We start from the raw sequence: 139,119 nt of genomic DNA on the forward strand, positions 1-139,119 counted from the left end.
ACAAACGTTGACCCTCAGGCTCTAGCGGTCGGATGAAATAATATGGGGCCATACAACACAGTACTTGGAAGTTTCCATGTGATTCTCAGCTCAACCTGGAACAAACGACTTATCTCAGAGCCTCAGTTTGCTTACCTATAAAGTGGGGATAACGGTCCTGCCTACCTCCTACCTCACCAGACTGCTCCAAGGTTTCAACGCAGTAATGCAACACAAAAGGCCTAAGCACCTGATGAGGGCTCAATAAATCGTCTTACTGCAAACATTTCGTCTGACACTTTAGTGTGAGTTGCCTCCACAAAACCAAGGGCCCTACGACAAGCCCGGAACTTGGTATTTTCCACCGAGTCCACGCCGCTCCCGAAAGCAGGCCGCTCGTCGGCGGGGCACGGTGCTGTGGCCACAGCGAAAGACTCCCCGCCCGCAGACAACCCGGATCCCCCTGCGGCCGCGGTCCTGCAGGCCCAAGGTGGCTTTCAAAACTCCGCGGGGCGGAGGTGAGGCCCCTGGGTGGGTGGGGGGAGGGTTTCCTGCCCGGGGCTTTTGCCATGGCAACCGCCACAGACTTCTCCACGGGGGGAGGGGGAAACTCCACCTCTTCCGGCTAAACAGAGCGTCTGCGTCGGAGAGGCCAACTGAATCGCCCCAAGGTGGCCGCTCTCAGCCCCTCGGCGACCTCCCGGGCCGCACGCTCCAGGTAAAGGCCCACAAGCCCCCGGCGGCCGGCCTCCGAGCCCCGCTTCCAGGCCCTTCCGGGGGCCGCCGCCCTTTGCCCCCGGAAGTGGGCGGGAGAGGAAGCGGCTGGTGATGCTGGAACAAACATGGCCGCCCCGGCGCCAGTCGGCCCCTCGGGCTCCCGCCGTCCTCCGCTGGCCGCCGGCCTCCGGCTGCTGCCGCTGCTGGGGCTGCTGCAGCTGCTGGCTCAGCCCGGCCTGGGCCGCGTCCACCACCTGGCGCTCAAGGTAAGGCCGGCCAGGGCCGCGCGGGGGGCGGAGGCCGAGGCCGAGGCCGCTCTCCGGGGCTGGGGGCAACTTTGGCCCACGGTGGGCGGGAGCCTCTGAGCGATGGCCCTCCGCCCCTCCTTGCCCCAGGCGCCGCCTCTTGCCGAGGGAGGGCTCTGCGGGGAACTGTGGTCACGGCGGGGGTCCTCGGACCGTCTGGAAGGGGCAGGAAGGTTGGGAGCTGAGCCGCCGAGGGGAAGGGGCTGAACTGCGGCGTAACCCCAAGGACTCAGGAGGCCGCCCTTGCTGACTTTCCTCGCTTCCCGGCCGAGAGCGACCAGCTATCCAACTGTTATCCCCGATTCACTGGTCCGCGGTGCCCACTTTTCCATCCTCTTGTGCCCCTTGAAGGGACGCGAAACCCTAGCCTCAGTTTCCCGGTTTGGCTTAGGGCGCTCTCTGGACTGATGAAAGCGGGAATCTCCAGGAGGAGTTGCAAATCGTTGTTTTTAAGGAATTTCAAATCTTGCCTGAAATACACGACCAGCATTAAAAATGTGTTTCTGATTAGAGGGCCTGCCCTTTCTTCCCCTCGCTCCTGTCACTGTCAGTCTAGGGAAGAGACTTACATAGGCCTAGAATGATCTTAGTTTACAGTTCACCGCTAAGAGTCGTCTGAGGCTAAAACGTGCCTCCAGGCGATTCAGCAGGTTAATATATCTGAGGAGTAGAAAAACAAATCGTTACGACCCAGACCCAAAGCCTTGTACATTATTTTCACAACGTACAGTTTTCAAAGAACTTGTGGGATTGTAAGAACTTTGTCTTATAAAAACACATTACTTGAAAACCACGAAGCATTGTTATTTTGTGACGGTAGAGTTTGAAGAGTATGGAATCCAGAAGAAAAAGCCTGGCCAGACCCAGGCACCATACTTTGGGTTATCAGCTTTTGCTGTTTGTTAAGTAAAAAGTATCCTGATTAAAATGGTCCCTAAGTGCAGGGAAATAGGTGAGTCCTGGCTCCTTTTGAGAATCTGTTGAAAACTATAGACCCTTTCCCCAGAAAAGTGCAAGTAGAAATGTAGACAACACATTCAGGGGGAATTTCTGCGGCTTTATAAGCCCCAGATGATTATCCACAGAATTCTGTCTTTTTTTTTTTTTTTTTAATTTTTTTTTTTCAATGTTTATTCATTTTTGGGACAGAGAGAGACAGAGCATGAACGGGGGAGGTGCAGAGAGAGAGGGAGACACAGAATCGGAAACAGGCTCCAGGCTCTGAGCCATCAGCCCAGAGCCCGAGCGGGGCTCGAACTCACGGACCGCGAGATCGTGACCTGGCTGAAGTTGGACGCTTAACCGACTGCGCCACCCAGGCGCCCCGAATTCTTTCTTTTATAGTTCAGGGTCCTTGGTGTTAGATTAAGTGGTGGAACTGAATTCATATAGGTTATAAATTGGAGACAAAGCTAGTAATGGCCACACTGGACCGTGCCTTTTGGTTCCCAACCCAGTGCTCTTTGTAGATTTTTGGAATTAAAGTGTCAGGTGTTCAGCACCGTTGGGTAAATACTGACGGTATTGATATAGGTGAAAACGTACACTAACCTCAGTGGTGGAAGCAAACCGAATTGGTGTGATTCTGCTGATGGGTTTCTTCCTGTTGTGCTAAATTACTTCATGTTTTTCATCCGTGTCCGTGACTCGTAAGTATCACGTAAGTCCGTGATTCGTAAGTATGTGGTAGTTATTCCGTAATAATACTGTAGTGGTTTCTTTCCTCTTTGGATAAATATTCTGACTTCTTCCCCCACGGAAACAGAAATCACCTGAAGAGAGCCTTTCAGAGCAGCAGCATTAGATGGTCTTGTTTTGCTTCAGACGGCATGAACTAGGAGACTTGATCAGGATATAGACCTAGAGTGGCAAGAATAACATGGAGAAGTCACTGAGCACTATAAATATGCATTGATCTGTTTGAAAACTTCATGGAGTTTTCATGGAGAGAAATTCATGGAGAATTTCAAACAGACATCAATAGCAGCCAGAATGAACTCCCATGTACCTGTCATCCAGCCTCAATAACCATTAACCCGTAGCTAATTCTGCCCGATCCCCATACACATGACATCACCCTTGACATTCTTTTTTTTTTTTAAGTTAGAAATGAGTGTTTTCATTTTTTATTCACTTTTCTTATCCCATATTATGCTTTTCTTTTTAAAATTTTATTTATCTATTTATTGGGTGCGGAGGGAGGGGGAGAGAGAGAGAGGGAGGGAGGGGGGGGAGAGAGAGAGAGAGAGAGAGAGAGAGAAAGGGAATCTTAAGCAAGCTCTATGCTCAGTGTGGAACCTGATGCAGGGCTCGAGCCCACGACCCTGGGATCATGACCTGAGCTGAAATCAAGAGTCAGAGCTCAACTGACTGCACCATTGGGCGCCCCTCTTCCTTTCCTTTCCTTTCCTTTCCTTTCTTTTCCTTTCCTTTCCTTTCCTTTCCTTTCCTTTCCTTTCCTTTCCTTTCCTTTTTCCTTTCTTTCCCTCCCCCTCCCCCTCCCCCTCCCCTCCCCCTCCCCCTCCCCCCTCCCTTCCCCCCTTTCCCCCCTCCTTCCCCCCTCCCCTCCTGTCCCGTCCTTCATTCCTTCATTCTTCCTTCCATAGGCTCTAGGCAAAACCTGGGGCTTGAACTCATGACCCCCAAGATCAAGAGTCTCACGCTCTACCGACTGAAGCAGCCAGTGTTCATCTATCCTTTAAATTGTTAATCGGATGTAGAGGCTTGATCATGTTCAGGTTTGATTCTGTTGGCAAGACCGCTTCATAGTTAGCGCTGTGTGCTTCCGCTGGGAGGCGTAGTGTATGATTTTCTTTCTGTCACGTTTGCCCCATCGATGCCCAATGCTTATATCTCTGTGTTCATTTGTGTCTTAGTCTTTTCAAGCTGCTATAACAGAATACCACACACTGGGTAGCTCATAAACAACATAAATTTATTTCTCACAGGTCTGGAGGCTAAGTCCAAGATCAAGGTGCTAGCTTTGATGAGGGCCATCTTCCTGGTTCCTAGCGGGTGTCTACTCACTGTGTCCTTAACAGTGGAAGGGGTGAGGGATGTCTGTGGGGTCTCTCTTACAAGAACACTAATCCCATTCATGAAGGCTCAGCCCTCACGACATAAGTACCTCCCTGCTAATACCATTACCTTTGTGGATTAGGATTTCAACATACGAATTTTGGGGGAGAACAAACATTCGGACCATAGCAATTTGGCATTTGATCTTTACATTGTCTGGTGTCAAAGTGTAGGACTGTCTTGATTAAGTTATATGTTTTGTATAGTAGATCTGGTTATATTTCTCAAATTTGGCACACAAGGCAAAGTGTATAAAGTGCAAACAAGTATTGTTCCTTAGACGTTTATTTGCTCAGGAAACATTTATGGATCACATGTATTAGGCGTAATCCCTACCCCCAGGCTGACCAGGCATGGAAGTTTCAGACCAGCAAAGAAAACAGATACGGTCCTCCAAATTCTGCATTGTAGTATAGACTTCTCTATTGATGGAAATTTTTCTCAAGTATTTTAATACTTCTTGACTTCATAAACCTAAGATACGGGATAAAATTAGCTTTTCCTGGATAATGGGTGGTTTCCATTCATTTATTCACTAAACGTTTATTTTCTGACTCCTAACTTTGAACAGATGGAATATTTGTTTAAAAAAATTTTTTTTTTATTGTTTATTTGACAGAGAGAGAGACAGGGTATGAGCGGGGTGGGGGGGGCAGAGAGCGAGGGAGACACAGAATCTAAAGCAGGCTCCAGGCTCCGAGCCGTCAGCCCAGAGCCCGTCGCTAGGCTCGAACTCGCAGACCGCGAGATCATGACCTGAGCCGAAGTCGGCCGAGCCGCCCAGGCGCCCCTGAAGTTTCTTTAGGTTGGGAGTGACCGAATTTACATTTTAGGTAGGTTTCTGTGGGCACGTGATCAGGGGGGCAGGACTGGAAGCGATAGGAGCCAGTGATGACTCTGGGTACAAGATTAGGGCTGAGAGTAGGGCGCTGTGGGGAGGAGGGGGAAGAGGGAACAGACCACTAGCCGTTGAGAAGGCGAATGCTGGACAAATGTGGAGGTGAAGGAGGAGGTGACACCTAGTTTGCTCGCAGAGGTTATGAAGGTGGAGACTGGTGCCACCGCCTGACAGGCCATAGGAGGAAGGTGAGATAATCCTGTTAACACGACTGGCAGGGGACACGGGAGCTGCGTGCGTATTTATCCTCGGGCTGTAAACACACGTCCTCTGCCTCCCACCCGCATTCGTGGTAGAAGGATTAAGTTTGGGGATCTGATGATCCAACCGGCATATTTTGCAGGATGCGAAGGGCACTTCCTGCGTCATTACCCATTTGCGTAGCTGAATCACTCTTTTCCCTCCTATTAGACCAACAGAGTGAAGCGCCAGTTTGGCTTGAGCACATGCCGTCCTGTGGTTCGTGGGCCTGGCCAAAAGGCAGCGGGTTCCCGTTTCGTTTGGGCTTGGGTAATGCGAACATACGGACTGATCCGCGTCCTGGCCTCATTTTTCATCCGTTCTCCTGCCTACTTTCATGCACCGAAGCGGAACAGTCTATAACACTCTGAAGGTTCTTTTCACACCGGTACCTGGCATTTTTAATTAGCCTCCTAAGTTCAGTGTATGCTTTAAATGGCTTCTGTTTGTTTGTCTGTTTTTAATGTTTATTTTCGAGGGGAGCCAGAGAGTGCGTGGGGGAGGGGCAGAGAGACCGAGAGGGAATCAAGAGAATCTGAAATAGGTTCCAGGCGCTGAGCTGTCAGCACAGAGCCCGACGAGGGCTCGAACTCCCTAACTGCAGGATCGTGACCTGAGCCGAAGTCACACGCTTAACTGTCGAGCCGCCCAGGCGCCCCTTTAAATGGTTTCTCACACACACCTCTCAGGGTTTCATCTCATTTAAGTACAACGATCTATTGAGTATCTGTTCCTCGGTATGTGTGTATATAAGCACATAACACGCCCTTTTGCAGTGATTGTTGTCACTGCACGTGTGCTGGTTTGCTTTCTTCCGAGAATACTAGCACGGAAGAATCAAGTATTTGATTGGTAGAGTTTCTTAATAAGACAGCCCTGGAAAATTCTAGTGACTGCTTTGTCTTTTTTCCACTTTTCCTGCCCCTGCCCCTTCCACGGCCGCTGTTACACATTTTTGCTTCTTCTTCTTCTAATTCTTCTTTTTTTTGGTCTCCCCCCAGTGCACCCTCACGTGTAGTTTACTACTTTTTTAACTTGTACAAAAAAAGTTGGGGTCAAAAAATACTCTCTGGACTCGCCGACAGGTTTTCTTTTCCTTCACCTCTTTACTTGAAGGATGACATCTACGTGGGCCAGGTAAGTAAGCGCTGAAACACTTCACTGTGAATGATTAGGAAGACGGATATATATGCTGCGGTGACAAGTGTCCCTCCAAAATGAACGTCTACCTGGAACCTCAGAATGTGGCCTTGTCTGGAAATGGGGTGTTCGCAGATGTGAGTGGTTAAGATTAGGTCATGCTGGCTTGGGATGGGCCCTAATTCCAGCACGACTGGTGTCCTTACAGGAAGAGGGGACACACACAGAAGGAAGAAGGCCATGTGAAGACAGAACAGAGGTTGCGGTGAGGTATCTGTAAACCAGGAAACTCCAGGGCTTGCCAGCAGCCTCCAGAAGCACAGAAGACACGGGGAGGATTTTTTTCTTAGAGCCTTTCCAGGGAGAACAGCCATGCCCAGGCCTTGATTTTGGACTTGTAGCCTCCAGAACTGTAGGAGTAGGAGTTTCTGTTGTTTTAAGCCGCCCAGTCTGTGGGTATCCTGACAGCAGCTCTCGAAAGTAATCAATATGTAGCAACCTTACTTCAAAACTCTACCTTCGTGGCAATGTGTTATTACTTTGTGTGTGTGTGTGTGTGTGTTTAATTTTTATTTATTTTGAGAGAGAGAGAGAGAGAGAATCAGGGCGCAAGCACGGGAGGGGCAGAGAGAGGGGAAGACAACAGAATCCGAAGCAGGCCCCAGGCTCTGAGCTGTCAGGACAGAGCCCGACGCGGGGCTCGAACCCACGAGCCATGAGGTCATGACCTGAGCTGAAGTTGGACACTCAACTGACTGAGCCACCCAGGGGCCCCACGTTATTAGTCTGTTTTTGAGTAATAACTTTCAGAGAACATCTTTAGCAGTTTGACGTAGCGGTGATCCCCGGTACGTAAGTCCAGTCCCTCTCTGTACAAATACTCGAGAACCTGATCGCATTAGCCTTCTATGGTGGATCTTCCTTAAGCCAGTGGCTACAGCCCCACTGCACAGACTGCTTTGTGAGGCCCCCTCACCCCCAAGAGTTTCTGAAGAGTTTTGGGAAATTAAGAGAGCATCTTCCTCCTCCACGCTATGCCCCATCTCAGGGCAGGGCCGTCCTGGTAAACCTCAGACCCTTCCCAGGCAGCCTCCGGAACTGTGGTCAGTATGTAAAATGAATGTGGGTAGCCTTGTCTGTCCAGAGTATTGATCAGGGCGGTATAGAAAAGGATGCAGTGTGTTCTTGCAACAGCAGTGTGAGGTCAGACCCGTTACGTGGGCCTTGTGTGCGTTGCAGAGAGCTTGGTCGAGGCAGCCAACAGCCCATCCAAGGCAACGCAGAGTGAGACACGAAGGAGCTGGGACGAACGTGACACTGAGGTAGATGCCGTTGGCACGTTCCTTGTTGTCTTAAATCTTTTTTTTTTTTTAATGGTTATTTATTTTGAAAGAGAGAGAGCAAGTGAGCAGGGGGGGTACAGAAAGAGGGAGAGAGAGAATCCCAAGCAGGCTCCACACCGTCAGCACAGAGCCTGACGCAGGGCTCGAACCCACGAACCGTGGGATCATGACCTGAGCCGAAACCATGAGTCGGACACTCGTCCGACCGAGCCCCCCGGGCACCCCATGTCTCTCTTCAATGTGCCTCCAGGACTCTGGTATGTGAGACTGCTGTGTTCACAAGAAGGTGGACACTGCTCCAGTGTCAGATGTTCTAGGCTCACTTGGAAATGAGGGTTCTACAGAATCTAAGTTTGAAGTGGTGGTGATAGCAACTTGTTATTAAAGTACCCCCCGTAAGCCAAAGACTGGGCTGAACGTTGGATGTTTTTATTCATTGACTCCTCATAACAGCCCTTTGAGGTAAACGTTACCGTTCCTACTTTGTAAATGGGGAAAACAGAACTTGGGTTACAGAAGTGGAGGTGACAGAATTTGAACCCAAGACCAGGGCTCCTCCCATCTTCCCACTTGCACTGGGTGAGCAGCCCTCAGTGACTGTCCCCGAGGAAAGCCCTGATTGCCAAGACCCCAGATTTCGGTGTTTCTGTTTTTTTGTTTTGCATTCTCTTTCAGCTTTTTGTCGTTTTTCTCTCGTGTATGCTTAGCTGTCACAATTTTGCTTCTTTGAGTAAATTGGACCTCATTCCTCTTGTGAGTTGCTGTCTAAATACAGTGAGCCAAGAATTCAGATATTAAGCTTCTTACGGGAATGTCTCCTAGCGTTAATAGTAGGCAGGCAAGGGATGGGGATGGTAGATGGTATTATTCTTGTTTTTCTCTGTAGTAGAGAAATTGATTGTGGGTGCCTTTTGCTGAAAGGCACTGTTGCTTACCTTTGAGATGTGATGTTTGTTTTAATCTGAGGGTCACCGATTTAGATGCTGTTGGAAGCCAGCTAGATACTGTGAGCAGGCTGGCTCCAGGGGACCCCGGGGGGCACGGCCGGCTGAGGGGCACCTGTTCCTTCTACAGGGGGCTGCTTCTCTGCTTTTGCTGCATTGGAATGTGGCCCAGACATAGTGGGTCTTGTGGGTTTTCTCCTCCCACCCCCAAGAAAACCTAGAAATTTCACCTTTTATGTGAAATTAGCCAGCAACTAATTGAAGTTAAAAAACAAAAAAACCACCATTTTAGCCAAATAGAACACATTTACGGGCCCACACAGTCTTACTGCCAGTTGGTGAGCTGTTTAAAACGAAGTGGCCAGGTAGGTGACCTTGAGCTAGCTCAGTTAAGTGTCACTGCACTTACCCTCTCAAGTTCAGTTCATGCGAACAACTAAACTGAAGCATCATTATTCTACTTGCTTTATACGTGAAAACAATTTAATGTGAAATTGTTGAGGAAGTTAAAGCAAAAACACTGCTTATATCCTGATATTTAGTCAAAAGAACGGGATCGTCCGTAGAAAACAATTATTGTTACAGGGAGGAAAAAAGGAGAAAGCACACCAAAATAGTAGTTTTCATTAGGGATTATGAGTCGCTTTTTTTTTTTACGTTTATTTGTTTTTGAGAGAGAGAGAGAGAGTGCTTGAGTGTGTGAGCAGGGGAGGGGCAGAAAGAGAGGGAGACCCAGAATCTGAAGCACACTCCTGTTTCAGATTCTGTGTCTCTCTTTCTCTCTGCCTCTCTCTCTCAAAAATAAACATTAAAAAAAAATTTTTTTTTAATAAAAAAAGAAACAGGTGCCCCAAATTCATGAAGTATCAGGAAATGCAGCTGAATTTGTGTCTGCAAAATGGAATGCCTGACGTCAAGGTTCGGTGAGGATGTAAGGAGGAAGCTCTCCTATACCTTGGAGATCCCTTTGGCAGTTTCTGGCAAATTGAAAATGTGCACATTCTGTGTCTCAGAATGTTCACACCTGGGCGTACGCATGTACTCCCGACCTCTGCACAAATATGTGTAAGAAGGCACGTACAGGGATGTTCGTGACAGCATTGTGATGGCAAAAGGTTGGAAATTCCCTGAATGTTCGCGGATGGGGAAATGGATATGCCGATGTTCCTCGACTTACAATCGAGCTATGTCCCGATAAACCCACCGTAAGTTGAAAATGCCTTGATACGCCTACCCTCCTGATCATCAGAGCCTAGCCTGGCCCACCTTCAGCTCCCGGAACACTTACATTCGCCTACATCTGGGCAGAATCACCTCACAGGCTCATAAAACGAGCCTGTTTTATACCAAAGTGCTGAATGCCTCGTGTAATGTACCGAATACCGTCCTGAAAGCGACAAACAGAACGGTCGTCCGTGTAGGGGTCGGTTACGCTTGTGACCGCGGGGCTGCCTGAGAGCCGCGGCCGCTGCCGCCACCCAGCATCCCGAGAGAGGATCGTGCACACCTCTAGCCTGGGAAGAGAGCCAAATCCAAACCTCAAAGTCCGGTTTCTACCGCGTATGTATTCCTTCTGCACCATCGAAAGGCCAGAAAATTTGAAGCTGGACCGGTCTTCCTGTGATGTACGTGTGGTGAAATATAAGCCGGTAAAGTGGGACCCGGAGCATGATAAATGTATCAACACAGATGGGTTCTCAAAAACAGTGTTGTCTGAAAATGCAAGTTACAGATGTGCTTCTACGTTATGACACCGTGTATCCAAAGTTTTAAAACACTGAATGATACTGTGTGATGTTTACGGATATGGATAGATGTATCTAGTAAAGGTACTGTTATTATCTTTTTTTTTTTTAACGTTTATTTGTTTTTGAGAGACAGAAACAGAACGAGCAGGGGGGTGGGGGGCGGAGAGACAGGGAGACACAGAATCGGAAGCAGGCTCCAGGCTCGGAGCTGTCAGCACAGAGCCCGATGCGGGGCCGGAACTCGAGCTGTGAGACCATGACCTGAGCCGAAGTCGCACGCCTAATGACTGAGCCACCCAGGCGCCCCCGTAGTAAAAGTACTTTCAGAGGGAGAGCAGGAAGGCACCTAATCAGGTCATGAGCACAGGGAGGGGGGATGAGAGGGGACGAGGGTTCGACAGAGGGACGAAGGCATTTTTCTTTGTCACCAGTGTTTTATTTTCCCTTCTTCACACCCTCCCTTCCTGTGAATCCAAAGCAGCTGCAACATAGACCTCTAATAAGCCTGGAGAGCGGGGGAACTGGGTATTTGTTGTTACTCCTTTTACTTTTCTGCAACTAGGAGGATGGGGAGGCCCCGGAGGCCGCAGGCTCGCTTGTCCGGCTGACCACTGATGCCCAGTGCCCGACACGCGGTGGGGCTTCAGCAGGCGTTTGTCGAATGACGGAATGAGTGCATTTCTGTGTCCCAGTTTTTCTCAAGTGAACACTTGTTGCTAGAAAAGGTATCGTTGCCATGTTTCTAAAAGCAGTAGTTCTCTGGGTCGCCTGGGTGGCTCGGTCGGTTGAGTGTCCAACTTCTGCTCAGGTCATGATCTCGTGGATCATGGGTTCGACTGCTCAGAGCCTGGAGCCTGCCCCTCCCCTGTTTGGGCTTTGTCTCCCTCTCAAAAATAAACAAACATTAAAAAAAAAAATTTTTTTTTAAAGTAGAAATTCCCTGAACCTGGGTGGTGGGCTTGTGAATGCTCAGTCCTACACGGCTGATCTTGTTATGGATGCCACCAAACAGCAAGATTATACATTGTACCTTTCTGACGTGTGTGTGTGTGTGCGTGTGTGTGTGTGTGTGTGTGTGTGTGTCTACGTCTACACACACACACACACACACACACACACAGAAGATTTGAAGCGGGCTCCACGCTGACAGCAGCGAACTCACAAACCATGAGACCCAGTTGATTTATTTATTTTTAGTAACTTCTACACCCAGTGTGAGGCTCAGACTCTCCACCCCAAGACCAGGAGTTGCACCTCTTCCAACCGAGCCAGCCGGGCGCTCCTCTAACATGGTATTTGGTTGCTGAGTACCAGTCCGGAGCTTTGATATCTGAAGTACGTGTTTTACATTTTCTTAGATCAAAAGGAAAACCCCAAATCGTTATTATGACTTATCCCTGAGTGGTAAGGTTGCAGCTGCTTTTGTACACGGTTCACTTATGTTTTCTCTGACCACGTACAGGCTTTATAATTCTCAATAACTGATGGTAAAGTAGGTGAGGAGCTTCCGGGGTGGCAGGCATGTGGGGGTGAGGGGGGAGTGGTGGGGAAGCTTTGCGCCCCTTCCTTCCCGCATTTCTTTCATCTGACTCTGAGTTCTAGTCTTTTGTAATAACTCTGTTCTGCGGGGCGCCTGGGTGGTTCAGTTGGCTAAGCGTCCGACTCTTGATTTCAGCTCAGGTCATGATCTCACGGTTCGTGAGATCGAGCCCTGTGCCGGGTTCTGTGCTGACCATTGAGAGCCTGCTTAGGATTCTGTCTGTCTGTCTCTCTCTCTCTCTCTCTCTCTCTCTCTGTCCCTCCTTCCTTGCACGTGCTCGCTCGCTTGCTGTATCTCCCTCTAATAACTAAACTGAAAACAATTTTAAAAACCAGTGAACTAGTGAAGTAACAGTACATTAAATTCCATTAAAATAGATTAGAGGAAAATCTCCAAATTCTGAATGGTTTTCACACATTGGTGAAATTGAGGTACCTTTTTTTCCTTTGGCTTTGGCTCTTTTTTTCCCTAGTGTAGGGGAAATTTTTATATACTTTTTAAATATATTATTAATTAAAACAGTTGTTTTTAAATTTTAAGTAGGCTCCACACCCAACATGAGGCTCGTACTCACAACCCCAAGATTAAGAGTCGCACACTCTACCAGCAGAGCCAGCCAGGCACCCTTGTCATTTATAATTTTTAAAAGTTACATTTGATTGTAAAAACGATCCTAAATCTCACTCAAAGGTAAAATAAAAATGATTTTTTGAATATAACGCTTCATTTTTGGAGGCATAGTTTATAGAAAACCAGATTTTCATTTGGGTAAGTACACATTAGAACAGCTCAAGTTACAATTGCCTTTCCTAAAGCATTTGAAAGAGGGAAATCGTTTTTAACATGTGACAGGTGACCTTTTCCTTTTTGCTGATCCAAAAGCTTGTCTAACACAAGAGGACGACGGGCGTGGTGAAGAGTCCTCTCCCCATCCCTGTGAGCGGGTTCCTCAGACTTAACCACTCTCACCCTCCGTGTGTCCTTCCACATTTTTCTACATAACTTTAAAGATCTTCGTCTGCACATTCCCCACTTGTAGGTTTCTTTTTTTCTTTTCTTTTCTTTCTTTCTTTTTTTTTTTTTTTTGGCATAATCACACTTTATAAAAATCTAAGGTCAGGGGGCTCCTGGGTGGCTCAGTTGGTTAAGTGTCCGACTTCGGCTCTGGTCATGATCTCATGGTTTGTGGGCTCAAGCCCCGCTTTGGGCTCTCTGCTGTCAGCACAGAGCCTGGAGCCTGCTTGGGATTCTGTGTCTCCCTCTCTCTCTCTCTGCCCCTGCCCTGCTCACACTCTGAGTCTCTGTCTCTCAAAAAGTGAGTAAACATTTAAAAAAAAAATTTTTTTTTTTTTACTTTTTAGAAATGTATTTATTTTGAGATAGCACGAGTAGGGGAGAGGCAGAAAGAGAGGGGGGAGAGAGAATCCCCAACAGGCTCCATGCTGTCAACACAGAGCCCGATGCGGGGCTCGAACTCTCATGAACCGCGAGATCATGACCCGAGCTGAAGTCAAAAGTCAGATGCCCAACTGACTGAGCCACCCAGGCGCCCTGCCTTTTGGTGACTTCTAAGCCAAAGTCCAGCCACAGCGGTGTCTTGTTGTCCTCAGTCCACCGAGCTCCGTGCCAAGGTCCAGAACATCCTTCCCGCTGACGTCTACATGGCCTGTGCCCTCACTACGGTGCCTTCTCAGTGCAGCTCTCCAGGACCACCTTCCTCCAAGTGGCCTGCCCTGCCCCCCACCCGGTGCTGTTTGCCGGTGCACTGCTCACGGACTGATAGACCGTGACCTTCACAGTGCGTGTGTTCTCGTCTGCTCTCTCCACTAGACTGGAAGCCCAACAAGGCAGGACTTTCTGTTCACCTCACTCAGTGCTCCATTCTCCCAGCCTAGGGCAGTGCCTGTTCAACGAATGGCCTTGTCTCTTTCTTTTTTTTTTTAATGTTTACTTATTTATTTGCGGGGGGTGGGGGGGTGCAGGCAGAGAGAGGGAGAGAAAGAATCCCAAGCAGGTTTCCACGCTTAGCCCGGAGCCCGATGCAGGGCTTGATCTCACGACCTGAGGACCATGACCTGAGCCAAAATCAAGAGTCAGACTCTTAACCAACTGAACCACCTGGGCACCCCATCTTTTTCTTTATCATATTACAGGCTCGCTTATTTATTTATTTATTTATTTATTTATTTATTAATTAATTATGTATGTATGTATGTATGTATGTATGTAGGCTCCCTGCCAAACAGGAGGCTTGAACTCACGACCCTGAGATCAAGTGTTTGCTCTACTGAATAAGCCAGCCAAGCGCCCCTCTCTTGCAGTCTTTTTTCAAATGTTGGTATACGTGGGCCTACATCCTTCTTTTTAACCACGATGATAATTCTTCATTGTAAACAAGACTCAGCATTGATAGAAATCATTTGTTTGCTGACAGAAATTTATACTGCATTTTGACTGCTTGATTTGAGCTATTGTAAACAGAGCTGCTTTGAATATTCTTGTAGAAATATCTTTATGTTTCAGCTCTAGTATTTCTGTGGGGGTAGATTCCTAGGCATGGGATTACTTTAAATGGAAGGTTCCAAAGAGCCCTGTATGGACAAGGTTCTGTCAGTTCACACTACCGCCAAGTAGTGTGTAAGTGTTTGGTGTTCATTTGCACACATACATCACAAGGCATCACGTTGTAGGTCTTAACTTCTACCAACCTGATAAGAGAAAGGTGCCGTTTCGTGTTGACTCTTGGTGACGTTCAGGCTCTCAAGTGTGTTTATGGTCTTTTAGTTTCAGACTTTCTCTGTAAACCAGAAATTTTAGGAAAACTTATTTCAATACGAGTTTACTTCTCGGCGCGTATGTACTCTTAAATGCGAGGAAAACTTTTGTGGTGGTAAAAATAAAGGTGAGTGCAAACAGCAAACAGGAAGAAGAGGGGAAACGTACGCATCCATAATCATGCCCTGAAACCGCACATTTTAAAGTGTACTTTTTGGGTAAAGTTTTGGTTTAGAACTTGGATAGTGATACGATGAAGTTTTAATTTTACAAGTAGTTTATTGAAAATAGAGACAACCCATTTAGAATAATCTGAAATAACTCAGAATAATCGGCCGGTGCCACATTTTCTCTAATTGGATCCTCTGTAACAAATTAACTACCCGTTTTTTAGATTGTTTCTTCATCATTGTCATCAGAGTAATGCTTAGGTCCTTATTTGCATTAGTGCCTTGGAGATTGTAATTGTGTTTCCACTGATTTCAGATAATAAAAGTTGACTAGGAGAGCAGGAGTTTACAACCAGCCGTAGAGATAAGTACCTGAGAACAGTCCTGTGTTTTATGTTCCTGTAAACGTCTCGTGGATGAACAGTCTTGTTTACCTAACTTGATAAGCAGCTTATTGTGGTTACGAATATGCCATATTATCATGGTTATGTTTTTTAAAGACGTTCTCATCAAACATACACTGAAATATTAATGGATGAAATGATAGCACATCTAGGATTTGATTCTATTGAATCCAATCTATTGATTGGAGTGAGATCCTATTTAGATGAGATTGGGGGTGGGGAGAAGTACAGAAGAACAAAGTGGACCGTGAGTCGATGGTTTGAAATTTCCTATAATAAAAAATGCAAAACAAACAAAAGATAGACTGGTTGGTTGGTTGTAATAAGTATGAGGTGGCTAAAACCATAGGTTGGGGTTTAAACAAACCTGAGTTTGAATACTGGCTCTGTCGCCTACTGACGTCATGATTTTAAGCAAGTTTTACCACTCTGAGCCTCTATTTCCTCATCTATAAAATGGACATAATAACACCTGCCTTGTAGTGTTGCGATAAGAATGAGTGGCGGTAGGGGTGCCCGGGTGGCTCAGTTGGTTGAGTATCTGACTCTTGGTTTCGGCTCCGGTCATAATTTCAGGGTTTGTGGGATCGAGCCCTGTGTCAGGCTCTGTGCTGAGAGCGGAGGCCTGCTTGTGATTCTCTGCCACTCCCTCCATGCTCATTCACTCTCTCTCTTTCAAAATGAACAGATAAACCTAAAAAAAAATGAGTGGTGGTAGATAAAGCTCTTAGCATAGTACTGGCTACAAGGTCAAGTGTTTGCAGTCTCTGAAATCCTTGGGAAAACAGACATTACTGCTGTGTCAGCGCTAACAGAATTAATGGGGGCGGGTGCTTCTGGCTGCCTTAGTTGGAGCACGAGACTCTTGATCTCAGGGTTGTGAGTTCGAGCCCCATGTTGGGTGTAGAGCTTACCTTAAAATCTTACCAAAAAAAAAAAAAAAAAAGTGTGGTTGTTGAAAATGTAATTAAATCTTCTTTGTGTCTGATATTGTCATTCTCACCCTACTTTGGCACCCGCCCTGCCCCGTGTCTCCTTTTTGCTTCCTCATCCAGTCAGACTGACCTCGCTGCTCCTCCTAGGAGAGTGTCTGGAGGGAGAAATGTGATGATTCTGACTCACTCCTACCTCCTCCCCAGACGCTGGCTGGAGCACTCTGGCATAGGAGTTACGGAACAGATGGGGCATTTGTCCCAGAGTACCCAGGTCTGGAAGGAGCGTTTTTTGTATCCCTCTGCACTCAGAACCGACTATTGGCAGTTTTTTCTGGGACTGAGTATTTTTCACGTTTGGGGCCTCAGCCATTAGTGGTATCATGTGAATGTTGGTTTATTTACACTGCATCGAATCAAATGAAGTTGAATGAACAATTAGAATGGATGACCTTCCTGGTTCCTTCCAGTTTCAAAGTGCCCATGTGTCTACGGTTTGTATAGTAAAATAGGGTTTGCACAATGCCTTCCACACACACCTTATTTGACACAGCGACACGATAACTTAAAACAGAGATGGGGGTTAGGTTAGGTGCAGGTCGTACAGATGATACTGGCAAATGGTAATACTGAACACTTTTTTTTATTTTTAATTTTCTTTGTGGTTTTAAAAAAAATTTTTTTTTAATGTTTATTTATTTTTGAGACAGAGAAAGACAGAGCATGAACAGGGGAGGGTCAGAGAGAGGGAGACACAGAATCTGAAACAGGCTCCAGGCTCTGAGTGGTCAGCACAGAGCCCGACGCGGGGCTTGAACTTACTGACTGCGAGATCATGACCTGAGCCGAAGTCGGCCGCTCAACCGACTGAGCCACCCAGGCGCCCCTTTTTGTGTTTATTTTTGAGAGAGAGAGAGAGAGAGAGAGAGAGAGAGGGAGAGAGGAAGAGAGAGAGAGAGCAGGAGCAGGGGAAGGGCAGAGAGAGAGGGAGACACCTAATCGGAAGCAGGCTCCAGGCTCCGAGCTGTCAGCACAGAGCCCGATGCGGGGCTCGAACTCAAGACCCGTGAGATCATGGGGGCGCCTGGGTGGCACAGTCGGTTAAGCGTCCGACTTCAGCCAGGTCACGATCTCGCGGTCCGTGAGTTCGAGCCCCGCGTCAGGCTCTGGGCTGATGGCTCAGAGCCTGGAGCCTGTTTCTGATTCTGTGTCTCCCTCTCTCTCTGCCCCTCCCCCGTTCATGCTCTGTCTCTCTCTGTCCCAAAAATAAATAAAAGTTGAAAAAAAAAATTAAAAAAAAAAAAAAAAGAACCGTGAGATCATGACCTGAGCCGAAGTCGGACGCTTAACTGACGGAGCCCCCCCAGGCGCCCCGATCCTTTGCCCATTTTTAAGTCATGTTATTCGGGTTTTTTGGGTTTTTTTCTTTTGCTGTTGAGTTGTTTGAGATCCTCATGTATTTTGGGTATTAGCCCGGTATCAGATATATGATTTGCAAATATTTTCTCTCCTTTCAAAATGTTGTCTCTTCACTCTTTTGTTTTCTTTCCTGTGCAGAAGCTTTTCAGTTTGATGCAATCCCCATTTGTCTGTTCTTGCTGTTTTTTTGGTTGCCTGTGCTTTGGGTTTTACCCAAAAAGTCATTGCCCAGACCAGCGTCAAGAAGTTTTTTTCTTATGTTTTCTTCTACAGTTTATAATCTTACGTTTAAGTCTTCAGTCCATTTTGAACTGATGTGTGTGCATGGAGTGAGAAAGGGTGCAGTTTATTCTTGTGCGTGAAGAGATCTAGTTTTCCCAGCGCCATTTGCAGTGGAGACTGTCCTCCGCTTTGTCAAAGATCAGTTGGACATACGTGTGTGGACTTATTTCTGGGCCCTTTGTGTCTTGTTCCATCGGCCTCTGTTTTCATGCCAGTGTCGCACTGTTTTGATCACTGTGGCTTCGTAATAGACTTTGAAACCAGGCAGTGTGATGCCTCCAGCTTTGTTCTACTCAAGAGTGCTTTGGTTATTTGGGGTCTTCTGTGGTCCCATAGGAGTTTGGGGTTGTTTGTTTGGTCTATTTCTATGAAAAATGCCGTTGGCATTTTAGTAGGGTTGACATTGAATGTGTAAGTTGCTTTGGATAGTAATGACATTTTTACAATAGTAAGTCTTCCAATCCATGAACACAGATGATTTTTGCATTTATTTCTGTCTTCAGTTTCTCTCATCATTGTTTTTATGGTTTTCAGGGTATATATAGATCGCTCACTTCCTTTGTTAAACTTATGCCTAAGTATTTTATTGCTTTTGATGCTATTGTAAATTTTTTTTCTCTCTCTCTCAGATGCTTTGTTGCTAGTGTATGGAGATGCCACTGATTTTTTTTTAAGTTCATTTATTTTGAGAGAGACAGAGACAGTATGAGTGGGGAAGGGGCAGAGAGAGAGAGAGAGAGAGAGAGAGAGAGAGACACACTGAGCATCCCAAGTAGGCTCCGAGATGTCAGCACAGAGCCCCATGCGGGGCTCAAATGCACAAACCATGAGATCGTGACCTGAGCTGAAACCAAGAGTCAGACGCTTGACCAACCTCAGTGCTATTGATTTTTGTATTCTGCAGCTTTAAGGAATTCACGTATTAGTTCTAACAGTGGAAGCTTATTGTTTTCTATATAAAATAGCATGCCATCTGTAAATAGTGACAGTTTTACATCTTCCTTTGTAGTTCGATGCCTGTTACTTGTTTTTCATGCCTGATTGCTCTGGCCAGGGCTGCCAGTACTGTGTTGAATAAGCATGGTAACAGTGGGGAACCTTATTTTGTTCCCGAGCTTAGAGGACAAATCTTCCGCTTTTCACTGTTAAGGATGATGTTAGCTCTGGGCTTGTCATTTATACGGCCCGTATTATACTGCGGTGCGTTCCTTCTGTACCTAATTTGTTGAGGGTCTTTATCATGAAATGATGTTGTATTTTTGTTGCATACTTTTTCTGCATTTATTGAGGTGATCATAGGATTTTTTTCTCCCTTCATTTTGTTATTGTGATGTATCACATGTATTGATTTGCATGTATTCAGCCATCCTTGCATCCTAGGGGTAAATCCCGCTTGATCGTGGCGTATGATCCTTCCATGTGCTGTTGAGTTCAGTTTGGTGGTATCGTGTTACGGAGTTTCTCGTCTGCGTTCATCAGGGATATTGGCCTCTACTGTTCTTGTCTTGTAGTGCCCTTATATGGCTTTGGTTTCAGGATAAAGCTGGCCTTGTAAAATGGCTTTGGACATGCTCCTGCCTCTTCGGTTTTTTTGGAAGAAGTTGAGAGGGGTTGCTGTTAATTTTGCCTTAACTCTTTTTCCTGTTTGATTGGTCTCCTTACTCATTATTAGTTTGTTCAGATTTTCTCTTTCTTTAGGAGTCAGCCTTGGGAAGTTGTGTGTTTTTAGGAATTTGTCTTCTAGGTTGTCCAGTTTGCATTTAATATCATGTCGTGATTACCTTTGCATATTGGGAGGCAGTAGGGTGAAAATGGCTTTCCCGTCAGATCTGTGTTGCAATCCCAGCTTTACCACTGATCGTCTCTGTTGTCTTGGGCCACGATTTCACCCCTGAACCTGTGTCTGCGTCTCTACCGTGGAACTGCCGCTCTGAATTACACTGGGCTGGGTGAGGATGGGATGCCCTGGGAAAGCCCTCGGCCCGTAACCCGTTTCTCGAAAGGTGCGGAAAATGTGGAGCTTATGATGCTGTTACAAATGTTTAAAAGGAAACTTGGAGATTTTAGAGGAGTATTTCTCTCAAAATGTGGTTTCTGCATTATAAGTAGCCATGGTGTATGTTAAATATGATGATTTGTGTATTTTTACCATAATTTAAAAAATAATGGAGGGGCACCTGGCTGGTTCAGTCGGTTAAGCGTCTGGCTCTTGATTTCGGCTCAGGTCACGATCTCGTGGTTCATGGAATCGAGCTCCATGTTAGGCTCTGCGCTGATAGCGTGGAGCCCGCTTGGGATGCTCTCTCTCCCTCCCTCCCTCTGGCCCTCTTCCACTCGCGCATGCACACGCACGCTCTCTCTCTAAATAAAAATAAAATTATTCAAAAACATGTATTTTGTGGCAGTGTTTTATCAAGTGAAATGCTAATATAAAAGTGAGAAAAAAACAATAAAGGAATGTAATGTTTAAATAGAAAAACAACTATTCTAAGCTTGCTATTGAAACATTTTCCCCCAAATACGCAGAAAATATCTTTGGTGGACTGAATGAGTTAAGCATTTTTTTTTTTTTAAAGCAGGCTTCCATTTTGCCACGTAGCATCTAAATGCTGGATAAATTAGAACAAGCATACTTGTAGGACTTAAACCTTCGTGTATAATACACATGCTAAAAACTAGTCATTATTGGCTCATAACTTGGTGAATTTCCACAACGTAAATAAACACACTTGTGCAACCACAAGAGTGTCACCAGGCACTTCCGGAAGCTCCTTCCGACCCCCTCCTGTAGCCACTGAAGTCTCTTCCTCCCAAGGATCCCCCTCACCTGACTCTGTTCCCGTAGACAATTTCCCTGTGTTTGAATGGATTGTACCTATGGCGGCCTCGTTTAGCTTAGTGTTCTGTTGTGAGGCTCCGCTCGGGGCAGGAATTTGTTTATTCATTCTGTCTCTGGGGATCCTGCCAGAGCCTGAAACCGCAGTGCCCTGAGGCGTCCGTCATATGTAGTTGAATTGATTTCTCTCCCGTGCATCTAGGTCTGTGCTAGTCTTGTGCCTTCGGGAGCATTGGGAAAAGAGGCACTCACATCATTCTCTTAGAATCCTGAAAGAGGATGTGAGCTTTGGCATTTTGGGTTTTGTGGTCGAGCCTTCCAGCGGATGACTTCTAATATCTTCTCTGCTTCTCTTGTCCTGTCCCACCCGGGAGTGGGAGTCCAGCGACGTTCTCTAAATGCACAGCTGGCTCCTAGGAAAATTAGGGAAATTCCTAGAGGCCAAAAAAAAAGACGGTGGGGGTGGGGGTGGGGAAGCTGCAACCTCTGGAGCCAAAGCCTTGGGTGCAAGGAGGCAGGGGGGTGGGGTGGTCAGGGTGTGGCTGGAGCTGTGTCCCTCTCCTTAGCCCCTAATATTATAGGACCCTCAGAGCTATAGTCCTTGAATTGATGAGTGGGCTAGGAAACATAACCCTCCTAATGGCAGTAAAGTAAGTGTTTTAGCTATCGTGTAGGGGGTTACAGTTTATGATTTTTTAAAAAAAATTTTAATGTTTATTTATCTTTGAGAGAGTGCAAGCAGGGGAGGGGCAGAGAGAGAGGGAGACACAGAATCGAAAGCGGGCTCCAGGCTCCGAGCCGTCAGCACAGAGCCCGACGCGGGGCCCGAACTCACGAATGGCAAGATCGTGACCCGGGCCGAAGTCCGACGTTCAACCGACCCAGCCACCCAGGCGCCCCCAGTTTATGATTTGAATGCTGTAGACTGATCCACAGCCTCTCCTCCGAGGCCTTTGGGGTTTGTGATTTTAGACTCCCTCTGATGTCCGGGAGACCCAAGTCTAGAGAGAAAATTAACACTCACGCGAAGAAACAGCCGGCTGTGAAAGCCAACAGAGAACACTGGAAGCAGAATTAGAGCCCCCAGAGCATCTCAGTGGATTGTAACGTAGTTTATGTTTAAAACTGGAAGGAACAAAGGGTAGAATTAAAACACATGAGCCAGAAGCAAACAGTAGCAAAAAGGACTGTGTAGATTGGAGGAAGAACCAAATGCAGGATTTAGAAAAGTGCTCGGCTTAGTGCCTTGCATCTAGAAGCTTCCTAATTAATAACTGTTAGCTTCTGAAGGTGCTCAGATTTAGGCACGTGATTCTCAACATAAAACTCCTGACTTACCCAATATGCACTGTCTTCATGGAGCCTCCGTTCTAGAAGTATTCCCTAGAGCTTTTGTTCTTTTGGCCTTAAAATGTATTGACTTGGTTGAGATTGGAATCCCAACTTTGGGATGGCTTCAGGCGGCCGTGGTAGCACCTGCCCACGTGTCGCAGTTTCAGCAGCTCTCAGGGCTGTCCTGTGTCCGAGACATCGCCCTCCACCCGGCTAGTGCCTGGATTCCTGCTGCATAAGGCTTTGTTTTCTGAAACCCCATCGTGTGTGACATCATTTTAGATGCAGATGTTAAAAAATTGTATCGTAGGTCAAAAAAATAATGTCAGGTGTCCTTCATCGTCCCGCAGTGGGAGGAGCCGGGTAGGTGCATAAAACTCTCATAGGAAGATTGATATAAATGAGTGTATTCTCGGAGCACCTTTGGCCACTCTCCCCCTCCCTCCTCCCCTCCCCCATCATGTTTTGAGTGCCTCCTGATGCCAGGCCTTGTGCTAGCAGGAAGCTTGTGAGGATGACTAAAACATTGTTCCTCCTTCCCGGGGAGTCACATTCCGCTTGACCACCAAGTCTGCCCCTAGGGCCCTTACAAATGCACGGGGATGAATTGAATCTATTGTATGCCTCTTTCTGCAAAACTGTTGCTATCTTATGAATTTCTGATGAGTCTGCTTCAGCTTTTGGAGCAGGAAGGTATATGTGTTGTGTATATTGCCAAGTATATGGAAACGTGAGCTAGCTAGCTAGATACTGTAGTTTTTCAAGCAATAAATAGGTTAAATAAATCAAGTTAACTTCTCCCTTTGACTCATTCCACCACGGCAAATCTTTCTAGGACGATGTGAGGCATAAGGTTCATCTGAACACCTTTGGATTCTTCAAGGACGGGTACATGGTGGTTAATGTCAGTAGCCTTTCAGTGAATGAACCTGAAGGAGCCACAGACAAGGACACAACCGTAAGTGCCTTCCGGGAGATCAAGGTCTTTACCCGTTTCTGTTGTGTAGATGAGAGCTTCACCCCCCCCCCCACTTAAATATGAAGTATCCCAATGTAGAGAAAATTAAACTTGGGGGGTGGGCGTCAAGTCAGATAGTTTTATTTTTTAACACTTAAGTTGTAATTCTTGAATAATTTTTCGTAACTGGGGTTGCTTCTTACAAAATGAGTGCTCAGAAGACCAAGAGAAGGCTAGGCCAAAGAATCGCCTTTTCTGCTCCTTGAGTAAGAAAGGTGTGGATGCCAAAGCACTGTGTGGACACTTACCTCTGCCCTTTCCTCCCCCTCTTAGATTGGATTCAGCCTGGACCGTACAAAGAATGACGGGTTTTCTTCCTACCTGGTGAGCATCCCTTGCATGACCCGGTTCCCTTCATCACTTTGAGCCCAAGACGCTGGGTGGGAGCCTCCTGCTTTTGTCAGTGCTGTGTTCCTGGCGGTGGGGGCTGCTTTGACTCCCTGGCCTCTCTGAGCACCCACAGCTGTGTGGTCTGGGGCGGAGCACGGGTCACTTGCTTGCCTTGGTCCTGAAAACTTTCTGTTCTTATTCTGACGTGAGTGAATGAGATGATGTACCCCCGGGGCTTCCTTTCTCAGGATGAAGATGTGAATTACTGTATTTTAAAAAAAAAGTCCATCTCCGTCACCCTTCTAATCCTAGACATCTCCAGAAGCGAGTAAGTAATTGCAGTGTTCCTTCAGTCCCATCCTAGAGGAGACTTAGGGGGAGTTGGGTAGCTAAGCTGACATTCGCGGAGCGTCTACCAGATACTGGGCCGAAGGCAGGACGTCAAGAACATGATGAGGGGGACAGAGGTGCCGCCCCCGAGAAGCGTGCAGATTAATGACGGAGACCCAACGGCAATACACGTGGTCACAGCAATATAGAGAGGAAGTAGGGCGGAGAAACGGGTGACTTAGAGAAGAGGAGGGAAGGCTTCAGGCAACCATTGGCTCCTTGGCAGGACGGGGTCTGCTGAGCGGGGAGAAGGGAGGGAATGCACGTTCGGCAGGCCACGCATAGTGCCCACTGCCCCTCACAAGCCTTCCCAGAGTTCCCTTTAACATCTTACTTGGTTTTTTACCCCTCGCTCCACATCCCTTGTGCACCAATTCGTTGAACACATTATAGACACTAAGGGGAAAAATACGTTCATCAGAGCCGTGTGGTCGCTAGGAATGTAAGCTTCGGAGTGAGAATGTCAGGTCCTCGCCCGGCTGCTTCCGGCCTCACCACTCTTGGGCAAGTTATTAACCTCCCCGAGCCCCCATTTCAGCAGGTGTACAAAGCAGACAGTAGAATCCACATCAGGGACCTCGTAAGGACTACCTGAGATGATGGGTTTAGACCCCGGGACAGTGTGTAACACAGGGCACTCAAAGGGCCCTAGCATTCCTTTGAACTTGTTTACTTTTCTCTTATTTGAATTTAGGGTGAGAGTAAGATCTCCATCAGACGGTGGCACCCAGCTACCAAAGATCATCTTCAGCAAGGATGAGAAAGTCCTTGGCCAGAGCCAGGAGCCTGGTGTTGACCCTGTTCCAGCGGGCAACCAGACGCAGCAGAAACAAGGTAAACTATAAGGTGGAGAACAGCATTTTCTTTACCACCCTGCTTCGTAGATTCTTCTTTGTCCCCAGGTAAAAACCACACATGGTCATAGCATTATTTTATTTTGGAGGTTGTCCAAAAATAAATAACCGTCAAAGAAAAAGGTGGAAACTGGGGGAAAGGAGAAACAGAACAGTAATTTCTCTGACCTTGTTGTGTTAGAATTTTAGTATTTCTGTTTTCTTTTAGTTTTCTTTTTTTTTTTTTAAGTTTATTTTTGAGAGAGTGAGAGAGAGCCCTTACACAAGTGAAGAAGGGGCAGAGAGAGAGAGAGAGAAAAACCCAAGCAGGCTATGCACCAGCCCAGAGCCCACTGTGGGGTTCGAACTCAGGAACTGTGAGATCATGACCTGAGCTGAAGTTAGAGGCTTAACCGACTGAGCCATTCAGGTGCCCCCGTATTTCTGTTTTCTTCTGAGCTGTTTCCTGGGTGGGTCTAGAACATTTGATTTTTATTTCTTGTAAAAATTCTTTTAATGTTTATTCATTTTTGAGAGAGACAGAGTGCAAGCAGGGGAGGGCCAGAGAGAGAGGGAGACACAGAATCTGAAGCAGACTCCAGGCTCTGAGCAGTCGCACAGAGCCCAATGCAGGACTCGAACCCACGAACCGTGAGATTGTGACCTGAGCCAAAGTCGGAGGCTTAACCGACTGAGCCACCCAGGCGCCCCTGATGTTTAAAAATCATAGTCATGTTTGTAATTTCCTAAGCATCCCTGTTCACTCAACTTTAAGATAGTTCATCCTTACCAGCCATCCCATTATATGGATACTGTAACTTGCTCAAGCTTTCCCCTTAAGGAGACGTATTTCCATTGTCATGCTATTATAAATATTGCTGCACTGGAGGTTCTTTATTTTAGAACTTTGGTCATTTCTAGAACTTTCTTTAGGATGGGTTCCCTGAACTGGAATATTCGGTTCAAAGGATAGGAGTACTGAGAGAATATTGGTACTATTTTCAGCTCCTTTCCAAATGAGTTGTATGAATTGATACTCCTTTTGGAAAATACATAAGAACAATGCCCACATCACCTTGTCCTAGCCAGGACTGGGATTTTGGTGTGTGTTTGTTTGTTTTAGACCCAAAGTAAAAGGCAAAAAGGACTCCTGTTTGGGTATTTACTCTTAACTACTGAGGTTGCACTTTTCCTCCATATGTTGATTAACCAGTTTATATTTATTGCCTCTTTTATTAACTGTCAGGTTTATCTGATAGTTTAGTTCTTAAAGAGAACTTACTCTTTATTATTGACACTTTTTTTCTCAGTGTGTCAAAACTCTAATCCCAATTAAAAGACATACAGAAACGTTACCTTTGCGTGATGGTGCAGCTTAGTGTCTGCGTACCATTTCCTCCTCGTGCTGGTTTCTCATGCTCACGTACACATTCACTGCATGGAAAGTATCCTTTCCCTACTTTTATTTTGAAACTCTGTCCCTATAGCGAGGTTGAGATCCTGTCTTCCCCATGAAGATATCTTAAATAAAAATAAGGCCCAGATGCCCTCTCTGTTCCATGAAAGAAGCCATTAGCAATCTTAACACTCCCTGCTGTCGGGAAAAAGCATCAATTATGCTACTGTTATTTGCTATGAGTTTTTCCGTATGTGTAAATAGATGTCACACACACACACACACACACATATATTTGTATATATACATATATATATACATATTTTGTTGTTGTTGTTTATTTATTTTGAGAGGGAGAGAGTGTGTGTGTGCATGCAGAAACAGGGGAGGGGCAGAGAGAGAGAGGGAGAGAGAGAAGATCCCCAAGCAGGCTCCACGCTGTCAGCACAGAGCCTGATGTGGGGCTGGAACTCAGGAACCATGAGATCATGACCTAAGCCAAAATCAAGAGTCGGATGTTAACTGACTGAGCCACCCAGGTGCCCCGTGTGTACATATTTTGAAACAATGATCTGTTTTTAAATGTGATTACTTAGAAAATGAGGAAGGTCACTCCGTGTGGCATCTCTGGCAATAACATACACTAGATTATTCAGAGATGAGTTTCCCTATTGAGACTGAATGTTATCCTTTGTTAGAGAGCATTTATGGGGCGCCTGGGTGGTTCAGTCGGTTAAGCGTCCGACTTCCGCTGAGGTCATGATCTCGCGGTTCGTGAGTTCGAGCCCCGCGTTGGGCTCTGTGCTGACAGCTCGGAGCCTGGAGCCTGCTTTGGATCCTGTGTCTCCCTCTCTCTCTCCCCCTCCCCTACTCGTGCTCTCTCTGTCTCTCAACACTAAATAAACCTTAAAAAAAATTAAAAAGAGCATTTATAAGCTCCAATTTGCTGCTTCTGCAATTGAAGAATCGTTTTAGAATCTGAGGAGTTGGCATTCTACAAGATAACATACGGCCTCACCTTGTTCGTTTGATTTATTTGATACTAGGCAAGCTAGAGCCTCATAACGTGATACTGTAATATATCTAAGAGCTGAATCATGCAGTAACATCTTTTAAATGTTTCTGCTTCTAGACGGTGGAAAGTCTAAAAGAAGTACGGTAGATTCCAAGGTAAGAACTGACCACCCACTGCTCAGCTGTTCTGCGTATATTTGTAGCTGTGTGTATATGTGTGTGGTTGTATGTATATGTAAGTGACTGTATGTGGGGATACGAATGTGGGTATGAATGTATAGACATACACATAAGCAGGTACACACAGGTGCGCGTGCCTACTCCACGGGGCGTTGCTCTCTGTCGGGAGAGCTATTACTACACTGGAAGAATAAGCATGACAGGTGCCGGGAGCCGGCCTGTGGGAACTAGAAGGTGTGCCTTGAGCAGAGAGGGGGATCTTAGATAATATAGGTCCAGACAATAGAGGGTGTATATTGATGCACCCAAAATAGGAAGTCCTCAGGAGTTCTTGGTCAGGAAAGACTGATACAGATGGTGTTTGGGGCAGACGTTGCCCTGAAAGTAATGTGCAGAGGAGCCTGGGAGTGGGGGAGAGCGGAATCAGGAGGACCCGGAAGAGCGCCCGCTGTGATAACGCACGGTGCCCTGACAGCGTCGTGAGGGTCTGCAACCAGAGCAGAGCCTTGGAATGGGAAGTAAGGGCTGGGGGCGAGGCAGGGGAGGGAGGTGTTTATCTTCTACTGTTTGTAGTAGACGAAGAGATGGTAGAAATCGCAGAAGGAAAAATCGGCAACGTTTGGGTTTGGGGTATCTTGAATTTTCAGCGAGGGGGCACCCAGACGGCAGCGCTTCGTCGGAACCGATGCGTTGAAGGGTAATCGTCATACGGTTAAGTGCACACTTTGAAAAGTTTCGCCCTAAGCGTCCACCTGTGAACCCGCCACCACGATCAAGACCGTGCACCCATTCACGGTCCTTCAGGTTCCTCCTCCCGCCCCGGGCAACCACCGATCCGCCTCTGCAGATCAGTAACGCAGAGCTTTGTAGAGGTGCCTTATGCAGCACGCGCCCCGGTTGTCGTCTTTGACTCCGCGTGACCGTATTGAGTTCGGCCATGTTGTTGGCTGTATCCGGAGTCCCTTCCTTTCCGTTGCTGAGAACTTGTCGGTTGCGCCGATGGCAGTAGGCTGATGGTTTGAAATCGGGAATGTCGTCCAGGTGGTGTGTCGGGGTGTGATCTGGGCAGGCATCCGTAGTCTTGCTGAAGCCTTAAGAGCAGAGATGTGCTCCGGGGTGGGGGTGGGGGCGAGATCGGGAGGGCGGGGGCAGGGAATAGGGGGTTATCGGGGAGGCAGAAGAGACCTCAGAGAATAGGAAGTAGGTGAGGAGGAATTCCCGTTCTCTGGGAAAGGGGATCTCAGACATCTTGAAAGGATGGTGAATTTTATTTTCAGAGAGTTTTGAAGGTCAGCCAACTCAGGATTTTTTTAAAAGGATGTGTTTTTGGTTTCGTTTTTCCATTTCCATTTTTATGAGCATACATTTTTTGCCAGTGTCCTCCTAAAACAGGCGATTGTGTTTTGTTTTTTGTTTTTTAGGCCACGGGAGAAAAATCCTTTTCTGTTCACAATAGCGATGGGGCAGTTTCTTTTCAGGTATGTATTCTCTTTGAGTCATCTCCGCAGGATTTATCCCTACAGCGTAAGTGGGTGAATTTGTGAAGGAAGTTTGAGTTTAGGAATGATAGTTTAGGCATGCTACACATCGGTCACTCGAACGCAGTAGCTCTTTCCCTGGCAAACCTACAAGGTGGACACGGTTACCCACCGCTTACCAGATCATGTCTCTGAGAATGAGCCACTTTGTGAATGTCCAGCATGAGTGACAGGGTCCAGATTCCAGCCCACGTCTGCCCGGCTGTCCCCATACCTCTGCCTCTTTAATCCCGTGCTGCCCCCTATTCAGAGTGTTCTAGAAGCACAGAATTCTGTACCTAGGAGGACCTGTGGTGATCATTGACGATGCTGGTAGGATTTGAGAGATGAATTCCCCGGGGCCCCTAGGCCTTGAGTGACCGGACCAGCTGGTCCCGCTGTTCGGTGCACGAGAGCACGTGTGGCAGCCTTACAGCCTTGGATGGGGTCCAGCGCCCACTTACTAGGTGGTGACCTCAGACAACTCAGTTAACTCCTGAATCTTGCTCTCCAGTCATCTGAAAGTGAAACATGATGGAACCTATCTCATAGAGTTCTTGTAAGTATCATTTTTAAAGATATAAAAGTGCTTTGTGAAACACTATACAAATAATCTTTTATCATGAATTTGTAAGAATCGCTGTCTCTTTTCTAAGCAGTTTTCATTAATTGAGGTCTAATTTGCTTCGAGTGAAATGCACAGGGCTTACACACGCAATTTGATCAGTTCTGGCAAAGGCACGCACCCATGTAACCCACTCTCTATTGAGATTTCCGATATTTTTATCACCTCAGCGCCCCCCATCCCTGCATCCACTGTCCTGATTTCTTTCAGCATAGATCATTTTGTCTCTCTAAACAATTTTATATGTTCTTTAAATTTAGTACCCCCAGGTTTTAGTAGCTAATTGAGAGCCTGTGGATGCTCGTCTGCTCAGAACCCTTGGCGGCTTCCCATCTGCCTCAGAGCAAAAGCCTCGAGCCCTTCCCGGTCTGCAAGGCCACGTGGTCTGGCTGCCGTCTTGTCTGTGACCTCGGCTCCTGTTTTCTGCTCCAGCCACGGAAGCCACCTTGCTGCTCCCTCCCAGAACCGATCAGGCCTGAGCCTCTGCTGTGGCTGTGCCCCCTAGTGGGAATGCTTGTCCCTCAGAATCCACATGATTAATTTCTTCCTCTTTCAAGCCTTTGCTCGAATATCATCATCTCGTCAAAGCTTCCTCCGTTCGCCCTGTTTTAAATGCAGCTCCCTTCCTTCCCCTGTCCCTGCAGGCTTCCCCTTACCACTTTTCCTTTTTCCAACCTGCTGTGTACTCTGCTTATTTATTATGCGGATGTTCTGTCGCTCCCGTTAGAAGGTAGCCATAAGGGAGAGGTTTTTTTAAATCTGTTTTATTACTGATGTATGTAAAGTCCCTAACCTTGGGCCCGGCCCATAATAGGCTGTGTCCATTAGTAATCATGGAGCCAAGTAACTGGGTACCAGGCGTTGCGCTGAGTACTTCCACGTTGTCGTTACCCCAGTTCATCCTTCCAGCACCTTTGTGAGGTAGGCACTGTTATCATTCCCCTTTTACAGATGAGGAGACTGAGGCTCAGAGAGGTTAAGTAACTTGTCCAAGGGGAGGATTCAAACCCAAGTTTGTCCGACTCCAAGGCCCATGTGTTTAACCACTTTGTTCACTGCCTCCTTAAGAAAATACGAAAGGTACTTTCCTTTTTTCCTTCTCTCATTTTAAAATGCTTGCTAATACAGTAAGCTTTTTGAAATTTCTTTAAACCGTTTTTTTAAAAATCACCAAGGAGGGGCGCCTGGGTGGCGCAGTCGGTTAAGCGTCCGACTTCAGCCAGGTCACGATCTCGCGGTCCGGGAGTTCGAGCCCGGCGTCTGGCTCTGGGCTGATGGCTCAGAGCCTGGAGCCTGTTTCCGATTCTGTGTCTCCCTCTCTGTCTGCCCCTCCCCCGTTCATGCTCTGTCTCTCTCTGTCCCAAAAATAAATAAACGTTGAAAAAAAAATTAAAAAAAAAAAAAATCACCAAGGAAAGAAAACGTGGTGGGATTTACACATTTGTCACTTACTGGCGCTCTGTGTCAGGGTGAGTGTCGTGGGGAAGCAGCTTGTGTGGTGGTTAAGAACGTTGAGATAAACAGTTTGCAGGGTTCTCGGGGTGCATGCGATAGGCAGTGGATGGCCAGTCTGCCTTCTCTCTGGCTTCCCTTTTCCTCGTAAAGAAGTCGGTACATGACCCCTTGCCTTGCTGTTCGCTAATTTTGGACAAGGCAGTCACTGTGAGCCTTTCTATCCCATCCACGGAGCAGGGATGATAGTTTATCTGCCTAAAGCAGGAAGGGTACCGTTAGGCCTTATTCCTACTCTAGAATATACATTCGTGTTTGATTTTGTTTGCCGGTCAGGTGCCTCCTGGGATCGGCCATGATATTTCTGCTGACTTTTTTAGAAATTTCTATTTCTTAGAATCTTCATGGGCATCTTACTTTTGGAACTAAAAGTTACCAAGACGTTAAGAGTTTTCTGGCTACCTTGCGTGGACTAAGACATACGCTCTGACGTTGACAGCTGAGCTTGGGAGATGATTTAACAAAGGAATAATTCCAGCTTAAATACCTGCGGTCTCTTATTTCCGTCTTCTCGTCAGATACCTGTTTTTTTCCCTATCCTGTCTGAGTGGACCTTTGTAACCATCAGCGGGGGCCAGAAATAGAACAGTGCCAGCACCCCAGAAACCCCGTGTGACCTTCACATCCCTTCCCAACTGTTATGAGAGATGTTATAGCCCCGTCAGTTCCTCGCTTCTCCTTATGGTTTATCGTGTATCTGTGTAGCCCTCAAGAACGTATCTTAGGCTTGTAGCAAAATGCTTTTGACCAAGGAGTCGTATTTTCTAATCTTATCTACAAAATGTCTTTGGATTTATGTTAAACTCCGTTTGAACACCTGAAACATGCAAGAAACAGGAAAGTGTGCAAATGTAGAAAATACAGCCTGTGTCCCTGTTGTCTGAAATCACAGGTATACATTTTAACGAGGGAGTGTTGGTCCTCTGCCTTTTCAAGTAGCAGGTGGGCCTCCTTCCTTTTTCGGGAGTTTTTTGTTTGTTTGTTTTTGTTTTTAACCTAAAAGAGCAAGGCGACATGTTGACTGAAAAGTAGGTACCTGCATCGTAGGTCATCCCTGCGGCCCCCAGCCACACTTGCCACAGCTGGGGAGTCTGTGACAAAACCAGGGTGGTAGGGAGTGGACCGTAGACCCCAGGTAGTGGGCATGCGGGTACTCACCAGCCACTTCCGTCCCCTTTCCTGTCGCCTGGACAGAGACCGAATTGCAGAGGAAGAAAACACCTGTTTGGTCTCTGCCCTGGGGGAATTCGGTTAGGTAATTCGTCTGTCTGTATTTGTTTCCGCCCTTAGCATCCCTGATTTCTTCCTAAGATTGAAACACGTCGCCGGGGATCTGGCATTCTGAAATCTTTGTCCTCTCCACTTACAGTTTTTCTTTAACATCAGCACCGATGACCAAGAAGGCCTCTACAGTCTTTATTTTCACAAATGCTCCGGGAACGATTTGCGGTCTAGCGACGAGCTCTCCTTCAGCCTTGATGTGAGTACTGCGCGTGGATTTTGTCAGCCCCGTAAAACGTGAGGCATTTGTTTCTTTGTAAGAGTGGGTTTTAACAACCCTTAAAACGGAGTCGGAGAAAAAAATGGCCGGAATCTCACCTCTGCAGAGGATTCCTAAGCTAGAAAATACAAAGCAGTTTGGGGTGTTTTTACACTTTACGCTGTGCGTTAGGAGTGTGGCTATCTGCCGGTACTTTCTTCGACCCGAGTGAAGCAGCTAAGGCGACAGACTGCTGGCTGTGGGGTGATCTGTTCTTGAAAAAGAAAAAATTAATCTCACGTTCGTTGCAGATTGAGATCACAGAGAAGAACCCTGACAGCTACCTCTCGGCAGGAGAGATCCCTCTCCCTAAACTATACATCTCTATGGCCTTTTTCTTTTTCCTTTCTGGGACCATCTGGATTCACATCCTTCGAAAACGACGGTAAATTGTTACTTCCTTGAGCCATCCAGCTTAGAGTATGTTGAGATGTGTATAATTTCACCTTTTGCTGGCTTCTATGCCTGGGGGGCATTGGCTGTAGCAACCCTGCCCTCTTCAAAGGGCATCTTTCCTGAAACAGGGAGACTTTGCAGTGTGTGGAGGGGCTTGGCATGCCGTGGTGTTTTTTCCCTTTGCTTTGTTTATTTCTTTATGTTTAAGATTTGTTTTTAACATTTTTATTTATTTTTGAGAGAGACAGAGCATGGGCAGGGGACGGGAAGAGAGAGAGGGAGACACAGAATCTGAAGCAGGCTCCAGGTTCTGAGCTGTCAGCACAGAGCCCCGACGTGGGGCTCAAACCCACAAACCGTGATCTGATGTTCTGAGCCGAAGTGGGACACCGAACTGACTGAGCCTGGACCCAGGCGCCCCCCTCCCTCTTTGCTTTGTTTAAACAGCAGATCCAAGTATTTTGATGATTCAGGGGCTGTTTGTTCATGAGGAGGAGGAGAGTGGCAGGGAGCCACAGCCTGGATGAGAGCGTAGCATTACTGCCTGGTGCTCGATTGCCCGTCTACCGGGCAGAGGTGTTGGCTTCCAGAGACTTGTCACTGGAGGAAAAACTTCAAAGCCCACCTGCCCGGCTCTTGGCCTCTCTTCTGAAACCCGAAGGCTTTATCTGCCTGTACTCGGTTCTTGAAGGGAGCAGCTGCACGTGTGTGTGGGACCAGCGTTTAATTCTGTCTCCTTTCCCCCAAAAAACAGAATAAAATACTACTTTTCAGTTAGAGAACAGTATGAGCATTTGTTACATAAGATCTGTAAACTAAGAAAAGGACGGTATACGCATGTGGCATTGTAACGTGGCGTCATTTAAATTCATAAGATAATTAGGCATCCCAAATACGGAATCTCTCTTTCTGTGGAGCATTGGGCAGAAATCGAGACCTCTTCAGTCTCCGGGGGCCTGTCTTCTGGCAGACATGCTCAGCTGGGGTAGCGAGCTCAGGCCAGGGCAGTGCAGGCTCCGGTTTGTTTTAAGATTTGGATTGATGGAAAGAGCCACTCGTCTACTTGTGAAGGACCGTGCATGGTTGTGTTTGGGGTAATCAGTCAGGTGGCCATTCATAAGAAAACAAGAATCTTAACCAATTCAGGCTATAAAAAGGTTTTTCAGTGAAGTGTTGATTCTTCCTTTATTAGAAAAATCAGAACTGGGACTCAGAGACCCAATTCCAGGTGTAAACACGGACCGCTCCCACCTCTGTGTCTCGCTTCACTCCCTGGGCCACAAAACTGGGGCGGGGTCATTGCCCTGCCTTCCTCTGAGTGTCTTAGAACCTTAGGTGTGTTGTGTGATTCCCCCCCCTTTCCCCCAAATCCTGTGCGCCAGAGGACTTTGCAAATCAGGGCACTATGCAAATGCGAGGTGCATACGAAGTACCTGAGCAGACAGGTGCTCAGGGGTATTTCAGTTTCTGTTTATTTAGCGACGAGACCGTCCCTCTCGCTGGTCCGCTTACATGAGATGACGGTGAGTTTTAACTCTGTGGCCAGAAGAGGCACACCTGCTGCACGCAGCACGTGTGTAGTGCACGGCACTTGGCGTGGAAGGGGGGGACGGACAGCCGCTCGCTTTCCAGTGCCTGCTCCCTGCCCGGTCCAGCGCTGGATGCGGGCTCTGTCCGCTCACCTTCCACCTCCTGGAGGTGGGCGATGCCCCATCTTCAGCAGAGGTTACTGGGGGCCGAGAGGGGCGAAGGTTGGCAGGGTAGAACCCGTGTTCGAGCCAAGTGACTGGGGCTCTCTTTCGAGCCTCTTCTCCCTCCGGTGTCATCACCGCCCCGGCCGCTGGCGCTTCGAGCAGGATTGCAGGTTGAGGGGGCCGGGGTGTGTGAGCGAGCCGTCTCGGCAGCGGGCGGTTCTGCGCTCTGGGTAGATGTCGTCGCCACTCTGGAGTGGCAGACTCGTCTGGCCTTGACTTCCTTTTTGACCTTGGAGTAGGTAGGCGTCGGAAGGGAAAGGACCAGGGGGAAATCGGCCGGAAAGGGAGCGTGCGTCAGTTTGTGACACACCCTCCCTATCGGTCTGTGCCAGGCCCCTGTTCTTCATTTCCCCTTCGTCCCGACCCCGACCCCTCTCTCAGTCCTTCCCAGCTGCTCCGGTGCACGTGATGTGTGTTGTTGGGCGTGGGTGTGTTTACTGTTCCTGCGTATGTTTGTGACTTTCGTAAACCATGCCAGCTCTAGATTGCTGTTCGTGCCATTTGTCACGCAGTAGTAGCTGTTTCAAGGCCTAGTCACACTGCCGTGTGTCCATCCGGTTCATTCAGTTTTGGCCACCCCATAGTGCGCATCCCGTTTTACTCACCCATCGCTTTGGTGAGGGACCCCTCCCGCGGCCTCCCCGCCGCCCCGGTCCCCCCAGCCGTGTTGTCATGACCTCCCACCCCCTCCCTGGCCTGTCCCCTTATGGCTCCGTGCAGCCTCTGAGGTGCCCTCCCAGAAAGAGGTGCACTGGGCAGGGGGTAAAGTCTTCCTTAATTGCATTAAGCGCCCGCCACCAGATGGCCCGTACCAGCTTCCACTCCTGCCAGGGGTGCAAAGGGTTCCGGTTTCCCCAGACACCACTGGCATCTTATTTTGGGGTATAAACTGGTGCTTCATTCTATTTTGCATTTCTCTGACCATTAGTGACGTGAAATCTCCTTCCGGGGCCTTGTTAACCATCTGGGTTCCCCTCCTCGTGACCGTCTCTATGCTTCGCACATTTTCTTTGGGTTTTGTGTCATTTTCTTGTCGCTTTACGTGAGTTTCTTGCATAGTTTGGACATCGATCCTTTGTCCCAGACATGGCAAATTTCTTCCCCCAGTCTGTTAAACTTACCTGTGGTATTCGTTGTTGAATGGAAGTCTTTCATATTAACAGAGTCAAAGCTATCTAATTTTGGGCGGGGCTTCTCGGAAGAAGCCTTTTCCTACTCCAGGGTCACAAAGGATTTAAGTTATGTTTGGCACTGAAATCCATCTGGAGTCCTTCTTTATGTAAATGTGAAGTGGGGACACAGCTGCACACACACACACACACGCACACACAGGATTGGGTGGATTTTCCCCATGCCAGTCATTAAATGGCCCATCCTTCTGCAGCCGGTTGGCTGCCCCTCGTCTGTCGTAGGCCAAGCCTCCATACACGCAGGAATCCATTTCCAAGCTCTCGGTTCTGTTGGCTTATTTGTCGGACGCTGTACCCCTTCCACACTTGTTGCTGCTGTGGCTTCGCAGAATGTCTTGATGTCTGAGAGTGTGACTTTCCTCCGTAGCTCTTATTCAAGTCTCAATGTACTTTCATAGTTTTAAATCTGTCTCCAGAGGCGTCTCGTGTCCCATTAGGTTAGTTCCGAGGGTGAGGTCGGAAAGGGTAGAGGAATTGAATGGCGGGCAGCCCGAAGGTGGGCGAGTACCTGTGTAGGCCTGGTGGTGGGAGTGGGCGCTTCTCCCCACTGGCCGGTCCCAGCCCTGAGGGCGAGGGGACGGGGCACCACCCCGGGGCTCTCCCTTCCGCCCTGCCCCCCTCCGGGCCGCAACCCGCCCCTACAGCTGCGCCCGCGCCCCTTCTGCTCTCCCAGGGAGAGCTCTCCCCAGTTCCGTAGATCCCGCCGCCTCGTTCTCGCCTCTGCGGCCTTTCCAGGGTGGTTTCTGGGCACGAGGCTGGCCAGCTGTGTGGATTTCCATCTTCTCGGGAACTGGAACTCGTCCTGTCTGGCTTCAGTGCCTGACGCTGCTGCGGTCACAACAGAGACCTGTGGCCTTGGTGCCTGATGCTGCTGCGGTCACGGCACAGGCTTGTGCGCGAGAGGCGACTCTGGGGCTCCGTCGGGTCTGTTTCTGCTGGTGGAAACTAGGTCTCAGAAAAGGCTTCGTGTTTCTGGTTTGCTTAGGTTGTATTTACTGCTTCCTTGTAAATGTATCTGATGACTGTTATTTAATTCTTTTCTGTTTTTATAGGAATGACGTATTTAAAATTCACTGGTTGATGGCAGCCCTTCCTTTCACCAAGTCTCTTTCCCTGGTGTTCCACGCGGTATGTATTAATATTTCGGGTCGTTTATGAAATGATGTGCTGTGCCTCTAATCAGGAAAAATGAGTTGGAAGGAAGGGGGGAAACAGTAGATTAAAGAAGTCCTTTTGTCACGGAGCCTCCTTTGGTACGGGAGGGACCATCACAGGGATGAGTCATTACACCCTCCCTGACCTGGCCCGAGACCTCTTCTAATACTGCCTACGTTCCCAGAGTTTTCCTAGAACGCTTCCTTGCTTCCTTGCTTTTATTCACCCCCCTTTTTTTTTTAAGTCCTTTCTTGGGATTAGAGTGCCACCTGCTGAATTGTTTCCGCGATTTTACTTTTCTAAACATCTTTCCCATTTGATTTGAAACATGTTCCCATTTGATTTGAAGCCCAGTGTTAGCATACTTTCTCAGGGGGAAGCGATGCCCTAAATATTGAGGCGTGTGAATCGAGCTCGCACTTTGCCTAGTTAGTCCAGGTGCGAACTGGAGTGAGCCTGCCCGAGGGAGGAGTGCCACAGCCTGCCGGGTTTCTAGGCCCGTGAGGCTCCTGCGGCTGCGCCTTTGAGGGCGACAGCATCCAGACATGCGCTCTCCTGCAATTACAAGGGTTGTCATAGGCGTCGCGATGTGTCCACTTACAGTCTCTCGAAATGACAGTCGTTTGGATAATTTCCCATTTGGATCTGAGTTAAAAGACTCTTTCTGGGGCACCCGGGGGGCTCAGCCGGTGAAGCGTCCGACTTCAGCTCAGGTCATGATCTCATGGTTCGTGAGTTTGAGCCCCGCGTCAGACTCTGTGCTGACAGCTCACAGCCTGGAGCCTGCTTGGGATTCTGTGTCTCCTTCTCTCTCTGCCCCTCTCCCGCTCGTGCTCACTCTCTCTCTCTCTCTCTCTCTCTCTCTCTCTCAAAAGTAAACATTAAAAAAATTTAAAAAAATTCTTTCTGGAACCTTCTAGATGATGAATGGCAGGATCCTTGAGTCACTTTAGTATCTAAGTAGCCATTTGTGATAGAATGAAGAAATTGCTGTCAGCGTTTGTGAGTTGTGCCAGGAAGCATTTTGGGTGTGCTTCTGAAACCTGCCACTTTATTTACTTAAAAAAAAAATTTTTTTTTTAATGTCATTTATTTTTAAGAGAGAGAAAGCAGGCACATGCCAGCTGGGAAGGGGGCAGAGAGAGAAAGGGAGAATCCCAAGAATTGCTAACAGTGCAGAGCCCGACTCGGGGCTCAGTCTCACGAACCCGTGAGATCATAACCTGAGCTGAAAGCAAGAGTCGGTTGCTGAACCGACTGAGCCCCCCAGGCGTCTCTGAAACTTGCCACCTCAATTAACATACATTGGTGGCTTTAAGTAGCTCTAAATTCACAGATTTCTTCAAAGCAAAAACAGTTGAACCTAGATAATTCCCCATGGCTTTTTTTTTCGTATGGAATAAGCAGCTGGGGTAGGCAAGGGGAAGTTCTCAGCTGGGATTCCATAAAAACCTGTGGCCTTTGGACAGTGGAGATTTTAAAGACCAGAACAGGCAGCCATTTGCCCCCGGTGAATCCCCTGCCCCAGAAGAGGGACCTGGCCTGCGTGTTGGCGTTGAAACCTCGTGGCTGGTTTCTCATGCTTCCTGACGTTCCTGTCCTTAACTGTGGATAGACAAGTGAGGGATCAGGGCGTGGGATGGAGGGGACATCCCCCGTCGTGAGGTCCTGTGGTAGCATTTCCTGTTTCACTGTGCACACGAAGACGCGTGGCAGGTGGACCTTTCTGAAAGACACTTCTCTGGTTGCAGATCGACTATCATTACATCTCCTCCCAGGGCTTTCCGATCGAGGGTTGGGCTGTCGTGTACTACATCACTCACCTGTAAGTACGCAGAGGGACCCGTGAACCCTTGTCGCGTGAGATGATGCGTAGGAGAAGTTGGGGAGGCTGTGGGAGCAAGAGCCCTGCCCTCCTGTGGCGGCCTCTCTGGGTTCCTGCCGCGCCAGGGGTGTGTGGCACGCGGGCGGCTGTGCAGACGACAGCCCGGGGCCGCTGGCCTGCTCCCGGGAGGGGGCTGACTCCGTGGGGGGATGGGCTGCTCAGGTAGTGGGGTGCACAGCGAACTCAAGAGGCGTTTCCTGGAGTTGGCTGCCTCTCTTTTCTGAGACTCTCACGCAGTCGCGAACGAGCTGTGCGGCGGAACCAGCAGAGAAGGTCTGGAGAGACCGTTGGCATCTGAAATGCTTTCTTTTCCAGTTTGAAGGGGGCACTGCTGTTCATCACCATCGCGCTCATCGGCACCGGCTGGGCTTTCATTAAGCACATCCTCTCCGACAAAGACAAGAAGATCTTCATGATCGTCATCCCGCTGCAGGTAAAGGGACCCGAGTCCCGTGTGTCCTGGTGGTGTCCCGGCGCTTCTCAGGGCTTAGCTCCCGGCCTGTCCGGGAAGAGGGCGTCGGCTCACCCAGAACCGCAGCTCGTGCCCCTGGGGCTTCTCCCTCTGCCGTCTGGCCGACCCGGGCCTCGGGTCGTTGCCCCGAGAGCTGTCCGCTGTCACTCAGCTGGCAAGCGGTGTGTGGACGCCTGTGCCTTGAGTAGGGAGCTGCTGGGAAGTTCGGGAAGCTGCCGCCTGCCTTCCTGCGCCAGGCTCCCCTCTGACAGAATGGTCCTCTTAGCCTTGCCCAGGCACGCAGTGATTTTATTAACAGGTGATTTTAAAACTGTGACCGACACCGGTGAGGCTTCGCAAGGTAGAATATAAGCGGACCTCAGGACAGCTGTTCATCAAGCCCTTCCTGGTTCAGGACCCTGGGCTGAGGCCAGCCTTCCCCGGTCGTGAGCCCCTGGGGACAGGAACCTTGTCGCCCGCGTAACAGTCCTATTGGAGGCAGACACTGGGCTTGGAGAACTCCCGAGAAGCAGAGAGGGCCTGGCAGGGGTACAGGACTGCCCTGCTCGACCGAGGAGTGTGGGTTTGGTGAAACTGTTCTCGGCCGCCCTCCCTGGGGAGCACAGTGTGGGTGTGGCGGGCGAGGGGAGGGCGGGCACCTCCCTGGGCCCCCAGGTCTGCCTCCTCACCCTGGCGACTGGTGCTCTGGCAGCATTTGCCCCAGAGCCACCTCCACGTTGATGACGCAGGACCTGTGTTAGCGCCAGATGAATGGTGCAGACCAGTTGCTGTAGATTTCCCAGGAGAGACTCATCACCTGAATCGGAACGATCTGGAAGGCTGCAAGGTAGAGAAGGGCCTTGCCTAGACATTTAAGGAAAGACCTGTGGCCGGCGGAAGAGGAGCAGTGGACGCGGGTGGTCCTGTGGCCGAGTGAACAGAGAGGCTGAGGATCTGTGTGGGTCTCGGCTGTGGAGCTCCCGGGGCCACTCGCCGGCCCCGGGCCAAGTTCTACTGCCTGCCAGAGCGTCTGAGCTCATGAGGGAGGGCCCGGGGCCGCAAATGCCCCCCCCCCCACCAAGACTCCGTCCCTCCAGGCGACTCTTGCATCCTCACCCCACCCAAGCTGGGATGTGATGGGTCACGGCCTTCTGGCTTTTGCACCCCAAGGGAGCTGAACACAAGGTTACATGGCCGGCCCTTATGAGGAAACGGCATTTAAAGAATTGAATATAGGGAAGTTAGGCATCGATAAGCACAGAGGCCGGCCTGGGAAGGCTTTGGACGGCAGCCGGAAAGCTAAAACTGTTTCTTCGTGGCCACGGGGAGCCGGTGCACAGCTCTGAGCGAGAAGGGAGAGGTGCACAAAACGTACGCACAGACCTTGAAGGACAGTTTTGGCGTTTCGTGCCACGCCAGGGAACGTTCTGTCGCATGTCAAGAGTGTCAGCTGAGGACGGAGGGGAGTTAGAGATTTAAGGTGAGAAAGCCTTTGTTTCCTCTTTGTCTTCAGAGGTGGAGTCCCACGTGCAGGCGCGCAGGATAGAGGAAGGCCCGAATTTCAGAGTAATTTTTGCATTCATATCCAGTAAAGTATGGCTTCTGCGATCATGTCACTAAAAGCTCCTAGATAGGAAAACCTTACTTTGAGACGTCCCGAATAGCAGCGTGACAGATTTTGCACTCTTTGTCAAAGTGTGCAGGGTGACCTTTACAGCAGGCGAGCACGGTGTTTGGGACAGAGGACTTGTGATCTGTGCATCCACACCTACCGGAAATCTCCCAGAGAGCATCTCCTAGGTTCTGCAGAGTACTGCCGTCCCAGTGTAGCCAGGCCCTGGGGCCTCTCGCAGCACACTCGCGCCGGGACTGAACCCCCAGGGCCAAGTGGAGCGGGACACGGTCGCAGGTGCACCTCAGGGGGAAGAACTGAGCCATGTCCCATGTGGAGGGGACCTGGGTGGGGTTACTTCTAAGGAAGAGCAGCGTGGCCTCTCAGGCACTGGGCCCAAACCTGCCATTCTCGTCGCCCTGGTCTCGGATAACACCCTCTGGTACTTAAAAGCCCGTCTCTGAGAAGCGGCAGCAGCTGCCCAGGGAGCACCCGGGCCTGAGGAAACTGGGCGTCGTGGCTGAGTGCGGTGCCACCCGTTCAGGCCACCGCCTGGCCCTGCTCAGGGGGCCTGAAAAGCAAAGCAGAGGGTCCCAGTGGTCTGTGCTGCGTCGCAAATCCCCCCAAACACGGTGGCGATAAGCATGTATTCTCTTCGCGTTCGGTGGGGGTCGGGAATTGAGGCGTGGCGGTTCTGACGGGGGCCCTCGCGCAGCGAGTGAGACCGTGGCTGGGGTCACCTCAGTCTTCACCTGCCTCTCCTGGGTCGGGAAGACTCGATGAGGCGGGGCGAGAACAGCAGGGGCTCCTCCGCCTTTTCTCCTCTGCCTGGTCTCTCCACGTTGCCAGAGACCGACTTCCCCCGAGAGGCCCAGCCAGAGGCGGCGTCCTTTGTGCGACCTACCTCGGAAATCACATGGCCTCACTCGCGCCTGACTGTCGCTCAGGGCAGTCGCACGCTCAGGAGGAGGGCACAGACACCGCTCCTGGATGGGAGAGTAGAGTGTTCTGAAAAGCATGTGGCCCTGGAGAGAATGCCGTGGCCGTGGTTGGGGGCCCGCAAGTCCGAGTGCCCACCCCCCTTGGGGCCGCTGTTGTGGAGGCCTGCCCTTGCCTTAGGGCCTCAGCGACTTCTCGTGTCCATAGGTTCTGGCAAACGTGGCCTACATCATCATAGAGTCCACCGAGGAGGGAACAACGGAGTATGGCCTGTGGAAGGATTCTCTGTTTCTGGTAGACCTGCTGTGCTGTGGGGCCATCCTCTTCCCCGTGGTGTGGTGAGTACCCGCAGGAAGGGGGGGCCGCGGTGCACCCCGAGGCTCGTGCATCAGACAAGTCCAGACCCCCGAATCAGCCGTTCCCAAACCAGGCCAAATCACACGGGGCATCGGTTTAACAAATGAGCTTCCTGGGTCCTCAGGTGGACCTGAATCTGCCTCCAGGAGCAGGAGCCTGGAGTTCGGGTCTTGATCTTGTCCCTCCGTGGAATCCGATACAGCTGATCTGGCACCTTGGCTTTTAGCACAGCTTAGATCATAGAGAAGGGTCTGGAAATGAGAACTCGGGCGACATAACGGCAGCACGAATTTGGAGGGAGGAGAGTTGAAGAAATCCTGTAAACAGCTTTCTTGCCAGGTAGGCGGAAGGTGAGGAAGTGCGTTAACATAAACTAGCGAGAGTTCCCAACACGTTCTCAGGTCAGAGGTCTTCAGAATGGCGGGCTTCAGACGCACGTGTTGCGCTTTGCTTATGTGTGAAGAAATGTTAGTGCCAGTGGTTGTTGAGAGAAGATATCCTCATTAAATCTTAATGCCACGTGAAGGAAATTACCGGTTCAGTAGGAAGCAAGGAGAGGAAAAAAGGCTAGCAAAACTTAAACACCCTTACAGTGATCTAGGTCCGTGGCTGTTTGAAAGCGGCTACTCCTTTTGGAATAAAGTCTTAAAAAGTGGACTTACCTGTGTTGTGTTAACGGTAGAGTGGTCCACGCTGCAGTAAACTCCTATTTTTCAAGATCCTGGGGCTTATCAGCTTATTCTGTCACTCCGATTACTTAGAATATGGTACCAGCGGAGGGTAATCCTCATTCCAGCCGGTTAGACTCACTCTTGACCCTTATTCCATCGTACGTGACACGTTGTGCATACATCAGTGTAGCCGGCAGCTTCCAGAAGATGGGGGAGTCTCCTCGATCTCCCCCACCTCCCTGCGTCGTGCCCGGGACCAGGTAGCCCAGGCATCCGTAGCAGGATGACCAGCACCGTCTTCGGGTAGAAAGAAGCGTCTTTCTGTCCGGAACAGAGTGCAAGCCCTACTCTTCGTCTGCCGCCTTCGGCAGAAAGAAAGGACCTGGAGGTTTGGGGAAGACGCAGGGGAGCGATAGGGCTGCAGGGGGTCATTTCCCTCGCCTCCTTCATTGTAGCGCGAGGGGGCAGACGTCACACGGCGATACTCTCGAGAGTGCATCTTCTGAAAGTTGCCGTAAACGAAAAGCGTCGAGCACTAGAGGTAGCTTCAGGAGCGGCACCGGTGACTTTGGAGCTGGCTTTGTGCCGGCTCGCTTTTGAGTGGTGTGCCATTCAGATCTCCCAGGTGGGCAGGTGAGGGGGCGGGCGCGGGGGTCTCAGGAGAAAGCCCTCAGCCGGGGTCAGGTGGAGGGTGGGTGGCCCCATCTGTGACCCCCCCCCCCCCCCCCCCCGCCAGGCTGTCCTCATCCTTTGGAGACAGACCTTCCCGTAGCGCCTTTAATAATGTTCGTGTTCCCCTGTCTGAACAGCGATGATGGTAATTAGTTACCTGGCACATCGCAGCAGAAGAGGCTCCCTGGAGGCTGCCACTTGGCAGCAGAATTCCAGACGGTGAAATACTGAGTTTGCAGGAAGCCACGTGCTCACAGGTTCCTAGACCTAGACCTGAGAAATCAGCCTCCGGCCTCCGTGTGCGGGGGTCCGTGTTCTGTGGGCGGCAGGTGCGCTCCAGTGCGGTGTCAGGGAGCGGGGGTAGTTGGGGAAGTGAGAGATTTTAGGTGGAGAGAGAGGTCAAGAGCGTCGAAATGATCTCCTTTTGCTTTTTCTCCTCACACCCAGGCCCCTGGCAGACCTTTCTCAGCCATTAGCGGGCGTCCTTAACGCTCGGGCTTGAGTACTGTACGCGGCCAGGTGCTGGATGTAGAGGTCACGTTGATTCGGGAGAGTGCTCCGAAACCGTCTAGGCCAGCCCGTCAGCTTATGACTGAGGAATTCAGGGCCTTGAGTTACTAGTGTTGGAAACACAGAAGAGTACAGATTGGTGTGAGCTAACCTTTTGTTCTCCAAATGTTCATTTTTAGGTCAATCAGGCATTTACAAGAAGCGTCAGCCACAGATGGAAAAGGCAAGTTTCCTTGTGCCCCTTTGTGCTGCTGGGCCTTCCCTGAAGCCCCTTCCCCGGGCGCTCCCGGGAGGTGGAGGGGCCGCTGTCTCTTGGGGAGGAGTCTGGGGGAGCCCCGGGGGCTTTATGAGAGGAGCCGGGGGGGGGGGGGTTGTTTGCTGGAGAGGCAGGTGGTGAACGTTGCGGAGGTCAGTTGTGTAAGGAGGCATGGGGGCGATTGCTGCTTGCTGAGATGATTCATTGCGTTTCCACGTGTGAACGTGGTTTTCACCTTCTCCGAACTGAGTCAGGAAGAGAAAATCTTGTCTGGGAAGGACCGGATAGCACTTCGCTGTGAGAACAGGAGGTATGATGGGTTGGGGATGGCTCTGTGTAAAGCACCCCTTCCTGCTGATTTAACACGCTTTCAAAATAGACGTGTCGGTATTAATTTAAGAGGAGGCTGATGCCAGAGAGAAGCTCTGAAGCTCTCTGGCTTTTAAACGGCTATGCCATCAGAGCCTTCTGTAGCTCCTCGCTTTTCCAACCAAGCCTCCTAAGAAAAGAAGCCACAAAGGAAACGTTTTGTGTGGTTCTGCGCATATGTGAATAGTACCCGGCCACAGGCCGCTGTGGCATAAAGGGGGAACCTCAGGCCACGGGGACCACGGAGCAGTGCTTTCTCTGCTCTGAACTGCCTCCGGGTCTGGGAAATCGTGTTCTTGAAGGCAGATCATTCCTTTGGTGGCGTTCGTAAAGTTTTGTCGCTGATCTGTATTTCTTTTATTATAAAAATAACGTGGATTCATCTCAGGAAAATTGGAAATCAAGTAATAGGTACAAATCTTATTTCATACTTGCCATAAAATTAATACCGTGTTATTTTCTTTAAGTTGAACTAGACCCGATTTCAGGGCTTCACCCCCGGGTCCAGAGAGATCCCGGGGTTCTTCTGTGGAGCATGGCCCCCAGGGCATCTGTGGCTCCTACAGTTTGGGCCCACAGTGGTTGCTGGGGAGACTCCCGCCATCCGGCCCGCGTAGCGCTCTGGCTCTGGGCGGCCGTGGGGGGGTCCTGCCTCGGCTGGGAGCCCCAGTCAGTGCGGAGTCCAGCCTCCCCAGGCCCACCCGGCCTCTCAGTGGGTGCAGGCTCCACTCGCAGAACATGCCAGCTCGTGTTTTCTTTCTAGGCCTGGGAAATAGCTCTGATTTTCTCCCCTTTTTTCTTCAGAGGAACTGGGTTCCCTTCTCCCTCTGGGACAGATTCTTGCTAGTGAGTTTCAGCTTGAACTTTGCCTAAATGTGTCGCTTTCAGCCTGACTGCAGCGCCTCGCCCTGAGCCAAGGAGTTCAGAGAGCGCTCTGCTTTCTTGGAGCGGGGGAAAGGGAAATTACAGAGAACAAAACACAAACTAGAATCTTCCTAAAGCGCCTGCCGTAGACGGAAAAACCCAAAGTAGAAAATGAAAGCTCACCTTCTGGGAATAACTATTGTTTGGGGATAGCCTTGTCTTTTTCTCCTTTTTCTGTGCCTGTCATATCAAAAGGTGGCTTTGTTATTATTTTTATAACAGCAAATTGGTCGTTCTCTTCTTTTTAACACATTGAGGGCACCTGGCTGGCTTGATCTGCGGGGAAGCGACTCCTGATCCCAGGGTTGTGGGTTTGTACCCCACATCAGGTTGTGGACAGTACTCAGAATTTTTTTTTTATACACTGAGATGAGACATTCTACTTTTTCATCTTGATACGTTTCAGTATTTCTGAATTTGTTTTTCTTACTCCTTGGCTGAAAATATGTAAAAATTCCAAGGGTGATGTCTTTCGGTTGATGAGTTTTGTTAATACTTTTCTTCCTAGTCTCGCCTTTTCCCCTTGTGGGTTCCTCTGGCCCTTCCTCACCAGCTCCCTCCCCCCCCCCCCCATCATCCTGCATCATTCTGCATCATCCTGATCCCTCCAACTGCCTCTCCACCTTCTGCGCCCAGCTCTTACCCCCAGTTTGGGGGTAACTGTGGTAATGAATTGCGTCTGTGACCGTTTATTCCCCGAGCTCTTCATCAGGTATTTTGCCTGGGGTGGATAGCACAGCAGGTGACGCCCAAGATGGGGTTGGAATTGTCCCCAAGCAAGCATAATTGTCCCCAAGCAAGCATAAAGGGAAACCATCGAACTGGAATGCTCTTGTCATCTCGCCTGGTTCACACGCAGTTTCTTGTTTTTTCCACCAGGTGACAGCATGGGACCTCTTCAGCAGAGAGCGGTCCCATGAGCACACCAAGGGCTCTCCTTCTCGGGATGACAGACTGTTGAGAAAGCACCCGTTTCTCATCAGCAAACATCACAAACCCTTTGAGGGGGACAGAGTAGGTTAGATGGGGGGGTGCCTTGATCCACGTTCTTTCCCAGAGTTGATCTGTAGGCCGTGGCTGCTTTTTGGCTAATCTGCAATTGTGTATTTCATTCAGTACTTTGAGAAATGGTTACACCTGTAACAGTTCTGGAGTCAGGGTGGCCTCGTTCCCACGGTCAAGTCCCCCCTGCAGAGAACTCTCAGGAACAGCATCCCCCCACCCCTCCCTGGCATGCCGCTCAGGTGTGACTGCAGAGCAGGCCAGGTCAGAGCGGGGCAGAGGCTGGAGTGGGGACACGGGCCACCGCCCGACCGCAGCTTCCCGGGTGCTCTGAGTGACCCCCCGTGCTCCTCAGTCTGCCCTTCTGAGATCTAGCCCGTCCCAGAGGCAGCTGGCAAAGTGAAGGCCACGGGCAGTAATGTCTCCTGCTAGATTTGGCAGCATTTTTGCTGGATGGAGGCTGAGGCTCCGGGTCCTGTTTATAGGCTCGTTAGGCCATTGACTCAACACACGACCTTGACAGTGACTTGGGCGGAAGACTGTCCAACTAAGTGCAGTTCAGGCTGACTTCGGCAGGGGGAGCGCTGCGTGTGGGCCGGTGGGTGGCTTTCGGAGTGCTTGTTTGGGTGGTGGTTACTTCTTCGTCTCTGGAGTCCTCCTGACTGAACCGGGGGGAAGTGTTAAGGATGCAGTCGCCCGCTGGCCTTCAGCTGTGTCTTTGTCTCCTCTGTCACACGCTGGTGCTTCTCTCCACTCCCGTGTCATTTAGAGCCACTGCCGCGCTGCGCTCCCCGAGAGGAAGCTTAATTGAGTCGCACGCAGACGCCCGAGCTCGGGTTCTACTGTGTTCTGCCTGCCAACATTGACTGGCTGTCACTGCCCTTGAGCCTGGACCTGCTTCCTTCTTTCTCCAGTGTCCTTCCCTTAGGGGACTGGCCTGGGGGTAGACGTTGTTCACCAAATTAACAGTCTCTGCTGCTACTGCTCTTATCTGCACCCCTTCCCCCCCCCCCCCCCCCAGGTTTCTAAGGAAGATTCAGAGGAAGTGTTCTGAGGCCTCTGGGCTTTTATGTGAGCTTCAGAGGCCTTTAAACAAATGGTGATGGGCTAGTTGTAGGGCTTGTAGAGGAACGGCTTCATCCTGAGCTGCTGCCATGTTCGGGAAGTTGCTATGGCCGTGGGAAGTGTTTTTCAGGGCAGCCGTCCTCAAGAGGGCCCTCGGGGTCAAAACAGTTTTCATCACCAGACACGGTCATCCTTTTTTGCTGTTGATGTTTGCACTTGATGGTACAGGAGGGACGGCGGGTGAGACAGCTGGTGCCTTAGCATGACTCAAGGCGGTAGCACAGGACTGTGTCAGTGGCCGTTGCTCTCGGCATCGGTGCTGCTCGCAGGGCGTGGGAGAGGCTCGTTCCACTTAAGAGCGGCCTCGATGAAATAGTAAAAACGACTGGTGTTATTAAACCTCAACCATTAGGGACGCCTGGGTGGTTCCGTTGGTTGAGCATCCAACTCTTGATTTTGGCTCAGGTCATGATCCCAGGGTCATGGGATCAAGACCCACAGTGGGCTCAACAGGAGTGTGGAGACTGCTTAAGAAAGGTTCTCTCCCTGGGGTGCCTGGGTGGCTCAGTCGGTGAAGCGGCCGACTTCGGCTCAGGTCTTGATCTCGCGGTCCGTGAGTTCGAGCCCCGCGTCGGGCTCTGTGCTGATGGCTCGGAGCCCGGAGCCTGCTTCAGATTCTGTGTCTCCCTCTCTCTCTGACCCTCCCCCAGTCATGCTCTGTCTCTCTCTGTCTCAAAAATAAATAAACGTTTAAAAAAATTTTTTTTTTAAAAAGAAGCTACTACTTGTCAAGTTTTCATGTGGAATCAAAGACTATTCACAGTTATCTGGAAAGGCCCCCATCTGCACAAGGCCGTATTTTCTTCACACACTTCAACCAAAACAGCTCTTGGACAGCACATTGACTGCAGAAGCAAATACCAGAGTCCAGCTGTGTTCCATTAAGCCAGACCCTAAAGAGATTTACAAAAACAGAACACGGTTTCACTCTCCTCGTAAATTGTTTTTGAGTGAGTTATTTTTTATTAAAAAGATATTTAATATGAACATGTAGTGGATTCCTTCTTTCACTTTTGCATCGATTATGAAATACTTCCGAAATTTGTTTCATTTTCTAATTTGGTGAATAATGACAGATGTTACCAAAAACAAACAAACGTTCTTTGAGGTCCTCAATAATTTTTAAAAGCGTGAAGGAACCCAGAGGTCAAAAGTTTGAGAACCATGTGTTAGAGATGAGGCTTGTTGAATCTCTCGTCACGACAGTCACGACCGAAAAGTCTGCCTGGTTCTTTTTTCCTGTGCCTACAGAGTTTATTTCAGGCTTGGCCAGATTCTTCGTTCTGGGCCTCTCGTGCCAAAAAAAAAAAAGAAAAGAAAAGAAAAAGTTTTGTTGGGTGTGTTCATGTAAACAGACCTAATGAAAAACCCATTGATGAGAAAGGAAGAAGAATGCCCCTCGCCTGTTTTTGTAAATAAAGTTTTATTGGAATGCCCCGTGCCCACTTGTGGAAGCATCGCCCGTGGCCGCTCCCTGCGCTTCAGTGGCAGGGTTGAGTGGTCGGGGCAGAGATCATCTGGCCCACGAGGGTGCTCTCCAGCCCTCTGCAGGAAAAGTTGGCCGTCTCCTGGCTGTTGTGGACATTGAAGAGACACCATTTTTAAAGATCCTGGGTGTAATACGATGACGTTGATACACCGACCGCTCACTCTTTACTGGGTGCTGTGAGAGCTATAGAGCTCGCAGAGGTCTGAGAAATTACTGTTTTTAAGTATTTACCGAACTCTGTCTTTGTGTCCAGAACGGTGTTCTTTGTTACTTGGGGCAGTAGCTTTTGCATCATTATCCACTGTGATCTTTTACCTTATTACTCTGACGGGAATCTGTGCTTTTCTTTAACAAGATGGCTTTTAACATCAATCACCCTAAGTTCACCAGCAGGGCTTTGGGTTAGACGTTTCGGCCTGGGCTGATGTTTACGAGCACTGTCTTCCCTGACTCCTTTGACCCGGTTCCTGGTTATAACTTCAGGTGTGTCCGATCTTTATTTACATTTTCCAAGCAGAAACCAAGATGCCCTGCGGCCCACCAATACTCCAGGCAGTGAGGGTTACTATTAGGTTAGACCTGGGGACCCTAGGTCAGAAGCCCTAGGCTGAGGAAGGAGGTCGGGAGAAAGGGGAACTTCCCAGCTGCACTGTCATCTCCTTTGCCCAGCATGCGGGGATGGCTCTAGGACCGGGTGCAGCCTGGGAAGGAAGGAGTTTCCCTGGAGTTACACTATGCTGTTGTCTGCACTGCTGTTGAGGATGGCATGGGGACTACCCCCTCCGGAGCACTCTTTCAAGACAATAAGAGAGGAGAGGCAGAAAAAATGAGACGCCCTTTATCTGGTCGCTCCGAAGTTTCATCCTTCCCTTTGTCCCTGGGTATGTAGCTAGAGCATAAGCTTGTAATCGTCTCCTGTCCCTGAAGCTGCAGCAAGAATGTACCGTAAGCAAGTCTTCTGCTCCAGGAAGGCGCCTTGCTGGCAGGCGGAGAACGCTCTCTCTGGCTGGTGTGGTGCAGGGGCTCAGAGAGCTCATGCATCTCAGGAGTGAAATAAAATCAGATAAAAACAGAGAGGGAGGCAAGCCCTAAGAGACTCTTAACTATAGAGAACAAACGGGGTTGCTGGAGGGAAGGTGCATAGGGGGATGGGCTAAATGGGTGATGGGGATTAAGGAGGCTACTTGTTGGGATGGATGAGCACTGGGTGGTATATGTAAGTGATGAGTCACTAAATTCTACTCCAGAAACCAAAAAGAGAAGGAGAGGGGGAGGGAGAGAGGGAGGGAAGCTTGTGCATCTCCTAGGGCACGAGGTAGGGTGGCATTCTGTCCTGCACTCAGGGCCACCTTAGGTCATGTATGTGTGTGGCCAGCCATCTAATTGGCATGGTTTTCACGGGGCATTTGTGAGTGCGTCACAGGAGGGGGGGTGTGGTCGCCAGAAACTTGGTGAGATTTTTGTGCCTGTGTGCATTTACCCGGGCAGAGGGTTCATGGCTTCAGCAAATTCTCAAAGCCGTCTGTGACCCTAGAAAGGCTAAAACCACACCTAAATAGCCTATTATGAAGACATAAAGAGAGAGAAAAAGGATCTGATTAGACTGGCTTAATGCAATGATTTTTCATTTCTTTTAATCACCAGATTCCCTCTCTTCATTACTTTCCCCTCACAGATCACCCCAGATTCCTTTAATGTCATCAACATCACAGCTTCAGCTCAACATTTCAAAAGAGTCAACCTTTGTCACCACCCCGAGTTAGTAGAGTCTACAACCAAAAGCAATGAGGCCTCTATACGCCCCGGCCTGAGAAACAGCCACATCGTGGACACATGCTATTTTTTAAAATTAGGCCTTTAAAACATTCGGCACCTTGCTGTCTGGAGAGGCCTTTGGCCGTCCAGCAGGCTGGTTTGCGATCTCAGTTGGTGTGCCCTCCCTGCTTCTGGACGTGGTTCTCCTGCCTCGTGGCCTTGGCTTGCATTTGACCTCTGTGAGTCCTGAGACAGCAGTGGAAACCACCTCTTCCTGGTTGATGACTGCAGTATTTAGGGAGACCCGGGTCCCTTAGGGAGAAGGTGTTGTCTGCTGTTGACCAGGCTGTGGCATTAAGCAGTGGGACGTCGGGCCTTCTTCCTCGCCCAGCTCATTGCTGGCCGCGAGTCTGTGCCGTGGGCAGCTGGGGACAGCCGGGGGCAGCGGTGTGCTCCTTGGCCGGGCCCAGCCTCAGCCGCGACGTCAGACTAGCGAGGCTCCCGGTATCGCGCAGGCTGCAGGCTGGCCGAGAGACGGGAGGGGAGTCAGATCAGCGCGGGTCCTCAGCACCCCACCCCCCGCCCCCACAGGGCCTCTGATGTGGTTCTAGAGCCCACGGGCAAAAGCAGAGGCTCAGCAGATGGGACAGCAGAAATCTTAAGAGTTGTTAGCCTTCCCCTAGAGCGCCGTCCGTGGTGGTCGGCCAGTCCGTTGGGCCGTTTCTGCTGCTTTCTTTTTGCTGTTGCCGTACGGTAACGTTTGCTTCCAGTAGGACGCAGAGCCCTTAACCGTGCAGTCTGGTGAGCTTTGCCCACTCCTGGATCACGGTTTTAAATGCATGCTGGAAGCATGTCGTGTACCACTTCTCACGTGACTCTCAACAGTTTGAAAATCAGGGTGTCCTTCTCTGCAGCGTTCTTGTCTTATCACGGCCGTCCCCATGCTTGCTCCCGATACCGTCTGAGACGGATTCGTGGGATCTCCTCTTAGGGCAGGCCACGGGGCGCCTGGGGAGCCGCTGTCTCCCCCAGACGGATGCTTTCAGACCAGTGTGGGCCCGGCTCAACGTGCAGCCTGGCTTTCGGGCCTGGGAGTGACCACGAAGATGGGGGCCGCTGCTGTGCCCTCCCCTGCAGAGGGACTTGAGCTCGGAGCTGAGGCAGACTGTGGAAATGCTGAGCTCGAGGGTGAGTCAGAGCGACGCCGATGCCATCCAGGCTTCGCCATCATCCTTATTTCTTTAATTTTTATGTTCGACTCACAACTCCCCGCCGAAGCACGCCAGGGAGGAAGCAGGAGAAAAGGGCGTGGGGCAGGCGGGGATGGTTTTAAGCCTCACGACTCTCCTTATACCCAGGGAAGGGTCGTTTGGGAAATTTTTCACCCTTTAAGAGACTGTCATGGGCCTTTGCGTCTGTGTGTCTCAGAAATCCTCTGGCATTAAGTTCTCGAGATGGACTGCTGCGGTTCCTGGGCATTGCCGGGCATTTTGAGCCGTGGGCTGCCAGGGGATCCCAAAGCTGTGAATTATCTTTCTCTCGGTGCAGAGCGTGGGCACGGAGAAGCGCGGTCTCTCGAGAAAAGTAGGCTGGGTTGGGAGTCCTGGCCTCTTCACCTACGAGCTGGGTGACCTCGGTAACTTGCTGGACTTCTCCAGGCCCCGAGGCTTTTCCTCTGTGAGGCAGTGGTAACGGCAGTCCTTCCTTCGTGGAGGCCGTCGTGAGGTTTGCACCAGGCGAAGCGAGAGAGGTGCCTGGTATGTCTGTGATTCCCTCTCGGTCGATGGTGACGACCAGTGTTACGGTTCCACGACCCCCCAGGGGAGTCCCCTGGGAAGGAAGGGGACCGTCTGTCTCCTTGCCGGCCTCTTAGTTCCTCTTGGGTGTACAGACGCAAGGTAAGAGTCTAGGGAAGGGACAGCACCTCCTCGAGCCGGGCACATTTGCTCTCGTTCCTGGTCACAGAGGTGGCTGCCTTGGTGAGCGTTTCAGACAGCTGGGTGCTTCCTGTCTCCTGGCACCTGTTCCAGTGTCATCAGTAGAAAGTAGTTGCCGGAATCGGGTCCCTGGTCCTCCGTCCCCGGGAGGTCCTTCGGAGTCCTTCCGGCCAAGCCCTGTTCCGTAATAGGGGCGGCCGGGCCTGGGCACCAGGAGAAGCCCTCAGGGTGATTCCGATGCTCGCCCCGGCGATAACCCCTGCCACGAAGACCTCCTCCTGCCCGTGAGCAGACCGGGGCCCGGGAACGGAGGGACGGGCCACGGAGGTGCAGGGGCCGGAACGCGGGGCCCTGGAGTCCCGTCCGAGGCTGTTTTCCTCCCGCCGGGCTCGCTGTCTGACCGTCTCTGCCGTTTGTCGCGGTGGGGCCGGAAATGGCCAGCCCGGGCTTGAGGAGCCCCAACTCCCGGGGAGCCCGGCCTGCTGCGGCCGCTGAGCGGTAGGCTCAGCATCCTGCTCCGATCCAGGGGACAGCTCATTTGGAGCAGAGCAGGAGGCGGCTTGGGAGTCGGGGCTGTGACCTGTGCCTCTCTGCTCGTTGCGCAATTGCTGGTGAGTTTTCGCCGTCCGGGGCCGGCCCCTCCCCGCTCGGTCCACTTGTACCCACCGGGGCCCGGGCTCCTGGCAGCCGCTGCAACCCCGCCGATGGCCCGTTTGGTATCGGGTCGATACTCCGTCATCCTAATCCTGGGACCTCAGACATTGAGTGCTTACCGGCTGCTCTTTGCTTTCCAACGGCTGCCTCGTCAGTTCTGCCGACAACCCTAGGAGTAGGTGTGGTTATCCCCGTTTTACAGATGAGGAAACTGACGCCCGGCAGCTCTTTTCAGCCCACGGGTCCTGCCCCCGTGCTGTGATAAAGCCACCTTTTTGCGCCAAAAGGGAAAAGAGAAAAAAAAAAGGCAAAAAGAAATGGAGGCCCAGAGAGGCTAGGAGGCTCACCTGAGGTCACACAGCCAGGACGCAGCACAGTTGGGATTTGAACCCAGACGTTCAGAGCTGCACTGCCCTCGCTTCTGTCTCCCTGCCTTCGCCGCCTCGGCTGTGACTAGAGCACCCACGGGGGGGCCGGCAGACTTGTCACCAAATGTCTCCCGTGTGACTAGAAGTGGTGTCCCTCATGACCGGTGGGTTTTGCAAACAGCCTCGAGCTTCGCTTTCTGTGGCTGTGTTCCCTATCGCCGCTTGTCCCCATGTCTGTCTGTCCGTCCTAGCACGCGTCCTGCTGTGGGACAGTGCCTGGGCGCGGGCTCATCTCTGAAGCACCTCGTGGCCTGCCTCGGCCCAGGGTGTCTTAGGCGGCAGGGGGGATGTTAGAGCGGCGTCTTCCGCGCCCTTCTCACACGAGGGTCCTCGCCCTGCAGCGTCCTCCCCCCTGTGCTCCCTCTCACCCGACCCCAGACCCTTCACCCTGCTGGGAGGGAGGGGTCGTCAGACTTCCCTTGTCCCTCCCAGGCAGGATCTGCCTCCCCGCTCTCAGGGAGACCTCCACCAACTCGAGGGTTTGGGCCTCAGTTGGGCTCTCTTTCTTGGTTCTTAACATCCTTTCTCCAGAGAAGTTGTTCTTGAATGTGGATGTGACCGAGGCAGCCGCTGCTCCAGACCCTTCAGGGGCTCCCCGAGGCCCTCGCCACCGCCAGGGAGGACAGCCGGTGGTGTCTGTTTTCGGCTCTCCCCACGGCCCGGCCCCCGGCCCCCAGCCTCTCGACGGTGCGGCCTGCTTCCTCCTCCCCGCGTGGTGCTCTCCCTGAGCCGTCGTATCTGTTCTTCCCGAGCACTCTGCCCGCTGACTTGTCCGCTCTTGCTCCCTCCCGAGCCCCGCTCAGGCCTCTGCTACGACACCAGCTCCTGTGGGAACCCTCTCTCTCGCCCTCGTGCCCCTGGTCTAAGTTGGGAGCCCTTCCTTGGGGGGCCTCCACAGCCATGGCCTGTCGTGGCCCCTTGGAATCCAGGACTCAAATCTTGACGCTTCTGTCCATCTGGCCGACGGTTCTTGCCGAAGCGAGGGCAGGAGTTTCATTTGTAGGATTTCTTTCAGCCAAGGAAATTCGCAAGACACTTTGCAAGCCTTCTTACTTACTTAAATAGTCTCCTTGTTAATACTGTCCTTTCTCAGTGATTCCCAAGGAGAATCGAGCGTTCGTATTCCAGAACTAGTCAGCTGGTTTGGGAGGGCGGCCATCCCCTTGCCCACGTGAAAAAGAAATACAGAAGCAATCCTCGTTCACACAGACGTGCGAGGCTTTAAATTCGTGGTGGTTTAGCCTTCTGACACTTCTCAGTCCTAACGCTTGGTCCTCAGCGAAGCTCTGCCAGCCTCCAGCCGGGCAGGGGCACCTGCTTGCGTCACAGGCTCGCATCACTCTCGCTGCCCTCGACGCGCCTCGCATCGAGTGTGGAGCTCCTCTGTGCTGCGAGAGGCTCGGGGCCTCTCTTTCCCTGAGGGACAGCAGCCGCCCTGGGGACAAAGGCCACAGCCGCCCCGACTTGGCCTGGCCCAGAGACAGAGTGAATGGCAGAGTGGGTAAGATTTGATTTTAAAAACAAGACTGCCAGAGAGGTTGCTAGATAAGAAAGCTTTTGCTGATCAGCCTGCTTTAATGTAGCTTCTTTAAAGGTTGCATGCGTACGTGAGTCCGTTCCAGCTCGAGACGTGGATGTCATGGCCGCTCAAATCTAACGTGGGGTTAGATTTTCTGTAAAGATTTTCTGATGCTCCCATGAGGGAGGCATTCGGTTCCTCCCAGGAGGTTCTCGCAGACACTGTTCGTTGGTAATCGTGTTGAAGGTTAGGATTCCAGGGATTTCTGTTGGAACCCTAAGCTTGACTGCCCCCCACTAATCATGAGCCAGAGGAGGGGGGAGGGGAAGGGGAGCCTCCTCCGCCCACGGTGCCATTGTTAAACGGAACCAGTAATTGAATGCTATTAAGCCAAATTAATTTGCCTCCTGCAGGAAGGTCTATGATGAATGAAAGGCTTGCTAATCAGGGAGGGAGCCAGGCTACCCTCTGCGGTCATCAATATTTCATGGCCGTGGGCGGTGGCAGGAAGTTAGCTGTCCTGGCTCCCTGACCTTGAGTGATCCAAAGGTAGGACACAGCCAGCAGGGTTGTATTTAAAGGGCTTGTTACAAGTGAAATTTGCAAGGTGCACCCGTGGGTTCATGGAATTTCTACCCTCAGCTAGCGGGAGGTGCGGGGACCCACCCGAGACAGGCCCTGGTCCCTAGTGGGGAGTGCAGCCGTGTCGACCACGGTGGCAGAGCTGGAATGTTTAGCAACGGCTTTGGGGGGTAGGGGCCGATGTGTAGTGTCTGCTGATTTCTGTGGTGTCAGCACACCCCCAGCATGGCGAGTTCAAAGCTGCTGAACCCAGACTGGGGAGACGTACACCAGCAGACTGCCGGAGCTGGGGACCCCAGCCTGCTGCTCCCACAACTCCCTGATCCTCCCTGGGGACCGGGGGGAGAGCCTCCCAAGCTGTCGTGACTCCAGAAATGTAGATGTGCCCCCGGCAGCACTCACCTGCATTGGATTTGGCCTCTCGACAGAGGGTGTTTAAATGTCACTTGCTTTTAAAAATGAGAAAAGAAGTTAACGTGCCTTTCATTTTGTTCTTTCTTCTCCCTAGCTGCTATTAACTTAGCAAAGCTGAAACTTTTCAGACACTATTACGTCTTGGTGAGTAAAAAAAAAAAAAATCCTAAATCTGTAAATAAGCCCAGGTCAAGGAGTAGAGCAAACAGACTTCCTAAGAATTGGCAAAAGCCCAAGAAGTCTACCTGGAGCCGTGTGGGTTTCATTTTATCCGACCGAACTGTGTCTTTTGCGAAGAGAAATTGAACAGCTGAGTCACTTCTTTTTAAATGTTAGTTTTAGGGGCGCCTGGGTGGCTCAGTCGGTTGGGCGACTGACTTCGGCTCAGGTCATGACCTCACAGTTTGTGAGTTCGAGCCCTGCATCGGGCTCTGTGCTGACAGCTCAGAGCCTGGAGCCTACTTCGGATTCTGTCTCCCCCTCTCTCTAACCCTCCCCTGCTCACGCCGTGTGTCTCTCTGTCTCTCAATAATAAATAAACATTAAAAAAAATTTTTTTTTTAAATGTTAGTTTTAAATTTGGCTTTAAATACTCAGAGAAGTAACACATGCTTAATGGTTTCCTACAATGCAGGGACTATAGAGACAGAGCAAAAGCCCTTTCTGACCCTGACCTTCTCTCCCTCCCCTCCCCTCCCCCTAGGTCATGACTGGTCCCAGTTTGGTGGTCATTTCTGTAGCTGCTCTTCAGGCATATGCCATACACGGCCGTCCTTTGGCTTGCTCGTTTTATGCGTTTACAAAAACGAGATCACGCCTAAAATCTGGACGTGAGAAGTCCCTATGAGCGGACGCCAGAGGCGGGAGTTGCTGTAACTTCTTAGGATAATAATTTCTTGGAGTATATGAGGCGTCAGCTCGCCCGGTGTTCGCTTCCTGACTCGTAAAAGACAGTTTCTGAGTCGTCTTCCATCTGTGGTTGGACCTTTCCTTCCCTGCAAGTGCAGCCACCCCGGGCGAGGTCCCAGTGGCCACCTCGGTGAATCCTTGCCTCACTCTCCATCACTAGAGTACTTAGTGTTACTTAGTGTCGTTGGTACTTCCTCTCCGCGCGGGCCTCAGGCGCTCACAGCGTCTGCTCAGGAGGCTAAAGCAGTGTTGCCGTTACTCCTCAAAAACATTCCTCAGAGCCTGGGAATAAAAAAAAATACTGACCTTCGGGGATGGAGATCAGTGGGGTGTGTGTGTGTAGAAAAGGCGAGGAAAGGGTGACTGGGGAGTTCAGAGCAGCCACACCAAATGTTTTGTCCCCCCAGCGTTGGGTGGGCACCCGGCGATGAGAAGCCGTCTCTGCCCACGTGTTTTTTGGTTTTGGTTTTTTTTTTTTTTTTTTTTTAATGTTCATTGATTTATTGTGAGAGCGAGTGAGCGGAGGAGGGGCCCAGAGAGGGGGAGACAGAGGATCCCAAGCAGGCTTTCTGCTGCCAGGGCAGAGCCCGATACCGGACTCAGTCTCACGAGCCGTGAGATCGTGACCCGAGCCGAAATCAAGAGTCGGACACTTAACCGACCGAGGCACCCAGGCGCCCCTCTGCCACGTTTATTAATTAGCGTCAAATGGTTGTGTTCAGGTAATTCTGTTTCTCCTCTGTGGTTCTTTTGTGGAAGCCAGTTGCTGGAAGCAGTGCCGTGATTTCTCTGTTGATTTGATTGCTTATTTCTTTTTTCTCCTTCTAGATCGTTTGTTACATATACTTCACCAGGATCATTGCATTTCTCCTCAAACTCGCCGTTCCGTTCCAGTGGAAGTGGCTGTACCAGGTGTGCTGCTCGTGGGGGACAGTGCTAGAGACTCTCTGGCTGCGGATGAAGTCTCGGGGTTTCACGTAAGGTCGCTCCAAAGTTCCCAGACAGCGGCCACTTTGCTCTCTTCTGATCCACAATTAAGATTCTCTGTGTGTCCAGGAAAGCTGCCAGATTACGTGAAAAAAATTGGGAAGTCATTGCATTATCGATTTTACTTTGCAATTTTACAAGACTTTGAAGAGAAAAGCCTCAGGCAGAGAGCATGAGATTTGCCCTGTATAATTAAAAGCCAATGAGACGTGGTCTGTCCTTCAGTTACGGGGCTTAGAACGGCTTAGAATCCAGAGCTCCCTTCTTCTGTGCCCGTCAGTGTTTCGATACCACGGGGCCTTTGCCACGCGCTAGGGCTAGTTAGCTACGAGGGTAAGCCGCCAGGTGATTCAGAGCCTTTTCTGCTTCTCGTTCTTCTCGAAGCGTAGACTTGGCGTTCAGTGCCGTGTTAGTTCCGGGTGCACGACACGGTGACGTGGAGACTTCCTAGAGCCACTCGGTGCCAAAGGGCGCTGTAGGAAGCGCAGGGATGTGAGGGGCTCTGAAAAGATACCTGTGACGACAGGTTGAAGCAGGGCGTCGTACACGTCCTCTCGGGGCAGCATGCTCCTAGCTGGGCGTGGCACACCTTCCGAGGAGACCCTGCCCTGGCGTTCGAGCGGCCGGCAAGCCGGGGGTCGTGGGGGGCTGGGCTGGTTCGTTTTTAGTTCCATGGCCTTCCGAAGAGCAGTGTGCTGATCCCTTTGTTGGGGTGGGTTTTAATTTGCAGCTCCTGGACGAAATGGCCACGCTGGTGTTCTTTGTCCTAACGGGATGTAAATTCCGTCCGGCCTCAGACAACCCCTACCTGCAGCTCTCTCAGGAGGACGACCTGGAAATGGAATCAGTGTAAGACATCTCCTTTCTCGCGCCTCCTCCTTTGCCCGGGGACCCGACGTAGCACAGAGCAGTGCGGTGTGACCTGGGGCAGCTTCTCCGTGCGTCGTGTTGCCCCAGAGACGGTGCCTCTGTATTTAGCAGAAGGATGTGGAAGCCTAAGCCCCGGGCTCTCCCACTCCTTGCTTGTTGACCGACGAGCTGTGATGGGCCAGGTCCCTTGAGGTGTTTGATGATTAGCCTGAGGCCGAGTTTCAGGGGTGCTCCCTCCAGCAAGACAGGTGGCCTTTCGACTTGTCCCGGTTCAAAGGCTGAGCCTCTGCCCGTGCTGCTGGGCCGTCAGGCAGCGTACGACCGCTGTGTGTGCTCAGCCCCACTGCGGGAACAGTGACCGGAAGGCAGATCCCAGACGGGCCCCAGACAACAGCTCTCTGTGGAAGAAGAAACACCTTTTTACAGATAGCAGAGGGGAAAACGGTAGGACCATCGGACGTTCTAGGAAGAGCAGAATCTGAGCAAATAACTCGGTCGAAGGGGCCCAGATCAAAGTCCCGTGAGCGGCTGTGTGACCAGCAGGCCGTGGTGGATTCATCCGTTCCGCTCACGGCAGGGCTTCCCTGGGGGCCGCAGCTAGAAGCTGAATGGCTGGGTCATTTGATGTCCCCCATATCCTTTCCATCAGCCATTGCAATCGGAAGCAAGGATGCACCGTAAAGGTATTTTTGTCTCGTGGCAAAAAAAAAAAATGTTAGAGCGCACGTGCAAGCAAGGGAGGGGCAGAGAGAGAGGGAGACACAGAACCCGAAGCAGGCTCCAGGCTCCGAGCCATCAGCACAGAGCCCGACGCGGGGCTCGAACCCACGAACCGCGAGACCATGAGCTGAGCCGAAGTCGGACGTTTAACCGACCGAGCCACCCAGGCGCCCCACATGGCGGACGTTTTTTTGATTTTGTTTTAGGTTTTGTTCCTCTGTGGCAACACGTGATGGCGGTGGTGACCGTTTTGGCAGAGGGGTCTGTGTGTGTTCAAGTCAGGGCAGGGTAGCGGGGGGGAGGTAGCGGGGGGGGCACGAGTCAGGTGGAGCCTGGAGAGGGTGTGGCCTTTGTCCTGGCGGCTTTGGGAAGGTCGGGATGTCGAGGGTTGTCCATTGGTTGCCCCAGCTGCCGCTGGCGTTCTGAGGGAGGACCGCTCTGATGGCGCCGTCTTCTGTGGCCGGCCAAGCGTGAGCCGTCCTGTCGTCCTGAAGGGGGCTGCTCTTCGGTGGCCGGAAAGCCGAGTATGCACCAGCCAGGGAGTCAGACCACAGAGGGAGGTTTCGTTCAGGGTGGTGCCCCTGGAAAGGAAGTCGGGGAGCCGAGTGAGGCCGAGTGCCTTTAAGTCAGCGCAGAAATTGTCCTGGGGCTTCCCTTTGGCTGAGAGAAAGTTCTGCCGGAGAGAAAGCCCCGTGGGCTTAACACGATGTGACAGAGCGGAACGGGCCCGAGGTGGAGGGACGCTGCCGTGACAGCCTGCCGTCCGCACTCACCCGCAGCTGGGCGTGAGGGCCGGTGGCAGCTTCTCGGGGACACTCCAGGCTGCCCGCTCCCTCTTCTGCTTGGAGCTGCTGTTCCTGAACGGCACCTTTTGAGTCTTCCAGAAACAACCGAAGCCAGAGGCGAGCAGAGCCACCGTGTTTTCTAGAAGGTCGGGAGCTCTCTGCCACCCCCCTCGGAGGGTGTTTCCTCAAGAAAGGAGCTTGCTCTGATCCTCACCACAGAACAGATATCGCTTCCTCTTGGTGGGAGGGACTACTCCCTAGGCCTCACACACCCCGAAACCAATCCTCCTGACGAGTCTTACTCCCTGGTGGCACACGAACTCTGACCGACCTTATTGACTTGCGATTCTGGGTAGTTTCGTTTCTTCCTGTTTTCGCTTCCTTTCTCTGAAGTGCGGTACATCTGGGAGGTGAGTCTTGACGGTTGAGCCCAGGACAGGCCGTGCTCCTTCCGGGGTCGAGTGTTCCCACCCTTCCTCTGGCTCAGGCCTCGTCCGGCTTCTCCCGCTGAGCCTGCAGAGTGAGGGTGCAGTGAGAAGTAGCCGACTTTCTGTCTTTTTCTCCTTTTACTTCTGTGCACACCTCTCTCTGGGCTAACCAGAGCCTTGCCCATTTTGATAAGAGAATTTATCCTAAAAAACTCAGGTTAGAAAGAATTGCGTGCGTGCGGTTTTCGGCGTTCAGACTTGGTCACAGCCCCCTGTGCTTTGCATGTCCTTGAAGATCTGAATTATTTTCTGCTGTCTTGAGAAGTCAGAACGGAAGAAACATTTGGTGTGGGTTCCAGGGCCGGGAAGCTGCCTCTCTGGGGTTCCCGTTGCAGGATGCCGGCCTCAGGGTTGCGGCCAACCTTTTCCCACTCAGGTGGGTATGTAACAAAAGTGGAAATGGGAATTTGAGACTAGTAGAATTGTTTCTCGACCAGTCCTCCCCACGTCTCAAGTCCAGAAAAGAATTTTCGGTTGGGTTGTACTTTATAGTTGGGTTCCAGAAGCAGATGTGTCCAGGGGCCACTTAGGCCCAGGATTGCGGTCTGGTGCAGCAGAAGCCCCGCTGCCCGGGGCTCCCTCTTTTATCTTGCTTGTGTCCAGTAGGCCTGTTCAGTTGCAAGCGCAGATAGGGTTCTGCTAGGAAAGGAGATGTAGAAGGGAAGTGGGAGGCGGCCGTGGGACCATCTGCTGTCTCCAGCTCTGTTACACTCCCCTGTTCCTTCTCTCAGGCACGTCCCCGCCCCACTTTCCTCTCTGCCCTCCACACCTCTCCTGATCCCGCAGGGAGCGCATCAGCTGGGCTCCACACCTGCCGCCGTCACTCGGGCCTTGAGGCCGGTGCCCTCCCTAAGTCAGGAGTGGCCACTTGGGCTCGAGGAAGTGCTTCCCCAAGCAGGCACTGGAGGCCACGACAGCTCCGGGTGGCTCCGTCAGCCCCACAGGCGGTTTGGAGCCCTGCCCCCAGGGAGCTCCCGGTGTCCCTCGGGAACAGTGTGGCGGGGCGCAGACCGCACCACCACAGGGAGGTGCGCCCGAAGCCCAGAGCAAGGGCGACGAGGAGCTAGTGAGGCAGAGAAAGAGTGAGCAGAGGTGAGAAGGACAGAGCCCGCCCTCTCCCGACCTCACTGTCCCCGTTTGGGAAGTGAAAGGTGACGGCCGCGCGGCAGCCCCGGAGGCTGAGCCTGCCTTCCCAGAGCTGCTATTGGGGCTGGAAGTCACTGCGGCCCGTTGCCTGACCTGAGGTCGGAGGGGCCTCTCCACGCCGTGCACCATGTTGCCGAGCTCTGCCGGCCGTGCTCTGGGTGCTGCTCCGGGGGCCGGTCACCTGGTGGCTTTTCTGCCGTTGTCCCCCCTTCGGCATTTGCGTTCAAAGTGGGACCCGCAGGGAGGTGCCCGCGGAGCCCCGAGGTGGCCGGAGCCTCACCTCCCGTCCCTGCGTGAGGGGCTTTCTTGCGCCTCCTTTCTCCTGCCGCAGCGTCTGAGCCCCAGTCGGCGGGGGCCGGCCAGTCTCGCCTGCGGCACCTGGGCACCAGATGTTCTTCTTGCTTCCCAGCGGTTTGCTGCGCAACAGGACACGGAGGCCCGCCCGCGTCACTGCCATCCGCTGTCTTGACCTGCTTCCGCCCACCTCCCGTCACCTGCTCTCGTTCCCCCTGTGCCGGCGCACACCCCGATTCCTCCGGCCTTGGGGCCTTTGCCCTCTTCTCGGCGGGTGGGCGCACCCGAGCCCAGGGTCGCCTCGGCCGTCTCCCCACTGACCACTCCCCAGTCCCCGGCTCCGGCCACGTGCCTCTGGCCGTCTGCCCCCCATCACCCAGGCTTGCGCCCCTGCATCCCTTAAGGGCCTCAGCGGCACAGCTGTCCACCCGGTCGCCACCAGCAGAATGTGGCGGTTGACCTCAGCACCTACCTCTTCTCAGCCCACGTGGAGTGAGTGGCCACTTCTCGGGGACCCGATGTCGTGTCTCCTCCCCCCGCCCCCGCTTACCCCAGCGGCCCCGCCTTCCTCCGGCCCGCACGGCAGAGCAAGGGTTTTCTCGGCTGGTTCACCAGCCAGAAAGCTGCATCTGATGAGGGAAAGGCAGGGGGCAGGTGTGTGTCCCAGGCCGCAGCCCGAGCCCCACTCGGGTCCTGCGAACGGGCTGTGCTTTCTCTGCAGCCAGGGCCGTAGCCCCACGCGGCTGCTGTCGCCTCGAGTAGCTCTGGGAGACATGAGGCTGTGTTTCTTGTCAGACCTCCTGCATTTGGAAAGGCCGTGCTGGGTGTGGAAAGCCTCTGTTCCCCTGGGCCTGCAGCCACTCCCCCCGTCCGTCCCAACCAGAGACCGCCGGTCCCTTGAGGAGCAGCCGTGCGTGCGCGCGCCTGTCTCCGGGGAGAGCCGTGCCCTGCCTCCCTGGCTGACGGGAAGTGACGCTGGGTCACGTGGCCAAGTGAGCCGGTTTCCTGTGTCCGGGGGCCGCACGTACACTCACTGACCGCCTCCGCGGGAACCCCCTGATTCCCCCGAGGTCTGCGTCTTGGCGGCCCGCCTTGTCCTGACTTTGCCAGAAGTACAGCCAACCCGTGAGTCTGAAGGACTCTTGTCTGAGAAAAGTCCCGACTCTGGGGACGACTGGATGGCTTTGACGCTTGGTCACAGCAGCAACATGGTGGCAGGAATGAAGGGTGGAAAAGGGTGGAAATTTTCCCTTCCCCCGTAAAATCAGTTATTTGCCTTTAGCTCCAGCTGGACCGACTCTAGATATGTCACGTCTAGGGCCACCGAGTTACCATTTGTAGGTGAGAAGATTTGGTAGCTGGTGGAGGGGGGTGGGGACGAGAGTCCTTGGACAGACTGAGTCGACTGAATTTATTTTACTCACTGGGAAATTCTCGTTGGTCTGGGCACACAGGTGCCTCGTTGTTTTCTAGAGTTCCCCTAGTTTCTTTAGCTTCCAGAGGTTTCCTATGTGCTCCTTGCCCCACACACATAGCCTCCTATGTTACCAGCATCCCCCTCTGGAGTGGTAGGTACATTTGTGATACTCGATGAACTTAAGCCTGACATGTCGTCGTCACCCAGACTCTGTCACTTACCTCACGGTTCTCTCCTGGTGGTGTGCATCCCGTGGGTTTGGACAAACGTGTCATGCCATGTATCGGTCTGACAGACTTCGAGTGGTTTCACTGCCCCGTGACCCCTCTGAGCTGTGCCTGCCACATGGAGCCGTGTCTGTGCGTGATGTCTCCTGCTACGAAGCCGCCCGGTCCCTTCCTGGGTCCAGAGAGCATTAGAACCTGTCCAGCTCACAGACTGTGAGGCGGGGGTTGTCCTGTCGTTGACCCCACCTTCTCGAGAGATGCCGTGACCCGCTCTCTGGAAAGGGCCGCTGTGCTTGGCTCGTCACGCTCCCGAAGCTGATGTTCTTGCGTGTCTGACCTATGCATTCGGCACAGGGCTCCGTGGTGCCTGCTCGCCTCTAGGCACCGGCAGAGATAAGGCCCCTGTCCTGGGGTCACAGCGTGGAAGCAGAGCCACGTGCTTGTTGATAGCCGCACAGCCTGGCCCCCCAGGTTTGCAGGCAGCCGCCGGTTCCCCATCTCTGACGGCCAAAGAACCTTTGGGCCAGAAGGTTCCTCTGCACCCGTGGTTGTGTCTCATGACTCAGAAAGGATCCGCGTGGCCGGTTGTTACGAATGACGACACCTGATGAGCTCTGTGTTCGCAAAGTTCTGATACAGACGTTGCTCTCGTCATCCGTGTAGATCTGCAACATAAAAACTCGTGGAGGCCGCGACAGGGAGAGAGAAGGAGAGAGGCCGTCATTGACCGTAGTGATAACAGCTGGTGTGCGTTGATTGGGTGCTTTGGAGAATCTCGTCTTTCTCTGATGACGGTTTTGAGAAGCGTGAGTCATTTATTATACTTGAGAACAGGGAGGTCAGATGACTTGGCAGAGGTCACACAGCTAGCCCGGAGCGGGGTCAGGACCCAAACCCAGGCCGGTCTGTTTCTAGAGCCGACACACGTAAACCACTCGGCTGTGCCGTGGTGACGATGGTCTTTTGCTCCAAGACTGAGATTTTCCCAATTTTTTTTGTTCTCCTCATTCAGAGTGACGACGTCAGGGGTGATGGAGAATATGAAGAAAGTCAAGAAGGTGACCAATGGGTCGGTGGAGACCCCAGGCGACTGGGAAGGCACCGCGTGATGGAGCAGCCTGGCGGTGGGGACTGTCGAAGAGAACATTTAATTTATTAATAGTCCTAGTGGTGAGCGGGGGCGGTCGGCACCTCCCGACGGTGACACCACAGAGCACGTGGCCGGGAACAAAGCGCCACGGAAACCTAATTTTTTACTCTCTTCTATGGAAACTGGACCTGTGGCTGGTTATAGGCAGCTAGAAATCTCCTTCAGGTGGGAATGGTTGGGGGGGACAGTGTAGCCAGGAGGAGGATAAAAGGAAGACTCTGTTTTTAATTTATATTTCTTTCTTTTTTTCATTGGGAACTCTCCGGAAATAGGTAGTCACGCCCCAGGTGTGTCACGGCAGAGACCTTGGGGGAGGGGGCAGGGGGGCGGCGGTGCGAGGCCAGAGCTGGTCACGGCTCGGGAGCAAGGTCGCAGGAGCTGAGCAGGGGCTGAGGATACAGGGACAGAGAAGGGAAAGAGAACATATCGTCGCAGCTTTGAGGGACAAAAAGGAATGAAGTTAGGTTATTTTAGAAAGCAAAGCCCAAGCCCAATTTAGTTATACGGAGCCTGCCCCAGGATTCCTGGCCCTGAGTGTCGCCCCAGACCTCGATCCCAGATTCTGAAAGTGACCAGGAACCAGCAGCTCTAGAGGCCCGGTGGTCTTCTTCCTAAAGGGACTCTGTCGTCTGAGGGCTGAGTGTCACTGTTAAGAGTCACGGCTCTGGGACCGTGGTGGGAAGTGCTTTTCTTGATTGAAGGGTATTTAGTGTTGTCTGATGGGTGGGCAGAAATGTATTTTTCGGCTCAAAAAGCATCTTCCAGTAGGGTTTCCTCAAACAGCTGGCTCCTCTGACCGCCCAGAGCAGGGCCACCTCGCTTCCCTCTGTGCTTGTGTTCGCGTCTGTCTCGTGTCATCAGAACCCCGGGGAGAAATGGGGAGGAATCTTCCTTAAGGAGCAGCTGGGGGCAGAAAACGTAGTGTTTAAGCAAGTACTTAAGTACAACTAAGTCGTCATCATTAAAAAGCTTTTGCTATAAACCGGGTAGGCTTTCTAACAGGAACGGAACAGACTCGTGCCTGTTTCCCCGGAGCGTGCATGCGAAGAGAGCAGGTGTGGTTGAGCAGAGCTTTACTAACCTCAGGGACTGGCGATGGCGACGGCGAGTTCTTCCTCAGACCCCGCAGAGGGCCCCTCCCAACTCCCAGAGCCTAGAGATGGACACAGGCAGCCGCTTCCTGGGGGGACCGGTGGTGCAGCTGGTAGTGAAGTCATTTGGATAACGGGACAAGCTCGGAACGTCCGCTGTGACGCAGGGAGGGAGGGCTTGGCAATAATTTCCCAACGTGGTTTTGGTCGCACGGGCCTGGGGCGGGAGGCTGAAACGTGGCCTCGTCAGGAATGCTCCCAGGGTACCGGGACCCCTTGCCTGCCTGGGCCTCTCGGGGGTGGACAGCGGCCGTCTCCTGGGGTGGTTTTCTCACCCCTGGCTTGGGGGAGTCCATCAGAAGCCGCAGGGTTTGGGGGTGGCACTCAGGATCCCAGGCTTGGGCACCTGAGCAGAGTCCTCAGAAAGCGGTTGTTTTCCATCTCCTGGGCCGCTTTTTCTCCCGGATGAAGGGGCAGGAGAGTTTTCACGTGCTCACCTTAGTCCCCTCTGTGGTCTGTGAGGCTCTTCCTGCTCGAAGTTCTGTCGTGGCCAGGCCTGTGGTGCAAGGAGGCTCCTTCCCGGGCCGCTGCCACTGCTGACCCTGCCACAGATTATAGGGAAGGGGCCATGTGTCTCCCCACCTTCAGGAGTGAAGAAATCTGCCCAAAGTATTTATTTAAGGGATCTTTTCTCTATTCCTTCCTTCCTTCCTTCCTTCCTTCCTTCCTCCCTCCCTCCCTCCCTCCTTTTCTTTCTGTCTCTGTAGTCAGGTTGGGGCTACAGGACAGAAGAAGGAAGTTGCAGGGAGGACGGGAACATTAAGACTTTGCTTTCGTGGCATAAACACGGTTCCAGTGCTTCTGAAATGTGTCTTGTGCTGTGGCCCAAACCCCTGTAGGCGCTTCCCTCTGAGGGACGCATCCGCTGTTTGTCCTGCGAGCAGATGTTCTGGAGCAGGCCGTAGACTTCTTGGCAGGACCCAAAAGTGCAATGAAAGCTTCCCCCTGGAAGGGTCCCCATGGAAGCGAAGCAGTGAGGGAGCGAGGGAGGAGGAGAGCGGCCGTGGGCACCGCCGACCTGACGGCCATCCTGGAGCCGGCCGTGGCGCCCGCCTTCCTCTGGCAGAGCCCGAGCCTCAGCCACCACGGCGGGGCGTGAGCCAGCGCATTGGGCTTCTCTGTGCGACACGTGTGCCTCTCGGCTCGTGCACACCGCAGCTGAGTGGCCGCACGTGACCACCTGACCCCTCCGGAACCGGAAGGTGCAGGCGAGATAAGGCAGGGATTTAGGAATAAAGGCTAACAAGTGGGTCGTCTGCCCGCAGCCCATGTTGTGACTGGCAGGTGTGAAGTGAGGCCAGGGATCAAGAAGAATCAAAACCCCCCCGCCCAAGATGGGGAAAACTGGTTCTCCCGCATTTTTACAACTTATTTGTGCTCTCCATCCCGTTCTGTAAAAACATCCTCTCTTTGTCCGTCGCGTAGTCGCTGGCCACAGCGTTCAGCTCTGCCCCTGAGGGAAGGGGACCGACCGGTGGGTTCCAAGCCAGGCAGGTGCGCCGGCCCCTCCAGCAGCCTGGTATTCACGGCTACGCGGGCTCCCTGGGACTCGGGGCTGCAGGGTTAAGCCCTTCGGTATTCCAGGGATCGGGCGGGAGGGACTGGGTGCACGTCATGGAGTGATCGGCAGTATTTATAGCTTTTTTTGTGCTCCCGCTGCCTGTTTGTGCCTACGCGTGCTGCCCGTGCTTCCTTTGAGAGCTCTGCTGTGGACGGGAAGTGCGGCCGGCCGCGAAAAGTCAGGAAGTAAGGGGGTCTGTTTTCCTCCAATGAGATGTGTGCGTTTTGCTAGAAAGCTACTAGTTCGACGGTAAGAACAGTCATCGATCTCTTAGTCCTGGCTCTTAACAGTGGCCGGGACTCCACCAGCCTCCTTGTCGGTTCCTTGCTGCTTTAAAATTTCAGTAGCAGCGCACCTGAACCTGCCGAATGCAACTCGGGTGAATCGGAGGCCCATTCTCCCCTTAGGAGGTTCTTCCTCTAGTGTAAAAAATGGTTTCTCAGGTCATAGCCTGAGTCCGTTCCGTTTTCTTCCAAGAAACCACTTTGGAGTAAAATATCCAGGTTTGGTTTGCTTTCGCCCGGACACAGCCGGCCTGCCAGCCCCAGCAGCACGGTCTCGTTGTAAGTCTGCTCCGAGCGCCTGTCGAGCGAGATTTCTGCACCTGCCTTACGATCTCATCGGGATATCTGCTCTGTCTTGTTCCACAGCTGCCCTCCTTCCTCCCCCTCCGCCTCCCCCTCCCCCTCCTCCCCACACCTCTCTTCCTCCCCCCTCAGCCCACGGCTATCAATTCCACGGAGGCTCCGTCTGGGAATACGGGCCAAAGGCTTTGGTGCATTGCAGCATTTGCTCCCAGTAGCTGTGTGAAGGATGTACTTCCTGAGCTAAGGAGAATTTTGTCCAGAGCGTAGTTACTATGCTGTGTTTTATGCTTTGGACCCCTGCACTCAAATGTATTCTTATTTAATGCTGAGGAGTCTGTTACCAGGAGCCAGTCCTTACGGACCAAGAAGAGTGTGAAAGATGCCTGTTTGAACTGCGAGTGGCATTCTGGCCGTCTCCCACATCCTGTGGCATCTTCTCCGAGGAAGGTCCTTAGCACATTCGGTGGTCCGATGACGTGGTTGGTCCTGCTCCATAGCGCCCGTGGAACCACTTATGAGCGGAACCAGTTATGGCTCATGCTCACAAGGCGCCGAATTTCACGGGAGGCAGACCCCAGCCCCCTCCTCGGCCCATTCCCACACTCCATGCTCCCCGCTTTGCTTCCCCCTGACCCGCCCCGGCCTTCTCTCAGACTGAGGGTGTGCCGAGTGCACGGCGCCCCTGGCCTCCTGCCTGTTCCTCCTGTTCAGGATTCCTCCTGTTCAGGATTCCGCACGAAAGACGTTAGGCTTTGACTTGCTCCTTCTTGGTCTGTCGGGAAGGTATTCATCTGGAACGTACCATATGTTCCAAAAGATCGCTCTTTACTCCAGGTTTCTCCAGGGTGTCTTGGGCTGGAAGTCTTTAAAAGAGACCCGCCTGAGTTGATGCTAATACTTGGCACGCCTGGAATGTGGTTCCTGATTGGCCCTTCTCTTATAGCCTGGCGTTGCAGCTGTGCCCCGCGGTAGGGTTTGTGTTTGAAAAATGCCTCTCGGTGGTTCTCTGCTAGGGTATGGGACATGTACATCCCCTGAGGTACCGTGTGAGGGAAGCAGGCTGGCAGAGAGGGACCAGGCGTTCTGGGAGCAGGGATCTGGTCGGGCTGCACCAGGGACTGTTGGAATTCTGGGGGCAGGAAGTCTGCAGGCAGGCCATCTGGGAAGGAGGAGTGCTGGACAAAGTCAGCAAGGGTCAAAGTGAGACAGAAAAGCTAACTCACTTCCAAAACAGTAAGCTGATTTCGAGGCAAGCCTTGAGGTTTTGCGGTGGACAGCCAAGTCAGACGGGCGGGGGGCGGGGCAGAGAGTCAACCTTCTTAGCATTTAAGACACTTAATACAAAAGGATCCCCAAATCTTGTCCACGTGGGGGTGGTTCTTAACGCCCTAAGCAGCTTTTGCCCACCGTAATTTGGATTTGCCTGGTCACGTGACCTCCGAAGAAGTCAGACACATCCAGTCCAGGAGTAAGTTTCATTTGGGGGACAAAATGTCTGTAAATATCATTTGCTTTTCAGGTTAGATTGGGATGCAGGAGTTTGCAGTATTTTTTTTTTTTTTTAACACTGCTGATCACGGAAAAGTATTTATGTAAACATGTAACGGGTGGGGCTTCCAATCAGGGTGATGTCTGGGATGGATTCTCTTGCTGTGATGCAAACATAGTACAATAAAGATTCTCTGATGGAAAGGTACGTTTGTAATCCTGGAGGGAGTCGCTGACTCCTGGCTGCTGTCTCTCTTCCTCCCCCTCCCTCTCATCATCATTTTTTGGGATTCTTGTTCATTAAATTAGTTCACTGCCTCCCACCTGCTCGCACTGCCAACAGTGACTCCTACCAAGAGAAGTTCCATGCGCCTCAGCAGACCCAGCGGCTGTGGTGAGACGCAGACATGTGACTGCAACCCCAGGGGCTCGGTTTCGGAACAGACTAGAAATCCCTTGTAGTTTCCGGGATGCCCCTGCCTCCACGGGGCCCCGTGAGCGCCTTCCAAATCAGGACCTGCGGCTGCTGCCACTGGAGGGGAGGGGACCGCGCAGCCTGGGGGCAAAGCCCTCACCGCGACGGCCTCCGGTTCACCCTTCCCCGCACAAGTTATCCCACGGCAGAATCCCAGAAATCCAAGAGTTGAGACTCAAAGTGTTTTTGTAGAAGTCGTGCCCTTAGTTAACCACAAATGTTCTACGTTGAGGCGTGACTTAGAGTAAAATTCACCCTTCAAGCGTATGGTTGGAGGGATTTTGACAAGGGTGTATACACTTCTCTGGCCTCCACCGTAATCGGGATGGAACGTTCCCGTGTGCCCCGTCTCGGCCAGAAGCGCCTCGTCTTGGCCACTGCCACACCACGGCTTTGCCTGTCCTGGAGCTTCGTGTGAATGGGGTGCGTCCGTCTGTCCTTCGTGTCCGGCTTCTCCACCTGGCACACTGTGTTGTGATTTATCCATCCAGTGCCCTGGCTTTAAAGCCACAAGAATTGGGGCCAGAGAAGGCTGTGCCCCCTCCCCACGCCTCCTGGCTCCGGCCTTGTTGGGGGCTCGGCCCAGTAATCACTCTGTGGGTTTCTGTTTACAGGAACGTGAGAGTGGTCCTCATTCACCTCGGCGGAGACAGAGACAGGGGGCTTAGAATCAGTGTCATTGGCCTCGGTTTTCCAGTTAGCGGCCACGCTTCCCTCCCCGCTCTCGTTCCTGATCCCCTGGGGGGCTAGGCTCACCAACAGCGGGATGAGCAGTAGAATGGGGCCTCTAATGGGGATCCCCGGAATCGGGCAAGACTCTCAAGGATGAGCGATGCCGGGGCCACCCGGGAAGGGGCAGCCGAGGGGAGGCGTGGCAAGGACCTTAGGGACCACCTAATCCAGGCTTCTCTTGCTTGAGCAAGCATCAGAGTCCCGGGGTGGGGAGGAGGGCGGGGGGCAGAGTCTCCCGTGGGACCTGAGAAGTAATTGCTGGCAAGCTCCCAGGTGAGGCTGCCTCCGCCGGTCCCAGATCACACGTTGAGAACCACCACGGCAAGCCAGCCAGCTCCCTCCTGGAGACCTGCCTCCGCCACGTGTAGGAGCAGCTCTCGCACACAGCCCCGGCCGCAGGTGCAGTCAGCAGCCAGAGCGCCCCGGGCCCGGGCCTGGGCCTGCCGGTGGGGCCGCAGTGGTGAGCACGGAGGGGTACCGGCAGGGACTGACAGCCGTCAGCTGGTCAACAGCGGCTTCCTCCTCCCCGGCAGCCAGGCTGGGGCTTTCCCGGTTGGAAAAGCAGCCGTCTAGGCCGGAAGCCGCAGAGCCTGCAGCTCGGGACCTGGGCTCGGGTCAGGAAGGCCTGTGCCCGTGCCCTGTTCTGATGAGCCGCGGAGCAGGCTAAGTCAAGAGCCTCCTCGCTGCCTCCCGGGCCCGGGACCCTGGCGAAGCCCTCCCAGGGCCCAGGTGGGCCGCCTCCCCGCTGCAGCTGCTGGTGGGTGACCTGTTCTCGGGGAGTCGGTCGGGCCCTCGGATGGATAGCCGCACATGCCCTCCAGCCGCGGAACGATGAGGCAGGTAACAAGTGTAAGGAAAGTGCGGACTTCCCTCCTGCAGACCTGCTTCTCCTGGCATCACGCGCGCGCGCTGGGGCGCTCCTGAGAATTCGCAGAGCCCCCAGGGGCACCCGCCCGCCCCCGCCTGCCAGGAAGCCGAGTTCAGGGGGCTGGGGTGACCTGCTCAGGACCGTGCCTTATACGGGGGGACGCCGACCTTCACGGAACGAGGAATCCGCTCACTAGAACGGATGTGCAGGGACGGAGCCCGAGGCTCCCAGGCTGTGCACCGAGAGCAGCGTGAACGACACTCGGGGCTGAGAGTCGTTCTCCCCACACCGCTGTTTGCAGGACACCCACGGGGAGAAGCGTGGGCCGTGCCGGGAGCCCCCCCCCCCCACTTCCTCCCTGTCCGTTGGGACAGGCCCCTTCCAGTCGGCAGCACAGCTCAGGCTGATGTCTCTCCACCCAAAACGCGTCTCCAGCTCGAAGGCCGAACCGCTCAGGCGTGCCTCACCTTCCAGTTCTCCCAACTCCCCGCAGGCCCGTTTCCACTGGCCTAAGTCACCTACAACCCCTTGGGGCTCCGCTACTCTCTGCAGCGACTTCAGCAGCCCGTGAAAGGTAGGACTCCTCCCCTCTTGAGCTGCACCCTCGGCTCCCTGTGCACCTGCCAGGTTCGACCTCCTGCCGGTTCCCTTCTCCCTCCAGCTGGGCGCCCACAGCACTCTGGGGTCCTCAGCCTGTCCCCGAGCTCCCCCTGGCCGTCTCCTCTGCGCTCCCGCTCTCCGGCGCCCAGGAGGTTGTCTCCAGCCTGGAGCTGCTCTGGGCCCCTGGTGGCTTGTCCTGCTGTCTCCCGGGCTGTTTTAAAGGCACCTCACGGCCACACGTTCCAGATGAAATTGCCACACCTCTTCGAAGACTCAGTCCAGGCCCAAAACCCGGGCCTGACCCTTGGCCCTTCCCTATCCCCCAACCCATTCCTGCATCCACTTGTCCCCCCACTGCCCCCGCAGGCCCCCCTCACCTGCCCCCGGATTACACCACCAGCCGCTGCCTTCCAGCTGGAGGCCTGGCCTCCAGTCTGGCCCCATTTGGCTGCCAGCCCTGTGCCATGCCGCAGCCCAGCCACCTTTTAAAAAGTGTCCGCCTACTGGTTCAGCAGAGACACAAGCCAGCGAGGAGGATACAAGATCAATATAAAAAAGTTAACCACATTTCTATACACTTGTAGTGAACAACCCCAAAGTGAAATTAAAACCGTTCCATTGGGGCGCCTGGTTGGCTCAGTCGGTTGAGCGTCCGACTTCGGCTCAGGTCATGATCTCGCGGTCCGTGAGTTCGAGACCCACGTCGGGCTCTGTGCTGACAGCTCGGAGCCTGGAGCCTGTTTCAGATTCTGTGTCTCCCTCTCTCTCTGGCCCTCCCCCATTCATGGTCTGTCTCTCTCTGTCTCAAAAATAAATAAACGTTAAAAAAAAATTTTTTTAAAAACTGTTCCATTGACATGGGCGCCTGGGTGGCCCAGCCGGTTGAGCATCTGACTCTCGGTTTCAGCTCAGGTCATGATCACACAGTTCATGGGTTTGAGCCCCATGTTGGGCTCCACACTCACGGTGTGGAGCCTGCTTGAGATTCTCTCTCTCCCCGCCTCTCCCCTGCTCACATGCGTGCGCGTGCTTTCTCTCCCTCAAAGAAAGAAAGGGAGGGAAGGAGGGAGGGAAAGGAAAAGAGTCGTATAAAAAAACAGTTCCTTTTATAGTAGCATTGGAAAGAGTAAAATACTTAGGAATACATTCAACAGAAGTGCAAAACTTAAAACTCTGAAAACTGAAACATTGAAAGAAATTCAAGGAGATGCAAATACATGCAAAGCCGTCTATATTTGTGGATCAGAAGACAATATTGTTGGGGCACCTGGGTGGCTCAGTCAGTTGAGCATCTGACTTCGGCTCGGGTCATGATCTCACGGCTCGTGAGTTCAAGCCTTGCGTCAGGCTCTGTGCTGACAGCTCAGAGCCTGGAGCTGCTTTAAATTCTGTGTCTCCCTCTCTCTCTGCCCCTCCCCCGCTCGTGCTCTCTCTCTCTCTCTCTCTCTCTCTCTCTCTCAAAAATAAACATTAAAAAAAAAAAAAAAAAAAAAAAGATGTTCAACCTCACTGGTCATTAGGGGTATGCAAATCAAAACCACAATGATACCAAATCACAGCCATTAGGATGGCTATGATACAAAATAGTAACAAGGGTTGGCAAAGCCCGCTTGTGGAGAGATTGCAACGCTTGCTGCTGGTGGGACTCTAAAATGGTTCACCCGCTATGGAAAATGGTTATGGCGGTTCCTCAAAAAATGAAACACAAAACTACCATATTATCCAGCAATCCCACTTCTGGGTATATATACCCAAAAGAGCTGAAAGCAGAGACTCGGATAGATATCTGTACGCTCATGTTCACAACAGCATAACTCACACCAAAAAGGGGAAGCGATCCAAGTGTCCATCGGTGGATGGATGAATAAACAATGTGGTCTATACATACAAAGGGATATTACTCAGCCTTCAAAAGGAATGAAATTCTCGTGCATGTTGCAACATGGATGAACCCTGAATGTGACGCTAAGTGAAATGCCTTTTCAGATCTTTTGCCCATTAAAAAAAAAAAAAAAAAAAAAAAAAGGTTTATTTTTGAAAGGGACAGCGGGGGTAGAGGAGGAGCAGAGAGAGAGGGAGACAGAGGATCCAAATTGGATCTCAAGTGTGCCGACAGCAGAGAGACGGATGCAGGGCTCACACTCACAAACTGTGGGATCATGACCTGAGCCAAAGTCAGATAACCAACGGTGCCACCCAGGCTCCCCCCTGTTGCCCATTTTTAAAATGGGTTATCCTTTTATTGAGTTGTAACATATCTTTACGTATTCTAGAAATTTGACCCTTATCACATCCGTGATTTCCAAATAATCGGGTTGTCCTTGCACTTTGTTGATATGTCCTTGAAGCACATAAGCTTTAATTTTGATCAAGTCCAGTTTATCTGTTTTCTTCTTTTATTGCTTATGCTTCAGTGTCATATCTAAAAAACCTTGCCTAAATACAAGGTAGTGAAAGCTTAGTCACTTCCTTCTTAGAGTTTTATAGTTTTACGTGTATGATCCATTTTGAGGTAATTTTAGTATATGGTGTGAGGTAGGGCTACATACTTACTTTCTGCGTGTGGATGTCCAGTTATCCCTGCACCGTTGATTGAATAAAAAGATGATTCTTTCCCCATTGAATTGTTTTGGCATCCTTGCCAAATATGAATTGACCATGAACGTGTGAGTCTTTTTTGGACTTCAATTCTATTACATTGAACTTTATATATCTCTACTAATGTCAGTACCACACTCTCTCTCTCTCTTTTTTTTTAATGTTTATTTTAGAGAGAGCCAGAGCATGAGCAGGGGAGGGGCAGAGAGAGAGGGAGACACAGATCCGAAGCAGGCTCCAGCCTTTGAGCTGTCAGCACAGAGCCCGACGCAGGGCTCAAACCCACAAACTGTGAGATCATAACCTGAGCTGAAGTCGGGAGCTCAACCGATTGAGTCACCCAGGTGCCCCTTTAGGTTGCATATCTTTTTGCATGCTTATTGGCCATTTGTATATCTTCTTCAGACACATGAATATTCAAATTCTTGGCCCATTTTTATTTTAGTTCAGTTTGACTTTAATTATGGCAAAATACCCATAACATAAAATTTACTATCTTAACTATTTTTTACTGTGGAATTCAGTAGTGTTCAGTACATTTGCATTGTTGTACAATGAATCTCTAGAACTTTTCATCTTGCAAAACTGATACTCTACACCCATTAATCAACAACTCTCCATTTTTGCCCCGCCCCCCCCCCCCAAACCCTGGAAACCACCATTCCAGGTTTTGGCTATATGAATTTGACAACTAGGGGTACCTCCTATAAATAGAACTCTACAGTGTCTGTCACGTTGTGACTGGCATGTTTCACTCAACATGATGTTGCGCCTTTGCCCATTTTTTAATTAATTAAAAAAAATTTTTAAGTAGGCTTCACGCCCACCGTGGAGCCCAACACAAGGCTTGAACTCATGACCCTGAGATCAAGACCTGAGCTAAGATCAAGAGTTGGACACTTAACCGACTGAGTCACGCAGGCGCCCTTGAACTGGATTTTTTATTACTGTTGAGTTGTAAGAGTTCTTTATATATTCTGGTTATTAATCCCTTATCAGATACAGAATTTGCAAATATTTTCTCCCACTCTGTGGGTTGCCATTCATTTTCGATAGTTTCTTTGATGCACAAAAGTTTTAAATTTTGATGAAGCCTAATCTATTTGTTTTTTCTTAAATTGCCTGCGCTTTTGACATCATCTACAAGAAATCACCGCCAAATCCGTCATGAAGCTTTTCCTCTACGTTTTCTTCTAAGAGTTTTATAGTTTCGGCTCCTGGGTTAGGTCTTTGATTCGTTTTCAGTTAATTTTTGCATGTAGTGTGAGACAAAGGCCCAACTTCACTCTCTTGCATGTGGAGATTCACTTTTCCCAGCACTGCTGGTTGGAAGAACCGTCCTTTCCCCACCAGATGGTCTTGGCATCTGAATTGGCGGCCGGCAAGCACAAGAAAAGATGCTCACATCATTACTCACCAGGGAAATGTAAGTCAAAATTAGTGAGACACTGACTCACACCCACTGGTGTGGCTATTAAAAAAAAAAAAAAAGACATAAGAATAAGTACTGGGGAGGATGTGGAGAAGTTGGAGCTCTCATCCATGGCTGATGGGGACATAAAATGATGCTCTGGAAAAATCTGACAGTTCCTCAAAAGATTAAGCATAGTCACCGTGTGACGATTCCACTCCTGGGTACACAGTCAAGAGAAATGAAAACAGATGTCCACACAGAAACTTCTATATAGTTGTCCATAGCAGGATTATTCCTAGCAGCCAGAAAGTAGAAATCACCCAAATGTCCATCACTGATGAGTGGATAAAAAGAAGCGATCTACCCAAAGGATTATATTATTCATCCATAAAAAGGAATGAAGACGTGACATCTGCTACAACTTGGATGAGCCCTGATAGCATTAGACTAAGCAGAAACAAGCCAGACGCAAAAGGCCACCTCCTGTATGATTCCATTTATATAATATATATCTCTAAGTCTATAGAGATAGAAAATATGGGGGGGGGGTTGTTTTTTAGTTTATTTATTTTTTAATGTTTTGTTTTTGAGAGAGGGGTGGGGCAGAGAGAGAGGGAGACACAGACTCCAAAGCAGGCTCCGTGCTCTGAGCCATCAGCACAGAGCCCGATGCAGGGCTCAAACTCACAGACTGTGAGATCATGAAGCTGAAGTTGGATGCTTAACCGACTGAGCCACCCAGGCACCCCTAGTTTAGTTATTTTTGAGAGAGAGAGAGAGCATAAACGGGAGGGGCGTAGAGAAAGAGGGAGAGCGGGAAGCCCAAGTAGATTCTGTGCTGTCAGCACAGAGCCCGCTGTGGTGCTCGAACCCATGAACGATGAGATGACCTGGGCTGAAACCAAGAGTCAGACGCTTAACCGACTGAGCCACCCAGGTGCCCCTGAGACAGAAAACAGGTTAGTGGTTGCCAGGGAGAGGGGGTTGTGAGGGGTAACTGCTAAAGAGTACAAGGTTTCTTTTGGAAAGTGATGAAAATGCCCTAAAATTGTGACACTTGTGCAACTCTATGAATTTACTAAAAACTATTAAATGTACACTTTACATGGATGAATTGTATGTGATCTATATCTCACAAAAGCTATTAAAAAATACAATGGGGGGCACCTGGGTGGCTCAGTTGGTTGAGCATCTGACTCTTGATTTCTGCTCAGGTCATGATTCATGGTTCCTGGGTTCAAGCCCTGTGTCAGGCTCAGCACTGACAGTGCAGAGCCTGCCTGGGATTCTCTCTCGCTCTCTCTCGCTCTCTCTCTCTCTCTCTCTCTCTCTCTGTCCCTCCTGGACACTTTCATTCTCTCTCTCTAAATAAATAAATAAACTTAAAAAAAAAATACAGTGGGGGCTCCTGCCTGGATGGCTCAGTTGGTTAAGCATCCAACTCTTTTTTTTTTTTTTTTTTTTTTTTAACGTTTATTTTTGAGAGAGAGGGCACGAGCTGGGCAGGGGCAGAGAGACAGAGAGACATAGAATCAGAAGCAAGCTCAAGGCTCTGAGCTGTTAGCACAGAGCCCAACGTGGGGCTCGAACTCATGAACTGAGAGATCGTGACCTAAGCCGAAGTCGGACGCTTAACCGACTGAGCCACTCAGGTGCCCCAAGCATCCAACTCTTGATTTTGGCTTAGGTCACGATCTCACCGTTTGAGGGATCGAGCACCAAGTCTTGGGCTCCTTAGGATTCTCTCTGCCCCTCTCTCTGCCCCTCCCCCTGCTCATGCTCTCTCTCTCTCTCTCTCTCTCTCTCTCTCTCTCTCTGTCTCTGAAAATAAATATTAAAAAAAAAAAAAATGATCCAAGCTGAGAGGTGTCTGGAGACACAGAGCCTGGGTCCCCAACCCCGGCTAGGTCAAGCAGAGCTTCAGGGAGGAAGTACCATCCTGTATAGAATGAATTAGCTCCATGAAGCCCGTGGTGGTGGACAGGTGTTCAGGCAGGGGGAACAGCATGTGCTAAGGCCCGTGATGAGAGACAGCCTGGCCTATTTGGACAAATCCAGTAGAGCTGGAACCATGAGTGGGAAGTAGGGAGCCAAGAGGTAAGACTAGAAAAGCAGGCGTGGCTTGACCGCAGTAGGCCGCTCTCTGCTGGAGCTTGGACTTACCCCAAGGGCAGTAGGAAGGCACTAGGAAGCTTTAACGGGGAACGGATGGAGTCAGACGGCACCGTGACGGGCACCCTGGGAACTATAGCACCAAGGAGAGATGTGGGGGGACATCTCTTGGCTGCCTCTCTGGCTCCCATCCCCACTTCTTTATCCCAGACTGGACTCCTCCTTTCTCAGGATTCTGGGTTGGGCGAGACTGACCCCACATTCCTGGCTTTAGACTTGAGCCCTGATTGGTTTAAACGGATTAGTATATATCCCTGGTCTCCCTGCCCCACTACCTTGATTGGAGACTAGACCCATGACCTCCTTCCAGCCATCTGAGACCATGAGGCATCATCTTAGGGTCGTGGTGGGCAGGGTGAGGAGGAAACGGGTCACTTTTACCAGGATGTCCTTAGAATGGCCCCTGTGCTGAGGAAGCAGAGCCAGACATGGAGAAAGGAAACCCAGTTCCTGTCATAGCTGAAGCCTGGATCGAGCCTTGCCTGAAAGCAGAGACTGCTGGACTCCTGAGTTACACGAGTCAACTGAGTGACACGAGTCAATAAAGTTCTCTTTTGCATTCGTTTAGGTAGGTTTTCTGTTACTACAAAGCGCTGGACAGAAGAGACTCACAAGGCACAGGTTGCCCTGGAAAGTCCCAGAAGACTGCCCGGAAATGCTAGGGCAGAATTCTGAAAGAAGAGAAGGAGGTAATTAGCAAAGGAGGTGGAAAGGCTGTCATGGAGAGGAATGGATCATTTGTACGGTGTCTTTCCTGAGAATCTGCTAATGACATTCATTCATCATCAATACCCGGAAGGCAGGTGGCCGGGGGTGGATGTCATCAGCCTGTCAGGGGGGGGCCCTCACCCCCGACCCACACGGAGCATGAGACCCCTGCCGCCGAATTAGCTCATCCTCCCTCGCTGCTCCTCCCCATCCAAGGCGAGGCCCCAGGGGGCAGATGATCGGCCCACGGCCACACAGCAAGTGCTCGGACCTGGAGCCCAGGCATGCTGTCCCCTGGGCTGAGTCCTTTCCACTCACCAGTCCGGAAGCCACGAACCTTCCAGAGCCGAGTCTGGGAACAGCTGATGTCATTGCTTTTGAGACAAAGCTCATTTACCCCATCTGGAATTCACCCGCAGGCTCCTTTGCCCCACTCCTTACCCGTGGGGCCCCTGGCTGTGGCTCCTGCCTTTTCACTGTCGCGGCCTCATCAAACCCGTCAGTGGGTGGCCTCACTGACTCCCAGCCGGGTTTGACCTCCACGTAATGAGCCTCTCCAGGCCCCTAGGAACTACTCTTAACGCGGATCATACAGAGGTTTCTGCACCAGGGTCATTCAGAGTTATTAACAAGGCTGTGTTTACTCCGGAGGGGCTGGCTGGGGACCGTGACCTTGCCGCAGAGCAGGAGAATCCGGGGCCACTCGGGCAGTAAAGGGCCTAGTTATTATAGGGCTTCCCCACCCGCAGCCTCAGAGACCAGGCGGAGACAACCCGGAAGGGGCAGGGTGGGGTGGGGCTTGGCCTCCCCCAGGCCATGAGTTCACGTGGAAGGAGCCCAAGTTGCACCTGCCCCTCCCTCCGCGCGTGTCTTGCGTCTCTTCCCCGGCCCGTGAGGGCCACCGAAGGGCACCCGGGCGGGCTGCTGGGCGTTGGTGGGCTTCCTTCAAGGGGAGCCAGGAGCAAAAGTGGCTGGGGCAGGAAGCCCCAGGGAGGTGGGGGCTGTGAGTCCAGGAAAGACGTTTCGGGAACTCCACCCCCAAACTCCGCTCTGTGCCTCCCACCTACCGGTGGAGCTTTTCCTACGTCCTCATCGACAACATTCCCGGGACCCACGGGAAGGCCGAGTCTGAGCCCCCACAGCGGGCGGGTCGTTAGAGGGCGGGAATCCTGTGCTTGGCACGGACTTCCCTGGGCCGGGGGTGGGGTGGGGGCGATGGGGTGCCCACCGTCAGCATGTCAGGATATTCCTGACGTCCCGAGGCCACCGAGAACGAGGGCTTTAAAGAGCCACTGCAGGTGATGGTTGTCCTGTTTGCTGGACCCCGGGAAGGGGGCTGTCGGGCCCCCACCTGCAAAACTTCAGGAGGCCAAGAGCAGTCCCCACCCCCAGCTCCCCCAGGGCTCACTCATCTACACAGCAGTAAGTCCTTGGTAGCCCCGGATCGTGCGGACCTCCTGCCTTCTGCCAGCTGTGAAACCAGAGTAACACAAACTAAGCGTGGGGCTCAGCAGAGCCCACGTCTCTCCGTAGCCAGATTCCGGGATGTTTCTGTGCTACAGAGTGAGCTCCCAGGCTGCGGGTCAGACAAGCCTGACTTGAATCCCTAGGGCCGGTCAGCAGCTGTGTGGCCCAGGCTCGGCCGCTCAACCTCTCTGGGCCTCACTGCTTAATTCACAGGATCCTGCGAGAGCTCCAGGGCTGAGCTCGGCCCGCCGCCAGGCACCCTGCGAGGGTGCCGGTGAGTGGTGGCTGTGGTGGTTACCCGGGGACCTGCTCTTTACCAAGTTCAAGTCTGAAAGCAAGAGAAGCTGAGGGACTGCAAGGGAAGGAAGCTGTCCTGCTTCCATCCCGGTCGGTTCTGACCCTTCGAGACTGGACCCCGACCCAGAACCATTACAGCACCCAGTGGCCCAGCTAGAAGGAACCTCACAGCCCCGCGCTGTACAGACAGGGAAACTGAGGTCCAGCGGGTGACAACAGCTGTCTAGGTCTGCACCGGAAGTTGGTGGACCTGGGCATTATGGGATTCTGTATGTGGCTGACCTCAAGGGGACGGATGGACTTCATGTCATGGCCAATGAGGAGGTGAGGGGCTGGGGGGGTCACCCCCGACCCATTTATCGCTGTCGTCTGAGCTTCCCGTCTGGGCTGGGCCCAACAGGGTGCGTGTGGTCCAGCCTTCCTGGGGCCCCTGCGTTGGCTCAGGGGTAACTGATGTATGGGGGACCAGCCCCCTACATCGGGGGCTCTTCGAGGAGCCACCCCTTGGATCTGCCCAGGGGAGCCCATATCCTGTTCCCTGGCCCTGGCACCCCCTGGGATGAGGAGGGGCTGGGCCCGGCTCAGAAACCAACAGGCATCTCGCTGATGCCCTGAGGACAGGCCAAGTGGTGGGCAGCTCCCTGCACTGAGGCTGGTGATGGGCTCCTGGCCTTGGGCCTCCAGAAGAGCTGCTCCTCCGCCCCCGCTCCCCCCCCTTGCTCTGATCGTCTCTGAGCTTGACCCTGGGGGAGCCCGCTGATTCCCGGAGGCTTCACCCTGCATCTGGCAGAAGCCACGGGAGGTGGCATCTCCTCTCTGCCATCTGGAAGGGGGGCACGTTGAGGCTTCCCGAATTGTGTGGTTGGTGATATTTGGCGGGTCAAGCCAGCTCCCCTTTCCTGAGGGCAGACCTCGGAAGCCCTGAGTATGTGACCTGCCCCTCGTTGGCCAGGGCTCGTTGGACCGGGGCGAACACCTGACTCGCGTGGGCCACTCAGACCCTCTGTCCCAGAACCGGGCCCTGTGACTCACCAGTCGGTCTGGTGGGCAGGTGCTGGAGGGAACACGAGACCCAGGCTGGGGCAGGAGGCGCCGGGGAGGCTGTCTGCAGACAGAGAAAGTGCCCGGGTGTTTATCGGATCCCACCCCAACGCCCCAACAGTCACTCCCCATCCTTCTGGAAAAAGCACCCGGTTCCTGGGGGAATTTCCCACCCCACGTCCGGTGTGGTCCCGAGACCCTGGCACAGCCCAGACAGTCTCTCTCAGGACTGCACTTTGAGCACAGACAGGGCCGCACAGGGGGAGGCAGGGACCCGAGCTGATGGCTGCCTGAAGACACTGTTTTTCCTCGTTTTTGCCGGCGGGTCCCACATCCTGGAGATCGGGGGGACCTGCCCCTCAGTCCCCTGACGCTTCTGTGTGCACACACATTGCCCCTTCTGCTGCCATCAGCTGCTTTGGTCTCTGTTCCCTCCCAGGGGTGCCCTTACCCTCGGGTGCCCTGGCTTGTCTCCTGTCCTTCTAATGAATTGGCCCACGCTGAGACAGCAGGCGACGGGTGGCCAGCCGTCCACTTGTAGGAAGAGCCTCACTTTGAGAGCCTCGCCGAAGGCCGCAGTGGGGAAGGTGAAGTTCAGAGAGGGTACGTGCCCCCGGGCTCGCGGGGCAGAGAGACTGAGGCCCGGAACAGTCTGCCTGTTAGGGGTTGTCCTTCGGCAGGATGGCCACGAACTCCCGGAGTGAAGAGACCTCCTCTCTCTTCCGGGGCATCCGAGAGAACCGAGGGGGGAGGCCTCTACCCCCAGGCCAGATGGGCTCGGCACCTGTTTCTTGTTCCGAATGTGCCCGCTCGGCTGTTCCACGCCTCCTGCCACCAGAGAAAGCGGCTCCGACCCGGGGCACCGCGGTCCCCGCTTACACATGAGGACACCGAGGCCCAGAAAGGCCACATGCCTGAGCCCGGGTCCCACAGGCGGGACCAGCACGCGGGCTGCTGGTTTCCGTGCTTTCCACAGATGTTTCCATTAAAGCATTGCTTTTCCCCCTTTGTCAATCACAGTGTGGATATTATTAAAATAAAATATTAGTCATCAGTAACAACAGCCGATCTTTACTGAGTAGTGCAAAGTACTGACTTGATTCTTCTGTCAAAACTTTTAAAATTTTTGTTTTGTTTTGAGAGGGAGAGCGGGCACGCCTGAACGTGCCAGCAGAGGAGGGGCAGAGAGAGAGAGAGAGAGAGAGAGTCCCAAGCAGGCTCTGCACCGCCAGCATGGAGCCGGACGCGGGGCTCGAACCCACGAGGCGCACGATCATGACCCGAGCTGAAGTTGGAAGCTTAACAGACTGAGCCACCTAGGCCTCCCCCACGCTTGATTCCGATAATGGCTTTGTGGGGGAGGTGGTATCTTTGTTACGCCCATTTTCCAGGTGTGGAAACTAAGGCTTAAGGAGTTTAAGCAACTCGCCTCAGGCCACATCACCAGTAAGTGGCTTCGGGGCTGTGCTAACTGCTTCCCTCAACGGAGAGGAAGTGATTGGCCCCTTCCCCAGGCCCCGAAAACACGAGGCTGGCCAGAGGGCCCTCTGACACGGGTGGATGGTCCTTCCTCTCTGAGCCCAGAGTCCCCTGGTCCTCTCCGACTGCCATTTTCCCTGAGTGGGTAGTCATTTACTTAGGACTAATGATGCAGCAGCTCCCCGGCAGGCAAGATGGGCGGGCGGGTCAGACCAGAGAATTCTCTCCAAGGAACATCGGGAGGCTCGCGGCCCAGGCTGACCCTTCCTCCCGTGACTGTGACCCAGAGCACGAGGGTTCACGCCACTCTCTCCAGCCACGCCCGAGCTTGCCTCGACTCCTCCCGACACAGTGCTCCAGCAGCCACCCGACACAGTGCTCCAGCAGCCACTGTATGGGCATGGAGCATTTTGTAGGGACAGGGCAGATCCGCTCAGTTGGGCCCAGTGCAAGGTTATGGAGCTCCGGTGGGTGGGCTCTCTCTAGCCACGCCCACCCTGTGAACACACCTTCTGAAGGTTGACTGCTTTACCTCCATCCGTCTAACCCTCATCGAGGCTCAGTGTTGCCCCACTTACCTTGAGGGCATGCTCTCCCCATCATTTCTCCCAGGGGGGTCGGACCCATAAAGCAGTGGGTTCCTTGTGGTTATTTATTCCACAGGACACCAATTTTTCAAATGCTAATGGGAGTTAAGGGGCGGGGGGGGGGGGGGGGGGGACAAAAAGGTGTGTTGGCCAAATAAGTTTAGAAAATACTTCAATAGAATAGATTCCTTCCCTGCAGGACTTCTCAGAGCCTTTATGGTACTAACATACACCTTGACTTCCGGAGGGAGGGGGTTTATAGCATGGCGATTCCCCACAAGCAGGGGAACCCTCCTCTTCCCGTGGGACACATATTCTGCACAGACTGGTGTTTTAGGAGGCACTGAATTACATACATTTAACAATTCTTTTTTACTGGAGAAAAATATGTTAAAAACCACTTAATTAAAATACTCAATGACGTACATACGTTTTTTTCCCCCTCACATAGTTGGGATCATCCTATAAGTTTTTGAAATCTGTGTGTGTGTGTGTGTGTGTGTGTGTGTGTGTGTGTGTGTGTGTTTGTGCTGTAAACAGATCTACACCATGTGAATAGCTTTCCAGCCATGCTATAATATGGTGTAGAATTCCACGGTTTGGTAGGTGAATCCCTCCTTTGGGATATGCAGATGACTTCCGTTTTTTTACTGTCGTTATTTTAAACGCTGCTGCAGTCACATCTTTGAGGCTTCACATTTGTACAGATCTCTAATTGGTGGCTGAGGATAATTTCCTAGAAATGGAAGTGCTGAGTCAGAGAATATGGATATTTATTGTCAAAGTGTTCTTTAACAGGACGTACCAACTTGCACCCTGCTTGGCGATGTCCGGATGCCCATTTTCTGGCTCCTTTGCCAACACTGGGTATGATTATTAACTTTTTGTTTGTTTGTTTGTCTTGGCCGATTTGTATTGTGCTTCTTTGATGGTTTGTAAGGGACAGCTTTCCTGTGGACTGGCCACTTGCATTTGCTTTCGTGTTGTCTAACCGGGTTCTTTCCCCAACTTTCTAATGAGGGCTCATCTTTTTCTTGGTGGCTTAGAAAGTTTTTTTTTTTTTTTTATGTTTATTTATTTTTAAGACAGAGACAGAGACACAATGTGAGCAGGGGAGGGGCAGAGAGAGAGAGACACACACACACACACAGAATCCGAAGCAGGCTCCGGGCTCTGAGCTGTCAGCACAGAGCCCGACGCGGGGGCTCGAACTCACAAACCGCGAGACCATGACCTGAGCCCAAGTGGGAGGCTTAACCGACTGAGCCACCCAGGCGCCCCAGCAAGTTCTTGATAGGTTGAAGGTATTAACTCTGCATCCTGTGCTTGTGCAAAGCATTTTTGATCATCATAAACTCACCCCCCCATGAGAAGACCAGATTAGCGTATGAGATAGGAAGTGATCTGCCAAAAGCCACATGGTGCTTGAGGGACAGGACCAGGGTGGGGGGGAGGGTGTTACGTTCCACGCTGGAGGTTCAGTGGGACCCCTCCTCCTCCCATATCCCCCTTCCACTGGGTCAAATTTCAGCACCCCCACCCCCCGCAGCTGACACTGCCCTGGGCACCCTCCCCATTTGCACCCCCAAACCACCCGAGGCCTGTGGAAAGGAAAGGATTTCCCCGGACACACCTCTTTATCATATAAAGTGCCCGCAACCCCAAGGACCAGGGGGGCTGGAGTTCACCCGGGGGAGCCAAGAAGGCTCCACGGAGGTGATGTTTACGTGGAGACCTGAAGGGACATCAAGTAGCACTGCCCATCATGTGCAACTTTTAAGTTTCTAGTAGGCACTTAAAAATTGATACCGTGGGGCTCCCGGGTGGAGCAGTTGGCTGAGCGTCCACCTGTGGCTCAGGTCATGATCTCGTGGTTCGTGAGTTCGAGCCCCGCATCCGGCTTACTGCTGTCAGCGTGGAGTCCGCTCTACTTTGGATCTTCTGTCCCCTGGCTCTCCCCTGTGCATGCTCTCTCTCTCTCTCTCTCTCTCTCTCTCCCAGGAATAAATAAAGCATTAAAAAAAATTAAGGTAGTGAAACTTTACATCCAAAGTATTACCAGTTCGATATGCAATTACCTTTTGAAAAATAGGAATGAGATATTTTTCATTCTTTTTATTTTGTACACAGCTTCAAATCTCCTTGGGATCTGGCGACCTTTCACGTGCTCAGTGGCATTTGCATGGGAGGGGTCTCTGTGTTGGACACGGCACGTCTAGGCAGTCGCTACAGCACGGGAGGGGACAACAGCCCTGGCGGAGCAAAGTCGATGAGCGGCGAGTCAGGAGAGAAGGCGGCTCAGAGAGGGCAGTGGCTGGATTAGCCTGGCTGGGGGTGGGGGATGGAATAAAGTGTTCGGCCTTGAGGTCTATTTAGGGAGTGACATCCAATGGCCGAGGTGTATTGGACGGACCTAGAGAGTGGGGTCCCTGGGAGGGCAGGGGGTCTAAGATGTTGTACATTTCTGGCTAGAGCCCCAGAGAATAGGAGAAGCCATTTGCCTCAGGAGAGAAGATCCTTTTCTGGGGGTGGGGTGATAAGTTATGTTTCTGGCCTGATGGATCTGGGGGACACTCAAATGGACACGCCTCGTGGCACACCAGATACGCAGGCTAAGGCTCGGAAGAGACTGGGCCGGAGCCGGGAAGGTCACCCTTGCCCAAGATGCAGTGACATAGGGAATATCTGATCCAGCCTCTGCCTACCCCACGTACGTCATTTTCGTTCCCCGAGGGCTTTCTGGAAGAACTACTGAGCAAGCTTCTGGGGTCACACTCCCAGGCCAGCTTATAAAACAAGACAAGGGATTCTCTGCTGAAAGGCAGGGGGAGATCTAGAGGCTGGGTTAAGATGCGGATTCTCAGGCCACGCCCCCATCTCGTTCAGTCCCGCCCCTGTCTGGATGGCGGCTGGGCATCTGGGTCATCGATAGACTCTGGCAGGTGACTCGGGAAGGCACCTTCCCTGGGCTACCTGCACATGAGCAAAACGACTTGACCAAATGTTTGTCTTATTCAAAAGCAGTGTGTTTAATTGCAGAAAACAGTCTGTCTAAAATACAGAGGAGTTTCTGAATTTAGTAGTGGCGATGGTCGCACAACCCAGCAAATATGCTGAGACCACACAACTGTGCGCTTTAGAATAGTAAATCTTGGGGCGCCTGGGTGGCGCAGTCGGTTAAGCGTCCGACTTCAGCCAGGTCACGATCTCGCGGTCCGTGGGTTCGAGCCCCGCGTCAGGCTCTGGGCTGATGGCTCAGAGCCTGGAGCCTGTTTCCGATTCTGTGTCTCCCTCTCTCTCTGCCCCTCCCCCGTTCATGCTCTGTCTCTCTCTGTCCCAAAAATAAATAAACGTTGAAAAAAAAAAAAAATTTAAAAAAAAATAAAAAAATAAAAAAAAAAGAATAGTAAATCTTATGTTATGTGAGTTACATCCAATTTTTTATTTTATATACTTTATTTTTATTTTATTTAAAAATTTTTTTTAATGTTTTTTATTTATTTTTGAGACAGGGAGAGACAGAGCATGAGCAGGGGAGTGGCAGAAAGAGAGGGAGACACAGAATCCCAAGCAGGCTCCAGGCTCCGAGCTGTCAGCACAGAGCCCGACGCGGGGCTCGAACTCACAGACTGTGAGATCATGACCTGAGCTGAAGTCAGACGCCTAACCGACGGAGCCACCCAGGCGCCCCGTTTATATACTTTATTTTTAAAGAACACGAGCAGGGGAGCGGGGCAGAGGAAGGGGGAGAGAGAGGACCCTAAGTAGGCCTCCACGCTCAGCGCGGAGCCCATCGGGGGTACTCGATCCACCCTGGGATCATGACCTGAGCCGGGATCAACAGTCGGCCGCTCAACCGGCTGAGCCCCCAGGCGCCCCCAGTTTTTTTTAAAATACAAGGAAACATACAGAAGAGAACAAAAAACAAAGTGATCTGCATTCCCACCTATGCTGGTAACAACTGATACAACACCCAGCGGGTGTAGCCTTCAGACTGCTTTTCACAGGGGCATGTAGTTAATTCGATTATACTATACGCACGGGTTTATAACCCTCAGGGAGCCGCCCTTGACCCCCTCCCCCACCCAGGGACCCATCCCTGTTTCTGAGGGCTCAGTCCTCATGCTCCCTCCTTAGCGACCTTATGCTGCCACACAGCTCTTAATTCCATCTGTCCCAGGACGACTCCCCAGCTTATCGCCACAGCCTCCTTGACCCTGAACTCCAGGTGCCAGCATCACCTGCTTCCTCGGCATCTCATCCAACGTGCATCCATGCTTCACACGGCCAGAGCCGGACTCCTGCTCTGGCCGCCTCCACACCTGTCCACTCCCCACCTGAGCAACGGACAACCTGTCCTAACAGTGGCTCGGGTTCAAATCCTCGCCATTGACCTTGACTCCCTTCTCCTTGTCCCCCACCCAGTCCATCAGGCGATCCTACCGTCTCTGCGTTCAAAATATAACCTGAGTCTTTAACTAGTTGACCCCATGTCCTCACCTGCCTCACCGGACTGGCCACCGCCACCCTGGCTGGCCATGCGGCGCCCTCCCGTGGGTCCTGCCTCTGCCCAGGCCTGCCAGGAATCGGTGCTCTGAGCAGCAGCCAAGGAATCCGGTTAAACGTCAACAGATCCGGAGTCGGACTCCCCTCCCACCTCCCCCAGGCTCTCTAAGCCCCACCTCGCCCGTCACCTCCTCCTTGCCTCTTCCGCGCGCTGTCCACCCCCGGGCCCCCAGCACCTTCTCATCACAGAGGTTTGCTGAGTGACCACGGCAGAGTCAGGTGCCTTCCAGGTGTTGGAGCTACAACTACAGATAAAACAAGAACGCTGGCCCCGAGGGGCCTGGCGCTACGGGGGAGGGGACACACGCGAAAGAAATACAACCACCCAGTGACACAGACAGTCTGTGATGGTTGCTAAGGCGTAAAAGGATAAAGCTGGTTAAGGGACAGGAAAGGTCCCAACATGTTGATATTGTAGCTGGTGTGGCCAGGGACGGCCTTGTGGACTGTCTTCTCTTGCCTCTGTCCGTCCAGGTGGAGCCCTGGCCACTGGCCTCAGCCTCAGCTCCCACCCGGAGCACCCCTCCACAGGGGGGCCACCCCTCTGCACGGAGGCTGGAGGAGATCCGACCCTGTCCCCCCTCTGCTTAAAGCCCAGAGACCCAGCTCTTTGAGGAGGGGTCAGGCCTGACCCCACGGGCCCTGGTCCTTCTCTCGGGCATCAGCTCTTACCCCGCCTGCGCCTGGGGCCCTGTGCTCTGAGAGGAGCGCTCCCTGGGGTTCAGGCCTCCCCTCCTCCAGGTTTTCTGGGCCTGGAACGCGGTCCCAACCACCCATCCCTCCCTCCCCTGGCCTCGGAGGTCACCTTCCCCCGGGCCGCGGCAGGTATCCCCCATCATACATGTGACATCCCGCAGTGGCCCCCCCCCCGGCTCCGCCCCCACCCCGCGAGGGCTGGGACCGCGCCCGTCCCGTTCCACGGCGTGTCCCCAGCGCCCGACAAATCCGCGTCGAATGAATGAGTTTCGCCGCGCAGAGAGACTCGGCCTCATTCGCGTCAGATCTTCCGGGCCCTCCCCCACCCCCCACCCCTGCCGCGCCGCGGGGGTGGGGGGGGGGAGGCCGGAGCGCGAGAGGGGGCGGGGTGACCGCCCCCTCCCGCCGCGGGCCCGGCGAGGCCGGGGTGGGGGGTTGGGGGGGCGCCCCGGCCACCGGCCGCCTCCGTGGCCTCGGGGCCGCCGTTCCGCGGGCGCAGGCCCGGCCGGGCGGGTGCGGGGCGGGAGGTGGCGCCGGGCGCTGAGTGGCGGCTCCGGGTCCACCCCTGGCGCGCCGGTGCGAGCGGGAGGCGGGAGGCGGGGAGCGCAGGGGCGGCGGCGAGAGGGAGCGCAGCAGCGAGCATGTGCCGCGGAGCCCAGTAACCAGGGACGACCGCGGCCACCCCGCGGCCCGCGTCGGCGCCCAGCCCAGCGCAGCTCCGCGCCGCGGCGCCCGGAGAGGGCGGCGGCCGGACGGCCCGGGCCTGCGAGCGGCCCGCCCCGCGCCCCCGGCCCCGCGCCGCACCCAGGGGGGGGTGGGGGCCGAGGCGCCGCCAGCCGCGCCGCGCCGCGCGCCGGAGCCCCCGCGCCCGGGCCCACGCGGGCCCGGCGCAGACAAAGGCGCGGCCCCGGCCCCGGCCCTCCGCGCGCCCCGCCCGCCGCCCGCCCCGGCCCGCGCCGGCCGAGCCGCTCCCGCCGGGCGCCCCGACGGGGTCCGGCCGGGGGGCGGGGGGCCGCGGCCGCCGAGGATGGGGAAATCCAACAGCAAGTTGAAGCCCGAAGTTGTGGAGGAGCTGACCAGGAAGACCTACTGTGAGTGCGCGCGCTCGGACCCCCGCCCCGCGCTCCGCCTCCGCCCGCTGGCGCCCCTCCCCCCGCGCGCGGCCCCCTCCCCCCGACCTCTCCCCGGACCCCCTCGGCCCTCCCCCGGGCGCGCCCGCCGCACCCCTCCCCCCTCCCGGCCACTCCCCGCCCGGCCTCGGCGCGCGCCCCTCCGCAGCCCCCGGCCGCGCCCCCCGGCCCCACACCTGGCCCTATTGTTCTAGGGCACCCCTCCCCCCCCCGCACCCCCCCCTCCCCGCGCCCGGGACCGGTGCCGCCTGGCCGCGCGCGCGGGGCCACCCCCGGGCCGGGAGGGCCGGCTCCAGCCCACCCGCCGCCCCCACTGTCTGCAGAGCTGTCCCGAAGAGCCGGGGTGTGCCCGGGCGAGGGGCGGTGGTCGGGGAGGGGGCTCCCGGTTGCGCGGTGGCTCGGACTGGCACGGGCGCAGCGGGGTGGGTGATTCATGCATCACGATGCCGCTGCCGTTGCTGCCGCCGCCGCCGCCGCCGCCGCTGCTGCTGCGAGGTTGGCCTGTCGCCCCCTCCCTGGCCCGGATCGTGTGTGTGTTGGGGTGGGAGGGGGGGGGCGAGGCTTGTCAGAGAGCTCCAGGCGGCAGCGCGGGGTCCTGGGTGCCCTGTGGGCTGCAGGCTTTACGGGGTGAATTCTCCCCAGGCCCTGATCCCACCTCCCCCCCCCCTTTTTATCCCTTGTCTGCCACACCGGAAAATGGGTTTATACAGCGGGGGAGTGGGGGGGGGGCAGGGGGAGGGTGGGTGATCTGGGCGATCTCCACAGGTAAGCATTCGGGGCATCCGTGGGACCCCCCTGTCTGCCGATTTCGGACTTCTCTAGAGCTGTCTCCGTGTCTCTCCACTTGGCCCAACTTCACAAGTGTCCTGTACCCTCGGATCTTCGGTGTCTCCATGACAGACCTGTCCCTTCTCTGCAGCCTTTCCCCCCCACCCCGGGGGGGGGGACACCCCAGCTTGCCAGGGGTTAATGGCGCTGGGTCCTGACCGCTTGCTGTTTCATTTTGGGGACGGGGAGAAGAACCCATACATGGTCTGGAAGGGCTTCTGCCTGGGTGTCTGACTCGGAAGGGGGCCCTGGCCCTGGCTATGGGTTGCAATTCGGAGCGGGCACCTGGGCAGCAGCGAGGGTCTAGCTCCTCTGCACTCTTCCGGGAGGCAGCAGATTGACTGCCAGCCTCCTGCGTTGACGGAGGCCGGGGAGGCAGCTTCTGTGGTGCATTGCACAACCTCTGCCCCCCTCCCCCCTCCATCGGTCTTCTGGGCACGTTTGCAGGTCTGGCCAAGCCCACGGTTCAGCTCCATGCTCCTCGCCCCCGTGTGCTGGGAACAAAGGGGGCTCTCCTGAGTGGGTGCTAGTCCGCTGAGAGGCACTGGTCCTTCTCCAGTGGAATTCTCCAGCAAAGAGCTCACATCCCAGTAGCTTCTCCTTGAAGCGTGGAGGCTCTGGGGACCGAGACTCAGTCCCTTACTGCTCTCACCCTCTTTCCTGGGGTGTGTGTGTCTGGGAGGGGGTGCTTTCCAGTTTGGCTACTGTTTTGTGACATTCGCTGGGCCTTCCCTCACGCTCTGTGCAGGTGTGGGCCGCAGCTGTCCGCAGGCAGGCGGCAGGTGGGGCTTCCCAGGTTCCTGTGCCCGGGGAGGCAGAGGGCACCACAGGCTTTGCCAGGAGTGGTGGGCTTGGGTTGCACCGGGGCGTCCCCGTCGTGGTAGAGCCTGAGAGCCACCTGCGAGCTGAATGAAGCCAGGTTGCCCGCTATGGAGCATGTGACATGCCAGCCTCTTTGCGTCACCAGCTCATAGGATCGTCAACCGCCCTACACACGGTGGGCACTGTTACCAACCTCATTTACCGATAAGGAAACTAAGGCTCCCAGGGGTGAAGTCACGTGCCCGGGATCCACCCGGGACCGCGGGTGGCGACAGGACTTGCAAAGTCCAGTCTGTCTCCAAAGTTCTGCCCCTTAAAAGACCTCACAGCTCAGGCGGAGAAGTCCGGAGGGGGTCTTCTTCTGTGTGTCCCTGCCCGGTGGCCGCCATCCGGCAGTGATGGTGGATTATGGATGGGAAGGGGCGTGGGGCGGTCATTTTGTCCACCCCCCCCCCCTCCCTGGGGACATCTGTCAACTTTGGGAGAAGTTGAGTCAACAAGGCTTTGTTAGGAAGGGGTCTGGTGCTGCTGGGCTGGCCTGGGCTATTTTTAAAGGCCTTTGGAGACGTGGAACAGTTTTGATCGGAGAGAGCGAGCAGAGTCCTTTCCTCGGTAGAGCCCTTATTAGGCGTGGGCTGGGGGAGGTGGCGGTGGGTTCATTTGCCTCCTGTCCGTCCTGCTCGCCGATGCTTGGGTGTGCTGGCACTTAGTAGGTCCACAGATATTTGCTGATGAAAAGCCTCCCAGCAGGAAGAGCAGAGAAGGCCTCCAGCTTGTTCTAAGGCCCTAGATGGACTTCCTTCTGATGGGGACTGGAGTCATCTGCTTTTTGTTCGGGGGGGGGGGGGAGGGGCGGGGAGGAGAGAGGGTTCTATTTGTGAGGTCAAGAGAGGAGCAGTTAGCAAGGGCCGTCAAATGTCAGAGTCTCCTGGAGAGCCCGTTAAATACCAAGTGCCCGGTAGCTTCGCTCTGAGTTCTCGTGCTTAAGGTCTGGGCCGGGTCCAGGGCCTTGCATCCTGACGGGTGTTTGTCATGCGGATCTGGGTTCCCAGGAGCCCCAGTTGGAGCCCGGTACTGGTTCTGGGGGTCCTGGCATGCGTAAGCATCACCCGGTGTCCTAGGCCACCTTGGGATACCGCAGCTGGCCACAGCGCCCGGAGGGGAGCCCAGATGTTCGCACCTGAGTCATTGCTGGCTGTCGCCCTTGGTGGTCATTCTCCTGCTCCCTGGGAAGGACTGTCCTGCTGGTCTGTGTGTGTGTGTGTGTGTGTGTGTGTGTGAGGAAGTCAGAGAAAGTCTACGAACACATCTGGATTCAGCCTAGCTAAAACCCTCCGTCTTTCAGGCCGAACACTGCAGAGGTTTTTTCCGCCTCTGCAGATAAGGTTTTGTAAATCATCCTGCTCCATAACCCAGTCCTCACCCTTCCTGGCACGGCGCGTATCCAGAAGCAGCAGGAGGGGCTTCGACACTGGTGGGGGCCCCCCTGCCCAGAGCAGCAGTCAGCCGGCAGCCCGGTTTCTTTGAGGTCTGGCCCACTTTCTTCCGGCTCGTCGGTGGGGCTGATCCCTGCGTGCCCAGGCTGTGGCACAGGCCCGCCCCTCTCCGAACCGCACCTCGCTTGCCTCATCTGCCAAATGGGTATGTCATGGCTCCTGGCTCCCCAGGGGATGTAAGCCGGCAACAGGACAATTCCCTTAGAGCCTAACTCGCGGCCTGTGGCATGAAGGGTCCTCCTGAATGCACGACAGCAGTTGTCAAGGAGGCACGGGAGCCATCATTACTGAGGTTTTGACTACACAATTCAACTTCATCTTCAACTGGGCTTAAAGGTATCTTGCGGGCAAAGTTCGTCTCTCCCCAGAGGAATCCTCCCTCGGCCCTGGACTTGGTGTCTAACACACAGGAGGCATGGAGAGGAAGGGGGGTCTTTGGTTCTCCCGAATTTCAGCAGCTTCCTGTTTTACCTGCAGTGGTCTCCCCACACCCCTGCTTGTTAATTCTCGGTCTGCCCGGACCTGCCGTCCCCTGAGCGCTCGCTCCGTGCCGGGCGCAGACGCTGAAATGTGGGGAACCACAGAGATGTGGTTCTTGCCTTCGGATGGAAACCAGCCAGATGGCCCCAAACACCAGGCTTACGGGGCTCGAGGCGTTTGTTGTGGCCTGAGATGCATTGGTTTAAAGGCTTCGGGGCCCCAGCCAGGCAGCCCCAAGAGGCAGACCCCTCCACCCTGCCTCCCTTATCCTCCCCAGGGGAGGCCCTCCCCTGGGACCCTCTGCCCAGGGCCCAGAGGAGGTCACCTGCTCCTTGTCGCTCTCGGTCAGCCCAGGCTCTGCCTTGACCTTGCTTGCCAACCTTGAGTCTCTGCAGCCTTTTCCCTGATGCCCAGAATGGTGCCCGACACGCGGCAGCTTGTGGAGGGGAGGGGCCTCCAAATGGGAGGTCCGGGGAGCCGGCGGCTAAAGCCTCTGCCACCTGGGGCGGAGAAGGGGACCCTCGTTCACGGTCAGGAGCCTGGGGTGATGCTGGATGTCACCATGACCCTCTGGCTTTGGGACGCGTCCCTTCGCGTAAGATGAGGAATATTCTCTGATGATCCCTCCCCCCACTCAGTGCCGCTCAGCCAGAGGGGGCAAGACATCACCGTGGGCGGGGGCGGTATCTGGTACCCAGTTTGGGACACATAAGGGGGTTGGGGTGTGAAGGGCCCCACGGCCAGGCTAGGAATAAGCCACCCAGGAGAGGGAGGGCCCAGAGGGAGGAAGGCGGCTTCTGTGATCCCTACGCGTCCTGGGTACAAGAGGAGAAGACCGAGGAGCCTGGCTCCCTCTCTGTCCCGAGGGTGAGACGCAGCGGCAGCCACAGTTGAGATCGGAGTCTTTACGCCAAGGTGGGCATCTGGGCAAGAAACGCCAAGTCCGCTGTTAGGAAAGAACTCAGCATCCTGGAGAATGGAGCTGGGGCCTCAGTCGGGCTCTGTGACCTTGGGCAAGTCACTGACCCTCTCTGAGGCCCAGCTGGCTCGTCTGTGATACCTGCTCACGTGACTCCGTGGGTCCAAACGGGAGGGTGCTTTGAGGTCCAGGGCCTGGGCCAGAAAGGGAAAGGGGGTTGTTCAGCGGCAGGGTCTCGGGGCGGGGGTGGGGGGTGGGGGTGGAAGGCCTCTGGGACCAGATGTGCGGGTGTTCTAGCTCCTGTCTCCTGCAAGCTTTCTCCCAGAGTTTTCCTTTCCTCCCGGGGAAGACGGGCATCACAGAGGCCCCAGAGTTGGATTCACGGCCATGTGAAGGGTTTAGCCCGGTACCTGCTTCTGAGGGGACCCTTGAAACTTCTGGTGGCACTTGGTCCTGGGATACGTGTCCTCTGTCTTCTAGAACAGGACACGCCGAGTGGGGGGTCTGCAGCCTGCCCCCTTGTTGTGCAGAGAGAAGCAGAAGAAGCCAGGGAAGGACGGGACTTGCCGGGGGTCCCAGAGCCCAGGCTGCCTCCTCACACCTGTTCTGGCACTTTCTTTTTTTTTTTCTTTAATTTTCTTAACGGTTATTCATTTGTGAGAGAGAGAGAAACGGAGTGCAGCCGGGGGAGGGGCAGAGAGAGAGGGAGACACAGAATCCGAAGCAGGCTCCAGGCTCCGAGCTGTCAGCACAGAGCCCGACGCGGGGCTCGAACTCATGAACCGTGAGATCGTGACCTGAGCTGAAGTCAGACGCTTAACCGACTGAGCCACCCAGGCGCCCCCCTGAAAACATTATTTTTTAGCGGTGTACCATGTGAATGCAACATTTCATTTGATCCCCGGCCATTGGGCAGTTAGGTTGCTTCCTTCCTTCCTCCCTCCCTCCTTCCTTCCTCCCTCCCTCCCTCCCTCCCTCCCTCCTTCCTTCCTTCCTTCCTTCCTCCTTCCCTCCCTCCCTCCCTTCCTCCCTCCCTCCCTTCCTTCCTTCCTTCCTTCCTCCCTTCCTCCCTCCCTCCCTTCTTCCCTTTCTTCCCTCCTTTTGCCAATATCAACAGTGCTGTGATGAACATTCTTGTACTAAATCTTTGTAAGAACAGCTTTGCAATAAATTTTGCACCAACTCTTCCTGAACTTAATGCCCCAGAATGAAGCTGTGGCATTAAAGCCTGGGGACATCTTACAAGGCTTCTGATGGAAAAATTGTTATATCACTCTCCGGAGAGTATGTTCCCATTTACATTTGCAGGGAACATGGACGAGAGGGTGCCTGTTTGCTTGCATTCTTGCCAGCACTGAGTCTTCCTGCTTTTCTGGATTATTGCTGATTTTGGGGGGGAAGAAAAGAGTGGCTCGCTGTTTCAGGGTTCATTCCCTTGATTAGGGGAGGGGCAGAGAGAAAGAGGGGGACAGAGGATCCGAAGCAGGCTCCGTGCTGACCGCGCAGAGCCCGACGCGGGGCTCGAACTCACAAACCGTAAGATCGTGACCCGAGCCCAAGTCGGGCGCTTAACCCACGGAGCCCCCGAGGCGCCCTTGATTACTGTTCGATAGAATTCTAGAATCTCTGAGCGAGGGGGCACTTTGGGGTCATGTAGTCCAGTGCCCTTTTTTACAAATGGAAAACCCTAGTCTCAGAGAGGCGAGGTGTCTTTCCCAAGGTTATGTGGCAAATACCAGGCAGAAACCCAGGACGGCTGGCTCTCGTTGGGGGCGCCTCCCACCGTACCATGATGGGGTGGCTGTTGGGGTTGAGATGGTGAGGTCTTGCTTTTTTCTGAGATGGTTCGTCTTGTCCTAAATATCTCTTACTCTCTGGTAAGGAGAAAACCAGCATCCGTTAAAAAGAGCATCCTTTTTACTGGCATCGTGAGATGAAATGCTTCGCACGTCCTGGGTGTGGTCTATTTACAGGGCACAGAACCTCATAAATTCATGTGCCAAGTTTCCAGGTAGCTTGAAATTGGGGTCAGATTCCCGGCTGAGGGCAGGACAGCAGCGTGTTGAGGGCTTGTGGGCCAGCTTGCTGTCTTGTGGCCGTGGCCGTCCAGCCCCTGACCCCTCTGAGTTCTGGGTGTGCGTCTGGTGTGTGACACGGGGATGGACCGCAGGCTTCTTCCCAGCAGGAGGACACAGGGAGCGGCATGTAGTAAGTGCTCAGTAAATACTGTCACAGGAAAGAGGCCGCATAGCTGTTGGTGTCAGGGGACCGCGGTCCTCGGCCCCTCCCCTGGGGGGTCACAAGCCCTCTGCTAAATTGGGAGGGAGTGGCCAATAGGAGGGCCTCTGGATTTGGCCTCGCTGGCTGGTGGCAGGATCATTCTGAGTCGGGGAGGGAAGGCCTGCTCGGAGACGCTGGCCTTTCGATCCCTTGCATGGACGTGGCCTTGGAGGGCCGGAGAGACACCTGCCTGGGCTCCAGTCCCAGAGCCCTCGCAGCCTGGACAGTGACTGTGGAGTCACCAGCGCCCCCTGGGACTCAGTTTCCCTTTCTGTGCAATGTTCAGATTGCCGGCTGGCGAGACTGCTGTGGGGCGGCTACACCGGGGCCCCCGGGGACGGAGCGGGCCCCGTGTCTGCCTCTGGTGTCTCCCTGGGAGAACACGCTGTCGCGGCCACAGGCACAGTTCTTAGTTTCTCGTGCCTTGGTTTTCCCATCTGCGGGTTGGGTCCACTGTGGGTGAGGTTAGGAATGTGGAGGCGTGAATTTGGTGGCTCATCAGCGAGGGGGGAGGACCCGTAATCAACAACGCACGAGGATCAGCCGCGTCTCTGCAGTAGGTTCGTGGGGGGGGGGGTGCTCAGGGCTCCCATGTGCCCATCACCAGCTCCTCCCAGGAGTCCCTGGGGCGGGAGGGAGGGGGTCCTCGCTTACAGATGAGAAACCGAGGCTCACAGGGGATCGGGGTTGGCCCCAGGCCGCCCGTCCGCCGAGTGAGGCAGGTGGCCCTTGATCCCGGGCCGAGTGCGGGCCCTCGTGGACGGGGGTGCCGCGAAGCTGCCGTGGCCGCGTGTGCGGGCGATCGTGAGCAAGCGTGGGCGCCTGGCGTGGGTGTGCGGCGGGGCGGAGGCTGGGATCACATGCGCCAGCCCCGGTCCCCGTGGGCGTGCTCTGGGTGTGAGTGATGGGGTCGCGGCGCGTGTCAGGAGTGGGCGGGCCGGCTCGTCTGGGCACGCGCGTGTGCATGCTGGTGTGCGTGAGGGCAGCTCCGTGCAGGTTGTAGATGTGGATGTGCGCCGGCGGTGGTGGGGGGGGAGGCAGCCTGGGAGCCTGAGTCACAAGCTGATTGCGCAGTTGCTGGCCCTGGGACCCGGCGACCTGGCTGTCCCTTCTCGGCCTCCTTCTGCCCTCACCACCGTGGTCTGTGGGGGCCCGTCTGTCCTGGGGCAGTGGGGGGGGGGGAGGGACGTGAGAAGAATAACAAAGGTGACATCCCCCGTTTACCAAGGGAGCATGCGGTGCCCTGAATCCCGAGTACAGATTTATCCCCGCTGTGGTGTCACCGCGACCCGGGGAGGAGGGACTGTTGTGCCCACTTTACAGGTGAAGAAAGAGAGGCCCCGGGCAGATTCGGAGACACGCCCAGGGCCTCCCCGCCGGCCAGTGGCCAAACTGGGGCTCAGGCTCGGCTCTTCGTCTGACAAAACAACGCCCCCCACCACGTGCCTGCCTCCCACGGTCTCTTTGAGCCTTACGACCTTGGAGCTGCTGAGGAGGGTGGGGAACACCCCAACATTGGAGGCATTCAAGCAGCTGTTGGACATCAGATGCTGGCCGGGCATCCCAGATTCCCGGGCCGGATGTGAGCTCGGACAGCGGGTGGGATCCTTCTGGTTCCGTAGCCTGTTTCGCCTCCTGCAAGGGATTTGGGGCAGCCTCGGCCTTGGCTGCCTCTGGGAGTCGGGCCTCTCTCTCAGCCTCTGCCCATCCCAGCGGAGGCTCTGGTGCTCGCTAGGTGCCCAGCGCTGTGCTTGCCTCACGGAGTCCTCCCGGCCCGTGAGCTCAGGAGCGGTGTGTCCCCTGGTGCGGTGTTGGCCCCATCCCTGCTCCCGGGGAGCCTGCAGGCTGGGGCCGGGAAGCAAGAGGCCGCCCAAGGATACGGCCGGCTGTGGAGACCAGTGGTACCCCTGGAGCGCCCCCAGCTGTCCTGACCTGCCAGTGCCTGGTGTGGGCTGGGTACCTCGAGAAAGGTCTGTTGGACAAAGGAGGAGACCACAGGTGCAGTGTGAGGCTCGGGGACATAGCAACAGAGGGGACCTCAGAGGCCAGAGGTCTGGTAAGCTCCTTGAAGGTTGGGACAACGTGCGGTGGATTTGTTTTTGTGCAGTGCCCAGTCTGGAGCCACGCACAGGGCAGGCCTGTGAACACCTCTGCGTAAGGCTTTGGGCTTCCCAGAGTGTCTGTGTGTTGCTTTGTTTCGGTCGTCCCCCGGCCAGGGTGGGACCTGACGGTGCTCCTGACCCACCATCAGACGAGGCCCGGGGAACCTCCAAGGGAGTCGGGGTCTGGGGTCCTGGTTCCAGCCAGACTGGCTGTGGCTTTTGGCTACCCCCTCAGGGTCTCCATTTCTCCAGCGTCCTGCTGTCTGTGTGATGGGATGTCACCTTTTCTTTTTTTTTTCTTTTAATTTTTTAAAAATGTTTATTCCATTTTTGAGAGACAGAGTGCATCCGGGGGAGGGGCAGAGAGAGAGAGGGAGACACAGAATCCGAAGCGGGCTCCAGGCTCCGAGCCGTCAGCACAGAGCCCGACGCGGGGCTCAAACCCACGGACCATGAGATCATGACCTGAGCCGAAGTCGGGCGCTTGACTCACTGAGCCACCCGGATGCCCCTGGATGTCACCTTTTCTTAGCCCAAGGGTATCCTGACGGGGCCACCTAGGGGGCGGTACTCCCCAGGTTGGGGGTGCCCAGAAAGGGGTGCAGGGCAGCTACTGGCTGTGGCACTCCTGGTCTCATGCGGTGGCACCGGGAAGCTGGCGGGGCGTCCAGGCCACCAGGCCACCGTGCTCTGGATTCCCTGGCAGGGGAGAAGGAGGAGGGCGGGAGGAATGTGGCTTTGAGGAATGTTTAACCCAAAGCAGAAATAGCACTCTGCTTTTTTGATTTCAGGCTTGGGTTTTCAGCTAGGAAGTGGGCTTAGAGTGCGCCTCTCTCTCTCTCTCTCTCTCTCTTTCTCTCTCTCCAGCCTCCCCCGGCTTCCCTACTGCTCTGGCCTTTTGGGGACAGAAGGTGGCCTCTTTTCTTTTTTTTTTTTTAAACGATGAAGCTTCTGCGGGAGCCAGAAAGGGCCCTGGATCTGACGGCCCCCAGAGCCGCGTTCACCTCCCATCCCTCCTTCTCCACCTCCCAGCCCCGACTCCTGACTCCGCTTTCTCTTCTGCGGAGCAGGGGTGGGAGGGGTGGGGGTAGGGGGGTGGTGGGGGAGGACGACGGGAGCTGAGATGGCTTGTGCGCAGTGGGGCGTCAGGTGCTCCCGGGCAGGGTCCTGCCGGGCCTGCGGGTGAACCCCGGCTCCTCTCGTGAGCTCTGGGACCCTCGGCCAAGCTCGTTCCCTCGAGCCTCCTTACTTCACCTCTGAAATGGGCAGATGATGACAGTCCCACTTCCCAGGATTGTGGCCCGAACGAGTGTGAAAATACTGGCAAAGGGGCCTGGCCGGTCCCAAGTTCCCGTACCCCTTCCTCTGAGCCCCGGCGGCCTCAGGGGATGGGAGATGCCTCTTGTAGGCTCCTGCCAGGCTGAATGAGGGTCCGTGCCCCAGGCGAGGGGTCGCTCCGAGGTGCTTTTCACCCTCCCCTCCCCTCTGGTTCACCCTCTGCTTGTGCCAGCATCCAGCGGCCCCTTTACGGCAGGTGCCCAGAGACCGGCCAGTGGCCTCCCCAGATTGGGTGGTGGGGGCACCTTCAGCTCGGCCCCTTCTCACTCAGCGATGAGCACCGTGAGCACGGACTCGTCTGGTCGTGGGGGTCACCGCTGTCCGCCCCCCCAACCCCCGGCTCCCGGAAAGAAAGGAGCCCGGCGCGTAACTGTTGGAAGAAATGAACAAATAGGAAAACGCACAAGCTAACAAGTCAACAGAGCTGCTTGTCCCCCCATCGGGTCTTCACCCTCTGTTCCTGTGTGGCCCCCTCCGACCTCCTGGGCTGACGCTGGGGGGCTGACCCTGTCTGGGGGGTGGGGGCCCTGAGAAGGCAGGCCCGGCGAGGACCTGGGCCCCCCTCTCCTTCCGGGGCCGGGAGACGAGGAAGGGGTCCAGCCGGCCCACAGGGCCGCTCCTTTCAGCAACCCCCCCCCCCCACCCCGCTCCTGTCTCTTTGTTAGGAACCGAGAGATTCCTGTTCAAAGGCAGGAGATGGGGCTATTTTTGGCACTGTGGGGGAAAAAGCGAATGCTTCCCTTCTGTTCAAAAATACATGGTGTGTGTGCTGGGCAGACGAGGCTCGACAGAGCTCAAAGCCCGTGCTGCCTGGGCCTCTGCCCCCGCGGCCCCCAGGGTCCTGCCTCCCTCCCGTCCGTGGCTCAGTAGCCCCCACGGCCCCATGGGGAGGCAGTTATTTCCAGACATGAGGACGCCCTTGCTGGGCCGGAGTGCAACACGATCTTAATTAAAACTAACAGCAGCCGTCAAAATACAGAAGAGGGGCCTACGAGCCGCCCTTACCTGGATTTGTCTTTCCTTGGCCCTGGCTCTGTGGAGCCGGGGGCGGTCGTGAGAAGTGTTCTGGGCGCATCTCAGGAGAAGGAGGCCCAGCCAGCTGGGAGGGAGCGGCTGGAGGGCCTGGGTGCCCGTGCGGGGCGAGTTTGGCCAAGGGTATCCTCGGGCCACCCTGCCACCCTTCGCTTCAGAGGCAGAACACCTCTGCGGATCCGCTCTCTCATGCCAGGTCCTGGGGGCGCCAGGACGCAGGGCAGTTGGATGGATGGGTGGATTTCTGGTCTTCCGGCATTCGGAGCCGGCCGGAGAAACACGAGGCTAGGATAAGCGTCAAGACAGCACGTTCTGCAATGCTATGGGAGGCTACCAGGTCTGGGGTGGGGTGGGGAGGGGCATCTGGGAGGGCTTCCTGGAAGAGGTGATGTTTCAGTTGAACCCTGGGGATAGGGTTGCCAGCCATCCTAAATAGTTGCTCGTTGTTCACCTGAAATCTAATTTTAACCAGGCATGCTATATTTTTATATGCTAAATTTGGTGGCCCTACCTGAGGGAGAAGTGGAGAAGGCACAAAGAGGTCTTGGGGGGATTGGTTTATGGGGGGGGGGGGTGTCGAGAGTGTTTCGGGCAGAAGGAGCGGCGTGTTCCAGGTCTGGAGGCAACTGGGTATGGCAGCTCTGAGGGGCTAGGGAAGGTGTCGGGGCCAGAGTGGAGGGGAGGTAGGTGGGAGGGCAGAGGCCTGCCTGGTTAGCCCTGTGGAGGGGGGCCGACCCCACCTGGGGGTAGCGCTGCTGGGGGCCGGTCTGGGGACCGAGGTGAGCCACGCGAGGCCCCAGACACGCCTGGGGAGGTGGGCGCCCGTCTGGCCTCCGGTGGGTTCTGGCCAGGCCGACAGATGTGTGGCTATGCTTCTCTGTGCCCCATGACTGCTTGGAGTCCCAGTGCTGGGGTCCTGCTCCTGCCTGTGACCAGGAGAAGGACCGGGGTGGGTCACTTCTGTGAGGAGGGCCCGTCAGGGTCAACCTCTGCCCTCGGTTCTTTTATTTTATTAGTTTTTTTTTTTTTTAATATCTTATTTATTTTTGAGACAGAGACAGAGCATGAGCAGGGGAGGGGCAGAGAGAGAGGGAGACACAGAATCAGAAGCAGGCTCCGGGCTCCGAGCCGTCGGCACAGAGCCCGACGCGGGGCTCGAACTCACAGACCGCGAGATCACGACCGGAGCCGAAGCCGGACGCTCAACCGACTGAGCCCCTAGTTTTTTTCTTTTTATTGTTATTTTTTGAGCGCGAGCTGGGAAGGGGCAGAGGGTAAGTGTCTGAAGCAGGCTCCACGCTGGGGCTCGATCCCATGAGCGTGAGATCATGACCTGAGCCGAAATCGAGAGTCAGACCCTCACCCTTGACCGCCTAACTGAGCCACCCAGGCACCCCAGCCCTTGGTTCTTAAAGGGCCAGAGCCAGAGCCCGCAGTGCTGCTGACCCCAGGGTGCCTGGTTCCCATTCCCGGTACAGCCCCTGCTTAGTCTCAGTATCCCTGCCAGTGCTGCCTTCAGCGACCTGGTATGTGAGGCGGGGCTGGGGGGGGGCTGTCACCTTCCCTGGGTCTCTCAGCCCGCCCCCTCCGCACCCCCCGCCCCAGCTGGGTTGGGCTCCCAGTTTACACAGATCATTAGATGGCTGTGCTGTCGTGTGCTTTAGGTCCGTCTCTCCTGTTACCTTGGAGACTCGCGGGACAAGGACCTGTGTCTGGGGGCCAGTGCCGTGTTCCAGCTCAGGGCCTGGCCCATACGCTGCTCAGCAATTCGTTATCGAAAGCGCAAAGGGGGGAAAATAATCCCATTTGTTCTTTCTAACTACCCTGTTAGGAAGGTATCGTTGCCACCATCGCCCCCCGTTTTACAGACGAGGATACTGAGGCCCAGAGAGGTGAATTCTGTTTCCCAAGGTCACAGAGGGGCTAACGAATGATTTCGCTCAGGGGCGCCCCGGGGGTGGCTCGGCCGGTTCAGCGTCCGACTCTTAGTGTCGGCTCAGGTCACGATCTCGCAGTTTGTGGGTTCGAGCCCCACGTCGGGCTCCACGGAGCCTGCTTGGGATTCTCTGTCTCCCTCTCTCTGCCCCTCCCCGCCTCAAAATAAATACATAAACATTAAAAACAACAAAAAAGAGAAGGATACATTGCAGAAAAAGACCCCTCCTGCCGACCGAGCACCCCGGTGCCTCCCACAGCCTCCGGTCTCGGCAAGTGCTTGGAAGAGGTTAGTGGAGTTGGGCCGGACTGAGTCCCTAAGCACTTGGTTTGGTCCTCCACGGGGAGTCCTGAGAAGACCCTGTCCGCCGACCTTTCCCCGAGGCCTCGAAGGAAGCAGAAGAAGGCGTTGTGGTTCACCTCCTTCAGGACCGACTCCCGTGGGAGATTCAGAGATCCCGGGTCTCCTGACGAGGAAACCGACGCTCAGAGAGGTTAACTGACGTGTCTGAGGTCACCCGGCTGGAACGCAGGGGAGCTGGGGTTGGTGGCTGCGAGCGGGCCTTGGTCTGGATCGCTCAGCCAAAGCGAGCTGTTAATAGATCAGCAGATTTCGAGGACCTTTGCTTCCCAGCCCGGGTGGGGAGTCAGAGAAGCCGAGGACTCGGGGCCTCTTTTGAGGAGCACCAGATGATGCAGTTCAGGAGTCAGGCGGGAAGTGAAGAAGGGGACCCCCCGAAGGCATTTGTGAGATGTTTGCAAAGCTGTCAAGTTCGGGGAGTCACGCGGACCCTGCTTCTGGTCCCAGCCTCCCGGCAGACTGACTTTGGTCCTTGGGCAGGTGGCTTCAGCTGTTTGTGCCTCAGTCTCCTGATCTGTAGCAGGGGGGTACGAAGTCCTTGTCGGGCGGCGTCGTCCGGGCACCGCTTGTGTTTAATGCCTGCCAGGTATTTAGTGCGGGCGGGTTCGCGGTAAATGCTAACAAATGGAGACGTTCCGCACGAGACAAAGTACATCTTCCTGCAGTTTTCACAATTTGTGGGGGGAGGGGGAGTTATTTAACTTATATAGAAATTGATATATTTTATGACTTTATTTTTAGGGTAAAATAACTATTTATAAATGATGACGCAGAAGGCAGACCTTGTGGAAATAGCTGAGCTGGAAAGTAAGATTTGTTTTTTTTTAATGTTTATTTTTTTGAGAGACAGAGACAGAGCACCAGCAGGGGAGGGGCGGAGAGAGAGAGAGGGAGACACAGAATCCGGAGCAGGCTCCAGGCTCCGAGCCGTCAGCACAGAGCCCGACGCGGGGCTCGAACCCACGAACCTCGAGATCGTGACCTGAGCCGAAGTCGGACGCTTAACCGACTGAACCACCCAGGTGCCCGTGGAACGTAAGATTTGAGCCACACCTTGCTTTTGGTGGCTGCCCTCAGAGGCTCTGGCGAGGGTGCCTTCGGGGAGCCCCTGGACGCCTCTGGCAGGTGGCCCTGCTCCGGGGACCAAGCACTTTCACCCCGCGTGAGCCGGTTGGAGCAAACATTCTCACCCCGTTTGTCAGACGAGAAAACAGAGGCGTGACACAAACTGAGCTTTATCTGGAGGATCTAAATGTGGGGAGGGTCTCAGTGCCCAGGAGAAAGGTGGAGCCGGGAGGGAGCCTGGTTCTCAGGGGAGGGAGCGGCACGGGCCGCTGTGACGGTCGGGAGCCCCTGCTCCCTGCAGGACCGTGGAGCTCACACTCCATGCACCCCGTGCCTGGCCCGCCGCGGGTGCTCGGTGAGTGCTGGCCTCAGCGGGTGGCCCCCTCCCTGGGGTCAACCGTCTCCAGGCTGAAGCCTCTTAGAGCGCGCGGGCGACCAAGCTGGAGGGACCTGGGCGCCCGCCTCTACCCCTCCGCCACTGACTGTGACCTTGGGCGACTGCCTTTGCTTCTGTGAAGCCTCAGTTTCTTCACCAGCTCGGTGGGCCGGCAGGGACCCCCACGTGTCAGCACGGGGCCTGTTGCAGCGGGAGGGCTCAGCCAACTGAGCCGGAGCCGGAGCCACCTGGGGCTCGGGAGGATCCCGAAGAGCCGGGAGGGAACAGGGGCATCTGAGCTGGGATTTGAGCGGCCCCGAGCAGCCTCTCCTCCCACACCTCGGTTCCCTTGAGGGCTTGGCTCCTCTCTGTCTGGGTCCCATCGGTCCTGCTGCATCTTCTGCCGCTGCCCCCACGGCAGTGAGACCCCTGACGTCTTTTTCTGATACCATGGCCGTCATCGTGACGGTCCGTGTCCCCGTGTCCCTCGTCACGTGCTGCGCCCGGTGCTTTTGGCCTGCACCCTCTTTTTTGGCTCTAACGGCGGTTCCATGAGGGAGGGGGGACCAAGGCTCAGAGAGGGGAGGCCGTTGGTGGAGGTCACACAGCCGCTAGAGTGTGGCGGGCCTGTCTGCGCGAGGCCCGTGGTGGGGGACAACCTCCTTGCTAGGGCTACGGGCAGGTCAGCCAGAGGCGGCCCCAGCAGCGGGGGGAGGGGGAGGGCCCAGAAGGGGGGGCGACTCACCTAGTGCTGGCCAGAGCTGTGACCCCTGGAGCTTTGTGAGGCTTTACAAAATCCTGGGCGCAAAGGGCTTGGTCTGGGGCTAGACAGCTCACAGATCTGGCCGCGGTGGGCCTGCGGATGCCCGTGGGTCCCCGCAGGTGAGCCGGCACCGAAGGTCCAGGGTCCGGTGTGAACTCGTCCCCGCAGGGGGCTGTGGGCCCCAGCCCACGCGGGTGGGGATAATGCAGAGGAGGCTGGGCGTCCGTCACTGTCACCCCGCCACCAGTGGGGAGAGGGGACCCAGAGGGGCGGGCTGGGGGTGGGGGGGAAGGCGGGGGGCCCAGGGCTCCGGGGAAACTTGCTCCTTCTGGGTCAGCTAGAGGGGCTTCCGGCTCAGCCTGGAATGCCCTGGAATTCTGGGCGGGAGGCCAGGCGCCTTTCTGATGAACTCAGGCTGGCTCCCTCCAGCTGGGCATTTATGGAAGCCAGGAGAGGGGCAGGCGGGGGGCTGGCGGTCTGTCTCCCCCGCCTGGAGGAGGCGTGGAGTGAGGGTCAGCACCAGTGACCTGTGCGTGTTGTCGGCTTATAGCTGATCTCCGAGGCAGCCCCCTCTTACAGATGAGCTACCCCCGCCGCCCCCCCACCCCCCGGCCAAGGGCACCTAGCACCGTGCCTCCGGGACCTGGCCCGGGTCGTCTGGCCCCGGGCATGTGCCCCCCTCCCATTTCCGTCACGCTCCTGGTGGGTGTCCACAGCCTTCTCCCCGGGACACGGGGCCTGTGGGGTCCGCCGTCATTGGCTTACTGCCTGCGGGTCACTCCGTGGGGTGCGGAAGCCGGGGACTGGAGGTCTCTGGAGACTGAGTGGCTGAGGGCGGCCGAGTCCCCTGCCCCCGCAGGAACACGAGTGTATTTCCACGCTGTCGTCTGAGCGCAGGGGTGGTGGGAAATGACTTGGGGCTGCGGGGAGGGGGGGAGTTGAGGCACCCGGACGCTTGGGGAATGTGGGTGTCTGCTCACCCTGCCCTCGGGTGTGGCCGGACCCCAGGGAGGGCGACTCCCAAGCGTTTAACTCTTTCTTGTCTCCCCACCTGCGTGTGTGTGGCCAATTGCGGGTGGTCCCGTGTTTTCTGCCAGGTAGAGCTGGAAGAGGGGTGTCCCCAGGAAGGGGAGGTCCAGGGGGAGGTGCGGGTCCTTATGGGCCACGTGGAGCGTGAGGGGCCCCTGGACCACCGTGAGGAGCGTAGACAGGGGCTGAGCTAGAGGGGGGTGCGGGGTGCACAAGCTGTGCCCCCGGAGAGCCGTGTGAAGAAGGGGCTCAGACGGACCCCGGGACTCGGAGGTGGAGCAAAGGAGAGGCCGGGGGCCCGTGGGCAGGAAGCCGCGCTTCTGGAAGCTGCCCTTCACTTCTGAGCGCTCTGTTTGTCCGAGTGCTCAGAGGCGTCAGGACGGACGGAGTGTCAGATTTAGTGACAAGGGGCTGCCGGTGGCCAGGCCCGAATTTCCCCATTTCCTCTTTTTTGCGTGAATCGAACCAGAGAGGCCTTCTGGCTGCCCTGGAGGTGGGAGGTGCGGGTGACCCTGGCCCTTGATCCAGCCTCTGTCCCTGGAGAAGAAAACAGAGCCTGGGGCGGTCACAGGATGGTGGCCGAAGGGACCCAGGGGAGCGTGGTCCGCCTGCCATCCCTCCAGCGCCTCTGTGGGGGCCGCCAGCCCCTGCTTTCCGTTCCCACCGTGTTTGAGCTGAGCCTCAATCAGCTGAGAGGTATTTTGCTTTAGGGAAATCAAAATCAGACTCAACATTTATCCTGGGCTCCAGGGACCGGCTCTCTCGCGTTCATTCCTGGCAGACAAGAGCTTCGTGCAGGGGGAGGAGGTGCAGGGAGACGCCTCGGGAGCCGGGGCGGGGCGGGGGGGGGCCTGTTCCTGCTCTTCCTGCTGGGTGTGGCAAGGAGAGGGCTCTGTCTGCACCCCTGCTGCAAGGCGTGCGGGCTTAGTGGCAGTGAGCCAGCTTGGGGGAGAGCTGGGCAGCGGGCAGGGGCTGGGCCCCTCCCCACTCGGGGCCATTGAGCCACCCACAGGCCTTCTCCCCGCCGCACCCCCTTCTCAGGGAGGTCCGTGGGAGGGGAGGGGAGTGGAGGGGACACCCAGCCCCTCTCCTCCTGGCTCTCTGCCCTCTCTAGGCTGGGACTTTTCTTTCTCTTGTTTTCTTTTAAGATTTTTCTTTTTAAGTTGTCTCTATACCCTACGTGGGGCTCAAACTTACAACCCCGAGGTCAAGAGTCACATGCTCCACTGACCGAGCCAGCCAGGCGCCCCTAAGTGGGGAGTTTTCTATCCACCTTTTAAGAAGCCCTCCCAGCGGCCGTGTCGAGTAGGAGTTTGTGTAAACCCCATCTTTCAGATGAGGCGTCAGAGGCTCAGAGAGGTTAAGTAACCTGTTCAGAACAACACAGCCTACAAACGGCCAAGACAGGACGCTGACCCTGAGCCTCCCAACGCCTCAGCCTTGGGGTTGTCAATACTGGTTTCCTATCGAGTCCGGGCTCCCCGCCCCTCACCCCCTCCGCCCCCGGCCTGCCGGCAAGAGCGAGCTGGAGAAAGACAGCTCGTTTTCAAAGTGGGCCAAAGCCGGTCACAGGTTTCGTGAAGGTAAACCTGTTCGTGAGACACATATTGTAGGATGTGTCCCAAATGCAGCCAGGTGGCTCGGTGACGGTGGGAAATCACCCGGGGTTTGTTCTCTGCCTCCGGTGTGCAGGAGGCTGGGCCGGGTGCCGAGGGCGATGCTAGGGTATGCCTCGGTCTCTGAGGGCTTGGCATCCAGCCGGGTAGAGGAGAAAACAGTGCTTCTGTTGAACATCTGCTAGATGGCAGACATCATGCCACGTGCTTTAAGGACACCCTCCTCTGATAAGACAGAGGCTGTCACTTGTCCCATTTTCAGATGAGCAAACCAAAGCTCCAAGGTGTGGAGTCATTGTTCAAGGCCACACAAGCAAAGCCCTGGCCTGGAGTGCTGGCCGAGCCGACCCCAGAGCCCTTTCTGTGGACCTCGCCACTTCACCGCTGTCCCCCTCGCCGACTTGGCCCCGGGCGGTCAGACAGACCGCGTGGCAAGCAGGGATTGCCCCGGATCGGGGCGTTTCAGAGGGGGCCGTGGCAGGCGGGAGGGCTCTGTAGGAAAGGGGCATCCCAGAGGGGACCAGAAAGGTACATAGGGCTACCGAGGTGAAAGAGGTGAGGACGAGTGTCCTGGGCAGAGGGACAGCACGCGCAAGAGCCAGGAGGCGGGAGAATGGTTAAAGGGGCTTGGAGGCAGTGGTCCCGGGGCAGATAGCCCTGAGGACAGCCTTCCTTCCTGCTGGGCCCTGAGCCCTGAACTCCAGCCTTGAGCACGGACCCGCCCGTTACACGTGGGGTGTGAGCGACGCCTGTTCATTTCTCACTTGGATGCAGGTTCCCCGGGGGGAAAGAAACGAGCCTGGGAATGTCGCTCTGGTATCTGGGTGGGGCGTGGAGCAGGGGGACCCCGTGATGTCCCCCCACCCCCCTCCTCCCACCCTCCCCGTGTCTGTGGTAGTCAGAGCTCCAGGACCCCCGGCCCTTCTGGCGCTGTGGGTGGGGTTGCGCACCCAGGCTGTGGACCTGAGGGCTCTAAAAATCTCTCCCCCGCCCGCCGCCCCAACTTTTTATTTTGAAAAATCAAGAGAAGCAATTGAGATGACAGCGCAGCGAGCACCTGTGTGTCCTTCATCTAGATTTGCCGGTGTCGACGTTTTTGCCAGGGTTGGCTTCTCTTTCTGTGTGTGTGTGTGTGTTTCTGAACCTCGTCCAAGAAGCTGCCGGTATCCTCTAGATCCTTCAGGGCACATCTGCGATGAAAAGGGACATTCTCCCACATAACCTGGGTGTCACTCCTAAGAAGATCGGCTGCGAGTCTATCAGGGCATCTAATCCCCCCCCCCCCCGCCCCCACCAGTGGAGTTTCCCCAGCGCTCCGAATAAGGTTTGCTATTGCTGGTCTTTAACGCCAGATCCAGGACCCGATCCAGGCTTTGCGAGTTGCATTTGACGGCCTTGTCTCTTTTTCTGGAACAATCCCCTGCCTTGTTTTACCTTTCACAGCGGCCGACTTATTCAAGTGTCCCGGCCAGCTGTCTTGTAGACTTGTCCCGCCTTCTGGATTTGTCTGCTGATGTCCTCATGATTAGACTATTCTAATAGTCTATTAGAGTCTAATAGCCTAATAGGTTGACTGTTTCTGGCAGGAGAACTCCGTGGGCACCACGTCCTTCCACAGCACCAGATCGGGGGGTGGGGGTGGGGGACACATGCTGTCGGCGCGTTTCCCCATTGGCGAGGCCAGGTTTGATCAAGGACCGTCATCTTCATGGTGATACTTTTGTTGTGTATTAGAAAAGATACGACCAGCACACGTCACGGGTAATTTTACGGCTGTTAGTGCTGAGGCTGAGACTAGATGAGGCAGATGAGTGAGCTGAGTTAGAGAAACGTCCCGAGTGAATCATCAGACAGGTGGTTAGGGAGGACTCGAGAAGGTGGTGCCGGGACGGCTGAGCTCCCGGAAACCCAGACAGAGTGGTCTCGGCATTGGGCGGACCTGGGCCGTGCCTCCTTCTGGCCGTGGCCTTGGGTCCCTCCCTCGGGTGCCCAGCCCAGCGTCCTCGCCTGAACAGTGAGGTTCACCCTGGTCACCTCCAGGACTCCTGACCCTGGTGGAGGGGCCGGGGGCAGGTGGCTGGGCGCCCCGAGGGCTGCCTGATGCCCGCCCCACTCAAGACCCTCCATGGTGCCAAGGGGACACCTCGTGGCTTCCTCTGTTCCCTAAAGGTTAATTGGCTCCTTAAAGCATCAGCAGGGCCCATCGCCCCAAGCCCCCCAGCTCGCATCCCCTGGGGCTTGGCTGCCTGCCCGACAGCCAGTGTTCTGTGTTGAGGACCATTCTGATGGGGGAGGGGCAGCTAACTCTGCCCCTCCCCCACCATAGCTGCTACATCCTGGAGACAGGGGCGACGGGGGGGGGGGGGGGGGGGGGTGCGGGGGGGCGGGGACTTCTGAGATAAGGGATATTCCAGGGGAGCCTCCTCGGGCCTTGTGAGGCCAGAGGCCAGCGCTGGGTCTGCGACCCGGCTCCTGCCGTTTCTGTCATGTGATGCCGAGGCCACACCTTGTGAGGTCACACGAGGTCAGGCAGCTCGTCGGCACCCATCCCCATTGTGCGCTCATCCCGGGCTCCGAAGGCCGTCGCGGCCCTGCCCTTTCCTGGCAAGGTGGCCTTGGGTGACTTCAGGCCAAGTACGCGGACTTGTCTCGAACCTCAGCCTTGTTCGGGGAAAATGGAACCACCACCTGCCTGCGGGATTCTCGTGCAGGTAAAGAACACCAAGCCAGTTAAGTCTTTGCAACGGCCCGTTTTACAGATGAGGGAATTGAGGCCCAGAGAGAGGAAGTACTCCCCCCCCCCGAAAAGACACAGGGCTAGAAAGCTGTGGCATTGGATTTGAACCCAGGCGGTCTCGTCTGGCTCCAGAGCGCGGACCCGTAAGCTCCCGCCTGTGCCTTGGTGGGTTTCCTGTGTCTCTCCGGGTTTGGGCTTTGCACATCATCCCCTCCCCGCCCCTGCCGCCCCCCCCCCCCCCCACCAGGCGTGCATGGCAGTCCAGGACAGCTCAGCTCGGGTTCGACCAAGGTCTGCTTCCCTCTCCACCCCCCTCCCCTGCCTGACCCCCTTCCCTCCTTCCACCCTCTGCCCGAACTCTCTTGGAAAATTGCATTCTCTAACACCGGGTCTGGCCTGTCCAGGTAATCGGCACCTCCCGCCCTTGTCATGCCTTCCATGCACTAGCTGTCTGCTCGGGGACGGGCGCCTGGGATTTGGGCTTGTGGGGGGAGGGCTCTGGCAGCGGCCTCCAGGCTTCCCCGGGAGTCTGACCACCCGATTCCAGGCTGTGGGGCAGGCGGCCGAGCCACACGCCCGAGTTCAGACCCTCACCCCATCACTTCAGGTCCTGGCCCCTTCGTGCCTCAGTTTCCCCATCTGGCGCCAGGGCAGAGTCATGCTGTCTTCCCTCGGCGCTGTGGTCAGGGCAGCTGAGCCAAAGCACAGAGGCTGGCCCTGGCACAGAGCCGGGCTCCCAGTGGCCCCTTGGTATCTGGCACTTCGTACAGGCTCCCTTGGAGCGGCTTTTGGAAAGCGGCCTCCTCGTGTCCAATCAGCCACAGCAATTCAGGGACACCCCCTTGGGCCTCCCTTCCCTTTTCCCTGGGAAGAGATCGCAGTTCCTTTTCTCAGCTGACCTCCCCCTAACACCCACTTTCCTGTCTGCTGTCTGTCCCTTCCTTCCTTCCCTCCTTCCTTCCTTCTTTCCCTCCCTCCCTCCTTCCTTCCTTCCTTCCTTCTTCCTTCCTTCCCTCCTTCCTTCCTTCTTTCCCTCCCTCCCTCCCTCCCTCCTTCCTTCCTCCTTCCTTCCTTCCTTCTTCCTTCCTTCCTTCCTTCCTTCCCTCCTTCCTCCTTCCTTCCTTCCTTCCTTCTTCCTTCCTTCTTTCCTTCCTTCCTTCCTTCCTTCCTTCCTTCCTTCCTTCCTTCCCTCCCTTCTTCCTTCCTTCCTTCCTTCTTTCCTTCCTTCCTTCCTTCCCTCCTTCCCTCCTTCCTTCCTTCCTTCCTTCTTCCTTCCTTCCTTCCTTCCTTCCTTCCTTCCTTCCTTCTTTCCTTCCTTCCTTCCTTCTTCCTTCCTTCCTTCTTTCCTTCCTTCCTTCCTTCCCTCCTTCCCTCCTTCCTTCCTTCCTCCTTCCTTCCTTCCTTCTTTGCTTCCTTCCTTCCCTCCCTCCTTCCTTCCCTCCTTCCTTCCCTCCCTTCTTCCTTCCTTCCTTCCTTCCTTCCTTCCTTCTTTCCTTCCTTCCCTCCTTCCCTCCTTCCTTCCTTCCTTCTTCCTTCCTTCCTTCCTTCCTTCTTTCCTTCCTTCCTTCCTTCCTTCTTCCTTCCTTCCTTCCTTCCCTCCTTCCCTCCTTCCTTCCTTCCTTCTTTGCTTCCTTCCTTCCCTCCCTCCTTCCTTCCCTCCTTCCTTCCCTCCCTTCTTCCTTCCTTCCTTCCTTCTTTCCTTCCTTCTTCCTTCCTTCCTTCTTTCCTTCCTTCCTTCCTTCCCTCCTTCCCTCCTTCCTTCCTTCCTCCTTCCTTCCTTCCTTCTTTGCTTCCTTCCTTCCCTCCCTCCTTCCTTCCCTCCTTCCTTCCCTCCCTTCTTCCTTCCTTCCTTCCTTCCTTCCTTCCTTCCTTCCTTCCTTCCCTCCTTCCTCCTTCCTTCTTCCTTCCTTCCTTCTTTCCTTCCTTCCTTCCCTCCTTCTTCCTTCCTTCCTTCCTTCCTTCCTTCCTTCCTTCCTTCCTTCCCTCCACAAGCCTGGACTGAGTCAGCATCTGTGCCAGGGAATCAGGAGCTCTCACACCGGTTTTGATTGAATTCCCAGGATAGCTCCCCGGGCAGCTACCGTTACTGTTATTCCCGCTTTACAAATGAGGAAACTGAGGCACGGCTTGCTGGAGGCAGTCTCCCGTGGCCACCCCCAGGGAGAGTGAGTGCGGCCTTGGAGGTGGTTCGATGTGCTCATTCAGTGATTGTAGGGAGAACGCTGGTTTGCCTCCAACCCGAGCCAATGTAGTACTTTTCAGAAAAAAGATTTTTTTGTTTGTTTCATGGTTCAATAAAGAATGACTCTTTGGGCTTGGCTGGATGTTCGACCACATTATGTGGCTTGTCCCGGGTTTTCATTCTGGGCGCTGTTCTCGTACTGCCTGGAAAAGAACCTGGGACCGACCGCTATCAGGAGCTGGAGGGGCAGGCCGAGGAGGGAGGGCGGGGAGGGGGTGCTCAGCCTTTCGGTCCTGGGATCCCCCCGCCTCCCGTACACAGACAGGGCAGCTGGGTGCCCTCTCTGACTCCGCTGCGCTGTGCCAGGACTGCGAGGCGGGGAACGGCGTATCTTAAATGTTGGCCTGGGGGTGACGCTCCTTCCTGCACCCCTGCATGTGGGAGGCTGCTCTCGCCGGTCCTCGTGGATGCCCAGTGGGCGTCAGGAGGGATAGGCCAGGGTGGCCCCCGCGGGGGTGGCTGGACACGGAGCTCCTGACTGGGACTGGTCACCCCTGGGGCAAGCAGGTGCCCCACCATGGGGGGCAGGGGCGCCGCGGGGCGGGCTGGGGAGGGCAGGAAGGGGGCTCCCCCGGGGCAGCCCGTCCCCTGAGACACCTCCCAGAGCTAAAAGGCTGCTTCTCTTTTCTCTTGCAGTTACCGAGAAGGAAGTCCAGCAGTGGTGAGTGACTGCTTTTCCCCAAACTGTCGGCGGGGAGGCCTGGGGGCGTTGGCGTTGGCCTGATGGGACGGCAGTCTAGCTGCCCAGGACAGGGGCCCGCGGAGGGGCTTCTGAGAGTGGCTCAGCCACCACCCAAGGGGTTGGATTCCTCTGTTCCCAAGGGACTGATGGAAAGCCACTTGATTCGGGGCGGGGAGGGGTCGTTGGTGAGTCCTTGCTTTCTGCGGCATCTCTAAGGACCACGGGGCCCTGCTCACCAGAAACGAGTCAGGAGGCTGGGTCCCAGGCCTGGCTTTGTCACTAAATCGCTGGTGGCCGTGACGAGTCTCTTCCCATTTCCGGGGTTCAGTCACCCCTTCTATAAAGTGATGGGTGAGACTGGACCAGGGATGGCAGATAGGTGTCCTCTTGGATGCCAGCTCTAATCAATCCGTAGCGGCTGCCCAGAGTGCCAGGTTAAGAAGGATTCTGAGGCTGTGTGCAGTGGAGCAAATGGAAAGTATACCAGTGGGGGACTAATGCCAGCTTAGTGATGCCCGCCTGGGCTGGCGAGAGGGGAGTGGCATGTTGTCTATCACCTGTGGAACGTGGAGCTGACAGCGGAGGTCACACACTAAGGCGGAACTGAGGTCGGGGCAGGGGGTGGGGGGCGGTGAGGGAGGGGACGAGGCGAGCTTGGACAACTTCCAGAAAAGTCTGGCGGTTTAGAAATGGACTTGAGAATCCTGACTTGGCCTTTCCTATCCGAGTGACCTAGGGTGACTCTCTGAGCCTCAGTTTCCCCATGTGTATGGCGGGAACGATAATGCACTCCGAAGACATTCCCTGCAAAGGTCGTAGCACGGGGCGCAGGGGACGATGGCCACTGCCAGTGGTCTTCTGTGCACTGTTCAGGGGGAGCCCAGAGATGCGCCCCCCCACCCCCCATTCACAGCCAGGCCGTGAGGCTCCCGGGCAGCTGTGCGGTGCAGGGCCAGCCTCCCCCAGGGGCCCCTCCGTACAGCTCGCTGTCCCTGAGCCCAGGCTGCAGAGGGTGGGAGCTGTGGTTGACCCGCCCAACCCTGCCGGCCCCGCGCTGGACGCCCGGCCGGCTGCTCCCACAGGGGGAGCGGATGTGGGGGGAACAGCCGCCACCACCTCCCTCCCGGCCCCCCCCCCCCCCATCCGAGGACCAACGCGTGGATCTGATCTGCCTCCGACCTCATTTTCACTTTCCTGCTTCCCCAGGTGAGCGTTCCAGAAAGGATCCTACTTCTAGGTCTTTATCTCCAAGGCTTTCCCTGCCAGAACTCGCCTGCCCTTCCTTCCTGGGCCTTTGTCTACCCCTATCTCCCTTCTAGAACTCCCCGCCCTTCTTGCCTACCTTCCTAGGCTCTCTGAGCTCTCTTCTCCCAAAGCTCACCTAAGTCACCTCCTCCAGGAAGCCTTCTGGGGTCCCCCATCTGTACATAATCTCCCTCCTTCCCACCTGGCAGCCAGAGGGGCTTTTGCCTAAGCCCTCCCTGGAGCTCAGGTGAAGTCCATGCCTCCGGCATGGCTATGTGAGTATGAGAACTGGTTTGGGCTGGCCCTGTTGACCCCTCCAGTCTCACTGCAAACTCCTTTCGCCCTCTGGCCTGCCTGAATTGCTGTCTGTTCCCAAACCCACCTTGCCCTCTGGGGCTTCCTGACCTTTGCTCGGGCTGTCCCCCCTGTTGGGGACACCCCTCCCCCTCTTTGCTTGGTTCTTATCTCCCCACCCTCAAGGCTTCCTCCCTGAAACCCCTGGGCCCTCCGGTTAGCTTCGGGGCCCCCACCACAGCCGGGGACACAGCAGGTAGCAGTCACTGCCTCTTTTCCTGGCCCTGAAGGCTGGCCCTGCCCTCTTCACGCCTGTGTCCCCAGAGCCTGGCCATAGTGGGTGCTCAGGCCCCAAGAAGCACACCCCGTGTGCTTCCCATACATGGCTCTTGACCCCTGGGAGCTGCCCTGGGGGCCGACACGGTTTATCGTCTTTATGGCAGCTGAGGAAACGAAACAGAGGTGCAGAGAAGGGCCGGGCAGGGAGGAGGGTGGGGTCTGTCCCCTGGCGCCCCTGTGTGCCCTGCAAGCTCTCAGACGCGGCCTCATTTTCCTCCTCGCCGTCACCCAGAGGAGTGTGCCATCGTGGCATTTCCTAGACAAGGCCCCTGAGCCCCCGGGGTCCTGCCCTGCTCACACCTGTGTTTCCCCCGGGAACGCAGGGCAGGTGGGCGCCAGAACCAGGGCGCTGGGCTTGAGTGCCCGTGCCCCGCATTCTGTTTGAGCAACCTTGAACAACTTCCTGGGCTTCTCGGTGCCTCAGTTTCCCCGCCTGGAAAATGAGGGTAATGATAGTCACGCTTTATAGGAATACCGCAGAGAGGAGGTGATCTGATTCACGTGAGACCTCCGGAACAGAGCCTCGTAACCTCCTCTCCGTCAGCGGTGTTGGTGATAATGCTGACGTCGTCACCAAGTATAACCCACGGAGCAATCCGGAGACTCAAGGCCCCCTGCTCGTTATGAAGACGGGGAAACTGAGGCCCAGGCAGACGGAATGACTTTCGCTCACTCGCCAAGCTGGTGTGTCAGCTGCCCCCTGCACAAGGGCTCGGCCACGGGAGAGAGTTCCAGGCACAGGGCTTAGCAAGCACAGAGGCTCAGTGGGCTTAGGCTCCGTGTGTTTGAGGAAGCACAGAGAGCCCTGGAGGCTGGCCCGTGGAGAGCAGTTCTTGGGACTCCCGTGCCAGAACTGGGGCCCGAGGCCTGGTGACACCCAGTCCCTGTGAGAAGGGGGTTCTCTCTAAAGAGCTTACAAAGACCAGAACGGATCTTGCTTTGCCGGAAAGTTCTGTGGGCCTCGAACACACGTCCTTTGGTTCATTTTGGTGGCGCCTTCGAGGTTAGGAGGTAGGTGAATCGGTGCCTTTCTCTGGCCCTCCTGGGCCAGCCCACTACCCGCCCCACTGTTGTGTTCTAGAATGGCTCTATCCCTTGGGGCGAAGCTAGACCAGGGATGGTTAAACAGGGACACTCCTGCCACCACTCTCTCCACCCGTGCCCACAGCAGACATTGGTAATGGATCACAGATCCCAGAGCTCTGGGTCATCTCCTGCAGTGCCCAGGGCCATCAGTGTCCTTGTTGCGAGCACACAAAATGAACGCATGTTATTATCCCTCGATTGCCCTGAACGTCACTGGTTCGCTGGGGCCATGGGTGGCCCACTGTTCCCTCTGTCTTTTGCTCAGGAAACAGGTAGGATCCCCAGCGCCCTGGTCCATCTTCAGAGGACCTTTGTCACCAAGCCCCCAGCCAGCACCTTCCTGTTCCAAACAGCTCTCAGGGCCCCTAACTAACACCTGGCGAATGTGCCGATACCCTGCCCTCCCTGGGAAAACACGGGGTTCCCAGGCCTAGTCCACCCGGGGTAGCAAACAGTTTAGGGCTGGACCGTCTGGGTGGGGGTGGGGAAGCAGGGGGAGGGGCATGCAGAGACCCACAGGGCCACCGCAGACACTTCCTGTCCCACCTGCAAAGTGCCTGCACGGATCCAGCCAGGACAGCGGCTCCGGCTTCCTCCAGTCTGTCTGTCTGTCTCCCTACACCCCACCCTCTCACTTAAAGCCCCTTAGGGCCTCCCACCGCACTCGAAATAAAGCCCTAACCCCTTCCCTGGCCCTTGGGGCTCCCCAGGGTCTCTCACCCCACCTTCTCCCCCGGCCTCACCGGGCATTTGCCCCATTTCCTGTCCGTCAGCCACACCAAACTCATTCCTACCTCAGAGCCGCCGTCCTTGCTGTTCCCTCTGCCCCGAGATCTTGGCGTCTCTTTGGAGAGGCCCGCACTGACCACCCAGTCCCTGTTTCTCCAGCATTGTACAGGATCACCTTGTTTTGTGCGGACTTTCAGCAGCCGCTATGCAGCGAGAGAACCCAGGGCCAGGCTTTTTTTTTAAGACTTTTTTTTTTTTAAGTTTATTTCTTCATTTTGAGAGACAGGAAGAGAACATGAGCAGGGGAAGGGCAAAGAGAGAATCCCAAGCAGGCCCAGCACAGAGCCTGATGTGAGGCTCGATCTCACAACTGTGAGATCACGACCTGAGCCGAAACCGAGAATCAGAGGCTTAACTGACTGAGCCACCCAGGCACCCCTAAAGATTTCATTTTATTTTTATTTTTTAATTTTTTTTTAACATTTATTTATCTTTGAGACAGAGAGAGACAGAGCATGAACAGGGGAGGAGCAGAGAGAGAGGGAGACACAGAATCTGAAACAGGCTCCGGGCTCCGAGCTGTCAGCACAGAGCCCGACGCGGGGCTCGAACTCATGGACCGTGAGATCATGACCTGAGCCGAAGTCGGCTGCTTAACCGACCGAGCCACCCAGGCGCCCCCAAGATTTTATTTTTTAAGCAATCTCTACGCCCATTATGGGACTTGAACTCACAACCCCGAGGTCTAGAATCGCATGCTTCACCCGCGGAGCCAGCCGGGTGCCCCAAGGCCCAGGGCTCGAAAGTGATTGTGTGATGGGCCCTGGGCCGGCCAAGGAGAGGAAACAGAGCCGAGAGTAGCACTCGACCTCGGCGCCGGTCGGGCCCAGGTTGTCAGGAGCGCGGGCCAGGCCACAGCAACGGGGTGCCCGGACCAGCGTCCTCTGGGCTCTCAGCCGGCACCAGGCTCCCGCTGCCCTTGGGGTCAACTCTGCACAGCCCTGCGCTGCTGTGCCGCGATCTGTACTTGGAGGGAGGGGGTCGGAGGCTGAGCGGTGAGGCCAGTGTCAGGGTCCACGGCCAGCCTGGGTCCCTGCCCCTTGCTCTCGACCGTCTCCGTTCCCTGAGCATGATTTGTCCCCGTGAACGATCAGGAACCGCACTGGGGGCTAAGAAACCGCAGCGCGTCCCGGGCCCTTCCAGATGATTGTGAAATGGCAGCCCCTTGGAGAGCAGAGAGGCAGCAGGGCACACATCACCCCCCCCCCTCCCCCCAGCCCGGCCCCAGGCCCTGACGGACAGCACAAGACGGGAGGGAAGCCGGCTGGAAGCTGGTGGTAGGTGCGTGGGTACCTTGGGTGCCAGCATCGTGGGTTGCGGTAGCTTTTTCTCTCGCATTTCCTATTTTCCAAATTTTCCCAAGAAACTAAAGCTCCGGAGGGCAGAGACACTGGGCCCAGGTGGCCCAGGGCTGGGTGTATGTATGTGGAGTCTGGGTCCAGCCCTTTCCACCTCCGCGGCTCAGGCCGTGGGGGCTCAATCCTGCCGGCTCTTGCCTGGGCAGCCCCCCAAAGCCGAAGACAGCGGGGGCTGGTGGGGGAGGAGAGCAAGGAGGAGAGACGTCATCCTCAGGGGGTGCTGGGACGGGGGTGCCAACGGGAGGGGTTGTTTGCAAAGATCACGGGCGCCGCGGAGATAGCTGGGGCTCGGGGCTGATTGCCGCTGGGGGTGACGCTTCGTCGTTAACCCCTGTTCCCTGCCTTTCCCATGACAGCGGGCAGCGCTGTACCCTGGACAGGGAGGGACGGGCATGCAGGGAGTTGCGGCCAGCCTCCCACAGGGCCAAGTTCATGGCAACTGAGAGCAGTGAGTTCGGAAAGTCCCAGCAGCCTGGGGCCTTCGGGTCTCGCTTGGGGGTCTCAGAGAACAAGAAGCTGAATGGGAAAGGGATCCCCGTGTCAGGGCGAGCAGTCATTCATTCATTCCTCCCTTCACTCACTCAGTCGTTTGTTTAGCACCTACTAGGCGCCAGGCCAGTGCTGGGCGGGGGGGGGGGGGGGGGGGGGGCTCTGGAGGCAGCTGGGACTGGAGGCAGCTGGGACTGAAGGAGAGTCCCCAAGGGGACACAGGCGTTGGCCCAGGCTGGTGGCGCTGGGGAAGTGTTTTGTTAAGTGACATGCAGCCTCCCTCGCTCTATGGAATGACACGTTTCTTTTTTTCCCTTTCCCTTTCAAAGAAGCGTAAGAATGCAGTTGTCACATCTGCAACTCTCTCTTTTCGTCCCCGCCCTGTGTCGAAGAGCTGGCCCCCAAACACAGCCAACCCTGTCAGACACCCGTGTGGCCGGAAGCTGCCCGCACGGCGTTCGGGGACGGTGCCTGTCTCCCAGGCTCAGTCCCGTAGCTTTCCGTCTGATTCCCAGAGGGGTCCCTGGCCCCCAGAGAGTTAAGAGCCCTGTTCTCAAACACGATTTCAAGACTAGTGACAGGTACAGAGAGAATTGATTTAATGAAATGTCTTCTTCGTACGTCCGTAAAAAGAAACAAAATAGCATCCACGAGTCCTGGTAACCAAGGATGGTTTTTAAATTTTTTTTTTTTTCAACGTTTATTTATTTTTGGGACAGAGAGAGACACAGCATGAACGGGGGAAGGGCAGAGAGAGAGGGAGACACAGAATCGGAAACAGGCTCCAGGCTCTGAGCCATCAGCCCAGAGCCCGACGCGGGGCTCGAACTCACGGACCGCGAGATCGTGACCTGGCTGAAGTCAGACGCTCAACCGACTGCGCCACCCAGGCGCCCCACCAAGGATGGTTTTTAAAAGACAAAGGCAAACCTAGGTGGAGGTGTGATGGTAGTTTGGTTCGGTTTTTATTTTTTTTATTATTTGTTTAACGTTTATTTCCTTTTGAGAGAGAGAGAGGGAGGGGCAGGGAGAGAGGGAGACAGAGAATCCCTGTCAGCGTGGAGCCCGAACTGGGGCTCGAACCCACGAACTGTGAGATCGTGACCTGAGCCGAAGTCAGATGCTTAACCGTCAGAGCCACCCAGGCGCCCCTCCGCAATAACTTGTAAAAAGTCGCTCATTTTTTTGGTGGATAATGGCCGATCGATTTCATGCTTCACTGATGTATCTGGATATAAACAACTCTTAGTATCTCCGATTTGTCATGTTACGGCCGACACATGTTGCTACAACACATGTTGTGTTTCAGCCGACCGTACCTGTGTTTGATATTTTTATGCCTGATCTAGAACATTCTGTAATGCTTTTAATTACATTTTTTTTAACGCGGTGAGGTACACATAATGTGAAATTTACTGGCCTAACCGTTAAGGGCCTCCCTGTATGCGCCCCGGGCAAAGTGGCTGGATGTGGCAGGTGCATCAGGGGTCTTTGGTCTGTCAACTCCCCCTTGGGACGGCTGGCCTCTCCGGGCAGCCGGGGCAGGGATGGTGGTGGGATCCAGCCAGGCCTGAAGGGGAAGCCTGAGCCCTTCCTTGTGTTTACACTCCAACACAAAAATTTAACTTCTTTATATTACAGAATCCCCGCGTGCTCCGTGTGACCAAAGCGAACCATAAGCACAGAGCTTAGCCATAATAAGTACAAGACAAAGATGCATCCCCAACTCCTTTCTGCCCCACGCGTGGGGCCCTTGTCTGAGGCGGGTGGCCCCGTCACAGTGGGTTTTTGCGCGGTGGGCCCCCAGGGCTGTCCGTCCTCGGTGGTGCCTGGGGATTCTGGGGCTGGGCCCCAAGATCCTGCCCTGAGGTCCTGCCTGGGCTGGGCACCCCCAGTTGCCAGTTGGTGGAGGTAACTGACAGCAGCACAGGTTTTGTGTCTCCCCCTCCGTCTGGCCTGACGTGTGCCGGCGGCAATGCCGGGACCGCTGTGGCTTCCACCCTGGGCCTGGAAGCAAACAGAAGGCACCAAGGAAAGCAGGCCGACTGGGGCGCCTGGGTGGCGCAGTCGGTTAAGCGTCCGACTTCAGCCAGGTCACGATCTCGCGGTCCGTGAGTTCGAGCCCCGCGTCGGGCTCTGGGCTGATGGCTCAGAGCCTGGAGCCTGTTTCCGATTCTGTGTCTCCCTCTCTCTCTGCCCCTCCCCTGTTCATGCTCTGTCTCTCTCTGTCCCCCCAAAAATAAATAAACGTTGAAAAAAAGATTTTTTTAAAAAGAAAGCAGGCCGACTGAGCGCGTCGGGCCTCGAAGGGCAGGATGCCCCATCCCGGCCCCCTCCCCCCATCCGACGCAAGCCCGGACATGTGGCAGAAGGCTCTAGCATCGGCTGCCTCATTTGCTGGCTGTGTGACTCCGTGTAGCATTTACTGAGCACCTACTGTGTGCCAGGCACGGTGCTGGGCCCCGCAGACTCAGGGCCGGGTGAGGAGACGTGGTCCCTGTCTCGATGCCCGTGTAACTGCCACACGGGTTACACGAGCCAGTCACCAGGCACAGCTGTACGAGGCGCCACCGAGGCCCGGGCCAGGGGCAGGGGGCTGGGAGTATGGCTCCGTCTGTGGTGGCCAGAGAGGGCTTCTCTAAAGGACACGCCGAAACCAAGAATGAAAGGGTAAGTGGGAGTCAGCAGGGGAGGGAGGGGAAGAGTGGGCTGAGCAGAAAGTGTCCTGAGTGAAGGCCCTGTGCCTGGGCCGGACGGAACCTTCCCCAGCCTCCATTTCCCCATCCGTAAAGTGGGCATAATAGTCCTTGCCTCCTGGGCTCAGTGGGACCATTGTGTGAAATTGTGCCTGGAAAGCGCATAGCCGTATGCCTGGCTCTCAGTTGTTTTGCAGAATCACAGACACCGGAAGGGCCGACGCTTGTGTAGACCCCCTCAAGTTCATGGCCTTCCCACAGGCCATCTAGTTCGGTATTTCTCCGCTGGAGTGGTTCTGCTCCCGGGGGGGATACGTGGCCTTGTCTGGGGACACTTTTGGTCGTCCTCACTTGGGAGCAGGTGCTACGGACACCTAGCAGACGGAGGCCTACGTCGTACGGTGTGCAGAATCACCCAACCCCAAATGTCGGTGGTGCTGGGGTGGAGAAACCCTGAACTGGTCTAAGCCACTTATTATACCAGCAGGGGACCTGAGGGGCACTGCAGGGGAGGGGTACACGGGACTGGCACACAAGGCCCTGGCCTCCTGGAACGGGTTTTCTGGTGTCAGCATGTCTCAAGGGGGAGGCGGGGGGGTGGGGGGCCCAGGCCTGTCAGAACCTGAGGCCGGGGGCCCTGGGTGAAGGCTGGAGTCACGTCTCTCAGTGACCTTGGAGCCGTGACGGCTCACGGGGTGGGGTGACCGGGGTGTCTGGGACAGCAGATCCCCCCCCATCTCTGCTCTGGCGAGGCAGGGTGCCCCCCACCTTCCCACGATGAACAGCGCTGCGCAGCGTTTGGGGCAGCAGGGCTCCAGCACCCGTTTGCACGGGGCGGTTTCTGCCTGGCCGGAGCTCTGATCCTGCTGCTGACTTAACTGTGTGACCCTGAGCCGGTCTGTCTCCCTCTCTGGGCCCCCTGCCAATCCACCGAGGGCTGGGAGCCCATCAGTGGTTCTCTTGCCGTCTGCAGGAAGCTCTCAAGTGCTGGCCAGGGTCCTCGGGGCTTAGGAAAAAGGCGCTGGATACCTGGGTCTCACTCCGTCCTTGTCTGGCAGTTTGTGTGTTCATGCATTCGTCTGTCCGTCTGTCCGTCCGTCCATCTGTCCATCCATCCATCCATCCATCTCCTCGGACAGACATTTACTGAGCCCCCATCATACACCAGGGCCCACCCCCGGCAAGGGACTCTGCAGTGCCAGAGAGGTTATAGTGGGATGTCCCTCCAGGGATGCGACCTGGAAGGAAACGGGATATAGCGTGCTGGGGATCTCCCAAGGGGCGAGGGAGCAGAGGAACCTGTCAGGCTCTGGGGCGGGTGGGGGTGGGGGGGCCTGGCCAGCATTCCCGGAAGCGACGTCAAAGCTGGGACGAGGTAGGTGAGTGGCTGAGCCCAGTGAAGAGAAAAAAGATGTGTTTTGCGGCCAGAGGGGCCTACGGGTACCAAGGCCTGGAGGCCGGAGATAGTATGGCACGTTCTAGAAAGTGTGGCTGGGTGTGGAATATGGAGGTGGTTGGTAAGAGGAGGCTGGGCCCGGGGTTGCTTCCTGGGGATGGGCTTCCTGGGGCCCTCTGCAGGGGTACCTCGATGGTTCCCCTACCCCAGAAAGGTTCCCCACGGAGGCTGGCCTCCCCGCGTCCCCGCCTGCCCCCAGCTATCACTGCAGGGCCCCCACTGCTGGCTCTCTGCAGCTGCTCTCAGCGCTGGGGGTTCCGGCAGCCAAGCAAACCGCCCCCCCCTCCCCCCACTCAGGAGCCACCCGCAGGGACCCTCTAGGAGCGGCTTTTGTCTTCTCTCCATTGTTTTTAACAGGCTTTCAGGATCACTTAAATACCACACATCCATCGTGGGGCAGTGAGAAGCCTGCGGGGGCCCCCACCCCGCCCCCGAGTGATCTGGTGGCTGGAGCGTGCCCCCGCACGGCCCCCACACGGGCACCAGGCCCGTCCCCTCCTCCTGCCCAGGGACCTGTCTTGGCCAGGAGGCCTGGAGTCACGGATCAGGTCTTGTCCCTAAAACGTCCCTTCTCCCTGGCCGTGCGTCCTGCCCGGGTATGAAGTTGGGGCCCAGAGCACCCAGCTGGGAAGGAGGCTTTAGGGGAGGGTCCTGCGGGAGGCCGGGTCCCTTCCTGGTACCTGCGGTGGGAGGGGCACCCGACCTCTTGCCTCCGCGCCTTCATCTGTGAACCCCGCATCGCTGAGCCCACCGCGCAGGGCTGGGGTGGTGACTGAGGGAGGAACGGCCGCTGAAGGCTGGGCTCAGCGCCCGGCATGGGGCAGAGGGCGAGATGGGGCAGCCGTCCCGTTCCTGAGCAGGGACCTGGCCTCCCTGGGCCTCTGCTCCTTGCAGGTGTCCTGTGGGAGATGGGGAGGGGCGCGGAGGCCTGGCCTCCTTCACGGCCTCCTGCTGGCTGTGGGCGTCCACCCCGGCCCGACCCCCCTCCCCCGTTCCATCTTCCCGCCTCCCCCTCCCCCAGCAACCCCCATCCTGTTAACATCTGGCGTCCATCGTGCAGGCTGACGATCCCCGAGTGTCCTGTGGGTCCCTTTAGGTCCTTGTATGTGCAGCACCCACCCAGGCCCCTCAGATTGTGCCCTGTGGGTGGGAGGGCAGTGGCCTCTCCACGTGTGACCTCTATGAATGGGCCCCCGCCACGGTGCCACTTCCCAGGGCCGGGCACAGGGTGCCCGGAGTCCTCTCCCTAGACATGAGGGGAGAAGGGCGCCTTCACAAGGGTCTCAGGACAGAGCAGTGGGGCAGGTGGTAGTCTCGGCGACCCCGTGGCTCGGAGCAACTGGCCTCAGCCCCGGTCTGGGTTGCGAGGACGTGCAAGTCGGCCCTTCCCGGGCCTCAGCTTCCTCATCCCCCAAGTGGGCTTCCTCGAAGGCTCGCTCGCTGGCCGTCGTGGGCGTTCCGGGAGAGTGGGTTTGCAGAGAGTGGCCCAGCGAGGTAAGGGCTGGGAACAGAATAGCTGATGCCCTGCTGGCTTCCCTTGGTGCTAGGAATCTTCCTCCTCCAAGGAATCCTCCTCCAGCTGGGTTGCTAAGCTACACCCAGGCGCCGACTCGCCAACCGGTTTACGACAGCCCGTCTGAGTTCATAATACAAAAGATCATGCTACTGATGGCTTTTTTTGTGCCCAGCCCTACGTTAAGGATGCTATGTCATCCTCTCATCTGAGGCCAACAAGACAGACGTGGCAGCCGTCCCTTTTTAGGGACGAGGAGACAGGTTCAGGGGGGTAAAGACACTTGGCCAAGGTTGCACAGCCAGCAAATGGCAAAGCCGGGGTTTGGGCTCCAGAGCCGTGCGGCGGTCAGCTGGCTGCTTAGCTGCAGAATCCTGGGCCGGGCGCTGGGAATACAGTGGGGGGACAAACCAGGGTGCCCTCTGAGCTTGCTGCCCCGCTCCTGTGTCTCTTAGCACGGATCCCCAGGAACAGACGTGGGGGAGAGGGGGTGTGCGTAGTGGGGGGCGGGGTGCAAGCATGTGGGAGGAGCCAGCTGCTGGCCCCATATGGTGGCTCTGCCCACCAGCGGTACCACCGGCACCGCCAGCCTGCCCCCGCTCTGTGGTGCCAGGAGGGGCTCAGCGGAGACGGTGGGGGAGGCAGGGGTGCCCCGGTGTAAGAGTGTGACTTTAGGGGAGCTCGTTCGGGTGAGTTTTGTTTCAGCCCCGCTGTGTGGAGTGCAGGGCTGCGGGGGTAGGGGGGTGGCAGGTGCTCTGTGCACGGTGTGCAGGTTAATTCTCACGGCGACTCTTATCCCCCTGGTATGGACGAGGCTCAGAGAGGTGCCGTCACCCGTCCCAGGTCACGCAGCTAGCCGGAGGCAGAGGGGGGATGAGCCCGTGCTGCACAGTGTCCAGGCCTGTGCCCCCCCCCCCCCCCCCCCCACGTGGCACTGTCTCCCTGCACAGGATTCACAGCCTTCCGGGGACGCTGGCAGGTGGGTGGGTGATGCTGGCGCCTCTTTGACCCTCTCTCGCCCGGTCTGCCGCCTCCAGGTACAAAGGCTTCATCAAGGACTGCCCCAGCGGGCAGCTGGATGCCGCAGGCTTCCAGAAAATCTACAAGCAATTCTTCCCATTCGGAGATCCCACCAAGTTTGCTACGTTTGTTTTCAACGTCTTTGACGAAAACAAGGTGAGCCGGGGATTGACGGGGCCTGCGCGGGGGGGGGGGGGGGGGGGGGCTCAGCTTCCCCTCCCCCTCTTCCCCCTTCCCCTCCCCTCCCCCTCTCCCCCCCACCCCCCCCCCCCTCGGCTCCCGCAGGCACCCGCAGCGTCTCCACACCCACACTCTGCTGCCGATGTTCCCTTCTGGAGGAGGAACACACATACGTGTGCACACGCGCGCGCACACACACACACAAACGCACTGACGCACGCACATGCACACCAATGCGCGCGCGTGTCCAGGGCGCACGCACTTCCACCTGCGCCGCGCGGAGACGGGTACGCATGCCCGTACCGCGCACGCGCGCACGTACACACAGACGCACACGCACACGCACGCACGCCTTGCCCTTGCTCACGCGAGCACAAAATGCAGATCCCTGCAGGGACCGTAGCAGGATTTAGGGCCGCAACTGACACTTATTGAATATTTACCGCGTGCTCAGCTTTTCCCGTGGATCGTTTTGAGTGAGGTTTTACAACCAAGCACCTCTGGGGCACGTCCTTTGAATACCCCCGTTTTGCAGATGGGGAAACTGAGGCTCTGAGCAGCATATAGCGTGGGATCTTTTGTGCCTGGCTCCTTTCGCGGAGCGTCATGTTTTCAAGGCTTTTCTGTGTCGGGAGCGTGTGTCCCCTCCCGGCGATGGCCGTGCTGACCTGTGGTGTATCCGCTGTGGGGCGCCCGCCGTCCTCGGCACCCTGGCCCACGCCTGCATTTTTCCAGGCTCCTTCCTGTTCATGAGGGACTTACGGAACTCGATTTCACACTCTGGACTTCGGGCCCTCGGATGGTTTCCGTTCTGTCGTGCCCTGGCTTTCTCCCCCAGGTGCCTTCAGGCTGACAGTCACACTGCTTGGCCCTGGGAAGAGCTCTGCCCTCTCCGGGCCTCAGTTTCCCTATTGGCAAAACTAACAGGTAGGATTAAACAGTTGAGGGCCCTGCGCTCCTCAGAAGCCTCTGAGCCTGTAGTTTGAAGTGAGGAGAAGGGGTTTCCAGACTCTTGCCCAGAGAGGGTGTGTGTGTGTGTGTGTGTGTGTGTGTGTGTGTGTGTGTGTGATGACTTCTGTCTCTTTCTCCCATCACATGTGGAGTTGGGCTCTGCCTTGAGCCTCAGTCCTCCTTCTGTCCTTCCTACCTGACCTGACCCATCTGTAATCGTCCACCCCTCCCCGCATCCCTTGTCCCTTCTCCCCCACCCTCCCCGTTTGGGTGTCCCTTAGCCGTGGGGTATTTGGTACCTGCCACTGCCCATCAGGCGCCCGAGGTCAAGCCTGACGGGTGACCCGGTGCTGACTGCGGCCGCCCCACCCCTCTCTCCTGTCAGGACGGGCGGATTGAATTCTCCGAGTTCATCCAGGCACTGTCGGTGACCTCGAGGGGCACCCTGGACGAGAAGCTGCGGTGTAAGTCCTGTCCCCGGGTTCCGTCAGGCACACACTGGCTGGTCCCAGGCTGGAGGGAAGCCAAAGAAGCGGGCCAGGCCGTCTGTCCAGGGCTGAGAGAGCGGCACAGATGTCCTGCCTTTCCAGGTCAAAGGAACTTTCCTGGAGGTGGCCGCGTAGGAGGAACGTGGCTTAGCGAGGCATGGTGGACAGACGGGGCAGGCAACAGGTGCAGACACGGGCCACGGGCAGCTTAGCGTCGAGTTAAAAGGCCCCATTCCAGCGCTGGCCGCACCCCTTGGGAATTCACTGTTTTGACGACTGGTCTCACTCATTCACTTCATTCACTCATTCACCCAACAGATACCAGCCCAACACGGTCACGTGTGCGGGCCAGGAGGCGGGACTCCACGGGGGAATCTGATAGGCACCTGCTGTCACCAGTGTCAGTCTGGCACGGGGACTTTATTTTTAAAAATCCCATAAAACTGCAGCCGAGGCAGGAAGGAGTGGGTGAGCCGACAGGAGAGGAACTGTTAAGAGTCACGGGCTGAGGGACGCTTGGGTGGCTCAGTCGGTTAAGCATCCGACTTCGGCTCGGGTCACGATCTCGTGGTCTGTGAGTTCGAGCCCCACGTGGGGCTCTGTGCTGACAGCTCGGAGCCTGGAGCCTGCTTGGGATTCTGTGTCTCCCTCTCTCTGCCCCTCCCCCACTCATGCTCTGTCTCTCTCTCTCTCTCAAAAATAAATAAACATTAAAAGATTTTTTTAAAAAGATCAGGGGCTGAGCTGGGGCCAGGGGAGAGCTGGCCGGGGTGGGAGGAGGGGAGAGGGTTGCGGGCAGGGGAAGAGCGTGTCCGAGGCCCCAGGGGGGAGAGAGTTCCAAGCTGGAACACGGGGTGCAAAAGGGAGTCTGGAGAGAGGATGGGAACAGCTGAGCCAGAACTCCCCGCTCTCCTGGACCTTGACACTGCGTTGCGTTGGTAACAAGAAATGCCTGCAGTTTCTTTCTCTCTTTTTTTTTTTTTAGGAATAAAGGAGGATTTTATTCATGTAAAAGCTATACCCCGCCCCCATCCTGGGGGTATTATTTGATTTTCTGAGTCAACCATAGCAGGAAGCTGCGTGATTGTGGATGGGCCGTGGGTGGAGAGGAGGGCGCGTCATTAGGGGGTCCTCCTGGTCCCTACCCCACTCAGCCCCGGCCTCAGCCTCCACTCTGGCAGACCCAGAGCCCTCTTCCTTTCTACTTTTGGTTTCTTTCTTTCCTTCTTTTTTTTTTTAGTTTATTTATTTATTTGAGAGAGAAAGATAGAGAACAAGCAGGGGAGGGGCAGAGAACGGGAGACAGGATCCGAAGAGGGCTCGGCGCTGACAGCAGAGAGCCTGCTGTGGGGCTTGAACTCACTCACGGAACCATTTGATTGTGGCCCGAGCGGAAGTCAGAAGTTTAACCGGCTGAGCCACCCCGGCGCCCCTGGTTTCTTTTTTGTTTTTAAACCCTAGTTGAGGTGGTGTGTATGTCAATGTGCATGTGTCTGTCTGTCCATCCGTTTGTCCTGATGTGAATCCTCGTTGCCGATGGGTGTTGGGGCCCTTGGTCTCCCCTGTGTGCTGAGGGGCAGGAGGAAGGGGCGTGGCCCAGCCTGCCCTGCTCCAGGGTGACCCCACCCCGGCTGCTTGCTCCCAGGGGCCTTCAAGCTCTATGACCTGGATAACGACGGCTACATCACCAGGAACGAGATGCTAGACATTGTGGACGCCATTTACCAGATGGTGGTGAGGCCTGGGCCCGATGGGGTGGGAGCGGCAGGAGGGGCGTCACATGTAGGGACAGGGCCTGGCCGCACAGCCGCTCTCCTGCCCTGGGTGAGAGTTGGCCAGGGGAGGGGTGGCGGGCGGGGGCCACCGCCGCAGTGGGGCCGGAGGGGGCCGAGTGTTCTAGAGCCGGACTGCAGAGAGGGTAGAGGTGTGGGGAGGGGGAGCAGTCGGCATCTAGAAGCAGCCCAGATCTGGGAGGCAGATTTCTGGCCGGGAACCCACCGCCCACCTTGTCTCTCCCTGGCAGGGGAACACCGTGGAACTCCCCGAGGAGGAGAACACCCCCGAGAAGAGGGTGGACCGGATCTTCGCCATGATGGACAAGGTGAGCCCGGGGTGGGGGGAGACTGGTCCTCGGCCAGGTAAGGCGTGGGCCGGCAGTGGAGACCCTCATAAATGCACGGATGTTCAGGGCAGTGGCTTGGCCTGCTGAGGCTGTCCCCATCAGATGCCCAGAGTGTTAAATAAGTTTGCCTGAGACTTTTTCTTCTCTCAATGAAGAGAGGGGCAGCTTTTTTTTTTGTTTTTTAAGTTTATTTACTTTTGGCAGAGAGAGAAAGAGAGAGAGCACAAACAGGAGAGGGGCAGAGAGAAAGGGAGACACAGGATCCGAAATGGGCTCTGCTCCGAGTGCGGAGAGCGCAATTCGGGGCTCGAACTCACAGACCGTGCGATCGTGGCCTGAGCCAAAGTCGGGCGCTTAACGGACTTGAGTCGCCCAGGCGCCTCAGCCTCCACTAAGATTCTTAACCTTTTTTACTTCTTGCCATGGGCCCCTCTGACATATTGGAGATGTCTGTGGGCGCCTGAGAATAATGATTTTCAGTGTATCCCATCAAATCCATGGGGTTGAAAAGGAAGGGAATGATTTGGGAATATAGCCATCAAAATACTATTTTATTTTATTGGACTTATTTATTATTTTTTTTTACTTACCTTGGAGACAGAGAGAGAGTGTGAGTGGGGGAGGGGCAAAGAGAGAGGGAGACCCAGAATCCGAAGCAGCTCCAGGCTCCGAGCTGTCAGCACAGAGCCCGACGCGGGGCTCGAACTCACGGACCGCGAGATCGTGACCTGGCTGAAGTCGGACGCTTAACCGACTGCGCCACCCAGGCGCCCCTCTGGGAGTCGTTTTTTAAATGCCCTTGCGAGAGTGACTCCAGAGAAATGCATTCGGCTCTCAGCCCTTTGGAATTAACTGCCATTTACGGGATTTAATGGCCGTGATAGCAGGTATGGAGTTAGGGGCGCTCGCAGGCTGCTGAGCACTTTGCACATCTTAGGCTCCCAGAGCCGTCACCCTGGTGCCCTGAGGAAGCCACATAGTAGTTATCTCTCGTGCCCAGGTGAGGAAACCGGGGCCTGGGGAGGTGGAACACGTGCCCAAGGTCACCCTGCCGGCAAGCGCCCAGGTCTGTCTGGTGCCCGAGCCCTCTTACCTAGTGAGCGACACCGCCTCCCTCCTGACCTGACTTTGTTTCGGAGCTGTCTCTCGGCCGGTCCCGGGCCGGGCTTGGGGAGGGGATGTTCGGGGTCCGGCCCAGAGGCCCCTCTCCTCAGAGGCTGGTCGTCCCTCCACCTCTAGCTGTCTGTCTTTCTCTCTCTGCTTGCAGAACGCCGATGGGAAGCTGACCCTACAGGAGTTCCAGGAGGGATCCAAGGCAGACCCCTCCATCGTGCAGGCGCTGTCCCTCTATGACGGGCTGGTATAGTCCACGGCCCAGAGCCGGGGTGAGTGGAGGGGGACCTGGGGCGGGGGGCGGGGCAGGACACCTCCGTTCTGGAAGAGAACTGTCTCCCTTTTTCTTCCTCATTCTCTCCTTCCTCTTCTCTCTGCCTCTTCTCTGTTATGCGTCGTAGAGAGAATCCCAAGCAGGCACCATGCTGAGTGCGGAGCCCGACGCGGGGCTCGATCCCACCACCCTGGGATCATGGCCCGAGCCAAAATCAAGAGTCAAACGCTCAACCGACTGAACCATCCAGGCGCCCTGAAATTCACAGGGGTTTTGTAGATTAATCATATATCTATGATCCTGCTAATGTCATTTGTCAAATCTAAGAGTCTGCCTTTGATTCTTTGGGACTTTCTAGGCTTTCTTTCTTTCCCTGCTTTCTTTCCGTCATCTGTTTCTTTGCCCTGCTTCCTTGCGCTGGCTGGGCCTGCAGCACAGTGCCCCCTAGGAGTAGAGAAGATGAGCATTCCTGTCTCACTCTTGGTCTTGGGGGAAAAGTTTCAGGAATTGACTATTAGATTAGTTAATTTAGAATTAATCTGGTAATTATTATTAGGATGTCTGGTATAGTCTTCTGCTGGAAGGTTTTATCAGATTTAGAAAGTTTCCCTTTCTAGTTTGCCAGGAGTTATTTTTAATTTTGTTTCAATTATTTTTTACTTTTTTTTAAACGTTTATTCATTTCTAAGAGACAGAGAGAACAGAGCGTGAGCAGGGGAGGGGTCCATGAGACAGAATCCAAAGCAGGCTCCGGGCTCTGTCTGAGCGGTCAGCACAGAGCCCGACGCGGGGCTCGAACTCACGGACCGCGAGACCATGACCTGAGCCGAAGTCGGCCGCTCAACCGACTGAGCCACCCAGGCGCCCCGTGGTTTTTGAATGCTAAGTCACCCTTGCGTTCTCAGAATAAAACTCCACTTCCGGAGGTGTGCTAATCCTTTTGATGTGTCGTCAGATTTGGTTTGCTGGTACTTTCTTCCGGAGGCTTATGCCATTCCGGAGCTTTTCTGATGATGAGGGTGGTGACTGTTTTACACAAGAAATCCTTTTCCACTGAAGAGACGTCACAGAACAGGGTGAGGGGCTCCTGGCTGGCTCAGTCCGGTGGAACACGTGACCCTTGATCTCAGGGTCGGGAGTCTGAGCCTCGCGCTGGGTATACCTAAAAGTAAGATCTTAAAAAAATGTATATATGTTGAAGAAGAACACCTGCCTACAAAAAGTTTATTTTTACAAGCCTTCGTGTATTCCCCAGATAGAACCGCTGGGCGCGTTTTTGTGTCCGGGGTGATTCAAAAAGAATTGAACGCTCACAAAAACTGAATCCTCAGTAACTGGGTCAGCCTGGGGATAGGTAATCAAACCGGTTTCTAAAGGAATCATCGCAGTCCCTTCTCTAATCTCAGAAGAGCCCAGTGTGTGCCTCTGGATCCCACGGTACGTATGATCCTCTGTCACATCTCCCAGAGGCTCCTTTTTTTTTCTTTTTTTAAATTTTTTTTAACGTTTATTTTTGAGACAGGGAGAGGCAACATGAACGGGGGAGGGGCAGAGAGAGAGGGAGACACAGAATCCGAAACAGGCTCCAGGCTCTGAGCCGTCAGCCCAGAGCCCGACGCGGGGCTCGAACTCACGGACCGCGAGATCGTGACCTGAGCCAAAGTCGGACACTCAACCGACTGAGCCACCCAGGTGCCCCTCCCAGAGGCTCCTTTTGTGTGGTAAATGTCGCCAGTGGCCTCCGTGGCAGCTGTCACGTGACAATGTGGCTTGGTCTCCTGCAGGCCGTGGAAGAAGCGGTCCGCACAGAGGTTCTTGATGTTTCTGTCCCCCAGAAAAAGTCCCATGGCGTCATTAGTCTCTTTACAGCAGGTGATTATTTTGGAATCACCCTAATTGTTTCCGTCTCACGGTTTTCTGTGAACACATATGGGTTTGTATTTCCCCAGCAGCAATGAGCTCATAACCATATGTTGGCGGTTGGTTTTTTTGTTTTTTGCTTTTAATGAACAACTTATAGGGAATGTTTCTGTTTTCTTTTGGCAATTTAACACTAGGAAAAGAGACTTTTTTAATAGTTTTTTTTTTTATGTTTATTTTTGAGAGAGAGAGAGAGAGCAAGGGAGGGGCAGAGAGACAGGGAGAGGGGACCTGAAGTGGGCTCTGTGCTAACAGCAGAGAGCCCGACACGGGGCTCGAACTCATGAGATCACGACCTGAGCCCAAAGTCAGACGCTTAACCGACTGAGCCACCCAGGTGCCCCAAGAAAAGAAATTAAAAAAAGAATTTTTTTTTAATGTTTATTTATTCTTGAGAGTCAGAGAGAGAGAGAGAGAGAGAAACAGAGCGTGACTAGGGGAGGGGCAGAGAGAGAGGGAGAGAGGGAGACCCAGAATATGAAGCAGGCTCCAGGCTCTGAGCTGTCAGCACAGAGCCCGACACGAGGCTTGAAGTCATGAACCGCAAGATCATGACCTGAGCCAAAGTCAGACGCTCAACCGGCTGAGCCACCCAGGCGCCCCCAAAGAAAAGAGATTTTTAACATATTTTACCCAACTTGGCACAAAGTCCACTTCATGCTGTGTCTACACTGGCTTTCCTTCACACCATTTATGGAGACACCCATATTAGCCTCACCGGCAACATGGCGGCCGAAAACATGCTACTTTATTTTCATGACAGACTTTTCACACAACCTTCCTATAAGCTCGCCCTGAAAATTGCCTTCCTCCTTTTCTGAGGCTTGTCCTCAAACCTACTGGATGGTAATTCTATCCAACTTGTGTTCCATCATTTCATATTTATTCACAGATTCCTGATGTATCATAATTGTTAGATAAGCTCCTGTTAATATAATTCACTGAACCACTGAGGAACTGAGATCCTGTATATTTCCTGCATTGGTAAAAATGTTCGAGGCCATCATTTCTAATAGCTGCATAGGCCATCATTTCTAATAGCTGCATTTCTAATAGCTGCATAGTATTCTGTTGCGTGGCTGGGCCGTACTTGACCTAGGCCTGTGCTTGGGACACGTAGGTTGTTGGAAATCTTAAGGTGGATTTTGTTGTTGTTTATTTATTTATTTTGAGAGAGAGAGAGTGCGCGCTTGTGAGCAGGGCAGGGGCGGAGAGAGAGAATCCCAAGCAGGCTCCGCGTTGTCAGCACAGATCCCAATGCGGGACTCGAACCCGTGAACCTATGAGATCATGAGTAGAGCTGAAATCAAGAGTCAGACACTTAACTGACTGAGCCACCCAGGTGCCCCATGAGGTGGATTTTTTAAAAACTTCTGTTGTTTTTTTTTTTATTATGAGAGTGAGAGAGACAGAGTGCAAGCAGGGAAGGGCCAGAGAGAGAGGGAGACCCAGAATCCGAAGCAGGCTCCAGGTTCCAAGCTGTCAGCACAGAGCCCGATGCCGGGCTTGAGCTCACAAACCACAAGATCATGACCTGAGCCGAAGTCGGACGCTTAACCGACTGAGCCCCCCAGGCGCCCCAAGATAACATTTCTTTATATAGAGTCCACAATAGCGAAAAAAAAAATCCCAGTACTAATTCCCTGATACCCCCCGGTCTGCAGCTAAGCTAGTCTTCCCATTTCCTGTGGCCTCGCAATGTTTTGTTTCTTGGAAACAGAATCAGAATGAATTCCACCTATTGTAATTGGCTGGTAGGTCTCTCACGTTCATTTTAATGTCTCCCCCTCCCCTTTCTTTTGCTTTGCTATTTGTCGAGAAATACATTCTGTGGAGTCTCCTACCTCGCGGTTTGCTGATTGGGCCCCCGTGGGTGGTTTTAACATGTTCTTCAGTTTCCTGTTCTTCCTGGAAATGGGCACATAGATGGGCAGGCTTGCCCGGCACTCACTTTGACCCACTTTTGACGAGAGCACCTCCCGAGGGGGGCTTTGTGTGTCCACCAGGCATCACGTGAGGTCTGGTGACGTCGGCAGCCACTGGTGACGAGCCCTTCATTCATTCGTTCATTCACGCATGCGTGCATTCATTCATTCATTCATTCAGTAGGTGGTGTTCCAGAGCTGTCCGTCCTTCTTTGTGGTTAGCTCGGTTGTTTACTCTACTGGGAAACTTCCCCCTCATCGATGGTGTGGTTACTGCAGCCTCATTTCTAAAGGAAAGGCAGGATAGATACTCGATTCTTCCTGGCTTCCAGCTTTTCCAAAACAGGTGGGTTTCTAACATCCTTTAGAGGGGACCAATCACGGATTTATGGATTTAAACGCATTTGATGGGTTCCATTGTGTTTGCGGTTTGAAGCAGCAGGTCCAGTGCTGGGGATCGCAAGGGTTCACAGATTGGCCACAGAAGGCAGGGCACGGGATTGGAAACTCAGCCAAGCGCCCCGGGGTCGGCACAGGGAGGACCCTTCCCTTCACCTGCACCCCGGCGGCCACCCCAACTCTGCTCCCGTGGGGCCTGCCTGCTCCTTCGGGTCACCACCACGTAGCTGCTGACTAGCCCAGCCCAGCCGATGCTTTCTGGTCATGTCACACAGACCTGGGAAATGACCCCTTTTGGATCAGACGCCTACCCCGTGCGTTCGGGGCAGCAGGGACTTGGGATTTAAGCGGAGCAGGGTTACGGGAAGGATCTGTGGATCGTGCAGACGGTGGCAGGCAGCCCGGTCCTCCGTGCTGCTTTTTTCAAAAACATACTGAGGCGAAAGTCGCATGACATAAAATTAACCATTGCATTAAAAAAATGTTTTTTAAGATTTTTTTTTTTTTGAGTAACCTGGGGCTTGAACTTACAACCCTGAGATCAGGAGTCACACGTTCTACTGACTGAGCCAGCCAGGCACCCCCAAATTAACCGTTTGATTTTATTTATTTAAAGGAGGCTCCATCCCCTCGCGGGGCTTCAGACTTGACCCTGAGATCAAGACCTGAGCTGAGATCGAGAGTCAGACACTGGGCGCGCCTGGGTGGCTCAGTCAGTTAAGGCATCCGACTTCGGCTCGGGTCATGATCTCGCAGTCCGTGAGTTCGAGCCCCGCGTCGGGCTCTGTGCTGACAGTGTGGAGCCTGCTTGGGATCCTCTTTTTCTCCCTCTCTCTGTTCCATCCCCGCTTGTGTGCTCTCTCTCTCTCTCTCAAAAGAAAGAAAGGAAGCAAAAACCCACCTTCATATCCATTAAGCACTTTCGCCCCATCCCGCCTCCAACCCAGCCCCCCGGCAGGCAGCCTCAGCCTGCCTTCTGTCTCTATGGATTTGCCTACTTGGGACGTGTCATCGGAACGCAGTCTCTCGCATAAATGCAATACGCGGCTTTTGGCGTGCGGTACCTTTCACTTAGCGTAACGTCTTCGAGGCTCCTTGTCGGAGCGGGTATCAGGACCTCGTTCCCTTTTTACCTGGGAGTGAAATTGCTAGATCCCACGGTAACTGTGTTGAACCTTTTGGGTGCCATCGTTTGCACTGCCACCAGCAAGGGTGAGGGTCCTAACGTCTCCACGCCCTGGCCAACACTTGTGACTTCCCCGCGTGTTGAGGATAGCCATCCCGGCGGGTGTGGGGTGGTGTCTCATTGTGGGATTCATTTGTGTGTCCCCGGTGACGAAGCCTGTTGAACATCTTCTGTGCCTGTCGGCCATGCCACGCCTCGGCCTTCGTGGCTGCAAATTATCTGATCCTAGGGCTGCGTCCTCATTTATCCGACCAGCTCCCTAGCTCGCTCCCTCCCTTTGTATGTCGCTAGCACAGATGATACTGTGGGAAACGCCTCCTTTGCTTCTTAAGGAGACATGCGAAGCGCCAAACAGGTGGATCCGAGGGTGCGCACGCTGAATTTTAGGACTTCTGGCGGAATGCCCCCCGGCCCTCCAGTTGGCTCCCCTGCCGGCTCCGTGGGCGTGGGTCCCTGGCAGCCAGCCAGCTCCGCACCTGTCTCACCTCCTTGTGTCTTCCAGATGCCTGGGAACCACTCACCTCCTCCCGTGCCATGAGGCCACCTCCGCCCCCAACGCCACCCTCCTGTGTTCCCCCAGCCTCTCTCCGCATCTGCACCCAGCCGGGCTGCCCTGGAGCCGCCGGGCCCGGCTCTCCTCCCCCCTGCCCTGCACCCACCGCCGCCTGAAGCCACTGTCTCCAATTGCCAACAACCTCTGCTTGTCCAGAAACCGACACGAAACGGAAAAGGCTACAGCCCTCTGCAAAACCAAGGCCTCGGCTGCTTCGCGGGCAGCCTCTGGGTCCTTCCTGCTCTCCTGTGCGTGTGCTTTTTTTTTTTTTTTTTTTTTTTTTTAATTTCAAACAGACATTGACAAAGGGAAAAAAAAAAAAAAAAGAAAAAAAAGAAAAAAACAACCACCTTCTGTCCTAGAAGATACAGACTGACAGATGGGGAGAAGGCTGCCGTAGACCTCAGAGAAGACTGCCTCCCGCCTCGGCTGTCCTTCGGCAGCCGGAGAGGCCACGGGGAGTCACGGCCTCGGCCACGGTGTGCTCGGGGGCATTGGGGGGGGGGGGCCTGCCCGATTCGCGTTAT

General features: G+C 54.7%; 2 protein-coding genes across 5 annotated transcripts in view; both read left to right on the top strand.

The window, feature by feature from the left end:
• Positions 1-381: 381 nt before the first annotated feature.
• GPR107 (G protein-coupled receptor 107) lies at positions 382-70,467 on the top strand. Of its 4 annotated transcripts, XM_045469898.1 has the most exons (20): positions 630-962; positions 22,918-23,040; positions 23,374-23,424; positions 23,679-23,758; positions 24,515-24,654; positions 27,182-27,219; positions 28,665-28,721; positions 32,267-32,377; positions 32,689-32,822; positions 36,830-36,905; positions 38,684-38,757; positions 39,133-39,250; positions 42,027-42,157; positions 44,209-44,252; positions 46,458-46,489; positions 55,706-55,733; positions 56,578-56,627; positions 58,221-58,304; positions 59,110-59,228; positions 65,339-70,467. In XM_045469898.1, the coding sequence occupies exons 1-20, from the start codon at positions 822-824 to the stop codon at positions 65,433-65,435; spliced, it is 1,728 nt and encodes a 575-aa protein (XP_045325854.1). In that variant the 5' UTR covers positions 630-821; the 3' UTR covers positions 65,436-70,467. The 4 variants fall into 4 exon arrangements, 3 of the variants coding, with proteins under 3 accessions (XP_045325853.1, XP_045325852.1, XP_045325854.1); XR_006710430.1 differs by lacking the exons at positions 46,458-46,489; positions 55,706-55,733 and adding an exon at positions 64,990-65,132 and having other exon boundaries at positions 632-962; XM_045469897.1 differs by lacking the exons at positions 630-962; positions 46,458-46,489; positions 55,706-55,733 and adding an exon at positions 382-497.
• Positions 70,468-90,897: 20,430 nt separating this feature from the next.
• The window catches only part of NCS1 (neuronal calcium sensor 1), a 51,980-nt gene continuing 3,758 nt past the window's right edge, over positions 90,898-139,119 (top strand). Inside the window, exons 1-8 of the mRNA XM_045469899.1 lie at positions 90,898-91,054; positions 115,151-115,175; positions 127,499-127,637; positions 128,998-129,076; positions 130,746-130,834; positions 131,124-131,201; positions 132,490-132,607; positions 138,542-139,119. The exon at positions 138,542-139,119 is cut by the window's right edge and continues 3,758 nt beyond it. Coding sequence (XP_045325855.1) covers positions 90,991-91,054; positions 115,151-115,175; positions 127,499-127,637; positions 128,998-129,076; positions 130,746-130,834; positions 131,124-131,201; positions 132,490-132,588 — 573 coding nt within the window. The 5' untranslated portion in view covers positions 90,898-90,990 and the 3' untranslated portion in view covers positions 132,589-132,607; positions 138,542-139,119. The remainder of the gene's footprint in view (positions 91,055-115,150; positions 115,176-127,498; positions 127,638-128,997; positions 129,077-130,745; positions 130,835-131,123; positions 131,202-132,489; positions 132,608-138,541) is intronic.

The sequence above is a fragment of the Leopardus geoffroyi genome, chromosome D4, assembly GCF_018350155.1.
Source record: "Leopardus geoffroyi isolate Oge1 chromosome D4, O.geoffroyi_Oge1_pat1.0, whole genome shotgun sequence".
NCBI classification, from domain to species: domain Eukaryota; kingdom Metazoa; phylum Chordata; class Mammalia; order Carnivora; family Felidae; genus Leopardus; species Leopardus geoffroyi.

Excerpts from the sequence above, each read along its gene's own strand:
- GPR107 (XM_045469898.1), top strand. The coding sequence starts at position 822 with ATGGCCGCCCCGGCGCCAGTCGGCCCCTCGGGCTCCCGCCGTCCTCCG. Across the intron at positions 28,722-32,266 it reads ATGGGGCAGTTTCTTTTCAG|TTTTTCTTTAACATCAGCAC; the intron begins GTATGTATTCTC and ends CTCCACTTACAG. Across the intron at positions 39,251-42,026 it reads TGATCGTCATCCCGCTGCAG|GTTCTGGCAAACGTGGCCTA; the intron begins GTAAAGGGACCC and ends TCGTGTCCATAG.